Source organism: Lucilia sericata, unplaced genomic scaffold (assembly GCF_015586225.1).
Source record: "Lucilia sericata isolate MDLA Ls3-8-SP2 unplaced genomic scaffold, ASM1558622v1 Contig000006F_arrow, whole genome shotgun sequence".
In the NCBI taxonomy this organism is placed as follows: domain Eukaryota; kingdom Metazoa; phylum Arthropoda; class Insecta; order Diptera; family Calliphoridae; genus Lucilia; species Lucilia sericata.
The window spans coordinates 1,235,165-1,357,252 of NW_023994047.1; the positions used below are offsets into that span (position 1 = coordinate 1,235,165).

General features: G+C 29.8%; 2 protein-coding genes across 4 annotated transcripts; one reads left to right on the forward strand and one right to left on the reverse strand.

The window, feature by feature from the left end:
- Positions 1-31,130: 31,130 nt before the first annotated feature.
- Positions 31,131-121,671, reverse strand: LOC119601671. Of its 3 annotated transcripts, XM_037952780.1 has the most exons (10): positions 119,364-121,671; positions 114,385-114,747; positions 106,110-106,260; positions 44,126-44,269; positions 36,831-37,461; positions 33,630-36,172; positions 33,372-33,570; positions 32,860-33,046; positions 32,671-32,790; positions 31,131-32,611 (listed from the first exon to the last, which is right to left on the reverse strand). In XM_037952780.1, the coding sequence occupies exons 1-10, from the start codon at positions 119,771-119,773 to the stop codon at positions 32,425-32,427; spliced, it is 4,935 nt and encodes a 1,644-aa protein (XP_037808708.1). In that variant the 5' UTR covers positions 119,774-121,671; the 3' UTR covers positions 31,131-32,424. The 3 variants fall into 3 exon arrangements, with proteins under 3 accessions (XP_037808708.1, XP_037808728.1, XP_037808719.1); XM_037952800.1 differs by lacking the exons at positions 106,110-106,260; positions 119,364-121,671 and having other exon boundaries at positions 114,385-114,512; XM_037952791.1 differs by lacking the exons at positions 106,110-106,260; positions 114,385-114,747; positions 119,364-121,671 and adding an exon at positions 46,071-46,303.
- Positions 89,004-90,623, forward strand: LOC119601682 (pupal cuticle protein 20). Its single transcript, XM_037952811.1, has 4 exons — positions 89,004-89,133; positions 89,226-89,524; positions 90,001-90,210; positions 90,277-90,623. The coding sequence occupies exons 1-4, from the start codon at positions 89,125-89,127 to the stop codon at positions 90,485-90,487; spliced, it is 729 nt and encodes a 242-aa protein (XP_037808739.1). The 5' UTR covers positions 89,004-89,124; the 3' UTR covers positions 90,488-90,623.
- Positions 121,672-122,088: the final 417 nt, after the last annotated feature.

Sequence of the window (122,088 nt, forward strand, 5' to 3'; positions counted from 1 at the left end):
TGGAAAATTGGCTTCCTCCAAAATGGTCAGTAAAATCGTTGCTGGTAAACTATGTAGGATCTAGCGAGTGTCGCGCCAAAAACTCCTTGGAATCTGGTAGGAGACATGGTAAGGATTGAAAAAATCCTTCCGTGCAAAAAATCGGTAGAGCAGATCCTTGGAAAATTGGCTTCCTCCAAAATGGTCAGTAAAATCGTTGCTGGTGAACTGTATAGGATCTAGCGAGTGTCGCGCCAAAAACTCCTTGGAATCTGGTAGGAGACATGGTATGGATTGAAAAAATCCTTCCGTGCAAAAAATCGGTAGAGCAGATCCTTGGAAAATTGGCTTCATCCAAAATGGTCAGTAAAATCGTTGCTGGTGAACTGTATAGGATCTAGCGAGTGTCGCGCCAAAAACTCCATGGAATATGGTAGGAGACATGGTAAGGATTGAAAAAATCCTTCCGTGCAAAAAATCGGTAGAGCAGATCCTTGGAAAATTGGCCTCCTCCAAAATGGTCAGTAAAATCGTTGCTGGTAAACTATGTAGGATCTAGCGAGTGTCGCGCCAAAAACTCCTTGGAATCTGGTAGGAGACATGGTATGGATTGAAAAAATCCTTCCGTGCAAAAAATCGGTAGAGCAGATCCTTGGAAAATTGGCTTCATCCAAAATGGTCAGTAAAATCGTTGCTGGTAAACTATGTAGGATCTAGCGAGTGTTGCGCCAAAAACTCCTTGGAATCTGGTAGGAGACATGGTAAGGATTGAAAAAATCCTTCCGTGCGAAAAATCGGTAGAGCAGATCCTTGGAAAATTGGCTTCATCCAAAATGGTCAGTAAAATCGTTGCTGGTGAACTGTATAGGATCTAGTGAGTGTCGCGCCAAAAACTCTTTGGATTATGGTAGGAGACATGGTAAGGATTGAAAAAATCCTTCCGTGCAAAAAATCGGTAGAGCAGATCCTTGGAAAATTGGCTTCCTCCAAAATGGTCAGTAAAATCGTTGCTGGTGAACTGTATAGGATCTAGCGAGTGTCGCGCCAAGAACTCCTTGGATTATGGTAGGAGACATGGTAAGGATTGAAAAAATCCTTCCGTGCAAAAAATCGGTAGAGCAGATCCTTGGAAAATTGGCTTCCTCCAAAATGGTCAGTAAAATCGTTGCTGGTGAACTATATAGGATCTAGCGAGTGTCGCGCCAAAAACTCTTTGGAATATGGTAGGAGACATGGTAAGGATTAAAAAATCCTTCCGTGCAAAAAATCGGTAGAGCAGATCCTTGGAAAATTGGCTTCATCCAAAATGGTCAGTAAAATCGTTGCTGGTGAACTGTATAGGATCTAGAGAGTGTCGCGCCAAAAACTCCTTGGAATCTGGTAGGAGACATGGTAAGGATTGAAAAAATCCTTCCGTGCAAAAAATCGGTAGAGTAGATCCTTGGAAAATTGGCTTCATCCAAAATGGTCAGTAAAATCGTTGCTGGTGAACTGTATAGGATCTAGCGAGTGTCGCGCCAAAAACTCCTTGGATTATGGTAGGAGACATGGTAAGGATTGAAAAAATCCTTCCGTGCAAAAAATCGGTAGAGCAGATCCTTGGAAAATTGGCTTCCTCCAAAATGGTCAGTAAAATCGTTGCTGGTGAACTGTATAGGATCTAGCGAGTGTCGCGCCAAAAACTCCTTGGATTATGGTAGGAGACATGGTAAGGATTGAAAAAATCCTTCCGTGCAAAAAATCGGTAGAGCAGATCCTTGGAAAATTGGCTTCATCCAAAATGGTCAGTAAAATCGTTGCTGGTGAACTGTATAGGATCTAGCGAGTGTCGCGCCAAAAACTCCATGGAATTTGGTAGGAGACATGGTAAGGATTGAAAAAATCCTTCCGTGCAAAAAATCGGTAGAGCAGATCCTTGGAAAATTGGCCTCCTCCAAAATGGTCAGTAAAATCGTTGCTGGTAAACTATGTAGGATCTAGCGAGTGTCGCGCCAAAAACTCCTTGGAATCTGGTAGGAGACATGGTAAGGATTGAAAAAATCCTTCCGTGCAAAAAATCGGTAGAGCAGATCCTTGGAAAATTGGCTTCATCCAAAATGGTCAGTAAAATCGTTGCTGGTAAACTGTATAGGATCTAGCGAGTGTCGCGCCAAAAACTCCTTGGATTATGGTAGGAGACTTGGTAAGGATTGAAAAAATCCTTCCGTGCAAAAAATCGGTAGAGCAGATCCTTGGAAAATTGGCTTCTTCCAAAATGGTCAGTAAAATCGTTGCTGGTAAACTGTATAGGATCTAGCGAGTGTCGCGCCAAAAACTCCTTGGATTATGGTAGGAGACATGGTAAGGATTGAAAAAATCCTTCCGTGCAAAAAATCGGTAGAGCAAATCCTTGGAAAATTGGCTTCCTCCAAAATGGTCAGTAAAATCGTTGCTGGTAAACTGTATAGGATGTAGCGAGTGTCGCGCCAAAAACTCTTTGGAATATGTTAGGAGACATGGTAAGGATTGAAAAAATCCTTCCGTGCAAAAAATCGGTAGAGTAGATCCTTGGAAAATTGGCTTCCTCCAAAATGGTCAGTAAAATCGTTGCTGGTAAACTATATAGGATCTAGCGAGTGTCGCGCCAAAAACTCCTTGGATTATGTTTGGAGACATGGTAAGGATTGAAAAAATCCTTCCGTGCAAAAAATCGGTAGAGCAGATCCTTGGAAAATTGGCCTCCTCCAAAATGGTCAGTAAAATCGTTGCTGGTAAACTATGTAGGATCTAGCGAGTGTCGCGCCAAAAACTCCTTGGATTATGGTAGGAGACATGGTAAGGATTGAAAAAATCCTTCCGTGCAAAAAATCGGTAGAGCAGATCCTTGGAAAATTGGCTTCATCCAAAATGGTCAGTAAAATCGTTGCTGGTGAACTGTATAGGATCTAGCGAGTGTCGCGCCAAAAACTCTTTGGAATATGGTAGGAGACATGGTAAGGATTGAAAAAATCCTTCCGTGCAAAAAATCGGTAGAGCAGATCCTTGGAAAATTGGCTTCCTCCAAAATGGTCAGTAAAATCGTTGCTGGTGAACTATATAGGATCTAGCGAGTGTCGCGCCAAAAACTCTTTGGAATATGGTAGGAGACATGGTAAGGATTAAAAAAATCCTTCCGTGCAAAAAATCGGTAGAGCAGATCCTTGGAAAATTGGCTTCCTCCAAAATAGTCAGTAAAATCGTTGCTGGTAAACTGTATAGGATCTAAGGAGTGTCGCGCCAAAAACTCCTTGGAATATGGTAGGAGACATGGTAAGGATTAAAAAATCCTTCCTAGAAAAAAGTCGGTAGAGTAGATCCTTGGAAAATTAGATTCCTCCAAAATGGTCAGTAAAATTGTTGCTGGTGAACTGTATAGGATCTAGCGAGTGTCGCGCAAAATACTCCTTGTAATATGGATTAAAATATTAAGGATTAAAAAATCCTTCCGTGCAATATATCTACCGACTAGATACTTGGGAAGGTGGAAAGTCGATAACTTAAAATTGTAAAAGTCGAAGAGTCGACTTTTCATGCACATACTGCAAAACGTCGAAAGTCGATGTTTTATTTGAATTATGGAAGTTGCAGCGTCGTATTTTTTAGTATTAGTTAAGAAAAAACAGAGTTGCAACCAATTAGATTTTGAAAAGATTTTGCCGAAATCTACTTACGAAGTATATTTTGTTTGGTATGGGAAATCTAGTTAAAATCAAATAGATTTGGCTCGAAATCTCATAAGTACTAGATTTCATAGTGGTGTAAATGGGCTATTACACTTAATATTTTTTGACATTAAAAAAAGTTAAATTTTTTCTAATATTTCTCCATATTTTGTTTGACATAAAAAATTTGAAAAAAATATGAGATATATTTCATTTATATATATACCTTTACCTTCATGAGAAGGGTATATACAAGTTTGTCATTCCGTTTGTAATTTCTGTAATATAATTTTCCGACCCTATAAAGTATATATATTCTGGATCCTTATAGATAGCGAAGTCGCTTAAGCCATGTCCGTCTGTCTGTCTGTCCGTCTGTCTGTATGTTTGTTTAAATCAGTTTTTAGATAAAACTGATTTTTTCAATAATTCTGTTAGACATGCTTTCGGGAAGATCGCTATTTAAAATCAGCATAATCGGTCCATAAATACCGGAGTTATGAGCAAAAATCCGAGACAACCTCTTAAAATTTCATAAAAAGACAATTTTTTCATGTTTTGATATAAGGAACAACAACACTGCTTATTCATTGAGTATTTCGTTTCATATGTTTGGATGGCTGTGTGTTTCATTGCCTTGTGTATATTGTTTTTGTTTCTTGGTGCATTCAGTTTCGTATGTTTGGATGTCTGTTGGTTTCATGTATTTTGTTTTTGCTTTTTTTTGAGTATTTCCTTTCGTATGTTTCATTGCCTTGTGTATATTGTTTTTGTTTTTTTGATGTATTCAGTGTCGTATATTTGGATGTCTGTTGGTTTCATTGCGTTGTGTATTTTGTTTTTGCTTTTTTTTTTTGGAGTATTTCGTTTCGTATGTTTCATTGCCTTGTGTATATTGTTTTTGTTTTTTGGTGTATTCAGTTTCGTATGTTTGGATGTCTGTTAGTTTAATTGCCTTGTGTATTTTGCTTTTGTTTTTTGTGTATTTCGTTTCGTATGTTTGGATGTCTGTTGGTTTTACTGCCATGTGTATTTGTTTTTTTGTGTGTTTATTTCGTTTAGCATTGTTGTTCGTTTTGCTGTTGCTATAATAATGATATAAACGGGAAAATGAAATAAATTAAAATTTTATAGAATTGATATTTTTTAAATACACTGTGGTGAAGCGTATATAAGATTCGGCACAGCCGAATATAGCACTCTTACTTGTTTTTAAATCAACTTTTCATTAATGTTTTCCTATTTTTAAATTTTGTCGATATTTTGATTTTTGTCTTTTTTAATACTACTAAAAACTACCAGATAAAATTTCGAACTAAATTTTTTTATGGAAAAATCTAGATTTGGATCGAAATCTAATGCTATGTTTCCATTGGATAGAAATCTACTAGATTTGCCTTCAAGGTGTTTCCACTGAATAGTATATAGATTTATTTCTTAAATGACATCAATTTAAAATTTATAATTTTTTATTTTTTTATTTTTTTATTTCGAAAATAAATGTATTTTTTCGACAAAAACATTCAATTTAAATGGATAGCCTATAATTGTATTTCTTTATCCGAGACACAACACAGAGTTGCATATACATAAATGAAATCTAGTAGATCATACCCCATTTACACTACATCGAAATCTAGTAGATTTCAGTCGAAATCTTTCTTCAAATCTTTACCGTTTACACTTCGTATTTTTGACATTTAGGAAGATTTCATTTCTTCTAATATTTCTCCAAATTGTGTTTAATATGAAAAATTAGATGGAAATATGGAAAATTTATTTGAATTTCATTTAGAATAAAAAATAGATATTTAAATATACATTACCTTCTATTTTAAATTATCTTTTCATTCATGTTTTCCAATTTATTAAAATTTTGTCGACATTTTGATTTTTCTTTGTTTGCTTTGTTTTTCTCTTTTTTCTTGTGCAGCGTCGTATTTTTTTTAGTATTATTTAGGAAAAAACAGAGTTGCATTTTTATTTTTACTAGATTTTGCCAAAATCTACTAATGAAGAAGATTTTGTTTTAAATGGGAAATCTAGTTAAAATCAACTAGGTTTGCTCGAAATCTCATAAGTACTAGATTTCGCTATAAATGGGGTATTAAGTAGATTTGAATATGTCAGAAATGTATGGCAAATCTACATGATTTCAACTAGTTTTGCCCAAATCCACATTACCCCATGTCAATATTCGACAAATCTATGTGTTTTGAGCAAATCTAGTGGTTTTTAGTAGTGCAGCTCTGTTTATTCTAAATAATTCTTAAAAAATACGACGCTTTACAAGAAAAAAGACAAAAATCAAAATATCGACAAAATTTAATAATAGGAAAACATTAATGAAAAGTTGACTTAAAAAAAAGTTAATGCAATTATTTAATATAAATGAAATATACCTCATATTTTTTTCTAATTTGTTATGTCAAACAAAATATTAGAAAAAACAAGTAAGAGTGTTATATTCGACTGTGCAGAATCTTATATACCCTTCAGCATAAAAATATCAATTTTATAAAATTTAGTTTAATTTTATTTTTCCGATTATATCATTATTATAGCAATAGCAAAACAAAATGAACAACAACAACGCTAAACGAAATAAACACAAAAAAAAAACAACATACACAAGGCAGTAAAACAAACAGAAATCCAAACATACGAAACTGAATACACCAAGAAAACAAAAACAATATATACAAGGCAATGAAACAAACAGACATCCAAACATACGAAACTGAATACACCAAGAAAACAAAAACAATATACACAAGGCAATGAAACACACAGACATCCAAACATACGGAACGAAATACTCAAAAAAAAAAAAAAAACAAAATAAAAACAAAATACACAACGCAATGAATAAGCAGTGTTGTTGTTGTTGCTTATTTATCAAAGCGTGAAAAAACAAGTAAGAGTGCTATACCAAGAAACAGAAACAATATACACAAGGCAATGAAACACACAACCATCCAAACATACGAAACTGAATATACCAAGAAACAAAAACAACATACACATGGCAATGAAACACACAGCCATTCAAACATACGAAACGAAATAATCAAAAAAACAAAAACAAAATACACAACGCAATGAATAAGCAGTGTTGTTGCTTATTTATCAAAGCATGAAAAAATTGTCTTTTTTAGAAATTTTCAGAGGTTGTCTCGGGTTTTTACTTATATCTCCGTTGTTGCATGTCTGATAGAATTATTGAAGATTTGGATCCAGAAGATATGTGGGGTCTTCAGAAAACTGATTTCTACAGACAGACAGACGGACATGGCTTAATCGACTCCGCTAGGGTCGGAAAGTTATATTTCGGAAATTACAAACGGAATGACAAACTTATATATACCCTTCTCACGAAGGTGAAGGTTATAATTAAACCTTCTTTAATGTCAAAAAATATAAGTGTAATAGCCCATTTACACCACTATGAAATCTAGCATTTATGAGATTTCGAGCCAAATCTATTTGATTTTAACTAGATTTCCCATACCAAACAAAATATACTTCGTAAGTAGATTTCGGCAAAATCTTCTCAAAATCTAATTGATTGCAACTCTGTTTTTTCTTAACTAATACTAAAAAATACGACGCTGCAACTTCCATAATTCAAATAAAACATCGACTTTCGACGTTTTGCAGTATGTGCATGAAAAGTCGACTCTTCGACTTTTACAATTTTAAGTTATCGACTTTCCACCTTCCCAAGTATCTAGTCGGTAGATATATTGCACGGAAGGATTTTTTAATCCTTAATATTTTAATCCATATTACAAGGTGTATTTTGCGCGACACTCGCTAGATCCTATACAGTTCACCAGCAACAATTTTACTGACCATTTTGGAGGAATCTAATTTTCCAAGGATCTACTCTACCGACTTTTTTCTAGGAAGGATTTTTTAATCCTTACCATGTCTCCTACCATATTCCAAAGAGTTTTTGGCGCGACACTCGCTAGATCCTATATAGTTCACCAGCAACGATTTTACTGACCATTTTGGAGGAAGCCAATTTTCCAAGGATCTGCTCTACCGATTTTTTGCACGGAAGGATTTTTTCAATCCTTACCATGTCTCCTACCATATTCCAAAGAGTTTCTGGCGCGACACTCGCTAGATCCTATGTAGTTCACCAGCAACGATTTTACTGACCATTTTGGATGAAGCCAATTTTCCAAGGATCTGCTCTACCGATTTTTTGCACGGAAGGATTTTTTCAATCCTTACCATGTCTCCTACCATAATCCAAGGAGTTTTTGGCGCGACACTCGCTAGATCCTATACAGTTCACCAGCAACGATTTTACTGACCATTTTGGAGGAAGCCAATTTTCCAAGGATCTGCTCTACCGATTTTTTGCACGGAAGGATTTTTTCAATCCTTACCATGTCTCCTACCATAATCCATGGAGTTTTTGGCGCGACACTCGCTAGATCCTATACAGTTCACCAGCAACGATTTTACTGACCATTTTGGAGGAAGCCAATTTTCCAAGGATCTGCTCTACCGATTTTTTGCACGGAAGGATTTTTTGAATCCTTACCATGTCTCCTACCATAATCCATGGAGTTTTTGGCGCGACACTCGCTAGATCCTATACAGTTCACCAGCAACGATTTTACTGACCATTTTGGAGGAAGCCAATTTTCCAAGGATCTGCTCTACCGATTTTTTGCACGGAAGGATTTTTTCAATCCTTACCATGTCTCCTACCATATTCCATGGAGTTTTTGGCGCGACACTCGCTAGATCCTATACAGTTCACCAGCAACGATTTTACTGACCATTTTGGATGAAGCCAATTTTCCAAGGATCTGCTCTACCGATTTTTTGCACGGAAGGATTTTTTCAATCCTTACCATGTCTCCTACCATAATCCATGGAGTTTTTGGCGCGACACTCGCTAGATCCTACATAGTTTACCAGCAACGATTTTACTGACCATTTTGGAGGAAGCCAATTTTCCAAGGATCTGCTCTACCGATTTTTTGCACGGAAGGATTTTTTCAATCCTTACCATGTCTCCTACCATATTCCATGGAGTTTTTGGCGCGACACTCGCTAGATCCTATACAGTTCACCAGCAACGATTTTACTGACCATTTTGGATGAAGCCAATTTTCCAAGGATCTGCTCTACCGATTTTTTGCACGGAAGGATTTTTTCAATCCTTACCATGTCTCCTACCATAATCCATGGAGTTTTTGGCGCGACACTCGCTAGATCCTACATAGTTTACCAGCAACGATTTTACTGACCATTTTGGAGGAAGCCAATTTTCCAAGGATCTGCTCTACCGATTTTTTGCACGGAAGGATTTTTTCAATCCTTACCATGTCTCCTACCATATTCCATGGAGTTTTTGGCGCGACACTCGCTAGATCCTATACAGTTCACCAGCAACGATTTTACTGACCATTTTGGAGGAAGCCAATTTTCCAAGGATCTGCTCTACCGATTTTTTGCACGGAAGGATTTTTTCAATCCTTACCATGTCTCCTACCATAATCCATGGAGTTTTTGGCGCGACACTCGCTAGATCCTACATAGTTTACCAGCAACGATTTTACTGACCATTTTGGATGAAGCCAATTTTCCAAGGATCTGCTCTACCGATTTTTTGCACGGAAGGATTTTTTCAATCCTTACCATGTCTCCTACCAGATTCCAAGGAGTTTTTGGCGCGACACTCGCTAGATCCTATACAGTTCACCAGCAACGATTTTACTGACCATTTTGGATGAAGCCAATTTTCCAAGGATCTGCTCTACCGATTTTTTGCACGGAAGGATTTTTTCAATCCTTACCATGTCTCCTACCATATTCCATGGAGTTTTTGGCGCGACACTCGCTAGATCCTACATAGTTCACCAGCAACGATTTTACTGACCATTTTGGATGAAGCCAATTTTCCAAGGATCTGCTCTACCGATTTTTTGCACGGAAGGATTTTTTCAATCCTTACCATGTCTCCTACCATATTCCAAAGAGTTTCTGGCGCGACACTCGCTAGATCCTATGTAGTTCACCAGCAACGATTTTACTGACCATTTTGGAGGAAGCCAATTTTCCAAGGATCTGCTCTACCGATTTTTTGCACGGAAGGATTTTTTCAATCCTTACCATGTCTCCTACCAGATTCCAAGGAGTTTTTGGCGCGACACTCGCTAGATCCTACATAGTTTACCAGCAACGATTTTACTGACCATTTTGGAGGAAGCCAATTTTCCAAGGATCTGCTCTACCGATTTTTTGCACGGAAGGATTTTTTCAATCCTTACCATGTCTCCTAACATATTCCAAAGAGTTTTTGGCGCGACACTCGCTAGATCCTATACAGTTCACCAGCAACGATTTTACTGACCATTTTGGAGGAAGCCAATTTTCCAAGGATCTGCTCTACCGATTTTTTGCACGGAAGGATTTTTTCAATCCTTACCATGTCTCCTACCATATTCCATGGAGTTTTTGGCGCGACACTCGCTAGATCCTACATAGTTCACCAGCAACGATTTTACTGACCATTTTGGATGAAGCCAATTTTCCAAGGATCTGCTCTACCGATTTTTTGCACGGAAGGATTTTTTCAATCCTTACCATGTCTCCTACCATATTCCAAGGAGTTTTTGGCGCGACACTCGCTAGATCCTATACAGTTCACCAGCAACGATTTTACTGACCATTTTGGATGAAGCCAATTTTCCAAGGATCTGCTCTACCGATTTTTTGCACGGAAGGATTTTTTCAATCCTTACCATGTCTCCTACCATAATCCAAGGAGTTTTTGGCGCGACACTCGCTAGATCCTACATAGTTTACCAGCAACGATTTTACTGACCATTTTGGAGGAGGCCAATTTTCCAAGGATCTGCTCTACCGATTTTTTGCACGGAAGGATTTTTTCAATCCTTACCATGTCTCCTAACATAATCCAAGGAGTTTTTGGCGCGACACTCGCTAGATCCTATATAGTTTACCAGCAACGATTTTACTGACCATTTTGGAGGAAGCCAATTTTCCAAGGATCTACTCTACCGATTTTTTGCACGGAAGGATTTTTTCAATCCTTACCATGTCTCCTACCATATTCCAAAGAGTTTTTGGCGTGACACTCGCTAGATCCTATATAGTTTACCAGCAACGTTTTTACTGACCATTTTGGATGAAGCCAATTTTCCAAGGATCTGCTCTACCGATTTTTTGCACGGAAGGATTTTTTCAATCCCTACCATGTCTCCTAACATATTCCAAGGAGTTTTTGGCGCGACACTCGCTAGATCCTACATAGTTTACCAGCAACGATTTTACTGACCATTTTGGAGGAAGCCAATTTTCCAAGGATCTGCTCTACCGATTTTTTGCACGGAAGGATTTTTTCAATCCTTACCATGTCTCCTACCATAATCCATGGAGTTTTTGGCGCGACACTCGCTAGATCCTATACAGTTCACCAGCAACGATTTTACTGACCATTTTGGAGGAAGCCAATTTTCCAAGGATCTGCTCTACCGATTTTTTGCACGGAAGGATTTTTTCAATCCTTACCATGTCTCCTACCATGATCCAAGGAGTTTTTGGCGCGACACTCGCTAGATCCTATACAGTTTACCAGCAACGATTTTACTGACCATTTTGGATGAAGCCAATTTTCCAAGGATCTGCTCTACCGATTTTTTGCACGGAAGGATTTTTTCAATCCTTACCATGTCTCCTACCAGATTCCAGGGAGTTTTTGGCGCGACACTCGCTAGATCCTACATAGTTTACCAGCAACGATTTTACTGACCATTTTGGAGGAGGCCAATTTTCCAAGGATCTGCTCTACCGATTTTTTGCACGGAAGGATTTTTTCAATCCTTACCATGTCTCCTACCATATTCCATGGAGTTTTTGGCGCGACACTCGCTAGATCCTATACAGTTCACCAGCAACGATTTTACTGACCATTTTGGATGAAGCCAATTTTCCAAGGATCTGCTCTACCGATTTTTTGCACGGAAGGATTTTTTCAATCCTTACCATGTCTCCTAACATATTCCAAAGAGTTTTTGGCGCGACACTCGCTAGATCCTATACAGTTCACCAGCAACGATTTTATTGACCATTTTGGAAGAAGCCAATTTTCCAAGGATCTGCTCTACCGATTTTTTGCACGTAAGGATTTTTTCAATCCTTACCATGTCTCCTACCATAATTCAAGGAGTTTTTGGCGCGACACTCGCTAGATCCTATACAGTTCACCAGCAACGATTTTACTGACCATTTTGGAAGAAGCCAATTTTCCAAGGATCTGCTCTACCGATTTTTTGCACGGAAGGATTTTTTCAATCCTTACCATGTCTCCTACCATAATCCAAGGAGTTTTTGGCGCGACACTCGCTAGATCCTATACAGTTCACCAGCAACGATTACAGTTCACCAGCAACGATTTTTAGAGGAATCTAATTTTACAAGGAACTATAGTTCCAAGACTATATATAGTCTCGATTCCATTTTGTGTTTCCCATCTCTTTCCATTGAGTTTTCCATGGTATTTTTTATTAGCTAAGCAATTTATTTTTCCCCTGTGGTGTTGCCACTTAATTCCCAAAATTTTCTCTGCCGTTGCTATCTTTCGTTGCTAACTGGACGGACGTTTTGCTTTGTGTAGTTTCTGCAATAAAAAAATTGCAGAACAGAGTTGTATTAAAAAGTAGTAACTAGAAAAGTTGATTACAAATAGTATTTTATCATATGCATGATAATAAAAAAACCGTTATTTAAATAGTTTTTGAACCTAAAGATCATTTTGTGATAGAATCAAAATTTAACAGTTTCTGCTAGATTTTCCTTATAAAAAATGTGTTTTCATAAGTAAAAAAGTAGGAAAATACTTCTTGTTTATTATTATCTAAATATAAAAACCTAACGTTTTTGTGGTAGAATAATTTATTACAAAGCTTAAGTTTTTTTCTTGATACTATAAATTGTTGTTGTAGATAGCAGCATAACCAACACCTAGAAGGTGAACGTACTTTCTACAGTTTTTGTTTATATTATTTTACGTAAGTATATTTAAAAGTTTAATTTTTTTGTTCAATTTAATTCATTTGTATATTGAAACCATTTAAAACATATGGCACTCACTCAACTCCCCTTAAAACTTTTATTCCAGAGAAATAAAACCAAGGATTTCAATATTGAGCATATACAACATTACCATTACCTGTATTAACACATACTACATACCAACACATTCTGATATAGAGATATTCATTTATTGTAAAATAACAATTATTTTATTTTTCTGTGCTTTGTTGCTGTTGTCGTAATTTTAAAACCAATAATACCCTTAACAAATAACACTGGTAGAGTGGTAGTAGTTGCTGTAATGCGTGCTAACATTTTCCTACAGATCCTTACCAACTTATACATATACGCACATTGTTTTACAAAACATATACTACAGCAAAAACAAAACAAAATATAAGTTTTCTACAAATGTGTATATATTTATACACAAACATACTTTTGTATATTGGAGTATATTTATACAAAAAAAAAAGAGAACACAACATTTTGGTCCTGTATGAAGCACATTTTGGTAATAAAAATTCTTGTTTGCAGTTAAGCAAAATAAAAAAATTAAACATACATATTTAACAAAATGTTTTACCTTCTCTTCAAAATAAAAATGTGAGTAACAAAAAAGTAGCGAAAAGTGAACAACGAAGTAACCTCCTACCAGTCTCATGACAATTGTTTTCCAATGCTCAACAGTGAACGAAACAAAAAAATTCTGAACGTTTTTCCATTAGGGAAAATAACAGCGTCAAATTTGTGGCAAACGCATCTGATTGTAATCAACAAAATTGTGCAGAATTTTATGTGCAAAACGTGCATTTGTTATTGGATATAAAAATAATAAAATGTGCATATTTTTATTTTTTGTAAATTGTTCAAGTATTCTATGTAATAATCGGTTAATTGTATAAACCATTAGAGAAGTAGTAAATGTAAAAGTTTAAAATTTTGCCAAAATTTATAAATACCTCTAATATTTTATGCTGTACTTAAAGATTTGGCTAAACACCTATAAATTTTTAATCAGTGGTATTTTTCAAAACATTGTTTACCTTCTTCTTCTTTTCTTTTTGTCGTTATACATATATAAGAAAATTATTAAAAACTGATATGTTACTGTTTTTCAGCTTCTAGAGAAAATTTATGAAATACACCTCTGGTTTTTAATAAATTATTTATACACGTGCATAAAGTTGTAATGGCAATATTTATTTTATTTTTGCTTTATTTCATTACTGATTAAATTTTGAACAACAACCGACATGAAAAAACTCCCTGTCCTTGTTACCGGACAACTGTGTGCTTGCTTTATTAAATGTCGTTGAGGTTTCTTTGTTTTTGCTGTTCTTTTTTTTTTTTCTTGGGAGGCGTATTTAATGTTTGCTGTGATTAAATATGTTGTTTTTTTCTGTTGGTCTTGTTAAAAAATGTGATAATTTTTTGCTGTACCTAAAGTCACGCTAGTGTTATTTAAAACATAAGTCAATGTCAAAGACAAATTTTAGAAGTTGAGTACTCATCCTCTTCACTTTAGCAGAGAAGCAAGCTGGAGATTTTTTATGTTGCCGGTCTATATTTAAACAATTTTTTTAATGTTTAATTTGTTTTGTTTTCAATTTTTAATTAAAGAGATATTTTAAACATAGATTTTGAGTGTTTATTTGTGATATTAAAGGACATGCGAATGTTTAGAAGACCAAGAATGTAAAAAGGTTGTTATAACCTTGGGCTAGTTTTAACATTTACAACAACAAAATTGTACATAATTATGTGTTAGTTCTTTTTATAGAAGAGACAAGGGAAATATAAATTCCATCCTTTTTTGGGGTTTACTAAAAAAGTATTTCAGGTTAAACGAACATGTTGAACAGCCATTACCACTTATTTCTAGATATTTTATATGTATTTGGAAGTTGCAAAAGTAGTGTAATATAGGTATATCAGACATATTCAACCCTCTAGCTATAAAGGTTCTAGAAAACAATCAGGTATAGAATATTTTCCAAAGAATTTGGGATTTTTACTTAATATATACAATATAAAAACTCTGTTGAGCTAGGTATTCCCGCATTTTGAGATAATTTGGAAGAATATTTCCTGCAAAACAGTGTGAGAACTCAACTAGTACTTATGAAGCTTGAGTGAAACCCACGTGAGCTCTAAATTGATTCCAGCCACTAAATCTTTAATGATTTACAAAACTTAATTATGTTTATTTTAACTGAGCATAATGTTTATCGATACTATTTATTAAATAAAATTGTTAAAGTATTTTATAATAAATTGCGAATGTTTTATTGCAAAAAAATTCTTTTTTTTAAGAATTAAAACAATATTACCTTTCTTTTTAAAACTGGTGGTCAACTTTGCAGTGGAACAATTGGGAACACTTTTTTCTCCTCTTCTAAATGTATTTACTTTAATAATCACTTTTTATTATAAAAAAACTAATTTTAACACACAAAAATTAATTTAAATAATAAAATTCCACCGATCTTATTAACTTTTCGTTTTTCACTTGTAAATTGCATGTAATTTTCTTTTCTGCCTGTTGCTTTTGTGATTTTACGTAAACAATGTCACAGTTGCATTATGAAGGAGTAAAAGAGCAAAGTTGTTTGCAAAATGTACTGTTTTCAAATGTATGAGAGTATTAGGTACTAAAAGCTGTAATTATGGGAATATTTTTAAATTAAATTTCAAATGTATTTATATGTAATGTTATAGAAAATTGAAATAGAACTAACTCGTAACATAAGTGTACTTTTTTACTTTAGAAGTAACTATAACAAATGTCCCACTGAGACTTTAGATTGATTAATACCAACTATATATAGAATAGCCTATAGACTAGACTATAGACTAGACTATAGACTTAGACTATAGACTAGACTAATAGACTTAGACTATAGACTATACTATAGACGAGACTATAGACTAGACGATAGACGAGACTATAAGAACGAGACTATAGACTAGACTATAGACTAACTATAGACTAGAACTATAGACTAGACTATAGACTAGACTATAGACTAGAACTATAGACTAGACTATAGTGACTAGACTAATAGACCTAGACTATAGACTAGACTTAAGACTAGACTATAGACTAGACTATAGACTAGACTATAGACTAGACTATAGACTAAGCTATAGACTAGACTATAGACTAGACTATAGATTAGACGATAGACTAGACTTATAGACGATACTATAGACTAAGAACTATAGACTAGACTATAGACTAGACTATAGACTAGACTATAGACTAGACTATAGACTAGACTATAGACTAGACTATAGACTAGACTATAGACTAGACTATAGACTAGACTATAGATTAGACTATAGACTAGACTATAGACTAGACTATAGACTAGACTATAGACTAGACTATAGACTAGACTATAGACTAGACTATAGACTAGACTATAGACTAGACTATAGACTAGACTATAGACTAGACTATAGAGACTAAGACTAGACTATAGACTAGACTATAGACTAGACTATAGACTAGACTATAGACTAGACTATAGACTAGACTATAGACTAGACTAGACTAGACTATAGACTAGACTATAGACTAGACTATAGACTAGACTATAGACTAGACTATAGACTAGACTATAGACTAGACTATAGACTAGACTATAGACTAGACTATAGACTAGACTATAGACTAGACTATAGACTAGACTATAGACTAGACTATAGACTAGACTATAGACTAGACTATAGACTAGACTATAGACTAGACTATAGACTAGACTATAGACTAGACTATAGACTAGACTATAGACTAGACTATAGACTAGACTATAGACTAGACTATAGACTAGACTATAGACTAGACTATAGACTAGACTATAGACTAGACTATAGACTAGACTATAGACTAGACTATAGACTAGACTATAGACTAGACTATAGACTAGACTATAGACTAGACTATAGACTAGACTATAGACTAGACTATAGACTAGACTATAGACTAGACTATAGACTAGACTATAGACTAGACTATAGACTAGACTATAGACTAGACTATAGACTAGACTATAGACTAGACTATAGACTAGACTATAGACTAGACTATAGACTAGACTATAGACTAGACTATAGACTAGACTATAGACTAGACTATAGACTAGACTATAGACTAGACTATAGATCTAGACTATAGACTAGACTATAGACTAGACTATAGACTAGACTATAGACTAGACTATAGACCAGACTATAAGACTAGACTAGACTAGACTATAGACTAGACTATAGACCTAGACTATAGACTAGACTATAGACTAGACTATAGACTAGACTATAGACTAGACTATAGACCTAGACTATAGACTAGACTATAGACTAGACTATAGACTAGACTATAGACTAGACTATAGACTAGACTATAGACTAGACTATAGCTAGACTATAGACTAGACTATAGACTAGACTATAGACTAGACTATAGACTAGACTATAGACTAGACTATAGACTGACTATGACTAGACTATAGACTAGACTATAGACTAGACTATAGACTAGACTATAGACTAGACTATAGACTAGACTATAGACTAGACTATAGACTAGACTATAGACTAGACTATAGACTAGACTATAGACTAGACTATAGACTAGACTATGACTAGACTATAGACTAGACTATAGACTAGACTATAGACTAGACTATAGACTAGGACTATAGACTAGACCTATAGACGAGACTATATACTAGACTATAGACTAGACTATAGACTAGACTAGACTATAGACTAGACTATAGACTAGACTATAGACTAGACTATAGACTAGACTATATACTAGACTATAGACTGGACTATAGACTAGACTATAGACTATCCAATAGTACTCTACCAGATCGGAAGACATCTATTTTAAAAGTTGGGTCACATCACACGAATTTACCCATATGTACAATGTACATACTACAATTACTTTGAGCATAATTTCAGTTATGAAAATTCGAAATATATTAAGTTTTCCGTTTCACTTAAAACTCCTCACAAGTCTAGCATTTTATATTACATTACAAAACTAAATGTTAAAAAATGTTTATTACACCTGAAGCAGCTACCACCACTTGTAGTGTAGATGCCACAAAAAATATGTATTTATGTATGTAAGAATATTTTTCACAGATTGGTGCTGTAGTTGCAAACATTTTACTTTTTAATAAACAACATTGCCAGCATTATGATGGGAAATATTCCATCATATTAACATACGAACGAATGAGCAACATCAACAACAACAAGTTAGTATAAGCAACAACTTATTTTATAGTAAGTTTGTCTCCATATTTCTTTGTTGTCGGTCGTTTTGTTGGTTGCCGGCTTGGTTGCTTCTTTCTAAGTAAATGTGGTTCGGTAATGGGCTTATATTTCAAGTCATTTGTTGTTTTTTTTTTATTTTTTTGTCGCTCTAGCTGCTACTCCTGTTTTTAGTTGTTTCCTTTTTTTGTAGTTGCTTGTGTTGTTGTGTTAAAATTTAATTAATATTTGTTGTGCCGCCCCCAAACACATACAATCATACACTCAGTGCAAAAAAATACGTAATACATTTTGTATTTAAACCTAAGAGCTCCATGTTAGCAAAAAAAAAAACAGAAAATACATACAAACAAAAACAACAACAGCAAAACAGTGTTTTGTTGTAACAAAACAAAAAACACGAGGCAAAGTATGTTTATTATGTGCTCTTTAGTAATTGTAACTTCCTGTTTTAATGGAACCAACCCAACCAACATAACAGTATGCAAAATACACGTGAGTAAGTTTGTGTGAATGCGTGTATGAGGAAGAGCAAGAGAGTGTTCATGTTTTATGGTACAAAGAGTATGAGTACAAGCATGAGAATGTGTTAAACTAAATGTGGTTATTACGGAAGGTACAAACGTACTTCATGATATAATTTTGTTAATTTTTTTGTTGGTATTTTGCAGTTAATGTTGTTTTTGTTGTTGTTCATGTTTTATATACGTGTTGTAGTGTTAAGTAAAGTAAAGTATGGAGACAACATATTTTATTACATTTTCTTTAATTTTTACTCGGTGTTGCTGTTAGTCCTATGTTGAGTATTTAGTTGTCCTTTTCAAAATTTGTTATTTTTTGAAGGTAACATACAAACATACACATTTTTTTGAAAGTGAGTATAACAACCAACAACAATGATATAACGATACAAAAAGAGTGAGTGTCATCCAGGTTAAGATTAAATAATGCTGCATACAAGAGACATTTGTTAAATTATTGTTTTACGTAGATTATTCAAAAATTAATTTAAATAACACAACATTAAAATGTTGTATGTACAAGAACATAAAATACATTAAAACACAAATAAAAACAGGCGGAAGACAGAGAGAGATAATATTACAAATCTTTCTCATACCTACAACCAACCGCTTACACATAAAAATATCACAGACATTTTAAAACGTAAATATTAAAAGGTGTTGTTTGTTAGGTTTTTTTCTACAATATTGAAGTAAATTATTAGCCCAACAAAAATAATAATATTAATAAAATTATATAAAATTTAATAGCAGAAATTTGAGAAAGATTTATGAGTGGTAATTTTTTAAAATTTTTTAAGAAACAGTAGAAAAGGCAAATATTAGTAGGATTAGAAAATTCCAATAAAACAGGCATGATAATTTTAAAAAAAGTACTTTTTTAGGACTAAAAGAACTAAATTTCATTATTCTTTTTTATTTATTATCTAGAGACTGAGTATTTTAGACCAAAAAAAAAAACTTGTATCTACAAGTTTTTCCCAAAGCCATGCACTTTTTTTGGACCCCCAAATATTTGGGTCCTTGGTGTCATTTTAGCAAAAAATTGATCATATCTTGCAATCCGTTGGAAATTTGAATTTATCCTCTGAGACAAACTTATAACTCTTGTTACAACTTTGCCAAAGCCATGCACTTTTTTGGACCCCCAAATATTTGGGTCCTTGGTGTCATTTTAGCTAAAAAATTGATCATATCTTGCAAACAGTTGGGAATTTTGATTTATCCTCTGAGATAAAGTTGTAGCTCTATAAAGAACAAAAATTTAACATATAAAATCAAAGAAACTTAAAGGTTAAAATCGCAAAAACTTTAAAAAGACGATTTCTTACTTTTAAGTTCTACTCCTTATTAGGCGTATACTTAATAATATCAATAACTCATTAACACGTATACGTACAGGTGTCGTTAATAAAATCATTGCAATTTCACAATGTAAAACTTTTCACTTGAAATGAAAAAGATGACGTTTTTTGGATTTTATATATACAAGGTGCTACATCGAGGACTCAAATATTTGGGAGCCCATTAAAAATTGCATGACAAAATTGGTCTTTTATCACGTAGTGGTGTCCGTATATAGTTAAATTTCTTCGTGTTGCACTGTGTATGCTATGTCCTTAAACTGGAAAAATTTGAAAATAGAGACCTGTTCCAGATTTACTTGGGCAGTCAGACAATCGGATACATTTAGTAATAGAATTAGGTTCATTGTAGGTGTTAAAGAAATGAAGACATTGAAGGAATATTTATGGGAGTTAAAAAATTCCCTACTTTTTTAGGTATTCACTAAAAATGTTTTTTTTAAATACAAAGTTTTTTCATTTCAAACTAATTTATATGAAGCGGTGCTTTTCGTTTAATGCATGCCGTAGGCTTTTCAACGTTTTGCACTTTACCTTAATTTTTTATTTTAATTTTTGATACAAAAAAATGTTTAACGTATTATAATCTGTACAAATTCAATGTTACATTTACACATTCTCATGACATCTAAAAGCATTTGTGAAAAATATTGCCAAACATTTATGTACATATTTTTTGATACAATTTTTGATACAAAAAAATGTTTAACGTATTATAATCTGTACAAATTCAATGTTACATTTACACATTCTCATGATATCTAAAAGCATTTGTGAAAAATATTGCCAAACATTTATGTACATATTTTTTGCACGCTCAACTCAAGCTACATTTTAAACGATCATACATCCTCTTTTTGGGGGGGGGGGGGGGGCTACAAACATGTTGCTGTAAAAGTTTTATTACTTGGAATTGACGAGGCATGTCCATGTACTCTTTACTACACACTCTAGCACATACCTAGTATCCTGTGGAAGTGCTATATAGTAATAGTTGTAGTAACGACGTAAGTAGTGGTAAGTAAATAGTACTCAAATACTATGTTGCAGGTCCCTTAAGGGAGTTACTATAAAAAAATGAACGACAGCAAATGTTTGATGAGTAAATGAGAGACTTTGTATGTATATTATGTGTACATGTATGTAGGTGTAGCAAAAGTTATCTTTGTGAGTAAGAAGATGTGTGTAAATTGTGCTTAACTTTTTTTAACAATTTGTACAAATAAAAAGTAGTATTGTGAACGACATTTCTTGTGGTCCTTTTTTTATTTTTTATGGTAGAAATCTTGAATGAATAAGGATATTTTTTTTGTTATTCTTTTCATATATAAAAATATATAAAGACAGTTTTACGGCTAAACAACATGCTGTACAATTACTTAGATTTACAATACAAATACAAAGAAGTGTGTAAGTGTGGCAATGCTTCTTACACTTGAATTGTAAAAAAGAAACAGTTTGTTAGCCAAAAAAAAATTAAAAAGAAAACTCTGTGAAAAGTTGCCTTTTTTTCAATTGCCTTATTTTTCTATATATTAAAAACCAATATTTTTTAATAATAAACTTGCTTTTCTGGCTTGCTGTCTTTCTTTCTTTTTTTGTTCTCTTATTTTTAAAACATTTAAGTTTAAATGGTTACACACATGAACGTATAGTATATCATATGTATTTTCTTTTATACATAACTAGACGTTGTCATGTGTCTATATATGTCTTTCTTTTAAAGATTTTTGAAATTCTTGGTAACTGATTGTTAAGGGATCATTTTAGAGCACATTAGATATATACAAATATTTGAGATAGAGTATGAGTGAGTATGTATATGATTCTGTTACACACACAGACACTTTTATACTTATAAATATTATACATGACAAACAAATCTGGTTATTAAATATTTTATGTTAAAGTATTTCATTTTATAAACTTCTTCGTATGGGGTTTTCTTTTGTTCTTATGAACATTATTATAAATAGTATGGTAGAAAATATTGGTTAGAGGAAAAGTTCTAAAGTTGTTTAAAAAAAGGGAATATGTAAAGTTATGGTAAAAGTGGTTTGTATAAACAAACATTTCGAAATTTCAATCAAATCATTCAAAGCTCTTTAAGGACCTTTCAAATGATATTTAAAATTTCAAATTTCAATAGTTTTAATATATGTTTAAGAAATAAATTTTTACCCTTCATTAATAATTTACATTTGCATACACATCTCAGTTCCATTTATAGTTAAATACTTTTGATTTTGATTTGTTTTTGTTCAGCAAAAAGTCTTAACTTGATTATTTTAATGTGCTGTAGAAAAGCAAACGTTAGTTTTCCTTTCTATTAATGGAAAATATAACAACAATGCCGCCATAAACATAAAACTTGACCTGATTTGTAAAGAATTCAATGATATTTAGAAATTTCATGAAAATAAAAGCAGACATTAAAAACTAAATACTCGTACTATTCTCGCATTCAAACGTACGAACCAATACAGCAGCAATATTTTTATTCGATTTCCATACAATTATTGTACTCGCATATTTACACTCATACATATATAGAAATTAGGGTGGCTTATTCATATAAAATCTAAAAAATCTTCTTATCCCTTGATCCTGCTTAACAAATGTTGTCTTTGCTCCAGCATAACAAATAGGACAATAATTTCTAATTTTAAATTTAGTTGAAAACTTTGTTAACTTTTGTTTTGGAGCCAACCTAATAACCATGCACTTACTCATAAAATGAAGTTCAATTTGAAGAGAGCAAAACAAAACAGCAGGAATGAGTAAACACAGCAATAAGAGGTGTACAAGTGTGTTTGTATGTCAGAAAGAGTGAGTGTGTATTTATAGGATGTTGCATGTGTTTTGAAGCTTATTTTAACGTTATTTTGTGTAAAGTGAGCGGAAATGATTTATTTCACCACAAATTAAACAACTAAGCAATGTACTTATAATAATTATATTTAGCAAATAATAAAAATTTTGTTGTTGGTGTGCATTTAAAGTAGTAAGAGAATGTGAGGAAAAGTTGATGTGTATGTGCTTGTGTTTGTTTGTTTATTTATACCCAATAACAATAACTACAATGGCAGCAGTAAAAAATTTTCCGCAAATTCTCATTGAAATATTTAAATATGGGGAAACACATTTGTGCGAGTACGCTGTTATGTTGTGGTTGTTTTAAAAACACACACATACTCCTGAGTTTTTTTTTATATACAAGAGTATGGTTTCATCATGTTGGCCAAAAAGGAAAATTTCATATGAAAATTGAAAAATGAAAAAAGCAAAACCAAAAGAAGACTGTGTAATAAGTGTGAGAAAGAAAATTTTAATAATCAAATTAACATGCATATTAACGTTAAATAAACAACGAAAAAAGGAAGGAAAAAATAATAAATAAATAAATTATTAGCATAACCACTACTCACACACAGACAAAATGGAAAAACAAGAGAAAGTAAAAGAGAAAAAAAATAATAACAATGATGTGTGGTAAAAGTGGCAGGGGAGGGAATTAGAGTATAATTAAAAACTAAATCATAATGGCAATAATAAATAACCACAGCTATTAAGGTGCTCACAGTTTTATTAAATAAATTCAAACATATTTTCTAAATATTCCTGGGGGATTTAAGTAATCTGCTAAAAAGGCTTTATAATTATTAATAACAAAATAGCAACAACACAAAAAATAACATTTATTAGCCTACTTAAGGGTATTAAAGGCAATTTTAGCCACAAAAAAAGCTGTGAATTACTTAAATATTTTATTATTTTTAAAAGAATTTAATTATATTTATAACAACTTTTTAATATTCTATTTATACTTTTTTTTGCTTTGCAACGGATATTGTGGTCAATTTCCTTTCAGTCTCTTGTTTCCGGTATCTGTGATAAAAACGTGTTTGGCCTTAGTAATTTTTTCACTTCCTGCACACAAACACAGTAACATACATACATATACATATATGTATGTGCATTAACATTGTCATTTGTTTATCAATTTATAATTATAGGTTTATTGTTGTTGCTTGGTGTGTATCCTTTTTTGTTGTTAGCAACAACTAACACCATCTCTGGAAACCTTTCAATGATTAACAATTTTGTTTTTTAATCTTATTAAATATCAATGTTCTGTTTTATAATGTTTTGTTTTCTGTGTGTAAAATTTGTCCCTTGGGGCTGTTTGTTGCGGTTAAGTTTTCGTGTACGTTGTTAGATGAACTTTTTGTTGTCATTTATGTGTTTGGAATTTTGATTTGACTTTTATGAGGAAAATTCTCAAAAAATAATGTTTTACAAAGTTTTAACAGTTGAAGTTCACAATGTTAAAAAACATGTATAAACCTAAACAAGATAAATTCTGTTTCAACTCAGAAGCGATCGTAAGGCACGCTATATTTGATCGTAAAACTAGTTAAATATTCAATTTTTAAGATTTTTTATACTAAATTATTGAAATAATTAGTTTTTGTAAAACAAATTATAAAAAATTAAATTTTTGAAAAATATTATTATAAATTTGAATAAAATTTTGGAAAAATGAAAAAATGGGAAAACTTAAATTTTTTGTTATTTATATAAAACTGGTTCTAAGTTTTTTAATCGTTTTTATAACATATATTGAGTTAATTGATTTCAAAAATGTTAGTACATGACCAGTGTTACAAACAGCAGAAAAAGTTTAATAAACTTACACAATCAACTGTAGGCTACTACTTGTTAAACCCCTCAGGAAATAAAGTAGTAAAATACAAAAACAGAAATATTTTATATTTTAAGGGAAAATTAAAATTTTATTCTATATGCGGTTGACAAGATTTTAACAATTAAGTATGACAAGATTATGTTGAAAAGCAATCAATTAAATTTTAATTATATGGGGAATTTCACTTTCACTACAATTTTTTAACAACATTTAATATTTTTTCTGTTTTTCCGTTTTTTTTTATTAACTACAAACGAATGCCTGCCTGCCTGACTGACCCACGATGGCCTCTAGAAGATGAAAATTTTTATATAGTTTTATGTAAAATATGTTTCAATTACATGATCAAAATATTTATATGTAGTTGTGTGTGCGAAAACAAAAGTTTTTCGATTTTTGTGTCTGTGTTGGAGTGTATGTGTGTGTTTGTTTGCATGTCCTTTTCATTGTGTTGTTGTCCCTGATTTTTACAAAAATTCGGTCTGTAGTTTTGTTTGTGATGTGTTTTTCATAAAAATGTATGTCAATGTAAAAGTGAAAAATTTATTTTTATTTTTTTATTTATGTTGGTTGTTGGTTCTTTTTTTTTTGGTGGTGTCCTGCCTGGTGAATATTGTTGAATTGAATGTTTGAATTTTACTTATTTATTATGGGTCTATTTTATTTCTTTCTCTGTTCAGTGGCTACAATTTATATGATGAGTTTGTCTCTTTTTTTGTGTAATTTGGTTGATATTTGAAAAAAAAGTTGGCTTGATTTCCTGCATTGTGTTTTAAATTTGAACTACTGGTATTGGTTGCTATTTGTTACTTTATATTACTCTTTGGTAGTAGTAGTAGTAGTTGTAGCAAAAAGGTGGGGTATAAGGGCTGAAAATTGTAATAATTTTGATTTCCGTTTAGTACTTTTTCTAGGAATGGCTTAAACAAGTATTGATGTTACAAAGTTCTCTCAACTTTCTATTGTCCCCCTGTTGCTGTTTTACAATGACACTTTTTTTGCTGTTGCTGCTATTGTATTTGTTCTTGTAATGATGTTGTGTTAGTTCCAATTGTAATTTCCAATTGCTGTTGCCTGTTTTTCAATTTTTCTACTTTTTTCTTGATCTTTTGTTTCTTACAATTTTTTTTATATTACAAGTGTAGTAGTTTGTTCATGTGATGGATTGAGTTTCTCGCGTACTTTGCTATTATTCGCTTCATTTCCTGCTGCTGTTCTGACAATTAAGAAGCAAGAAAAAGAGCAAACTTTTCTTGTTGTTGTCCTGTTTGCTTTCTGTGTCGTGTCAGTAAGTTTTTTATTTCTTTTTGTTGTGTTTATTTTGATATTTTATGCCGCCTGCAGCAATTGCTTTAAATTTTATTGCTGCAAGTATAATGGGATACTTTAACATCTTACCAATTCCGAGACATCTATACCCTGCTCTGAAATCTATATTTTACATATACTACACATGCATTATCAATTTCACTTTACTAACATCCGGCTTTCAGCTTCAATAGATTCTCTTCGATTAGGGTTTGCCAAAAATTAAATTTATGAGAAAAAAAGTATTTTTTAAATTTACTTTTCACCAAGTAAGTCAACTATTTAAAAAGGTATTTAAATATTAACAAAAACTATTGCTTTTTATTCAAGTTAAATTTCATTTGTTTTGCTCTAAACATTTTTCAATTAAGTTTTCTCTTTATTTTTATTTTTGTGCCATTCTACAGGTAAAGGATGTGATTCTTTTATTTACTTGCATTAACAGCTTTATTGTACTAATATCCGGCTTTTAGCTTTAGTAGGGTTTTCGTTAAAAAATATTACTTTAAATTTCCTTTAATATACCTAAAAATTGGCTAATCTCTTTTGATTTGGTTATGTTTGCAAACCCTTTTCATTGACTTGTTTCTCATGATTATTTGTCATAAGATTTTGTTAAATTTTAGATACCACATAAAGTGAAAAATAGTAATAAAATGCTAAGAACCCCAAAATTGTTCAATCAGTATTAAAAAGAAATTTTTAAAGTGCTATAAGGCCAATTTAAAACTCCACACTTGGTTGTTAACAATGGCAACAAAACGTTTTTCTTTTGTATATAATTTTTATGTGAATGTTTAATATGAAATGAAATGTAAGAAGGAAAAACAGCCAACAAACATATATTTATATATATTTCCATTTGATTTGAGTTTAAAAGAGTTATGGTGCATAAACAGCAGCAGCAAACAATAACAACAAAATGAACATTAAACTAGAGAAAACCCAATAGCAGTATAAAAATAAACAACTCATTTATTAAAAAAAAAAAGAAATAATTTCTTTAAAACAAATACCAAAACATCCTCATCTACACACATATTAAATTCTCACACATATTCACAAACATGCAGACAAGTTGAAATGACTCCTACATTCCTCTTTTACAAATAAACGTACACATGTATGTGGGAAATAATATGTAGGAATGTATGAGTGCATATAGTCGCCCTCATTGACGTGGAGTATGATTAATTACCTCTTTCTTGGTTAAACAGCACCTACACACACACAACACACACGTATGCACAAAACCCGGCAGCTAGAGCGTATGTGAAATATGTGTAAAATGTATAAAATACATACGTACTGGTGTACATTTCCACTCACTCACACATACTTTCATTATATACATACTTGTTGGTTATTATCTGGCTTTTCTTTATTCTCTCATTTATTTAATTTTGTGTTGTTGCTTTTCCTGCTGAAAGTTTCATACGTCTGACTGTGTGACTTTTCTTTACTTTTTATTATGTGTATGTATGACTGTGAGTATAAACGTTGAAGTTTATTTTAAAAAAAAAACACATACCTATACACACATGCGTTACCATCTACAAAAACTCACATGTCTATGTCTATACAAAAGAACTCATAAAATACAATTAAATCAAATGAATTCCGTTTTAATTATCCACAAGGTTTTGTGTTTAAATCCGCTCTCATGTTTTGCTTCTTAACCCTGTCATCATACTCATGCCTGTCTGTAACTTCCCTGTAACTTCTCACCCGGCAGTGGATGGAGTTTTTTCTTTGTTATCATTCTAGGGAGAAAGACATCATCTATGCTTGCTACCAACTTGATTGCATTTGTTGGGAATTTTAGTTTACTTAAAGGCTTGTAAAAAAGGTAATAGTTTTTACAAAGTGGAAGTGTAATTAACAAAAGAAAAGGGCAAACGCTTCTCTTTTTTTGCTGTTGAGTGTTGAATGTATTACAATTGAAAAGAACTGGGTGACATAGTAACTGTTGTAATTGCTACTTTGAATAGGTGTTGTAGAAAAAGACTATGTGGGCATAGGGCTACGTTAATGACTGTGAGTATTGAAAAATTATAAAGCCGCATTTAGTTCTAAAAAAATTATCCTTTGACTACCTATACGGATTACATACAAACATTTTGGCTTAAACAAACAAATTACTGATTATTTTCACATTAAGGTGTGTTTTAGACTCTAATGAAATTATTCGTGATGAGCATGTAAGAAAATACTTTATTGCAAAATTTATTTAATAATAAAAAAGTCTACATTCCCTCAAAACAGATTAGCATAAGAGCGATAATCCTATTAATCCGAAACTTTTCCCCATGAAAGAGTTCCAACGACAGCAGAACTTAATACTCTGACTACTGCATTCATGGTTTGACTTTCTCTGACAATCTTTCTCTGTCCAAACTTTTTAAAAATAAAAATCTTGCATTTTTATCATTTGTTTAAACTTTTTCTCTAACCAAATTCTACAACAAATCGTTCGTAAAATCTGTCCCAAAACCCCAAGAAAGAAAAAAACAAACAACAGCAGAAACAGCAAATTTTATTTGCAGTAAGTATTTGAAATAATTTAATTAAGTTTATTTTTCACACACAAAGCAACGGCGCAAAAAAACAACAACAACAATAAAAAGGCCAGCTAATCAAATCAAATCAACTGAAAGGGGTGAAACAGACACATACATCCCTTGCGGAAAGAGTGATGGTTTTTTTTCGCACATTTTAATTTAATTCAGTTTTAAATCTACAACAAGCCCGCGCCCATCCTTAAACAAATTACAGTTGATGGTATTGTTATGAGTATTATTAAAGTTGTTCTTGTTTGTTGTGTTAGTCCTTTTTTAAGCCTAAAGAGCCTTTGTCCTTTTCAGTGCCATATTAAGTCTATGTGCAACATGTTGCGCAGCATTTTTAATGGCCAAGAGTTGCCATTAAAATATGTTTATGGCTGGTTAAATTATTTCATATTTTATTTTCTGGCATCTGTGTTTTTTTTTGTCCTTCCAACAACATTGAGTTGTGTTTTGGGTACTGGATAGTACATCAAAATGGCTTATGGTCAGTCATTTCCATCTAGACAAGTAAGATTTGATTTTATAGCGTTGCCAAGTATTAAAGATTTTAATAGCTTTTGGGAGTGTAAACCATGCACGCACACCCCCACATACATAGAAACAAACAAACAATCTCATAAAAGATTAAAATTTATAATTATTTTTAAGAGCATCTAAATTTTTTAAATCCGTGTATAAAGAATGAAAGAATGAATGAAATAAAGTATACATTAAGGATTCATTCAAAAACAACGTTGCAAATATATTACAAGCTTTTCTGCTCTGTGTGTTGTATGCTCTTTACTTTGTAACAACAAATACGTTTCTATTACATTTTAGTTTTATACGTTTTTTTATTATTTTTAAATCATTTCTTTTCTTAATATCACACTGTGGCCTTTGTTTGTTTGATTGTGTGCATAAATTTTGTATTTGTATGTATGTGTCTGTGTTTTTGGTATTTGTCTGCCTCCTTCCGTTTCCTTTTATCCTATAAGCATAGTTTTGTGATGAGTTGTTGTTAGCTACATAACGATGGCACATTACTAACTTGTTTTTTATAGCGGTCAGTGTGTTAGCCAGATTCGGTTTTTATGTCTGATTTTTTTATTGTTGTGTTGTTGTGTTTTCCTTTCATCTTTACATTTTTCAATGTCTAATGAGGATTTATATGAAAACGCCTGCGCTGGATTTATTTTGTTATTCGAAAACATTTGTTGGAGATTGGAAGTCATGTTATTAACATGACAGTTGTAATTGGAAAGTTTTTGGAAATTACTATGAATGTTATTATTATGTCTTTCCATTTGAACGTTATTAAAAAAATCATTTACTTTGGTATTTTCTATTATTATAGTAAGTTTAAATAGGTGGCCATAAATTTAACTTAATGTTTGAAAAGCTCTACATTTCAAATACCAAACATTTAAATATAATTCAATTCTCAACTATAGTTAGGTTTTGAACCATTATTTACAACACTAATGCTCCAATATTCGAAAATTTTCTTCAAATTTAATTTTTACTTGACAACACAAAATACTAATTGAATACACTTACCAATTTCCGGATTACTTGGAATAAAATCTGCAATGAAATGAAATAAACAATAATTAGTTTTAATTTTGTATAAACTGCCAATAATTTAAAGCTAGTGAGTCTTTATATAAAAGGAAAAAAATATTATAAATTTTTATATAACAATTACTTTTGTTCTTTTTAAACTTTTATATTCTTCCTAAAAGTTAACCAAAAAAAATACAAAATTAAAAATAATCTAAAAGTACCATAGAAAGCACAGTGTACAATAATAAAGGGTAAATTCCTATTATTAAATAAAAGCTTTAAACTATTGTGAATTTTTTTAATTATTAAATAAATGAACCCAAGTTATCCAGTTATATCAGGCTTCCTTTCCACCACTTTGTCTTTCAAAACTTTATTATAAAAAGTTTTATCCTTACAAAGGATACAGTTTACAGTGAATGCCACCACCATTTTAAAACATAGTTGAAGCTTTTATCCTTACAAAAACCTATTGTTACTATCCTTAGCATAACTGTTTACTAGCAGAGACATTAACCGAAAAGGATTTTTTCAACGGACGGTTTGAAAAAAGCTTTATCAAAACTTTTAGTCATAACAATAAAGGACAGAGACAAAATTTTCTCTAAGCAGAGACATTCAACGGACGGTTTGAAAAAAGCTTTATTAAAACTTTTAGTCACAACAATAAGGACAGCGACAAAATTTTCTCTTAGCAGAGACATTAACCTAAAAGGACGTAAAGGTTTGAAAAGAAGCTTTATTTAAGCGACTGGAATTAATAAATCCGTCTATAGTTTGGACTATAGATCAGTCTGTAGTCTAGCCTTTAAATCAGTCTATAGTCTGATCTATGGATCAGTATATATTTTCACCTATAGATCAGTCTATAGTCTGTCTGGACTATAGAATAATAAAATAAATATTATGTGAAATTATTTCAGCAAATGTATTTTAAAAACTAAATAAGATTCAACTTTTTTTCGGTTTTCTAATAATTGTTTCTTTTATTTCTATGTATGAACTTCTAAAAACTATACAATACAATTTTTGTTGTGTTTTTTATTTTTAATTTTTTTATCTTTCAAGTTAATATATGTATTATTAAAGTTATTCTTTTTATTCATAATAATTAATCGTTTTAATATGTTTATTTTGTATGTATAAGTATGTATATTATATTGTTATTTTTCTTGTTGTTTTTATAATATGTTTGTTGTTATTTCTTGTTGTTGTTTTTTTTTAATTTATTTCATTCTATAAATATGGAAATGTATATAATTTATATACTTGTATAATGTTTTCTTTATGTTAATATAAATTTTAAATTTAAAACAAGTACTAAATATTTGAACTAAAAAAGTAGAAAAAATAATCTATAACAACAAAAAAGAAATATTGCACTTTTAAACTGAATTAGTAAAAAAATAAACATTAGTTATTGGCAAAACTAAGGGGAAAAAGAGAACCAACTAATTAAACTTAAATTATTGTTTGGCACACATAACTATAAACTAAATGAGAATCAGAACAGAATTATAAAAAAAAAACTAAACAATATATATATTGCACTTAAAGAATAAAGTAAAGTATTACAATACACATACACCACCATTAGACACATACAGCTAGTTGTGTATATGTGGGGTTATGTGAGTATTAGTTTAAAAACAATGTATATGTATGTATGGCTTATAGTTTTTGCTCTTTGAGAGGCTTTTTTTTAAAGAATTTTCTTTTAGTATTTTAAGCGGTTTACATAAAATTAATCAACAAAGTATTTTTTTCGTATTATTTTGTTATCGTTACACTTTTTTTCCAGAATTACGAAATTACTAACGAGCTGAAGTATTGATCATTTATTTAGTTTATTACGAGTATAAAGCAAATTCTACAAAGAAATCCTTTTTAAACTACTTAGTTGCTTTTTAAATAAATAGTTTGTTAACGGAAGCAAAATAAAACTTTAAATAAATTCATTTTGAATAATGAATTTATTAAAGAATTTGACCATTTGCTTGTTAATAATAAAATTAAAACCAAATTAAAAATTTAGAAATTAATTTATTGTTTTACGCTTTAAATTTATAAATTATATTGTCTAATAGTTAAACATAATAATAAAAAATAATTTTGTTTAATTTGAATTTTCTTTGAGATGCTTTTTTTTTCAGTGTTTCTAACATTAAGTATGAGAGAGAGAGAGTGAGTGCGTTAGTTGTTTTTATTGTTGTATTTATATTTATGTATGTAAAAGTATATAGTTCTACGATAACTGGAAGATATATGTATGTATGTTTTCATTATCATATTTAATTTATATTTAATTCAATGTTAGAATGCTTGCTTGAGTAGTATGTGTTGCGTAGGGAGAGATAGAGTACTTTTTTAAAGTAATTGGGCAATAACGGGCTCTATTAAGCACATGTGTTCGGCTCCTCTAACCGGTAGACGATTGAGACAAAAGTGTCTTATCATATCGGGCACCGTTTCGAATGGACGACTAAATTGACCCAATATATATTGACCGCATTCATTGCGTTGTATACGCATGTGCATAAAGCCTTTTGCTCCCCTAAAATTAAAAACAAATTAGCTAACCATTTTTAATTTAATTACATATTACACACTCACTTTAAGGATAATGAATAGTCCTGTTTGGTGGACTCACAATTGCGTACTAAAAAGCTGCCTTCACTTAAGGGTCTTAGAGTAGTTTCAGCCTCAATACGTGTAATTGAACCATGATACCATCTTTAATAACACAAACACATACAATAAAGTTTATTAAACGTTTCCTTTTTTTGGTATAAATCCACTTACCCTTGTCTCTCCAATGGTATTGAGACATCAATCAGATCGACTGCAGTGGCAAAGGCTGTTGCATTCAAATTCAAATTGAGTTCTTTGTTATTGGTAAGACCACGTAAATCCAAACTGCCAAACTTATTGTTCGCCTGTCGTGGTTCATTGAGATTCAAGGTGAGATTTTGACGGAATATTGCAGAGTCTGTAAAAAACAAATACAAAAGAAATTCGTTTATTTATTATTCTCACACTCAATTGCCTATTTAACCAGGTACAACAACCAGCCCATATATTGCATCAAATTATGTTTATGTGTTTGTTCAATAAATATTTTTAGCCAAGTGTTTAACAATACAATGTGAGCCACTTTGTGTTGTACATATGGGTATTGAAGTGGAATGAGGTTAATTAAAAAATGTTAACACTGATGGCTGATCAAACTCTTGCAATACACAGCCACATAATAGTAAAACAGGAAACAATGGCATTCAGCCACTAATACACTCAGAGAAATGTGTTACTCTTACCCAGTTTCATAGCGGTTTTATTGTCATCCCTCATAGAATGACTAGATGAGGCTTGTGAGATACCACTAGATTCTGTGCTATGCATCATAAGATTATTGATTTCTGCTTGGTTGGCTCGCAAACGTCTTCTCAGTTTGGGCATATCGAAAGGAAGATCACCCAAATCTACTGAAGTGGCACTACCCGAAGTACAAGCATCCTGAAAGTACAATTCCTGTTTAAATCATTTCATTATTTATAGCCTTATTATATACACACCTGTTGTAAAGTTTTTCTTCGTCTCAATTTTGGCATATCAAACGGAAGATCTCTTAAATCTTGCGGCAAGCCCACACTATTACTCATGGCTCCTACCGCACTAATATCACTATGATTATTTCCCTTGTCATTTGGCGGGAAATTTAACTTTGGCAGCGTAAACTTTTGCAAGCCCATCAATGGCTTGCCATCTTCTCTGGAGTGCAATGAAATGCCACTGTCCGATCCGAGTATCTCATCTGTCAGCTGCATTAGGGTTTTATTTGCCGGTGGTCTTCGTTTCTTCAAGGCATCTATTTGTAGCTGGGGAGAGGGTCGTACATTTTCTGTATCGCCTGAGCGCAGCTGGAGCTGTTGTTGTTGCTGCTGCAGCAGCTGTTGATTATTTGTATTCGTTTGTATGGCTGCGCCATCTTCGGGTGAAGCGTTTTGAGTTTTATTTTGCTCAGACAACTCGGAGGCCGGTTCTTGGGAGGACTTGTCTGATATGGGACTAAGGATATGCAATTTGGAATGTATGACCACTGGTGCTCTAAGGGGAAAAGCAACACTCGAGCTACCAGATTCAGAGCTATGTGAACTCAACGACGTCGAGTGCCTTGACTCTGAACTGGACGTACTGCGATTTCCTTCGCTAGTGCTCGAGCGTAGCGATTCCATGCTGCCACCACTACTCGATGTTGCTATGCTCTCGGTCGAGGAATAATTGTGAGGCCTTCGACTGCCATTACCAACATGGTGGTGGTGGTGAGAGGCGTGGCTTTTTCGCAGCTCCAGTACCCGCCCCGACTCAAGAACAAACGATCGTGGTCGGCTGCGGGATCTAGAGCCACCGGTTACATTGTTCGTGCCTTGATGAGATGACAAATGATGGTGATGGTGACTGTTATGATTATGGTGTATACTGGAAGATGGTGGATTCACGTAAGCGCTGTCGGTTAGACTGTTTTCATTGCTGGTGGCCAGTGAGGATCCCGTTTGTTGTTGTTGTCTCAAATTGGATTGTAGTGGAAGACGGAGATCGCGTAAACGCGGATGGGCCGGATTCGATGATGGCAGGTTGGGTGCACTTCGTATGCTGTTCATAAAAAATCGTTCATGTTTACCGGGAAACTTCATAGGCAACGGGGCTGTAGATGGCGGTGAAGGCGTATAACCACGCATAGGTAGTTGTGAACTGGACGTTGTTGGATTGTTCTGTTGATCCACATCTTGCTCTCTAATATGAACGTTGCTCAACTCTGTCGATAGTCCTGATACAATACTTGGCACTGCTTCCACAGTACGGTTCACTGCACCCACCGTCAAAGGGGAACCACTGCCACTATTATTACCACCTGAATTGCTACCTTGTTCTTGTATGGCCTGATTCTTTGAATTCTTCAAACGCTTACCCTCTAAACGACTTTTTGATGACTTGGAGTTACGTGATTCCGCCTTGGGCGGTGGCAAATTGCCATTGTTAAGCTGCAGCAATACTGAGTGATTTGTTATGCGATCCACCTCATCTAAATCATCATCTGATTTGGCAATTTTGCAATCGAATGCCGTCTCATACAACTGACGTGTACGTCCCGACATTTCGTCGTCTTCGTCGGCAACCACAGATATTTCGTCGAGAGCGTTATCGGACTGGGCAAGACTATTTGAATCCAAAGCACTGTGAGAACTAGTATTTGTATTTAGATTTTTTGTATCGGGAGCACAGTCAACACATTCATGAACTCCATGTGGGTGCACGTAGAAAATGCTACGAGGACGAAAATATTCATCTAAGTCATCACCAAGAGCGGGGGCAACACAGGCACAAACTGCAGGTCCTAGCAGTCTATGTGGTGGCATTGACGGAGATTCTTCGGGAAGATTGCCACAATTCAATTCCACGGAACCCTCTTGACAAATATTACCGTAATCGGTTGCGGCAGCCGGTATTAAGGGCTGAACGTTACAGGTTTTTCTTACCAGAGCTAAAGCACGTGCATGCCATTCGCGACGTTTGAGGCACTCACTGCAATCGGACTCCTCTGAAGTAGTGGTGGAAGGTGAATCACAACGTATTATATGAACACCTTCTTCAGTAAAGGAATAACGTTTGGGTGTGTCTAGGGGACCCGGGAGGACCGTACTATTGGTTGGCTCTGTTTCATCAAAATCGTCGTCTTGCTCGTCTCGTTCCTCCGAACGTTCGGGAACGTCAAGACTAGTACTTTTGCGATAAGGACCACTAGCTTGTGGTAGAGTTTGAGTGGATTGAGGAGGTTCCGATACAGTTGATTGACGACTCTTTTGTTTAGCTTCCTTATCGTTGGCACCTACTGATGCCGAGGGATCTTTGGGTTTAAGTAAATCCGAATAGTAGTAAGGAGACGGATTACGTTTGCTGTGCTCTGATTGTGAAGCTGTTAACTTGCGTGGACTCCTATGAGTTTGGGGTGGCAAAGGCCTTACCAAATCATCGGAAATGCTATCTGGAGAATTCAGATCAGGAACTTTAACTGATTGATTGTCTTCTTCGTCGTCCGAGGATTTTGGAGCAGATGAATCTGTAATGTTAAGAAAAAACAAAATATTTTAGTTTAAAGTTCATAGAAAAACTTCCAAAGAGATGAGAGAAGTGTTTGTGAAAGTGTTGGTTGAAATGTCTATTTCATGCATGAAAGCCTTCGTTGGCTTGTGTGTGTGTAAATGTGGTGGATAAAGAAATAATTATATTGTCAGGAGTTTTTTGCACTTAACATTTGCATTGGAAAAGCCACTGATTCTGTATTTTTATCTTTTCTATATTCAGTGAGGTAAATATAGTGATGAGAGGGGGTTATTTTTTTGTTGTTGCAAATGGTTTGAAAGTTAATTTATATCATGCAGTTGTTGTCGAGAGTAAGTGAAAGTTGATTAAAATCGTTTAAACTTTGTTAAAGAGTTTTGCAAGCAAACAAGTCATTGAAGAGAAAAAACAACACTGACAGATTAGTTGGACTTTGGAAAAACAACATGTAACCCTTGTATTTAAGTAAAATAAAAGGAATAGAAATAATGGAAAAAATACAAAAAAAAAAAATAAAAAACTAAACGGACTGGACCCCATGTGTAACTAATTGGCAATTGTTTTATGTACATAAGGATGAGTTCGTATGTCCGACCTTACCGACCATTGTACTTGATTTTTTATTTTGTCAGGGATGATTTCATCTCACCACTTACCTGAATTGTAATTGCTGCGTTTATCCTTCTCTTTGGTTTGAGCAGCTGTTGTTAACGTATGCGAATTATTGGATTGTTGCTGATTATTCTGTTGTTGTTTTTCTGACGGTTGCTGTTGATGCTGCTGCTGTTGGTGGCGATTTTTATGAGCTCGTCTCTTGGCCTTCTTGTGATAGACTTTTTTATGACGTTTAGTATCTTTGGGATCAGAATAGCCTTCAATAAGTTTGACTGATGCTTGTTTAATGTTAGAAATTTGACTTTGTATGTGTAAAGGTGGTGGCAGAGAGGCAACAGTGGCTGTCGATATTACAGCACTTGTCGGATGTGGTAAACGTTGATGCGTCTGGCTACGTGTGCCATGTGACTTTTGCGAATGATGATGTTGATGCTGCTGATGTTGTTGTTGATGTTGACTCTGTGATGGCTGCTGAAGGGTTTGTGATGGTTGGAGTTGTTGTTGTTGCAGAGCACCAACCGATTGTGTGGGTAAAGTACTATTATGGACTGCTGTTTCCTGGGCTAAAGCATTTAGATTTGCATTTACTCTGGAGGGTAAAGTCGATAAAGGGGCCGGAGGTGGTGGTGCCTGTGATTCAGCCTGCTGCTGTTGATGTTCAGCAAATGTTGCCTGCAATTTATACAAAAACAAGTAGCGAAATATTAAGCTTTAATTAAATTTCACTAAACAACCACTTAATATTAATTAAAATGTTGTTAATAAAACTCAATTATTGAGAGTAACTAAGCAAGTTTTTCATCGTTAAGAGAAACAATTTAAATATTGCCAAAAGCAACTCATTAGCGACACTATATAAAGCCGTTAGCAACCAAAATTTTTAGAGAAACCCCTCAACAAGGTTATAAATAAAATTTAAGTTCATTTAAATATAAAATAAGAGTATTTGCTAAATATAGATTTCTTGACTGTTTGTCTTTTTCCTTAAATTTTTGTATATCATACACCTGCAATTAAAATTTCTACAATTCTAAGACTATTTCCGCTTAAAATATTGTCTAAAAATATGACATTTTATGTTTTTCTTATTTTTTGGTTGTAGATTAAAACAACTTATGTGATAAAACTCAACACATTGACAGTTGACTATAAAAGATAAAAATACCACATTTTGCATGCATCATCATCAAATGCCATTAACAAACGTAAAAAAATGAAATGTACGGCAAGGGAAACAACCATTATGTCACAGTTACAAAATGTTTGCTTTAGAAAAAGGTTGAGTGGAAAATTTTATACTAGACAAAACCAGTCAGTTAGTCAAACATTTAGCCAGCCACAACTTCTATGTATTTTTGTAATTTATAGCTGCACAACTGAATTTCATACCTACGGTTTTCATTTTATACTTCTCTCCCCCCTCCAAAAAAAAGAAGAAAAATGGCGTATAATATTTGTGATGTGAAGAGCTTTTTGGTTCTTTTGAACCAACAAAGTGCACGTGTTTTGTATACAATTTTGAAGGATGTTCTATTGGAGGTTTTTTAAAAAGGGAATTTTCGATTATTTAAATAAATTATGAAATATCATTTGGTAAACATTTCGATAGACATTTTTAATATTTACTTTAAGATCTAAATTTTAACGTTTTCAGACTAAATATTGATACAAATCTTCTAAGAACCAATGAGATCCATTTTCTGACTAGTACTTTTTTGAATTAGCTGCTTTGTTTTAAAAACTTCATAAACTACAGTTATGTGTTCTAGAGATTTGAATTTCCAATATCATGTCCTTTTTAATATCAACTTTTCTATATCAAATTTACAGTGACTTCTGTTATAGCAGTAGAGGAGTAGGTGGAGGACATTCATTATAATTTATGTATATTTAAAAATGACTTTATGTAAATCATAAATACATACAATGTTGAACAATATGTAATACTGTAAATAAATAAAATGAACAATAGCACCAACAACAAAACCCGAAGCAATAACTCACCTTACAAAACTAAATTATTATAACCAGCAGTTTTATGAGAAATCAATGTATCCCCTTTAGGAGTAAAATTTTTCTTAAAAGTCTAACTAACTAATTTGTCTATTTCTAGATTATTTAGCTTGTTCATAATAATCTCAACTTCCGCCAGAAGTAATCACTTGCTTAGTCCATTTGAAATCGAAATGAAGTGAAATTGTAACAGGAATACACTGACCCCTTAGAAAATTACTGGGATATGTAAGAAAAATTATAGCAATGTATAGGTAAGACAACAACAATAACACATGTAAAAAGAAGAGCGAGAGAGAGGGGTTTGTATAAAGCTAGACAGACACAGAGACTACTTTAATATTGTTCAACATTATGTTGCTGTTGTAAGTAATATGAATAAAACTTGATTCTTTTGTTACCTTATAAATGACAAATGACATGATATTAATATTGACAACAATAAAAACTCATCTAACTCAAACCACTGAACTATAATAATTTAAAAAAAAACATAAAATGTTTTACCCAGCAACTCTAAAATTCTTTCAGTAAATGCTAGACTTACGGACCATTACTGCAGAAAAAGATAAAATTACACAGAAATAGATACAAGCATAAGTATGGATGTGGTATATGTCTCGGTAATACTGGTGAGAGTACTCTGGGTAAGTGAGCCTATTTATAAATTGCTTACAGCATTCATTACTTTGACATATAGACTATACATTTTGTTGCTGTTGTTGTTATTATTTGTAGATATGTAGTCATAAGTATCAATATCATAAAGTATCAGCTGTATGAGGTTGACTATTGCACGTTTTTGTCATTATTAAGGTCTGTCTGTTTTTTTCCATACAGCCTATACATTACCATTTGTATATTTGTTGGTTTGTTAAAATGTTTGTCGGACTCATCATTGTTGTTTAAAGATAGCAATGACAACACTCATTATTGTTGTTTATTGTTAACCACAAACAATTGCACAAAATGCCAAGTAAAGTCAAAATCAACATTGTCGTCATCGTCGTAGTCATCATCATCATTAACACCCCCCACTCATAGCTGCTAGCGTCATCAAAAATAACCATCTGTAACCTGCTCTACCTTTATGTATAATAATTTCCTTCTTTCTCTCCCCCTCTTTCTAAGCGAGCATATTTAGTTGAACAAAATTGAAAGTGATACTTTTGCCTACTTTTAGGGAGAATTTTATTTGAAATTGAAATTATTGACAATGTCATTTATTTTAAATTTAATGCGTTATATTTTGTGTAAACGATAAGTTAACATTAAAATTGTTTGTGGCCAATTAAAGGTTAAAATAAATTTGCATAAATTTTCAAAGTATTGTTAAAGAGAGTAAAAGAAATTTTATGAAAATATTTAAAGATAAAAAAGGAATTATTAATAATTTAATAAAAACAAGAATGTTTTTATCTATAAATCTTAAGTATAATAGGAATAGAAGATAATATAAATTAATTTATTAACATAATTGCAACAACTATTCACAGTTGCTATAAAAATTAGCTTTTAATTAATTTTGTTTACTTTTTCTCTTTTTGTTGTTATTTCTCTACATATGTATATCCTTTTAGTAACTGTCAAGTTGTTTTCAAATTAATTACTGAACACCTGTTTTGTAACTGATAACTGAAAGTGTTTTCTGCTACTAGACTTGCAATAAATTGTAATTAAATGGTCATTTGTTTTGGTAATAAATTAATGACATACTCAGTTGTAATAAACTGCAAAATGACCATAAATTTTAAGCTTAACAAGTTGAGTAAGATTGTATTGATAATTAATTTAAATAGAATTTATGATTACAGCAAAAAATAATAAAAAAAATAATAAAATACAAATATGTTCACGGGTTGTTTCGGAATTTATGGACCGATTTTGATTCAAAAGTCTATCTGAATTATTGAATTTGATGCTGAAAATATCTAGGATGTTTGGATTGATTACAACAAACATACAGATGGACAGAAAAATAGACAGTTAGCCATAGCTTAATTGACTCCATCATATGTAAGGAAGTATCCAGACCATTTGCGTATCATTGTGGGATCAGAAAATGAATAGTTTTATAACAGTTGTGTTTCTTCAAATATAAGTATGTACACAGAGGGAAAAAGAAATATACACGCCTGGTATCAAATTGACACCAAAGTGTTTATAATTTTTCAATAACATCCGTTGTCAAAGTATATACATACGTACGACGACACTATGTAATGTTGACATTCAACGTTGTAACAATTCATTGTCGAAATCTAAATTTTATACACATATGTTGTCTAAACGTGGTAAGCTCTACTTTTGACAACGACAAAAAATTGACAGCACAACGTTGTCAACATTACATAGTGTTGTCTTACTTATACTTTGACAACGGATGTTATTGAAAAATTATACACAGTTCGGTGTCATTTTGGTAACAGGCGTGTATATTTAGTTTTCCCCTCTGTGTAGTTTTACCTAGAAATCATATTGCATCTCTTTAAAAATTGTCAAAAAAGTACTTTTTACTATAATAAGTATACTAAAGTCTTGTCAACATTTTTAAATCCACTTTCGCAAATAATAGCTATAGGCAAAAATCACTTAACTATTTCCATTTAAACTTTTCTATAACTTTCTTTAGTCAAACGACAAATTTCATTTAAAACGTGTTTAGGTGACAATCAGTTAACATATCTAAGCCTTAAGCAAATCTTTATTTGAAATCTTAAAAAAAGAAGATTTTTTTATTCAATTTACTTAAACCGTTAAGCAATATCTAGATAAATAAATCAATTTTGTTAAAAATACGTTTTATAGAACTCCTTTCTACCAAAAATAAGATTAACTGTAAAATGAAAAAAAGCCACTTGATTAAAAACTATAACCTTTAAAACAACATTTTGTTTAATAGAAAGCGTTAAAAACAGTTTATTTTATTACACTTATTTCTTGGTTTTTCAATTTTATTTGTTTCAATGTCAAAACAGAGACTTTGTCATAAATGTTGATGCTTATGTGTTTAAATAAACATGTGTGTGTGTGTGATATGAGTAAGAGAAATGTGTTTTTGAACAATAACAAAAAAAGCATCATTACTACTTGATATTTTTTATGCGTATCACTCATACGCCTTCGCTACAAAGATGAGTGTAAATATTTCTTTTTATTTCCTTGATTCTAGTCTATTTTATTTTGTATTGTTTTGTTCTGTTTGTCTTTATTAATAATGGTTGCGTAGTAAACACTAAACAAAAACGACAAAAACAACAATATAAAGACTACATGTGGTTTTTGTTGTAGTTGCTGCTGCTGTATATTACTACTTAGTTAGACTTTTGTATTGTTAGACTAAAATATGCGTAATTTTATCTGGTTGTAAAGAGCAAAAGCAAAAAAAAAAAAATAACATAAAATAAAACACAAGTACGAGTAGTAGTAAATATTTACGTAAAAAGCATCAAGAGTTAAAACGTGCATACACAGCTGGTTGATTACAACAACAAGATTTTATGTTTCTTTGGTGGGGCAAAGAGGTTAGATGGTTGGTTGGCTGGCTGACTGTTTGGTGGCTTAAATGTTTGATGGGGTATTGGCAAAAATAATAGAACACCATGGGGTGCCATAAACAAGAACAACCAGCCAGCAATAGGAAGAAAAAAATCAAACCGGCAGAAAAACAAGAGAATGAAAAAAAACCTAGCAACAAACAATGTAGACATTTATAAAATGTACTCCTTCCCATTCTAACTCAAGCATAAAATATATTTATACATAAACAACTACAACAGCAACAAAATAGGAAATAAGTCTAGCACGTAAATGTAGTAGGGTTTCCGTTTTTATTAATTTCAATAAACATACCAACATAAATAAATGAAAATGCACACACACACACATAACTAACATATCTATACTGGCAAATATATTCAAATACAAACACACATATGTATGATTGTATATATTAATATGTACGATTGTTTGTTAGATTTTTAATATAATCAAATAACAGCTCTTGTATCTAAAGGATAATAATTTATATTTGTTTTGTATTTACTAAATTTGTTTGTTTTGTGTTTGTGTGTGTAAACAAAAATGATTCATGCTTAGTTCAAATAAAGTAATTCAGAAAGAAAACAAATATACGAATTTTAAATAATCTTTGAATCTATGTTGTTGGTTAAGGTTTATTTGCTAAACAAGATATACATTCTAAACCTTACCAGAATAAGCTAACTCATACCTATTACCATAAATTTACAAAATTTTAGAGATACCTAAGTTTAAACTTTAAACATACACTATTTTATCTATTTACCGGAAATAAATATTTAACTTTTTCTCCTCAATTTTTTCTAAAAATCTACTTAAAGTTACTTATTTTTAGCCTCTAGCTAAAAAACACATTTATTAATAAATATCTTTAAACATTCTTAGTTTTTTTTTTCCTACTCAGGCTGCCTCTTCCTTCACTGCTAAGTAATGCTCTAGCAGCACATGTCTCACTTGCACACTCGTACATTATGTACTTTACCATACACGCTTTCACATACATATGTACATATATTTTCATATTGACGTTAAATCTTGTAAAAGCCGCAATGAAAGCAAACAAAAAAAAAAAGCGAAACATTTATGATTTTTGCAATATCTAAAACCTCAGCCCCTTAAATAAGGGGGCTCAAGTGGAAAAGTACACACCCACACGCTCTTGTACACATTTATGACTTTATGACATTGAAGCCTTAGGAAAATTGAAAGTAAAATCAATGTATTGATACACATACATATGTATGTCTGTGTGAAAAATGGAAACATTTGTTCGAGTATATGTATTGAAAACCATATAAAAATCTATAAAATTTTGTAATAAAATTTATTAAATTAAACATGTTTAATCTTTTGGAATTTAAAAAAGAAACTTTTAAAGACAAATTTAAATTCTATTAAATAAAATCAGTAATTGAAAACAATTAAAGGAATCCGTCTTGTTAAAAATAAATCTTCTTTTTTACACAAAGTCTTCGAACTATTGCTACTAATTTGTTGTATCCAGAATTTTTTACTAAATTAATAAACTAAATGAATTTGGAAACTATTCCTGCCTTTTGCTTTTGGCAAAAAATCGAATTTTTTCAAATTGTTTTTTAAAATTCGCCAAAAATTTATATTTTTACCAAAAATCATAATTTGAACTTAAAATTTTTTTTCAAAAAATTAAAAATTTTTACTAAAATTTTACTTTTTCAAGAAATTTAACTTTTTCAAAAAAAAAAATCCATTAAAATTTTCCCCAATTTTAGACAAAAAATTAGTAATATTTAGTTGTACTTACAAATTCCTGTTGTGGACTAGCAGCAGCTGCAGTTGCCCAATTTTCGGGATTTGTGGGTAATGCTTCTGCTAAACAGGGATCAAAACTGGACGGTCGTTTCTTAACAAAGTCCACAGGCAGACTATAATCATCACAGATGGCAATCTGAAACAAGAAAAAACCACAACAAAAAGAGAAAAATGTTAATTAATAAACGAATTTTGTTAAATTCATTAAACAAATTTCAAATTTACTTTACACATAATTCAAAAAAACTCGTAGCAATAAAAAAAAAAATTCTCTAAGGCTTAGAAAACACTTTGCACCCTCTTATATAGAAAATAGACACTTAGAACGAAAATAGACAAAAACTTTTCTATAACACAAAATACTTGTTTTTGTTCTTTATTAACAACTAGCTTGTGTTAAAAATAATCCAAAAATCTTACAAGTTAAGCACGCTCCCTTAGACCACCAAGTAATACAAACATAATAATTTCACTTACAAATAGTACACTGACGGCACAAGCATACAACAAAAGCCTTAAGGATATAAAGGAGAAGAAAAAAAACAAAACGCCACCACTACTAAAACAAAATAATCTTGACAAAAAAAATCAAAAGAAGAGAAGGTCAGCAAATGAGTCGTAATGATAAGGATGTTATTCAAGATAATAATGACGTTTTTGTTGTTGTAGAAAAATTACTATTAAATGGTAAGAGACCATGGATGACTGCAGCGCGGTTCAGAATCGAAGTTTTTCATAAAACATAATTATTCGCAGAAAGTAAAAGTATTTTATAATTATCATAGCTGAATATTTCTCTTACTTTGGCATGAGTTTTTGTATTGTTCTTTAGAAAAGTATTCAGTCTTTTTTTTTTTTGTTTGTTTCGACATAAACATATTTCTTTTTTTTTTTTTTGTTGATTTGCAACCATTGTATTTTGAAATAATTTTTCATTTTCTAAAAAGCATTTCCTTTTGGAGTATGGATTCTCGTTTTTTGTGTGTGTACTTTTTTTGTACCATTAAAAGCTGCCTTCACTAGAGGGCTTTGTTAATAGCTTCTTATGTTTTGGAGGGGGTAATTCTTATGTGTGTGTGTATTTTTCTCTTCCTTCTATTTTTTGTAGTTGAAGGAAATAATTATCATTCTTTAAATGTAACTAACAATGAGTGAGGAAGAAATTAAAATTTAATATTGCCTGGGTATTTTTTTGGTTGAAAATTTATTTGAGTTAAATTTATAATTGGATAGAATAAATTAAAGAATGTTTTAAAACCAGCAGCAAAAGGCTGTTCTAATTAGGTCTTGATTATAGATTTAACCTTAAATAATGAAATTTTTGGTTAAAGAAATTAAATTTTAAAAAAGCGATCTCCAAGACTTCTATTAAAGTTTAAAAAATGTAAATTATTTGCCAGAACTTTAATTCAAACTATTTCGTAATGTTGTCATTTTTATTTGAAATAAATATTAATCATACGCCCCCATACCAAATTTTCATACTGTGTTTTTTTCCTCTATCAAGTGTCTGCAAATATTAATATTAATTTTACTACTATTATTAAGTCTTAAATATTAATCATTTTCAAAATGTAGCTAAAAACACAAAAACTAAATTAACTTTATTTAAGTTGACTTGACATGACTTTATTTAGTTCTTATTTTTGAACACGAAACAACACTTGTCTTGCCTTTTAGTGCAGTAAAGACACACCTTATAAAGACATTTTTCAAGTTGAAGGTCATTTAGTGCAAAAGCGAAACGGTTTTATTCCTCATACCCCTATTTGGCCTTAAACATAAAATAATAAAACGCATTTAACAATATGGCTTAAATTTTAATGAGACAAAATGTCAAGGTTTTTTTGGCAAATGTGAATCATAATTCTAAATAATTAAAAAAAAAAAAAAAAACAAACGAAATGGTATACTCCTCTAAAAATTGTACTATTTACCTCAAAATATAACTGCAAACGATATAATTGACGACAATGGCAACAATACCATTCTAATTCTTGATTTGCCAGCATTTCGTGGGCCACTGCATCTGGCAAATCGACACAGCGATTGTGAAAATACCAGGCACAAGGACCAGAACACTGTATAAAATGCTCATTTGGCTTAAAATCCAACCAGCAGCGACGGCAAAACATTTTCTTAATGTTAATTCTACTTTTTTAAATCAAGACTCAGGTGTGACCAAAGTGTATGAAGTGTCTTTTAAAACTGTATGCCATTAAGTGTAAAAAGTATTAACGAACTGTTTAACATCATTTTTTTCAAAGCAGTTTCCTAAACGCAATTCTCAGGAGAGTCATTAAAAATTATGAAAAAATACTAAAGTTGGTAGAATATGTATTTGTTTTGTTCACACAAAAAAAAGAAAGAAAGAAAAGAAACAAGATTGAAATAAAAATGACTTCAAGGATTTCATAATATTTACACAACAACTTGTTTTAGAGCATCTCATAAATTGAATGTGCCCTTAAGCTTGTCAACGTAACATTTTTTTTTTATTCTATTCAGTTTAGTTCAGTTCTAAACAAATAAAAATACGGTGTAAAGCACTCTATTCATTGGCATTGAATAAGATTTATAAATATTTAAACACTTTTTTTTAGTCACTTTGTAGCTGTATAACAAAGTGTGAGCGTTTTAATAACACCCACCAAATGTGGTTTATGATGTTTGAGATGGTCTCGTTAAAACATATGTTAAGGCATGCAACACAAAATGAGGTTTACTAAGGTTTGTGCAGAGTACTAGCGTTACAAGAAATAGAAAATTGTTTTGACACGATTTTTGGTTTGGATTTAAGCCAAATTACAATACACTTTTGTATAGAAACTGCTTTTCTGAAAACAAGATTCGGTATGAATCATTTAAGTGACATGAAATGGAGAAAAGAAATAGAAAAAAACGACCAGAGCCTGGGTTATTCATCTGCTGTTTATCTGTGGCCGAATGGTAATAATGACAAAAGTATGAACTAACATAAATATATACAAGAAAAAGTATATAATTCTTAACACTGCAAAACACATGTATACTAAAGAGGACTCCTGAGCGTACTAACACAAGCACTTTTAAGTGTAAAGGTCTTGTTTGTACTTTTTGTTTCACTACTACCACTACAGCAACAACAAGAAACTTCATTTAAAATTAATGAAAAAAATCTAGTTCTAGAGGAGGTATGTTGTGGAGGCAAATCTGTGCCAACACTTGTTACTGTTTGGCTGCTGGTTTCTTTTTTTTTTTCTTCACAAGCAAAATAGATCAAGATTCACAATGAAACTACAAACTTGTGAACAAAAAATGACCTAAGGGAGTTTAAAGCCGTTTTGCAAAAAAAAAATATATATATACAAAAAATGCTAAAAATGAGTACATTTCGTTGTATATGCTGTTGATTATACAAATGTACTAAGTAAATATTTTGCTTAATATAAATTGAATAGATAAGTGCTGGAAAATAATTTATTATAATTTTGTTGAGCTACTACATACAGACGTATACATGTAGTTTAATACATATGGGGCCAATGTTGGGGCAGTTAGGGGCAATTTGTAAAAGTTTTTTTGTTAAATTAAGAAAAATACTAGATTTTTATAGAATTTATGCGAACAAGGTTGATAATAAAGTAAACTAAAAAAATCACTAAAAAAATTAAAAAAGAAACAAATAATATTTTTAAAGTTAAAGTAAATTTCATAAAAACCCTTTCATGAAGAAAATATCAGAAAGTTTCGTAACCAAAAAGAAAACTATATTGTCCTGCTGTACGTATGAGTAATAATCAATATTTATCTTAATGTTGCGGACAGTTGGAAAACTTGTCACTTTGATTCAAAACTATTGTCCTTTAGTAGATTTTTCATTAAATTTTTCATTTTTAAAGTTTTGCAAACGGAAGAGAAAACATTATTGTCCTACTGCACGTATGAGTATTATTCATTATTTGTTTAGTACTCATACGCCGCGTACATAGTGAACAATGAAAAGTTTTAAAAACTTAAAAATTAACCTATTTGTTTAATTTTTATTTGAAATTGTTCCCCTTTATAAGAATTTCCATTAAATATCATATTTGCTTAAAGTTTTCTTAGAGCAAATATGTAAAAAATAGAAAAAAGTTAGAGGATTTTATGGTCAATTATTAAACAATAATCATGTAAATTGTTATAGGAATTTTGGTTCTTATCGGATTATATCAGATTTCATCCCTATACTGGTACTTTTTCATTCCTCCATTCGGACCCTATCGTTCTTTCAAGAGATAGATAGACAGACAGAGAGACAGACAGACAGACAGACAGACAGGGAGACAGACAGACAGACAGACAGACAGACAGACAGACAGACAGACAGACAGACAGACAGAAAGACTGACAGACAGACAGACGTACTAGTAGACATGGTTGAATCGTTTTAGAGTCTGATAAGGATCCAGTAGAATATGGAGACAGACCGACATACAGAAAGACTGACTGACAGACTGATAGACAATATTGGATCGTCCTAGAGTCTAATAAGGATCCAGTACAATATGGAATGACAAAATCAATATAATTTTTATGGTTGGCACTACTGTACGTATGATAATTTTTCAATATTTATCTAACACTCATACACCATGTTGTTCAAAGTTCCTAACAATAAAAAAAGTTGGCATATTTTTGTTTGTTAGTTTACACAATAAAACCAAAATTTATTTACTACTCCCCCAATAATTTGTTTATACGACAAAAAAAAACAACAACAATGTTGCTATTGCTGCTACATTTTTTTTTTTAATTGTTGTCAAATTTTATACCCTGTGTGTTGTGAAGAGTCTGCAACTGATTGCCAGCTCAACAACAGACAACAATGTTCACAAACTCAGTGTGGAGTCTGCATACAAAAGGGACAAAAATACTAAACTGTAAAGGATACATGTAATAATTGCTGGTGGTTTAGTAATGTAAATAAAAGAGTTTGGCTTAAAGCCAACTTTAAGGACAAAAAATACTTTTTTTTTGGAAACTCCTAGCTATAACATAAATTTGTTTAACAATAAATACAACAGTTTAAGCCAGTAAATGTTTACGACATTATATAGCATTTTATAAAGTATCATTTATATAATAATCGAAAATACATAAATATATTACGAAAGATATTTTGCAGCAGGAAATTTGCCACAAAAAGAAATTATAAATATTATTTATAAACATTATATTTTGGCTTTTACTAATTTGCTTGTGGCTACAATTAACCAAAAATTAAGAACTTTTATTATTAAAATGCACAATATGTATATAATTTCTTTTTTTTTTTTTAGTTCAACATGATTATAGTCGGTAAGTTGTGCCAACTTTTGTTAAAACTATCATTAAATACTTAATATAAGTAGGTGTTTAATTATTACAACAATCTATGTATTTATGTGTGTATGTAATAACAAGAACAAGTACAAAAACACATTAACTTTGGCACTTTAGTTATAACACACCACCACCCTCTTTCCCCCCCATGCACTAGTTACACTAAAAGATTTTCATTTCCTTTTAAGCTTTGTTAGACTGTAGCTGTAGCAGTGACCATGCGTGTCCTTTTGTTATTAAATTCTTGAGAATGTATTAAAAACCAAAAAGACACCCTCTTAAACACATTAGTAGTAGTATGTGAGTGTATGTATGTAGTGTATGTGAGTTAAAACAAACTCTAGACAAACATGCATATTGTGTGGAAAAAATCATTTCAACAACTTAATGTGTTTTAAGTGAGTCTTAGTTTTTATATGTTAAGTTTTACTAGAAAATTTAAGAAAATTACACAATTTTCACTTAATTGCATAGTTACCTTTCCCCTCTTAAACACATAAGAGAAGTTTGTTTTTTTTTCACATTTTTTCCTTATTTTTATAAAGTTTCATATAAAAATGAAAAAAGTCGTTAGACAAAGTTGTATTTACGCTCGATTAAGTTTGAGTTTTTGTTATGTTCTGTTCATTGCTTAGACAAATAAAAGCATTTTAAATTGATTTTATACCCCTCCTCTCCTCATACAGGGAATGTTTTTAAAAGAAAATTTCAATTGTTATATTTTTTACCTTTAATTGAAATCAGAAAACAATTCTAGCAAAAAAATAATACAATACAGGACGTCGGGACAATGTGTAGCATCTAATTAGTCTTGTACGAGTACTTTATAACAAAAGACAGGAAATATCTACTAAACAAATGTGTAATTAGAAGGAAAAATCGTAAGAAGAAACTGTAAGTTTTTAAATTAAAAGGAAAGTTATTTTTATTTTTTCAAACTATGGAATTGTATTATTAATGGAATATTTTTCAGGCTGGAGTTCGAGTCTCACTTGGAGATATATTTTTCCAAATTGTAACGATATTTCTAAATATAAGAACACTGGAACTCGAACTCGGCCCTGAAGAATATTTTATTTATAGTATAGTATTCCATAGATTAAAAAATCCCAAAAAAACTAAAATATTGCAAGTTTTTAGATAAACATTTTAAAGTTAAGAAAACTTTAAAAAAAATTATTTAAAAGCTAAAATACTAAAAAAGCCCTATTCGGTGGGCATGGTTGTATGGGGATATACGAAATAATGGACCGATTTGAACCATTTTCAATAGGCTTGGGTCAAAAGAAGAGTATGTGCCAAATTTGATCAAATTATATTAAAAATTGCGACCTGTAGAGGTGATCCTGAGCCGATTGGTATACTTTAAGGTTAGTGTAGGATCAATATTTTTGGGTGTTACAAACATCAGCACAAACACATAATACCCTCCCCACTATAGTGGTGTAGGGTACACTATAAACACTAAATGTTATAGTGATGTGGTCAGTTGGTAAATTTCACATGATTGCACACAAAAATACACAGAGATTAAGGTAAATTACATTCATTACTTTCACAACTTTAACAATATACAAATGACCATAACAATGATGATGAGTTTGAATCCCTCGTTTGTACTAAATAATAGTTTAGATTTAAATATAATTATTAACATTTCCCCTCCAACAAAGCAACACAAGTCCAAGACCAAGAACAAGAAGAGAAAAAGAAAATATACAAAAATGTATTAAAAGATTAAGAACATTTTGTCATTACAAACAAATTAAATACTTCCTTAATGAATTTCAACATATAACAATAAAACATAATAGAAGAGATAGAAAGGAAAAGAAAAATAAGCTAAAACAAATCAAACATAATGGAGAACAACACCTTTGGGATATTTATTTAATAAAAAATAAAATCAAACTCTAGAAAACTAGATGGCCCCTGATACAACATAACAACAAATTGAAAACTGCTGATGACAATTTAAATGGGCTGAAATGTTATTTAAATGTCATTATGAGACATTTGCCTTAACGGAAGTTAACAATTGCTCTTTTGAGGGCAGCAACAATAACATGATTGTCACCACAAATCAATTAGTTGGACAGATAAGACCATTTACACATGTTTGCAGTGAGCCCTTAAAACTCAAACTTTGGAGTATTTCTGCGTGTTATTAAAATTTACAAAAGTTTAATGAAATGTTTTCATTTTCTTGCTAAAACGGAAGTTGTAAGTAATTACTTTTACAGCCGCCCTAAGACTCATCATCATCAACAATAACGGCATCATGTGTGGCTAAAAGTAATATATTTTCCCCTCACAACCAAAGGAAGTCAATCAATCAGTTTCACATGACATTTGTAGCCAAAGGCTAAACAAATTTATTAATATTATAAGGAATTCTTCAGCCGGTTACAAAGGCAACGATGCTTTAATTTTTATCTTGTAAATAACGCAAATATTTAACTCATTTCTCTTCACTTATTAATTTCTTAATCTTTTATATGAGCTGCAAAAGGGAGAAAAAAAAAGGTCAAAATATTTTAATATTCAGTCAGCCATAGTTTCATTTGTTTATAAATGCTGAGGGTTTGTTTTTACTTTCATTGTTGTTGTTGTTGCTGTTGTAATTACAATCGCATTTCTACCTCATTGATTTATGAAAATTTCAATTAAATTGAATCACGTTCAATCAATATGAGAGATTTTTTTTAATATTACTTTCCCTGCAGTAGCAGTGGTGGTTTGTTTGGTATGCAATACAAAAAAAAAAAACGAGAATGATAATAATATAAAAATTTAATCAAACAAAGCAAGATTAATTATGAAAATATTTCAAGTTATTTTTCAACTTTAATGGTTTAATTTAAATTCAATGAAGATAATGCTTTTAATGGCATAAAATTAATTTTAAATAAGAGAATAATGTTAATAGCGAAACAGATTTAGCTTCACGCCCTCAAGAATAAAACTAAGAAGACATTTTTTCACTTCCAAATAGACTTCTTTCATAAGATTGTTTTTCTTACATGCAGGTGGCAATTTATATATATGGAAGTACTCGAGCTATTTAATCAATCTCTCGCCATAGTAGATCCATTAGAGAATGACAGGTTTCATGAGTCAAGCTTAATCTAACCACGACAAAGGAAAAGGAAATTAATGTTTAGAGTAGATAGAAGGGGCGGACCCAACATCATTGATGTTATAAGGAATGCTCTGTCCCTAAAACATTCTCATCATCTAAAGACTCACCCCAGTGCATTCCTGGACCTATTAAAGTCGCCCTACACACATTACTGAGGGAACGTTATTGGTGGTTTGAAAACACAGATCAATATTTAATTAACAGCATGTTTAGAGTAAACTCCAACAAACTCAAACATGTTACAACTGCACAACGTCTCAACCAATTCCACCGACACTTCAAGCGATACTCTTTCTGTCATTCCGACATTTTCACAGATACAACTCAGAATACTTTTTCTGTCATTACGACATCTCCACAGATACAATTCAGGATCCCCCACGTCCATCAGATACAAGTATCCGATGGTACATCTGGTACTCCAACACATACCCAATCTTTGCATTATCAGATAAATTCCAACATTTTATTAATGCACAGCTTTGCCCTGTGTTTTGTACCGCTCATAGAAACTAGGAGCGGTAACAGAAACTTATCCCGAAAATTCATATTTCACCAATAACTTTGTTCTTTATTTCCCGCCCATGACCTTTTTAATCACAATTTTTATCAAACTTCCCCAAATGTTCAATTCAAAACTCTTTAAAAAAATCATGTCCTTTCAACAAAAGAAAAATTTAGAATAATTAACAGCTACAAATTTCAAATCATTTTATTTACAATTTCCAAAGGGATACTTGAACGTGAATATCATGGTAAATGTCTGAAAAATTGTTAGTGATACGACAACAAACCATTTCACAATTATTTGCTCTTTTTTTACAACAAACTTTTCACAAACAACCCTGATAACGGGGTTCACAAAAGGAACAAAAGTAAACTAAACAGACATGCAAAATCAAGAAAGAAAAAACACAAACTAAACCAGCAGCAGCCTCAAACAGACAAAGAAGGAAGAGCTATTCCAATGATATGTACGTTTGGTGAAAAGGTTGCTTTGGATATGTGGAGGCTTAAATAAATGGACATTTTTATATTCGTTTTTGATTTCATATGGTTATTTTTCTTGCTGCTGTTGTTGTATTGTCAATGTTACTGAATGTTAAACATAAATTTTAATTAAATATTTTAAAAGCCAAAGAAATCCCCATTGATTGCAAAAAATTGTACCGCACAATGGGGAGTAACAAAAACTTACCCCAAAAAAAATGTTTAAAACTCAAAAAGACGAAAAAGGAAAATGTCGTTGGAAATGCGTAATGTTGGGTATATTTTTCAAGTGTAAGTATTCAAAATCATCAACAACCACATACAAAAGAGAAAAGACAACTTAAAAAGAAAAGTAAATGCAGATTCTGTAACAGATCTATGGCATTTGCAGCAAAACACACAAAACAAACGTATAAATATAATAGACTTGTAAGGTAAGGGATATCCCACCTTCCTCTTTTTTAGCGAACGACCATCATCTTTCTGTTTGTTTTAAACTTTACAAGTGTTTTTTGAGTATGAAACTGCTGCTGTTACGTTATTTTTTATATTGTTTTCATTTGTTTTAGAAGCTTATTTTTAAACATTTAAGAGGGTTGTTTTGTTATATTGTTTTATGAACACACACAAAAATAAAGTCAAAATACAAATGTTTTATTATTCGTGCATCTAAAATATTTTTAGCTACAATTGTAGTAGAACAACATGTTAAAGGGTTTGGTAGTTGAAAACTTGTTTTCATTTGATTGCAATGAATGATTTTAGCATTTTACCAAATATTTGTATAACAATTAAAATTATGGTTGACATTGTTGGTGGCATTGGTTACAATAACAAAAAAGAAATGAAAAACCTCTTGCAACCCTTTTTTGTTAAACACTAAAACTCAATCTAAAAACAAACTCAAAAAACACACACAAATCCCTTAACTTAAATAAATATCTAACAAATACTCTTTAAATAAAATTTTCTAAAAAAAATCTACAAATATTTTATTTAAACTGTAAGAAAATTTAATATTAAAAATCCCTCATTGATTTAAACTTAAAATATATTAAGTTTTTTATTATATAGAGTCGTTCTATTGCTTGAATATTTATTTCAAAGTATTTATTTATGATTATTCTTATAACACAGACCACTTGAAACTTTCCAGCTCGTTAGGAAATATTTTACCCCTTAAGTCATGTTACTTTTCAATCCCAGTTATTTTTTGTTTTTGTTGCCCGGCTTTCTTGGAAATAATGTTGTGATTGTGACTTTGGTGTATTGAAGCATAAACTTTATTTTTTTAATATTTTTTTTTCTCACATTCTTTTAATTTTTTTGTGTGTTTTAGTAATATACATTTTAATGCCACCACTGTGAATTTGAGTAGAGGGTTTTTAGTATTTACACAGGTTGCATACTGTAGATTATTAAATGTTATTTGGGGAAAAAGCTGTTTCTTTTATTCTTTCATAAATTTACCAAACATTTTCTATTTATTTTCTCAGTAAACTATTCTATAAAGCTTTTACAACAAAATTCTCAAAAAGCTCTTTGTTATTAAGTTTTATACAACTGTTGGAAAATAGCTTTGTTTCAATATTCATATTAAGTTTTTATTTACAAAACGATTCACCTTTTATTCCGTTTCTTAGCAAAAAATATAAAGATTTTCTAAAAATATTTTACAAGCTTTATCAAACAAACACAGTCGCAAAAAGTTTCACATCAGGCTTAAGAAATTAAAAGCTCTCCCAAAGAAAATTATTAAGTTTCTTAAAAAGCTTTTCAAAAGAATTTATGAAATTAAGAGAAAGATCTGTTTAGATTCAAAAGCTTTTAGAAAACGTATACAAAATTTTTAGAAATTAAATGTTTTTATAAAAAAATTTTACAAAGTTTTTTAAAAAGCTTTTCAAAAAATTCACGAAATTTAATGAAAGCTCTTTTTATATTCAAAAGCAAAAAAGTTTCACAAAGCTATTAAATGCCTTTTATTAGTTTTTTTTTAATCATTTATGTCTATTTCTATTTGAATTCTAAAAGCTTTAGAACTATTATTATAGTTTTCCCTCACAGTGTCACGAATAGTAAAAAGCTTTCCGAATTCATGAAATTTAAAGAAAGCTCTTTTATATTCAAAAGCTGTACAATAGTAATTTTAAATTTTTTCGAAAAAAATCACAAAGTTTTAAAAGGCTTTTCGAAAAAAGCTCTTAATAACCTTATAATTAGTATTTTTTAATAATTTAAGACAATTTCTATTTGAAATCTAAAAGCTTTAGATCTATTATTATAGTTTTCCCTCACAATGTCAAGAATAATAAAAAGCTTTCCGAAGTTTTACTAATTGTTTCAGAAAATTTCTATTTAAAATCCATAAAACTCTTTCCCAAAATAAAACTCTTTCCCAAACCTACTACTTTAAACTACAAATACCTGTGGTTCAAAACCAACGAACAACAACATTCGTTACTAAAAGGTTGTCACCTGATGACAACGACTCTTAACCAAGTGTAAATGAAAACTTCATTATAAATACATGCATATTTGCCATGTAGCGATATTAAAACGTTTAAAACAAAACTACTCAAGTATTTATTGAGCTGAGAATGGGAAACTTAAAAGTTGTTGGTTATATATAGTTGACAGTGGTTAGTTACAGCCACAACCTTGGTTTATTAAAAAGCTCACATTTTTATAAATTATGCAAAAAAATAAAAAACAAATAGTGACAAGTAAAATAAGATTAGAATTCATTAGAATTTGAAAGAAATTAAAATGAAAAAAAGAAAACTAAAATTTAATTGTTGCAAACACATCAGTTGCAGGGCTGCTATTGATTTTTGCGTTCTATGCTAGATTGGTGTCATCTTGTGGGGAGCGACAAGAAGGGAAAAACAGCAAGTAAGAAGAAATGTGTATTGTTTTAATTGAAAATTTTTCTATTGTTACAGTTTTTCTTAAAACTATGGTATGAATACAATGATAAGTAATACACAAAAAAATAACAATTGAATGCTTGAAATATTTTATAGTTTTTGTGTTATTTTTTCTGGATTTTTAAATGGAACAATGGTTGCACAAATAACATAAAATCCAACTCTAGGTATTGTAATGCAATAAGGAAGTATTGTTGTTGTTTTAGTTTTTACTTTTTTTTTTCTCCACAACATTCATTCCCCTTTGCATTGATGTTTTTTTGTTTTGTTTTCAAATAAAAGTTTAAACAAATAAAAAGTTTTCACTAAGCTTTTGCTGTTTATAAGGGAAGTAGTAGAGAAGTGTAGAGTTTGTTTTTATTTTAACCCAAATAACTAAAATGCAAAAAAATCCTGTAAGCTGCTCTTTAAAAAATAACAACAACTAAAATTTTGTAAAAGTTTTTGTATGGAATAAAAATAAAACAATTTTGTAGTATTTTATTGTATTGTGTTAGAGATTAAAATGCATAGAATGCTAGGAAGAAAGCTCTACAATCGATCTGTATTATTTAGCATATAACAATGATCACAAGGTGAAAGCTTTTAAATACTAATGACATAAAATCTATATTTAATCTGAACTTTCATGTTTTCCACAAGTTGAAATATTTAACTCAATAGCTTAAAAGCTCTACAATTGATCTGCATTTTTTTAAATACCGATTATCACAAGTTAAAATCTTTTACTCAACAGATCAAAAACTTTTATCTAACTGTGAGTGGGAAAGCTTTACAATCGTACGTATTGCAATCGTACAATATACAATCGTACGTATTGCAATCGATCTGTATTTTTGTATCCTGATCTCAAGTTAAAAGCTTTCGCTTTCATTTAAGAGAGAAAGCTTTACAATTAATCTGTGTTTTCTTTGAAATAACGGCGATCACAAGCAGAAAGCTTTACATAACATCAAGGGGAACAAGTTTTAAAATTGGTTTGTATTTTCTTTTAAGTAAAGATGAACACAAGTTGGAAGCTTTTACCTAACAGCGTTGGGATAAAACTTTTTGGAAGCTTTTTCTTCCTATGATAGCAAATAATTTCTCAATTAGCTGACTTAATATTGAATTTCTTTAAGTTTCTATAAAAAAGATAAATTGTCTTATTGTAGCGTACTCCTTACAAGTACCTATTAGTGTAAAATATTTTAGGTTACTGCAGTCTTTGGTAACACCTTTTGGTCATTCCATACTTTTATATTTAATTTTATGCAGTCATGTGTTATTTATGGCCTATAGTTTCATTATTTTTATTTTCATCTTCTTTTCATTCTGTTCTTTTTTTCTTCTTCAATAAAATACTTAAACGTTCTAGCATTATTTTTGTAAATACATACATATACATTCTTATACAAACGCATTGTGAGTTTTAACAAAACTTTTGTTTTTATTTATTTATAGTTGTTATTGTTGGTGTTTTTATTTTTGGTCAGTCAATTTAATGGCTTTTTTGTTGGATAAAAATCCTTACATACTCATACTTTTAAACAATTACACCCATACTAGGAAAGGAGTTAACTGTAAATGCACATTTACTCTCACACACACACATATACCCACAAATATATGCAAATTAAAACCGGAAAGCAACACACATGAATGCAAATTTTTGTTGGTGTTGTGTTGTTATTATGCTATCTACACATGAATTTATTTAAATGTCCGTTTTTTGGTTATTTCATATTGTCTGTAGATTTTTGGCCATTAAGATAAAGGTTTTTTAAAATTTGTAGTTATGTTGATGTGTGGTGTAGTATATTACAATGTGTGGCTGTATTGTATTTAATAAAAAAGGATTTCCTTTTAAAATTTATGCTTCCTTTTATAAATTGAAATGTTTTTATTTTTATACACAAAATAAATTAATAAACAAATGAGCTCTCTTTTAATGCTGTTGTTCTTTAAACATCAACTCAAATGTCTTAAGGTTTTACATACTTTTGCAATTAATTTGTAATCCTTGACACACACACAAATACACTGCCAAGCTTACATAGACAAGTTAAGCCACTTTATTTGTTTAAGGTCTTAGTAACTACAGCAAACACTAGCTAAAGATAAAATTCTAAGCCATTTCATCTCTACTCAAATTAAGCCATTATTTTTTTTTGTGTTTTTATTATTTTAATCCACAAAATATTTACTTCCTGCTTTTAAGGTTTTTCTTGTTTTTTGGATAAATAAAAGTTCATATTACAATCCTTTTTTGGTTTGCCCTTGCATTATAACTCATACTCGTGTTTATATTGCTACTAAAAGTATGCTTTATTTCCCCCTTTTTTTAACATACATATACCAGTTGGTATTTACTAAGCTGATTTGCTGGTAATGAGCGACACGCTCCTTTAGACATCATGAACGAGTGCCAAGTCCATTTATTTCTTTTTTACTACTTATGTTTCTGTGGCTAGTAAGGTTTGCCAAAATTTTAATAAACGTATATTTATTTACTCTTGCTCTCAAACACCCCCTCTTGCTGTTACTCTCTTTCATATTAAACACTCTCTTACACTTTTGTGTTATTGCTAGTTTTAAGCTCAATGACCTTTAGCCCGTTAGTTCTGCTAAATTTTGTTTTTGGTAGTTGGGGGGTGCTGTGCATTCATTTCCTTTGGGTTTTATGACATTTATTCTCTTAAGCTTTATGGCCAAGTGTCACTTTGATGTTTATTTTAATGTTGAAGTCTTTCACAAAACTGCCACAAAAATAATTCGAGCATATTTTTTTTATAGTCTCTGGATTACTTGCTCTCATTTCGTTTGGAGTAAAAGAATTTTTAGCTAGTGGTATGCAACATAATACCTCCATACTTGGAACATAAATGTTTGTGGCAAGTTGATTCGAGGGGTTTCTTTTTCGGTAGTTATAGTAACTATAAAAATCATCGTAATAATTTTTTAACATTAAAGGTACTTAAATGTTGTGTTTGCTTCGGTTACAACTTAATTGTATGACCAGTTTTTAGAAAGTTTCAACATCTGAGTTTTTGCCTGGGAAACTAATATTTATGATAAGTTGGAAATTATGTAATATGAGGTGGGCTTGTAAAATGGAGATTTATCCTCCAAGTAGTGTTTTTGCTGATTATAATTTCCTATAAATTCATACTGTCTGCTTTCAAATTTCATAGCAATCTTATCAATCTATTCTTTTTATAAAATTAACTTCCATCTAAAAACTTAATGCAATTATTAAAAACATCTTTAATTTTATTCTCTTGAGATAAAAAATTAAACAAAACAAAACTATTATTAACAAGAAGCTTATACTCTCTCTATTGTTGACAAATTTTCTACTTTTCACCAAAAAAGAAAAACTTTTGAAATTTTCCAAACACAAAAAAGAAAAACTTCTATTATTGTTAGCAAACTTGGTATTTAATTTTACACCACAAAACTTTTGTAACAAAAACACCATGGAAACCCTTAAACTTAGACGTTTCTTCATTGTTCTATTTAATATCTTTTAAAATCGTCTTCTTTTCTCAACGAATTAACAAATACAATATTAGCCAGTATTTATTTATGAAATTTATTATGATGTTTTCTTATTGCTGTAATAAGATTTTCAAAATAATCCAACTAAATTCATAACCATAACAGTCATTCATGCATTCATACATCCTGCCAACCCTGCTTGCTCGCCGAAACGATGATAAATAATTTTTAACGTTTTGACAATATTTTGAAAATTATTTTCTCCAGAGACTTAAAACACAAATAAACAACAACAATAACAAAAAACAGGAAATATAAATACGACTGAACGTGTTTATTAAACGGGGTATGAAAATAAATTTCTTCTATTTTTTTTCTGCGTTAATAAAAAGGAGGGCGCCATAGCTGGGGTGGTTGTCTGCAATGTCAGAGAAATCAAAAGGCACAGTTACAAGCAGCTGTTGACAGACAGCGCCACAAATGACAGCTACAAAGACAAAATGTTGTTTGTTGCATAATAAGCAAAGAGGAAACTGTTGAAAAGTATGAGTCCAACAGCGACTTAAAAAAGCTTTATATAAAGGTTATCAAAGGATTATTAGTTACTCCTTAAATACTTATTAATGTTGGTAACAATGCCTAAACTTAATTATGACTGTAGGGTCTATGGTTATTGGTTTGGTTGGTAGATTTATGACAAATGCATTGGTGTGTTAATTCAAAAGCCTATATTAGGCTGCAAGCCTTGTCCTTTGCCAGGCATTAACAGACATATTTTCTTCTCTTTTTTTTTGCAGAAAAAAACAAGCTACCAGACAATAGAAATAAATTTTTTTTTTTGTTTATTAGAAAAAGCAGTCTCACACACACCAACACACAAAAATGCACTTGATTAAAAAATACTGTCAGTTATAATGAGAATTTGTATTCTTTGTATTTGTGAAAGCAAAAAAAGAAAACATAATCTAAAAATGAACTTGAAAATTGAACACACAGAAACAATTTCATTTTCAAAAGGTCTTTAATATGAAGGATTATTTTTTAATTACTGGCTTTAAACAAGGGTGAAAATATATACTTCATTTATCTATATGAAATTGTTTAAAAATAAAATTTTCCAAATGATGGAATCGTTAAAAAAATGGAAGAATATTATATTTTATATGTATTCGAGAATATTCCAGGAACTTTTAAACTATACACAAAACTGTAAACTATTTTAGGACAGTTATAAAATGAATCAGAATTAATCAAGTCTGATTAATTTTTGTTTTCTCTCTTTAAAACGTGAATGTCAAAACATTAAATTTTTAATTGACTTAAGAATATTCCAGGAATTATCCTTAAGCAATGGCTTTAAATTTAAACTATAAACAAAACTATAGCGAATATTAAAACATATAAAATAAATCAATCTGAATTTATGTTAAATTTTCTTAAAATATTGGAAAATATAAGATTTTGAATGAAATCGAAAATGAATTCGAGAATATTCCAGGAACTTGTCTTAAGCAATAGTTTTCGATGTAAGACTATACATAATACTATAGCCTATTTATGTAAAATGTTTCTTAAAAAAGTGAAAAATATTAGATTTTGAATGAACTAGAGATTATTCCAAGAACTTGTCTAAAGCAATAATTTTAAACTATACACAAAACTGTAGCCTACTTTAAGGAAATTATAAATTGAATCAAGAAATCTGCGGTTTTTGGCAACTCCTGAAATGAGTTGGGAATCCTTATTAAATATTTACGTATGTATGGCATGTTGCAAAACTACAAACAAAAAAAAAATTAAGTCATAAAGAAAGATTTTCATCTCATCAAAAAATCATAACATTTTAATAATGCAAAACACATTCTAATACAAACACATGATTACATACTTTAACTTATACACAGTTAGGAGTAGACATGAACACAAAGTTATTACAACTTAATGTTTATAGGTATTAGTTGCGATATAAACACATGCACAAATCAAATACTCATACTTAAACAAAGATTATGAGAATCCTGCAGTTCGAGGTTGCTGTTCTGAACCTTTCATCTTGTATACAGAATTGACCCCAAAAAGCTTATTCTTTCTCTAGATTACTTTGTTACACTAAAGTAATGATTGAGTGACTCTTTACATTACAAACGGAACACGTAGTTTACTATCTACCAAAATGGATCCATTGACTCCTTATAAACCTACTGGGAAACTATACAGTTGGGTCTGATACCTCTTCATAACAGTAGAAGACACATTAAATACTTCTACTTGCCACATACACACTTAAATATGTGTGTGTGTGAGTTTTTAGCCATTACAAATACTTTGATACATTTCCATTTACCCACAAGGGGATCAATAAACTTGCAATAATATCAAATGTTGTCTTACAAATAAGATTCATATGTTTTAGTTGTTGTTGTTGTTTCTGTTGCTGCTGCTACTTGTGCCAAAATGGGTTTATTTCTTTTGGTTTCTTTTTCTCTTTTCTTTTTTTTTTTTGCACCTACCAATACTTTTAACATTATAATCTTTAAGCAATTTCCATAAAATGGAATTGAAAATCACACACAAGCACTCACTACAAATACCAACGTCGATGTGTAACTGTCTGTCTGTTGGTTGGTAAGTGTAAGTATATTTACAAAGTATCTTACTAATATGAAAAAAATTTATTTTATTGCTAAAAGTATTTGCTGGGTGTAAATTCTGAACACATAAACGCCACATAAATCAGTTTTCAGTTTTTTTTTTTGTGATTTCATATTTTGATTTCATTTTTTGCGTTATTTTCTTGTGCAAACTTTGGGTCTCAAGTGTTGGATTTTTTTTAAGTTTACATTAAGGACATCACGGCGTGAAAACAGAATATATTTTTTTTCATATTGATATAAACAAATTTAAGGAAATACAATTTGTTAGCAATTTATACAATAACACTTCAAGGCAAGTAGCTAAGGAATTGATTTTGAAAGAAAATAAGATTAAATAGGTTATTATACCCTACAAACGCGATTTTCTGAAGTTCAGTTAAAAGTGCGATCTGCGCAAATTTAGAGGTCTATGGGGTCATAGGTCAGTCATTATTTGAGTTGTTAAGAATTCGAAATCGTTTATGTTAGATTTAAGATTTTTTAAACTTTAAACATATTTACAAATCAAGTATGAATGTCAAAGTTAAGAATAGACGCCAAAGTGAATTATAGACGTCAAAGTCTATTATAGACACCAAAGTCATTTTCTGAAGCAATCTGTATGCAGTGGCAGTTATGGATCAATCATTAAGCAATTTCCTAGAACATTTACTCACTTCACTATAAAAGTGTAAGTTATCTGTAGTTATAGAACTCACTATAAAAATGTTTAAACATTTCCTTTGTAATAAAATTTGTCAACTGGGTTATGTTAATGTAGTATAGGAATACATGTTTAAATAGTGGTTTGTAGTGTAATGTAATGTTGATATTGCAACACATAAAATCTTGCATATTTCATGATTACATGTGGTGTAAATGTCTAAAACGTCATGTTCAACGTACACAATCACTTTTCTTCGTTTACTACACATTTGTCTGGATTTTATTTTTTTTGTAACAGTTCGTTTTTTTCCCGTTACTTTTTTTTCGTAAACTCCACTACAAGTCCTTTTTGTGTGTGATGTATTACATGTGTTTTGCTTTTAAATATATACATATATTTCAGAGTTCAGTATATAAGGCCGGCTAGTAATGACACATTGTAGCAACAATCTGCAGAATATATATACGTTCAAAACCCTGCAGTAAGGGGTATTGTTACAAATTTGATCTGATTTAGTTACAGATCAAACAGCACTAACGAATAGATAACTAATGTTTATGAAACAGAATAGAAATAAGGATAAAAGTGACTCCTCTCTTGACTACTAAGAGGCAGTAATTATGTAAATAGAAATTTTTGGAAAAATACAGCCTTATCAGGAGGCATTGACTCCTTTAAACACTGCTAGGTAGTCAGTTCAACATGTTAGTTGAATACCAATAATAATGAGAGGGTGGATAGTTTGACGCATATTAAATTAGCCTACTTTGTGGCTGTGGCAAATACATTTATATGAACATTGTACAACCATGTATAGAGCATACACTCAAACTAAATATTTATGAAACTATAAGTAGTTGAGCAATATTTGTTAAGTGTATATAGTGTGTAACTGCTAACATTTGTTATAAATTGCTTATTTATGGCAGAAATGTGAAAATATTACAGAATGTAAATTACACATACAACATTGTTTTAAGTACGCAAGTTTCCCAAATGCAAAATTATAAGAACCACTATGGCAGTCAATGTAGCGAACTAAATGCGTAACGAAGCTGAATTTGAGGTTTTATAACAATCCATCAAACCCACCACCATTACTACTAAGTAATTTTATAAAATCCATATTAAATTCATTTTCTTATTTTTTTAAAGAGCAAAACAACTTTTTCGAGTGTAAAACGAAACGTTAAGTGGACGTTTAAAAACAAAAATTGTTCAAACTTGTCAGGGTTAAAAAGTGTTTAAAAATGCATGTTACATGGAAAAATAGCAAAACATATTGCAAATAACAATAATGACAGACATATGTTTCTATAAACGTTGTATGTTTCTATAAATATGCAACACAGTAGAGTAGAGTACTAGTACTTGTATAACTATAATGTAACAAGTTTAACAAGACTATAGCCAAAACAGAGAAATTCCACAAAAATCTAATAAAACTTTAACAAATCACTTGTATGCGAAAAAATGTTTAATTTTACCCCAATGAATTTGCATAAAAAAGGCGTTAAATTGTAGCCAAAGAGAAAACGAATTTATTGCTAAACAAAATTAAAATGTAAAAACGCACATTAAACAAATTTATAATCCTAAATGGCAAACACTTTAGTCATACTCCTCCCTCCCTGCAATACAAAAACCAATCACGCACTAACCATCAGTTTAAACAGCCAAAAAAAATTGTTCAAAAATAAAATTACCACCCAACTGTCAATAGAAATGAGCTCAAGGATATAAGCAAATAGAACAAAAATCGTCAATTGCAAATAATAGAATGAATGAATTTAAACAATGTCAGCCATGAATCACTAACAAAAGGCAAATGTTGCTTACAACACTTGAAAAATCAACTAACAATTTCTCTAACACAACTTTGTATTTGTATAAAACTTAAACAAAGGCATTTTTGGGTTTTCTTTTTCAATTTATCCTGACAACACTAACAATACTTTGGCACATTGTTAACAGGACCCTACTAAGCAGAAAAAAAGAGGAGAAAGCAAGAGTGAGGAAGAGAGCGTAAAAAAGTTTTATTGTATTGGCATGCGAATAATGCCACATAATTTTAAACTAAAGAATGCTGCTACAAAAGGCCTTAAAATTGCTATTAAATAGTTGTATGATAAAAATTAATTTATATATTGCAACACAAGCAAATAACTACAGTTTTTGTGCAAAAAATTTTAAGCGAATATTGCTCTCCAGCCATCCATAAAAAAGTGACAATTTAACGCTGAGTATTGTCAGCAGAAATTTAATAATACTTGAGACTTGTGCTTGCCTCAGCAATTTCACAGCAAATGCAATCAATTGCTACATATTTTTTGGTCTCGTTATTTTATCCTTAATTGCTATTGAAGGGATTAAAAATAAGCGAAAAAATAAATACTTTTCACAACATTTACAATATATAAAAGTATTTTAAAGGACTAGACTATAAACTAGACCATAAACTAGACTATAGACTAGACTATAGACTAGACCATAAACTAGACTATAGACTAGACTATAGACTAGACTATAGACTAGACTATAGACTAGACTATAGACTAGACTATAGACTAGACTATAGACTAGACTATAGACTAGACTATAGACTAGACTATAGACTAGACTATAGACTAGACTATAGACTAGACTATAGACTAGACTATAGACTAGACTATAGACTAGACTATAGACTATACTATAGACTAGACTGTAGACTAGACTATAGACTAGACTATAGACTAGACTATAGACTAGACTATAGACTAGACTATAGACTAGACTATAGACTAGACTATAGACTAGACTATAGACTAGACTATAGACTAGACTATAGACTAGACTATAGACTAGACTATAGACTAGACTATAGACTAGACTATAGACTAGACTATAGACTAGACTATAGACTAGACTATAGACTAGACTATAGACTAGACTATAGACTAGACTATAGACTAGACTATAGACTAGACTATAGACTAGGACTATAGACTAGACTATAGACTAGACTATAGACTAGACTATAGACTAGACTATAGACTAGACTATTAGACTAGGACTATAGACTAGACTATAGACTAGACTATAGACTAGACTATAGACTAGACTATAGACTAGACTATAGACTAGACTATAGACTAGACTATAGACTAGACTATAGACTAGGACTATAGACTAGACTATAGACTAGACTATAGACTAGACTATAGACTAGACTATAGACTAGACTATAGACTAGACTATAGACTAGACTAGACTAGACTATAGACTAGACTATAGACTATACTATAGGCTAGGACTATGAGACTAGGACTATAGACTAGACTATAGACTAGACTATAGACTAGGCTATAGACTAGACTATAGACTAGACTATAGACTAGACTATAGACTAGACTATAGACTAGACTATAGACTAGACTATAGACTAGACTATAGACTAGACTATAGATTAGACTATAGACTAGACTATAGAAAAGACTATAGACTAGACTATAGACTAGACTATAGACTAGACTATAGACTAGACTATAGACTAGACTATAGACTAGACTATAGACTAGACTATAGACTAGACTATAGACTAGACTATAGACTAGACTATAGACTAGACTATAGACTAGACTATAGACTAGACTATAGACTAGACTATAGACTAGACTATAGACTAGACTATAGACTATATACTATAGTCTATAGACTAGACTATAGACCAGACTATAGACTAGACTAGACTATAGTATAGACTAGACTATAGACTAGACTATAGACCAGTCTATAGACTAGACCATATACTAGACTATAGACTAGACTATAAACTAGACTATAGACTAGACTATAGATAGTGCAATAAGCAAATCTATGAACTAGACTATAGACTCTTCTATAGACTAGACTATAGACTAGACTATAGTCAAGACTATATATGAGTATGTACTCATGACTATAGATACACAATAGGCCAGATTTCATACTGGACTATACAGTTGACCTTAGATTGGACTTAATAATAGTCTATTTAAGTATATTGTTTTAGTTAGAGAGAGTGCCAGAGATGTCTTGAGGCCTCAACTTGGTATTTTTTGGTTATTAAAAACCAACCTTAATTCCCAATACTTAAAAAAGTACTTTTGCATTATTATGACTAATTGCTAAGTTACCCAACCGCTACTGACTATTCGAAATTTGTCTAAATACTAACGAAAAATAAAGCAAAGTTAAATCTTTAATTAAATCATTTAGCTGAGACTAAACAATTTAATTATGCTACAAATAAAATGTCGCAAATGGACAGGTGCTAAAGTTGTCTGTGTTATTTCAACCAAAAGTAACAGAAAATAACAACGTAAATAAGTAGTAATATAAACTAAATGGATTAGTTTTGTTAATTAGCGTGGAATTGATTAGGCTGCGTATTTTCACTACTTAAACATACAACACAATTGCCACTATACAGGAGGATTTTTATGTGTTATGTCTGTAAGTAAGAATATTGTGGCAAGTCTCCCTAATGGCTGGGTGTCAGTCAACACAATAAAATTGTTCATTTGCTGGGACTGCATTTGATTAGAGGGCGTTCATTTATTATTAGTAGTGAGAGGACTTTTAGCTATATAATCAAGTACAAGTATTACGTCTAGTACGTCTGCCTTTCTGTACGTGTGTTTGGTGTGAAGTCTCTAATAATTTATCAATTGTGTTTTGTAATAAAAAAAGAGGAAACTTAAACAAGATTCTTATCAAAAACAAATTAATATTTTCTTGTTTTTCTAGTTTATTTGTGAATTAGAAAAATCAAAGGGTGGTAAGTATATTGAGGTTAAACATCACGTACACATAAAGCTGAACACATCACTATTTTCTTTGTAAGAAAATCAAAAAAGAAAAGTTTTGTTCTTTATACCAGAGAGTTGTTTAATAAAAAGTTTTTTCTTTGTGAATTTGTTTTCTATTGCTTCTTTATTATTGTACATTTTAATGCTCCAATTAACCAAGAATAATTTCAAAATCAAATTTTATATGTATTTGTAGTTTCCTTAAAGGCTTTAAATAACAAGAAAACTCTTTTTACTTTTTTTCCTGTTTTCTATTTTCAATATTAACATTTGAATTATTGGCATTATGCCCAAAATACTTGACAAAACCAACAAAAAAAGACGCCTTCTTATTAAACACTTTTTCAAACATGAAACGGAAAAGTTGCCCAAAAAAAGTGCAAAAAACTAATACAGACATAAAATCCAACCACGCGTAAATTTGTTTAAAACGTTGTCTGAATTATAAAAATATAAATCAATGTAAAAGAGTTTTTTTGGTTAAGAAATCAAGGAAATGTAGCAAAAATCAATGTTTTGAAATGTAAAAAAGGTTTGATTTCCGCCACCAACAGCGTTATTAACAAAGGTTTTTGAGGAAAAAAATACGAAACAATTTATGAGCAAATGACTTTGTATGACAATATATATGTGCAATAAGAAATCAAAAAAGTATCTTATATTTTCGCTGTATGCTCCTCTATATCTTTTTGTTTTGACATTTCAAACGTGCGAGATGCCACGCCCACATACAAAATAAGTATCGCATATCTCAGAAACTGCAATGGCTAGAGTGCTCAAATTTAGTATGGACAACTTTGACATCCATATGAACGATTGTGGACAATATGGGTGGACTTGCTATATAGAAATATTAAATTAGTACATCTGAGAAAATATAACTGTTTGTGTCCTGAAATTTAGTCGAAGCCTTTTTAATATCAATATGAATATTTTAGACTAAAAAGGGGCGGACTAGGGGGCATGGCACCTCCCATAAATATAAAATTAGGCTTATCTTTGAAATCATTACAGAGAGAATACTCAAGTTTTGCACGGAATCTTCAAATCTTGCACAAACAACGTTGTCATTTGGGTAATGCATTGGCGGTTTAGCAATAAGTGGGCATGGCACCTTCCATATAAATTCTATAAAAAATAAAAATTATCAACAACTTAAGTAAAAACTATTATTACACATTCAAAACAATTTGAAATGTCAACTTTGGAATACACATTTCTTCAATTTATCTTAAAATGCTTTAAGTTTTCTTTAACAAATATTGACCCAGGTTTCTTATATTTCTCATGTTCTTTGCGTCTTTTAGAAATTCTAAGCCAATTTGTCATTTTACTGGTGTTTACAAGTGTTTTTCGAGCCTTTTTTTCTGTACATTTTATTTATTTTCATTGCTTTTTCATTTTCGTTTTATTTCAGTTTATTTTTTGTTTAGAAAACATTAAATATGCACCCCTTTTTAGCGCTTTAACAAAGTTTTTTTATATTTTATTTTTGGGGTTTTTTTATATCCGCATTGTTTTCAGTATAAGAAATAAACAAAAAAAGGAAATCTTTTATAATGTTTAACACGCCTCCTACCACTGAAAGTAGAGACATTCTAATAAATAAGAAAACACTGGTAATTCTTTAAAAGGATTATAGATTTTCTGAACAAAAGAGAAAAACGAAATTAAGAAAATTTCCTTAAAAAAATTATGCTGAAGTATTGAAAATCAATACATTTTTTTGAAAAATATTTGTTTGTGTACAAATCTTTTTTTAAACTTTAAGCCGTTAAACTAGTCTTATATGTATTTAGGTTGTTTTTTATGTTTAAAACCTACAATAATAATGATATACTCATATGAATCCTTTATGTTTTTTTATATTTGTAAATTACTTTTTGTTGTTTTTGTATTTTTCTGTTTGATCATTATGGCTAAAACTGATGTTTACGACAGGAATTTTAAAGTGTTTTGTATTATTTTTCCATAAAAAAACGGAACGGAGCAAAAAAGGAAACAGACACAAGTGCAGAAGAGTATACATTAACAAAAACACACATATTCACACTTCTAACTATGACTATAAACAAAAGGATTTCTTTATTTCTTGTAAATATGTTTACAAGGATGTTTATCACTTTAACTTTTAAATAATATTTACAGTTTATGCTTTTATTTTAGTTCCTTAGCTGGTTGGTTTGTTTAGTTGGGTTGGTGTTGGTAACTCAAGGGACTTGCTGATTCATTGCAAAACTCTAGACTTTGGCTGTAAACTATCTAAAAGCAGATTCTTCAAAATGTATATTTTAAAGGAAAAAATAAATGTGAGATTGTTTTTTCTTTTCATACTTAACATGACTGTCAAGTGGAAAGTTGTAAACAATAAAGAAATACAACATGTTTACAAACATCTTTGTGTCTTAACATCCCTTAAACTCACTCACTTACTCACCACCCCCTCTTGATAATGTGTTTTCAACCAGTAATAAAATAAAAAGTAATAAATATAAAAAAAATCAGTTTATATTTATTTTTTAATTTTATGAGCAAGTTTTTCTGTTAAAATTACATACTTAACATATGCTTTTCGTGTTTTTTGTTGTTTTTGTTATTGTTATATTCTTTGTTGTCTTTTCAAAGCAAAAAAAAATATATGAGGAAAATATTTAATATGTTGCGTTGAAAACAAAAATTTGCATAAAAACACTTGGAAAACTTTTTTTGCACGCTTTGTGTTTTTTCTGCAACATCATAAACTTTTTCAATATTCAAATATTTACGTTTTGACTGTTTCTTGTTGTTGTTTTACAACACATCTTAAATATTTGTTTATATGAACTTTTTCATACATACAACAACTGAATTTGCATAAACACTTTGTTTTTGAAAAAATAATATAAAAATCTAGCACAGAAAAAAAGATTGTTTTATTTCAGCGATTAAAATGTGTGATTTGTGAAATGTGAAAATGTATAATGAAGCTTTTAGTATGTAGATTTGTTATATTTTGGTTTTGATAAACTATAATATTTGGTAAAAAAATTGTTGTTCTCTTGTGAATCCTAGTCCCTAGACTTGTTACTTGGTATTGGTTTTGGTTTAACACTAAATATGGAAAATTAAGAAAATTCACAGATTTGTGTACCCTTCAAGTTTTAAATTAGTATTTTTTCAATTAATTAGTTCGCGAAGTCGAAGTCCGCCTGTCAGTCTGTCTGTCTGCCTATATATACATATGTGTATCGTATATCTATTTGTCTAGTCAACTAACGGAGACGTTCATATAGGCGTCCATCTGTGAGATATTAAAATTCCCCAGAAGTCAGTTTAGAAATATACCTCTGTCTGTCTATCTGTCTGTCTGTCTGTCTGTCTGTCTGTCTGTCTGTCAGTCTGTCTGTCTGTCTATCTATCTTTATGTCTGTCTATCTGTCTGACTGTCTATATGTCTGTCTATCTATTGTCTATCCAACTATCGGGGGCGTTCAAATTGGCGTCCGTCTGTGAGATATTAAAATTCCCCAGTAGTTAGTTTAGCAATATACCTCTGTCTGTTCTTCTATCCGTCTATCTGTCTGTCTATCTGTCTGTCTGTCTCTCTGTATATCTATCTGTCTATCCATCTATCGAGGACGTTCATATTGGCGTCCGTCTGTAAGATATTAAAATTCCCCAGAAGTCAGTTTAGCAATGCACCTCTGTCTATAAGTCTGTCTGTCTGTCTGTCTATATGTCTGTCTGTATATTTGTATCTCAATCTGCCTGTCCACTTGTCGGGGGCGTTCGGATTGGCGTCCGTCTGTGAGATTTTAAAATTCCCCAGAAGTCAGTTTAGCAATGTAACTCTATCTATAAGTCTGTCTATCTGTCTGTAAGATATAAGAAACATATATAAAATTTGTTATTTTTACAATTAAAAGGCAATATTTGGGAGTTGAGATCATAATTTTAAAAATATGTTCCTTATCATATTCTAAGATTTAGAAAAAATCCCTTTTTTCTAAATCCTTAGTAATTGTACGTAATTTTTTTAAATCGTTCCTTAAATTACAAGTTAAATGCTGTAATAATATTGTAATAAAGACAAATTTCCCACAAAGAAATTTAAATACTAAAAATACCTCTTATAAATAGCAGAACATTAATTTAAAGCTTATTTTAAGTTACCAAAAAATTCCCCCTAAAAAAAGTACCACAAATGAAACAATTTTGATAAAATTTCAAAAGAACGCAAAAAAAAAATATGAATGTGTTTGGAACAAACAAATTTGTGAACATATACTAAAGAAAATGTATATTTTTTTATTATTTATTCCTAAGAAGCATATCAAATTATTTAATCTCGCATTTATTATTAAAAAGGTACCAGTGTTTTCTTACAGAAAAATGTTTGTAACCAAAAAAAAGGTTACCAAGTAATTTGATGAAAATTATCAAAAAGAAAAAAAAAACTGAAAATCAACTCAGTCATAAACTAAACTTGAACAACCAAGTAAAAAATAAAAAACGACACACTCATGCTGGAACAAAATGTTAAAAATGACACAAAAATGTTTATGTTAATATTAGATTTCATGAATAATAAATAAGCAATTGTTATGGGTAGGCAGGGAAGGGGCTGACTACAAACAGTAAGTATATGACAGGAGTGTCAGACTGGCTCGATGCAAAACTTTGTGTAACATGTAAAGACAACTTTAGGCAAGTGATGAAATCAACAACATTTATCTTAGCAGTTAAAAGTTTGCAGGCCAAAATAAAAAAAAATAAAATTGTTACTTTTTTTGAAAAAAAAAATACAATTTGAAAACAAGGTGATGAGTTTTACACTGCTGAAAAAATGACAGAAATCTATTTATATTTACTAAGGGTTAAGGCAAAAAAAAGGCTTAAAAAAGGTTTTTCCAAACGCCATAAATGACAATTCTTGTGCTAATGATTAATGATGTCTTGTACAAGAATACAAAAAAAAAGAAACATCATTACTGCCTAAGGCAGGTTTTCTTCGTCTTTAGCAACATTTTACATTACATTTTATTTTTTTCCAGATATTTTACACAATAAACTGCAAGTGTAAGAGCAAAAAGTGTACAACTTTCTTCTACTATGGTGTGATATGACATGCCGTGTATGCTTTGGTATGATAAACTACCTTTTCACTCAGGACTTTCATTACAATTTTGTCAGCTGTTGCAAATCTCAACATTGTGATTATGCACGTGCCGTTGAAATTATTTAAGTCTGAATGACAAATGCTGTTAAGAAGTTGTTGTTGTTTTTTTCATACTTTTTTTCCATTTGGTTTCTTTTCATTTCTATACTTATAATTCAAGGTATTTTTTTTTTCCAAAGTATGTGTACAGTTTTCCTGCCTTTTGCAAATAAAGTGTTGATAATGGTTTTACTTACAGAAAAAATCAACAACAAGAAAAATTGTAAAGAAAAAGGAGTTTATTATTATTTAAGAAGGAGAAAATTATAGAGTAAATTGTTCATTTTAAAAGCATATTACTCTTACTACTTTTTCGCTTACTTATTTTGCCTTTTGATTTTTGCCACAAGTCTTCTTTTCAAGCAAGTTTATACTAACTTACAAGTTGATTAAAAGTAGGGTGGATTAAATGGCAAAAAAATTGTGTTGTTGTGTTTAAAAGGAAAAATAAAACAAATTTTTTGCAAGCAGAAATTTGAATTTAAAAAGACTTGAACCTACTGACATTTGATTAAATGTCAACTGGACAATAGCAATAAACATACAGTGGAATCAATGATGGACGAAATTACTAATTATACCCTACACCACTCTATGGGAAGGGTATTATTCGTTTGTGCTGATGTTTGTAACATCTTAAAATACTGATCCCACATCAACATAAATCGGCTCGAAATCACTTTCTAAGTCAATTTAGCTATGTCCGTCTGTCTGTCTGATCCCACATCAACATAAATCGGCTCGAAATCACTTTCTAAGTCAATTTAGCTATGTCCGTCTGTCTGTCTGTCCGTCTGTCCGTCTGTCTATTGTTTCATTGAAACCTTGTTCGCACTCTTCAGGTCGCAATTTTCAAGATAATTTGATGAAATTTGGCACAAACTCTTCTTTTGAACTAAGCCTATTAAAAATGGTTAAAATCGGCCCATTATTTTGTATAGCTCTCATACAACCGTACTCTCCGAATAGGGCTTTTGAGCTCATAAATATGTTAAATGTTCTTGTATCACTTCAAAACGTAGTTTTATATAAATCTTAATGAGTATATCAGATATTTATAATGATCGGGCCTCATTTGACGCTATCCGTTCAAAGTTCCCTTCATAAAATTACTTGATGGTCAAAAATCACTTATAAATACTAATATCACCATGATATTATGTATAAATAAATAATAGACGTAAATCCCTTAGCAAAATGTGTAAGGATGGAACCATATTAACCCTGTCTGTCCCCATATAACCCCTCTTTTATCAACAAATTATTAAAATATTCCTGAAGAGGTTAATGTCAAATAGCATTTTCCTGTAATTTTCTTTGATTTGTATTAAAACTTTTTCAAAAAACTTATCATTTAAACCCTTTTCAATATTGAAATCATAAACATAAACAGGAACCTTTACAATAAATTTGTTTAATTATAACTTAACAACATACTTCATTCTATTTACCCAATACCCAAAATTTATTTCAGTTTTATAACTTAATATATTAAACCCACAACTGGCCATTACGTCAATTACTTTGATGTGGTTTTTAACAAAACGTTTATTGCACAACATTTAGTTGGTTTCCGTTAAATCAACAGTTTAAGTACAATGTCAACTAACAATTTCAAAGATCCTTTAATTAAATAAATAAGTTAGTACACACAATAATTAACCATTTAGCTAAAAGTAATAAAACGTCTACAACATGATTTCTTCTGGGGTATTTACCTATTTTTTGTGTATTAATAAAAACAACGCATTTTATTTATGGTCGTTAGTTTGGTGGTGCTAGTAAAATAGACACGCTACACCCCACCATAACGTTACAAAACTCAGGGGCCAACGTTCAAAGGCTGTAGGAAAGGTTAAGGAGGGCAAAAGAACAACACACGGTTTTACAAGATAACAAAAATAACAACCAGAACACAACACCTGTAAGTACAACAAAACAAAACAGTCGGGAAACCCCTATTGGTAGGTGGTGTTGGCGTTGGGTCATAGAATATGCTTAAGACCCCTACCATTATACAGCCAACAGCAACGATGAGTCATGAAGGTCATGACGAAAGCAATACAACAACAACAATAATAATAACAACAAAATACAAACACAAATATGAAAATACTCAAAATACGAAAATAAAACAAGCAAATAATATAGAATTTTTCGAACTTTCAAACAAATACAAATAAACATGGCTATTTTTATAAAGGAGAGCAAGTAGAGTAATAGAGAGAGAGCAAAAGAGAAAATTTACCGCTTTTAAGGAAAACTTAAAATAAATAAATATGAATCACATAGCGGTATTTGCTACAAAACACACACACAGACATCCTTACACTAGTATAACAGTTGACAAGTTGTTTTTATTTTTATTTTGCTGCTACTATTGTTGTTGTTATTGTTATTGTGAGTTTTACTCACTAAAGGATTTTTTTTTTTGATTCTGGTCCTTTTGTAATTTTGCCAGACAGTATGGCAGTATCACTCTGTCATTATTATTATGATATTGTTTGTTGTTTTCCTAACAGTATTTTTCGGTACTGGGAGTATTAACCTCAAATTGTAAACAATAATATAACGGTGTTTCTGTCTGTTTGTGTTTGAGAGCATAACTTAGAGAGTAAAATTCATTAGCTCTATAACTAATATTACACAAGAGATAAATTCTGCAAAAAAAAAAAAAGAAATAGAAAAGCAAAAACACACACTTTTGCTACACTTGTATGTGTAAGTTTAAGTTCGAAAAATCAATTTCGCAACACACATCAAGAAAAAATACTTTTTAATTTGTTAAAAATAATTTTTACTTTTAAATTAAAATTTGTATTTAAACAAATAAAAGTTTAAAGCAAAATGTTTAAAAAAGCCTTAAAAAAGTTTCCATATTATTAACATCCTTAATATCCTTTTTTAAACAGCATCCTTTTAAGTTAAATGTTTTTTTGTTTTAATATTAAACAAAACACTTACCTATTTTGAGTAATATTTTTGTTTAATTAAACATAATTCTATTTTATAAAATAGTTTAAATTTTTTATAAACAAATTGGAAGGATTAATTTGAGAGTTTTATTTAAATAAATTATTTACAATTTGATATGTTTTAAATTGGGTTAAATTTGGTGTTTTTCTCTTTTAAGATTTTTTTTAGTTAGAAATTTTCTTGACACTTCCGTTTTATACACTTTGCACTTAACTTTTGTTTGATCAGCAATAAAATATTTTATTTTCTTTATATTGGCTAATAAGCTTTTGGTTTTATATATTATTTTTCTATTTTTTTAAGTTATTTATCTTTTCAATATATAAGATTTTTTTTGTTTTAAAAATTGAATATAGTTTTGCGCTTTCTAGTTTATGTTTTTCCAATAAGTGTTTACACATTGAAATCTCCCGTAGAACTGTGGAAATTTTGTGCGGAAAGTGGTTTTAATGCAACCCTTATACGTCAGAAAAAGGGAAATTTTTCAATTTCATACACAATGTTGAGCAAGTCCCTTACATTAAAAAAGAATGCTATAGAAAATATTTCCCAAAAAATATCCCCTTTAAGCAAATAAGGGTGGAATTTGTGGCTACAAACACACATAGCGGTAAATATGGAAAATGGCATTGCCAGCTTTAAAACTTTAAAACAAAATTTCCCTTTTCGAAAAGAGGCTGTGTTAACAAAAAAGAGAGTGAGAGAGATTTTTTTCCTTTAGCATCAAAAATCTTTTACTTACTTTAGTAATAATAATAATAATAAAAAATATTTCTATGACAAAAAACTTACACACAAACCAACATACAGACAAACTTATTAACAAACGTTAACAACATTAGACCTTAAATTTTTGGTTGTTGGTATGTAATGGATTCCCTGCTCTTTTATTATGATAATTTTCTTCATAATGAAGTTAATAATGATTTTATTTCTATTTTTTATTTATATTTACAGACAATAAAAGTTTTCAGGAATTGCCTAAATATTTTTGTGGGTTTTTGGGTTTAAATGTTTGAAATTAACAGTTATTTTATGTTAAATACAACGTGTAGGAGATAACAAATAAATGGCCTATAAAATATTAACATTTCTTGGGGTCCTTTTTGTTGGTCATTGTTTTGGAATTTGGAAATCTAACGGCTCAAATTCATTCATTTATATTGGTTTGGTTGTCCTGCTCGTTTATTTGCTTATTTTTTGTGTCGGTTAAGTGGTCAATTTTTATTTCGCATTTTTTTGTTGTTGTTTAAAATAGTGTGACAGGATATTACGTGTCTTGTGTTTTTTAATTTTGAATTGTATTGGCCTTTAATAGTGTTTTTTAGGCATTCCAATTTTCCAACACTTTTTTTAAGTTGTTTGTTTGTCTTATTTGTAACACATGGTTGATTGTGGTAGAATCTTTGGGGTTTAAAACAAAAAGTGTCATTTTCAATATTATAGTTTTATACACTCAAGTTATAAACCATAAAAGATTATTTCCTCGGTCTTGTTCGTCCTATCGTGTAGTCTATTCTAGTCTATAGTCAAGTCTATAGTCTAGTCTATAGTCTAGTCTATAGTCTAGTCTATAGTCTAGTCTATAGTCTAGTCTATAGTCTAGTCTATAGTCTAGTCTATAGTCTAGTCTATAGTCTAGTCTATAGTCTAGTCTATAGTCTAGTCTATAGTCTAGTCTATAGTCTAGTCTATAGTCTAGTCTATAGTCTAGTCTATAGTCTAGTCTATAGTCTAGTCTATAGTCTAGTCTAGTCTAGTCTATAGTCTAGTCTATAGTCTAGTCTATAGTCTAGTCTATAGTCTAGTCTATAGTCTAGTCTATAGTCTAGTCTATAGTCTAGTCTATAGTCTAGTCTATAGTCTAGTCTATAGTCTAGTCTATAGTCTAGTCTATAGTCTAGTCTATAGTCTAGTCTAGTTAGTCTAGTCTATAGTCTAGTCTATAGTCTAGTCTATAGTCTAGTCTATCGTCTAGTCTATAGTCTAGTCTATAGTCTAGTCTATAGTCTAGTCTATAGTCTAGTCTATAGTCTAGTTCTATAGTCTAGTCTATAGGTCTAGTCTATAGTCTAGTCTATAGTCTAGTCTATAGTCTAGTCTATAGTTCTAGTCTAGTCATAGTCTAGTCTATAGTCTAGTCTATAGTCTAGTCTATAGTCTAGTCTATAGTCTAGTCTATAGTCTAGTCTATAGTCTAGTCTATAGTCTAGTCTATAGTCTAGTCTATAGTCTAGTCTATAGTCTAGTCTATAGTCTAGTCTATAGTCTAGTCTATAGTCTATGTCTATTAGTCTAGTTTATAGTCTAGTTCTATAGTCTAGTCTATAGTCTAGTCTATAGTCTAGTCTATAGTCTAGTCTATAGTCTAGTCTATAGTCTTAGTCTATAGTCTAGTCTATAGTCTAGTCTATAGTCTAGTCTATAGTCTAGTCTATAGTCTAGTCTATGTCAGTCTAGTCTATAGTCTAGTCTATAGTCTAGTCTATAGTCTAAGCAAACGATTGTTAAGAAAAAAATTGTGCATATTTTTTTCTGTGTATAGTCTAGTCTATAGTCTAGTCTATAGTCTAGTCTATAGTCTAGTCTATAGTCTAGTCTATAGTCTAGTCTATAGTCTAGTCTATAGTCTAGTCTATAGTCTAGTCTATAGTCTAGTCTATAGTCTAGTCTATAGTCTAGTCTAAGTCCAGTCTATAGTCCAGTCTATAGTCCAATCTATAGTCTAGTCTATAGTCTAGTCTATAGTTTTGAAATTTTTACTTGTAGTCCATTTAAATTTTAATTTAAAATTATTCTTAAGTTTTTGTTTAATTTATGATCTATTTTTCAAGAGTGTAATGAGGAAATAATGTTTTTTTTTTTTTCGTTACATTTAGTTCTTTTCTTTCAATGCAATTGCAACTATTCCAAATGGACCAGCAAACTAAGCCAAGTAATTAAGTTGTGCATTTCTCTACATTTCTCGCTTTATTTTATTTCAATTTTTTCTACATTTTACTTTCAGTTCATAGAAAAAACACACATACATAGTTTTAAATTTATTTACAGAAACTATGCCAAATGCTAGAAATGAAAAGGCATGACAACATGTGAAGCAAAACCCTAAAAAATAAGCAGAATAAAAACGGCAAGCTAGATAATTAAGCAAAATGAAAAACTCAACATCAAATAAGTTTTATTGAAAAAGACAACATGGACAATGGAAACAGACAGCAAAACTAAAAGCCAAACACATGACAGGCGAAGGGACGGACGGACAGACAGACATTTTACCACCGATAGATAGCTAGAAAAACTAGCAACTACGTGTTGTTACTAATTACTAAATTAACAACAAATTCCTCTATATAAATAAAACAAGAGCTTGCAACTCAATTGACCAAGTTTTTCTATAACCCCTCCACTTACGTACATACCCTTCCTTCGCTAGATCTTGTTTATACTTTAAACAACTTCTTTAGCTGTTGCAAAGTTAAAGGGAGATATAAACATATTTCCATTATACATAAATCATTCGATTTGAAGTTTGATATTCTTATATTTTATATTTTGCTACATTCATTTGTTTTAGCTACAAATGTTACATGTGGGAGTATTGCGTGCTTTCCGGTTGTACATCCAGCATCTATCATCTTTGGCTATTGCACGATTTTTGTTTTGTTCTTTTAAGAAACTTTAAGAATTTGTTATTTTCCTAAATTGTATTGTAATTATTGTTTAAATACTGTATAAACCACCTTACACTGCCAAATAAATAAATATACAATTTATAACCCCTGCTGTCAGAAATATGTAAGAGAGAGAAAAGAAAGACCTTTTCCTTTTACAGTTGATTTCGATTACATATAAATTTAATTTCCTGTATAGTATTACTTTTAATCATACGGGTACTTTTGCTTTTCTTGTTCAACATAAATTTTCCCTAAATCCTTTAAATAATTTTCTACAATGAATTTTACTTTAATTTGTTTTATTGAAAGTTTATCATGTGTATTAGAATTATATTAATCCCTTTGTTATCACTTCAAACACGTTTGGAATTAAATTCAGCTGCAAGGAAATGTTTGTCAAACTTTCTTTATTCTTTTCTTTTAAATCCTTAAATATATTTTGCATAATTTTGTAGTAAAAAGAAATTACTTATTTGCAAAAATAATCAATTACAAAGTTTTCTTGTTATTTTTGTTAAAAGAGCAATTTTAATTTACAAAAAAAATCAAACAAAATTTTATTGCCTTTTAAGCAGTTTTAAGGATAAACGTATATTTGTTAACTAAATCCTGACATGGCTAAAAATGCATTCAAGCATTTAGTTTGAAATCAATTGAAAAATAAACTTTAAAAGACTCAATGAAGCTTAAAAAGAAGAAACGAATATTTAAAGCAAAAAAAAAATCTATTAAAATTTATTAAGCAAAAGAAAAATCAACTTGAATTTCTGAGCTTTTACTATGTAAAAGGGAAATTTAATTAAAGCTACACTGCTTAACAAATGTATTTCATTATTGTATTGACTATAAAGCGAGCTTTCATAAACCTAAACTAAGATTTCCTTATAGAAAAGCTTTTTCTTATACAAAAACGTTTGTCTAAGCAAAAAAATTTTAAGCAAAAAAGCTTTTAAATGTAATTTTTTAACTTTTCATTATGTAAAAGCTTTTTTTTAAACAACCTTTGTCTGAGGAAACTATTTTTTAACAAAAAAGCTTTTTTTAGAAAAAAAGCTTTGAATTAACCTAAAAGATTTTTTCTTAACATAAAAACATTTTCTTAAAAAAGCTTCATCCTAAAAACTTTTCATAAAAAAGCTTTTACTTAAAAAAAGCTTTTACTTAAAAAAGCTTTTACTTAAAAATGTTTTTACTTGAAAAAACTTTTATTTAAAAAAGTTTTTACTTAAAAAAGCTTTTACTTAAAAAATCTTTTACTTAAAAAGCTTTTACTTAAAAAGCTTTTACTTGAAAAAGCTTTTACTTAAAAAGCTTTTACTTGAAAAAGCTTTTACTTAAAAAAAGCTTTTCCTTAAAAAACAAGATTTTTTCAAAAATAATATCTTTTTTAAACTAGTTTACACGTAAAATCCATTTTATTACCAAAAAGCTTAATAGTTTAATTATCAACAAACTCTGCAATATTTTTAGAACACAAAAGCTATAAGTATTTAGGTAAATATAAACTTTCTTTTTGTTTTATTAAAATATTAATATTGTATAAATTATTAAAAACTTTTAATGTATGCCGCAGAAACCAAAAACGTATTAAATTAAGTTCAAAACCTGTTGACCCATGTCGAATACTGTTATTTATGTATGTATTTACGAAAAAATTTGTCAGCGATTTTGTTTTGATCTTTATATTCTTGACTTAAACTGTTAAAAATAGTTAAACAATAGACAAATAGACAATAATAACACAAACAACAATATAAATCATTACTAAAATATTTAAAAGATACATCAGCAGCTTTGTTTGTAGCTTGCAGCGATATTTAAAAATAAACTAAAACTAAACGTACGACAAAAAGCAGTATTGCCATTGTAAAGAAATCTTGGAGAAGAAAAGAAAGTAAATAGTTTTATAGCGAGTGTTTAATAATGAATAGAAGTCGGATTAGTTAGTTATCAAAGGAGTTGTGATATATCAGAGATTTAAATAATATTATTTATAAATCACTATTGTTAATAATAGACTATGGCAACTCTTATTATTAAAAGTGGATCCCCAATTAATTAATAAACATGACTTAATAGCAGAAAGTGAGAAAGAATTATTAAAAAAAAATAATTTTTAAACTGGAAAACCCCTTCGTTCAAAAAAATATCAAAAAATAAACAGTTTGCCACAAACAAAGGTGTTTAAGTTATAAACAAACCCATATTAGAAATTAAATTATTTTATGATTAATTATGTTTAGACAAAAAACAGCAACAGATATTTTTTTGCTTCTTCAAAATAAAAATTAAAAAAAAATTAAAAATTATTGCAGAATTTTTGACGGTTTTTTGCTAAAAGTTTTTTTATAACAATTATTAATTACCAGACAATAAATAAAATTAACAAAAATGTAAATTTATTAATAAAATCCAAAATTCAAACAAATCAATTTAAAATAGCTTGATAGCAGCAAGAGAAAGATAAAAGTTAAAGCAATAAAATAAAAACAACTTCAAAGCAATTGTTTATTTAATCTAGTGATTTTATAATTATTTTCCTTTTTATTAACAATCATTCATTTTTCAATATGTTTAAGGATTTAAAAAGCAAAAAAAAACAGTTACAGATATGAGACCCTTAAACTTACTTCCTACAACAAATAAAGGAACCCTCACCCCCTAGAAAAACATACATACATATGTATATGCTGATTATGTGTTTAACAATTGTGCAAAAGTAAGATGAGAGCAAAAACAGAGAGTATTAAAAATGAACGTATTATCAATAATGTCTTTCTTGTCTTATCGCTCATCATTCAAGACCATAAATCTTGAAATTTACTACACAATGAAACTCACATTCTGCTTTAGCATCTGTTGAGCGAACACAGCTTATCAAAGTGTATCCTGTATTTTAACAATAGAAATCTTTGGAAAAAAAAACACACAGACAAAACAAAATTTGAACAGCAAATGATTTGAGGAAATCACCCTTAAAGCTATTAAGCTTAAGATTTTTTTTCTACTACTAATACATTTTTAAGGCCAAATTTCAACCCTGATGACACTAAAATGTCATTCATTGTTGTTTTTGCTTTTTGGTTATTGTGTGTCTAACAAAAATGCTCCTGAGTGCACGTTTTGTTTTTGGTAGCAAGTGACAAATGTAGTGTTGTTAATGATTATTAAATGGAAATAAAACGAAACGATTTGATGGAGTCATTAAAATTAAATGGATTTTTTTTGTTAATTTCTAAGGACTAGCTTGCAGGGAAACACATGCAGGAGAGAAATTGTAATTTAATTGAAATTAAATGTTTATTTAAAACTAATTTCAAAATCTTATAAGCCATAGATTATCATCACACTTCACCTCGTTTATCAAGGGATAGTTGTCTCTTTAGTAGTTTACTGCTAGTTTTTAAACCAAAAGGTTTTATCACTCTTATAGTACGGAAAAAACCTTTAAATTAAGATTTTTCAAAATAGCTTTTTCGAAAAACCTTTTTCTGAAATGAAACTTTTTTAAATACTTAGAAAAGTTTTCTTAAGAAAAGAAAAAACTTTTCTTATATTAAGCTTTTTCTAAAAAACTATTTTAAGCTTAAAGCTTTTCCTAAAAAGGGCTTGTCTTAAAGATAGTGTGTTCTTAAAAGCGAAAACTTTTTCTTTAATTAAACTTTTATTAGAACACATTTTCTTAAATTAAACTTTTTTAAGCTTTTTCCTAATAATGAAATTCCTCAAAAGTTTGTGAAATTAGAAAACTTTTTCTTGAATTACACCTTTTTAAGCTTTTTCCTAATAAAGTTTTTCTTCAAAAAATAAGATTCTTAAAAAAATTTAAAAAAGTTTTTGAAAAAAAAAATCCCTAAAACAAGTTTTTATAAGAAAGCTTTTTTTATACAAAAGTATAAAAATTGTTCTTTTGAAAAGTTATAAATAATGTTCATGCAAAAAGCTTTTTCATTAAATTAAACTTCTTTTAGAAAACTTTTTCTTGAATTAAACTTTTTATAAGCATTTTCCTAATAAAGTTTTTCTTCAAAAAATAAGTTTCTTAAAAAGATTCTTGAAAAAATCTTTTTTTCTAAAACAAGTTTTTATAAGTTTGATTTACTAACAATTCGTTTTTTTTTTTAATTTCAAAGGTTGTGTAATTGCTAAGAGAAATTTTCTCTTAGATTTCTTGGGAACTCTAAGGTAACAATAAACTATTTGCTAGAATATTTGGTGACTTTAAAAGAAGTGATCAATTTTCCATCTTCCTTGAGTTCAAATATTGATTCTACTGAACCCATTTGTTTAGATTATTTGCAATACCAAACTGCTATAGTTTTCAAGCTGTCATATTCATTACTTAAACATGACAAATTGTTGAAGTTAAAATTACTATAATTTCACACATAATATATTACTGTCAATAATCAATACACTTTACTACAAATTGGATAACTCAAAAAAAAAGAGCAGTGAATTTCAGGGTATTCGTATTTGTATTACAAAATAAATTTGCAAATTTATTGCCTTAAAATTATACCATTTTATTTTCCAATTTAAAAAAAAAAATTGGTTTGTTGTGAAATGCACAACAACTGCATACAAATTCATTTCAATGTCTGAACGATGATTCTACCTTAAAATAGTTTTTTTCTCTCAAAGTTTTATTTCGTTCTACCAATCCATCAAAAGCCAACCAAACAACAACCAACCAACCACTTCCTTTAGTAGTCTGTCAATTTAAACATTCATTGTCATGTTCAAATTCAAATGTGAGTTTTCCAAAAAAAAAATACACATGCCATACACATGCAGTTTGTTATAATGAGAAAAAAAAACTGATTTTCAAGGAAATACGCTTAAAGAAGCACCACCGCCATGTATTCCCAGGCAAACAGTACACGCATACCCATAAAGATTTTTTAAAATGTTTCATGTTATACTAAAGAAGAAGTCTGTTTTCTTATGCTACATCAATCAAATCAATGGATATAATTACAGTTTAACGGTTTAGTAGAATCAAAATTCTTTAAATAAACCTTAAGTTACTAAATGAAAATCTAGCTGAACTAGTAGTTTATAGCACTTCATAGTGGAAAAGCTTTCGGTTTCAACTGAGCTAACTATCATTTGCCGACAATGACTCGGATAGTTCCAGGAGAAAGATACAATAGTCGGGTAAATCTAACAAGTTTTTTTCAGTTTTGGTTCCATCAATATATGTGCAGGGTATTTCAGATTCAACTTATACCTTTCATAACTTCTTATTTATATTTTGTGCTAAAGTTCAATTACAATTTTACAACAACTACAACAAAGCTGTTCATTATGTTAAACAAAAAAAAAACTATAAAACTACTGTTAGTTTAGAATTCCACACCCTTTGTATGTTTAATTTAACACTAAAATATGATAATGAACTGTTATTAACGTTCATTACTACAACAACAATAACAACTAAAGAAGATGCCTTTCAAAAAGCTCTATTTACAAGATTTTTGTTTTAATTTTTTAAGATTTTCATAATTTTTTTTTTCGTAAGCGAAAAAAAAGCAAAAACCTGCAACGGAAGACGTTAACAGCAAATTGAGCTGACTGTTTTATTTTAAAAATTTTAACCAAAAAAATTTGTGGTTTTAAACAAAAACAAAAAGTCACTACAGCATAAAACATTTGAGTTGCACAGCAAGTGCTTCTTCATTGGTATCACAATAAAACAATAGTAAAAAAATATTTAAAAAAAGCTTTGATTTGAGTACTCAAGCAGTCTTGGTTTTCAGTTTTACTCCATAACAAAATTGAAGTTTAAAAACTTTAATTTTCAAATTAAAACCAATTTCAAGCATTTTCGATTTTGTCTTTATTATGGTATTGGGTGTGTTGTTACCTTTTTTAAAAGCTATTAATTGCTTTAGATCTTACTTTGATTGAATGTTATTGGCCAAAAACAGATATACAATTGTTTAATGATTAATTGAGTTTGTACCCACAACAAAACAAAAAGCAAACAGGAAATTTTTCTTATTTAAAACTCATGTTGGGTTTCACCGTTTCTTTTTTTAAGGGATTGACTAACAAAACTCTACGGTATCAAGTTCAAGTTCATAAAATTAATCTAGAAAACAATACAATAATTTATTTTATTTAAACGATCCCATTGAAAAAGGGGTATAATGTCAAGACAAGAGAAACAAAAAGTTTTATGCCCAATTGTGGTTTATTTAAAAAATGTATACTTTTTAGTTCATATTTTGAACAAATAAATGTTATATGGCATGAAGGACCATTTTAAATTTAAATTATTTTATTCCCATAATCAAATACTAATACTTACTAAAAACAAATAGAAAAAGTTAATTACACCTCTAAAGAAAGGTTAAAAATACATTTTAGAGACTAATTACAATGTTGAACCTTAAATGTTTTAAAAAAATATAATAAAGTTTGCCGAACTTTAATTAATTTTTTGTTTGTAAGAAATATTTCATATCATACCGTCAATTACTGTTTGTTTCTTGTTATTATTTTAATATAAATAATTAAAAATTTATTAATTAACTAGATACTGTTTTTTTTAACAAGAACATTTTTTTCGCTTCGAAACCCACAATTAAGTCAATAATTGTTAATCAATGATTAACTAAAATTTTTAAATATTAATTAAAAACATTAAAAAAAACATTGTTAAAATGTTTGCCAAAGAATAATAATAATTAAAAACTATAACAACAAAAAAAAAAACTAAATAGAAACACTTAAAGTGCATAAAAACCAATAATAAAAACAATAATGAAACATAATTATAAACAGTGAGGTCAATAGAAGTTAGAAAAAGAAAAACGCCAAAACAAATAATAATAAAAAACAAAAGCTAAGATTATTAAACAAAGATCAGCATAAGGAGAAAATGACTCATGTGTGAAAGAAACCACTTATATGCTCACTTCTCTGTTTAGAACAGGCATCGACAAAGAGTAAAAAGGAGATTCCTGATTAGCATTTATTTTTTATTTATATTGTGAAAAAGAGAGATAATCATCTCACAATAGAGAAGAGAAAGAAAAAGAAAGGTTAAAAATACATTTTAGAGACTAATTACAATGTTGAACCTTAAATGTTTTAAAAAAATATAATAAAGTTTGCCGAACTTTAATTAATTTTTTGTTTGTAAGAAATATTTCATATCATACCGTCAATTACTGTTTGTTTCTTGTTATTATTTTAATATAAATAATTAAAAATTTATTAATTAACTAGATACTGTTTTTTTTAACAAGAACATTTTTTTCGCTTCGAAACCCACAATTAAGTCAATAATTGTTAATCAATGATTAACTAAAATTTTTAAATATTAATTAAAAACATTAAAAAAAAACATTGTTAAAATGTTTGCCAAAGAATAATAATAATTAAAAACTATAACAACAAAAAAAAAAACTAAATAGAAACACTTAAAGTGCATAAAAACCAATAATAAAAACAATAATGAAACATAATTATAAACAGTGAGGTCAATAGAAGTTAGAAAAAGAAAAACGCCAAAACAAATAATAATAAAAAACAAAAGCTAAGATTATTAAACAAAGATCAGCATAAGGAGAAAATGACTCATGTGTGAAAGAAACCACTTATATGCTCACTTCTCTGTTTAGAACAGGCATCGACAAAGAGTAAAAAGGAGATTCCTGATTAGCATTTATTTTTTATTTATATTGTGAAAAAGAGAGATAATCATCTCACAATAGAGAAGAGAAAATGACTCATTTTGAAAGAAACCACTTTTATGCTTTCTTCTCTACTTAGAACAGGCAGCGGCAGAGAGTAAAACCAATAAAAAAAAACAATAACGAAATATAATTATAAACAGTGGGGCCAATACAAATTTGAAAAGAAAACACCAAAACAAACATTAATAAGAAACAAAAACTATTATTATTATACAAAGATCAGCATGAGCAGCAAATGACTCATATCTGAAAGAAATCGCTTATATACTCTCAGTTCTCTGTTTAGATTAGGCAACGGCAGAGAGTAAAAACAATAATAACTATATGAATATGGGGCTTTAAATGAAAGCTTTATATTTTAACAAATTTTTTCGTTCTCATTAATCTAGGCTTTATGGTATTGCACTTGTTAGCTTTAATGAAAGCTTACAAGCTATTTATAAAATTTCCTGACTTTCGTGCTCTGTACATATGAAAAACCATATTGTTAGGCCTCTTCTAAGTCTAATAGTTGCTCAAGCTTATAAAAAGCTAACAAGCTTTTATAAGTTTTGTTGAATTTTGAGCTCTATTTAGCTCTAGTTAGCTTGTTAGCTAACAAGCTTTTATAAGTTTTGTTGAATTTTGAGCTCTATGAGTTATCTATCGTGTTCGACCACTTTTAAATCAAATAGACGATCACTGTTCTAGTTTAGTATTTCCTGTTAAAAATGTTCTATTTTAAGTAGAGAAAGCTTGTTAACGAAGTTTTGCAAGCACGTTTATTATCGATTATTTAAAAGCTCAAACATTTCTAAAGAAAAAAACTGCCAAAGTAGTTACCTTGTTTTCTTCACCAAAGCGCCAACGCAATCTAAAATCGTTACGCTGCAATAATAATTGATGTTCAATTTTAATTGACGTAATAATGGCAAAGAAACGCCACAATAAAGAAGAATCTCAGCAAAAAAAAAAAAAAAAATTTAAAGAATTTATAAGCAAATTTTTTTTTTCTTACTGTTTTCAAGCATCTTCTGAAACGCCACCTCACTCTAAAACTAAACCAAAAAAAGAAATATTCTACTAGACTCTTTAATAATTTAAAAATACTTTACATTCATTATACTAAAGATAATAATGATGTTGTATACCACCATAATCATTAAGAATCATAATACAACAAAAGTATAACAACGAAACACAAAACAAAGATGAACTAGAAGAAAAAAACAAAGACAAGAGAAGAGAAATAGCAAAAATTCACAAAACAAATCAAATAATAAAAAACCAATAGAATTGTTTGAGATTTATGAGCTGTTTGACTATAAAATTGGCCAAGACGAGCAGTGAAGTTATTAGTTTGAAACAAACATTTCATCATCATACAACCAAAACAAAAAGAGCCAACCAGCAAGCAAACAAAACAATATAGCATTATGAAATTTGTAAGGATACGAAGCGCACAAAAAAGGATTAAAGAGAATAATAAATAAAATTTAATTTGTGTTTTTTCTTCTTCTAATTTAAATAACCATAGTTCGTGTGTGTTGCTACCGTTGCCTTGTGTTTGGGGGCTGCTGCTGCCGGCAGACCTTCAACCAAATATTTGCCACCTAATTTTGCGGCTGTAGGTGCTGCTGGTTCTAGCCAATATCCTCATTATCATGCTGTTAGTGGTGGACGTGTTGCCCCTAGTGCTGGTCATCAGTATGCTGCTGCTGCTTCAGCTCCTGTGCATGCAGCCTCTTCACAGTATGCTCATAATAGAGCAGCTGCTCAAATTCCCATTTTAAGAAATGACTACAGCAATGATGGCAGTGGCAACTATAACTTTGGGTAAGTGGAGTTTGAAATAAAATTTCTAAGCTTTAAAATGAGCTGAAAGTTTGTGCAAATTATACTCGAATTAAAAAAAAAATCTTCTAATGATCTCTAGTGAGACCAGGAATGCTGATAAAGTTCTTAAGAAAAGTGAAATTTTTGAAAAATATTTTAGTGAAAAAATTAGTTTCTGTGAAAACATTATGAAAGATTTGAGATTTAAAATTGGATTAAAAAAGGAAAATTTAGTAAATGAAACGATCTCAAGTGATAACACGAATGTACTAGTAAGATCAGGAATATAAAGTTCTTAAGAAAAGTGAAATTTTTGAAAAATATTTTAGTGTAAAACAAAGTTTCTATGAAAACATTTCGAAGGATTTTAGATAAGAACTTGTCCTTAATTTTAAATCTCTACCATTTATGGACTGATATAAATAAAAAATTTAATTCTAATTTCAAAATTTCTAAACAAATGTCTATTACTAAAGTTTCGAAACTGGCAATGGCATTAAACGCGACGAAAGTGGACACTTCCAAGGCTCTTGGCCAGGCGGTTCTTTGAATGTTGCTGGTTCCTACTCCTATACAGGTGATGATGGTAAACTCTACTCTGTCAACTACAAGGCTGATAGCAATGGTTTCCATGCCGAAGGTGATCATTTACCCACACCACCACCAATTCCTCGGGAAATCCAAGAGTGAGTAATATTACAATATAATAAAAACAAAATTAATTAAATTTGAAAAAATTGATTTTCTTCCAGAACTTTGCATTTACATCAACATGCTGGTAGTCAACCAGGTTCAGCTGGTTCTTATTCAGCACCCTCTAGCTATTCTGGTGGTGGACATCGTGCTCCCGCTGCCAATTATGCTGCCGCTAGCCATCATTCTGCTGCTAATGTGCGTGCTCCCAATGCCAACTATTTGCCACCCCAACAAGGCCAAGGTTATAACTATGGCAGACGTCATTAATTTAAGTATTCCTTTTTGACACGCTCCCCCTAAAAACCCCCCGCCTCTCAATTACCGTCTTAGTATTGATGTTAATAAAACGTAAATAAATTTTATTTTTGTATAATACTCTTAAATTTATAAAACATAAAAAAAAGTTTTTGTTTTTGTTACTTGTTTGCCAAAGGGGTCTTCCCTAAAAAATCCTTTAACGCCTTCGAAAAATAATCGTTGGTTATTGAAAAACTTTTTAAATAGAGATTTCCATGTGTTAGTGTAATGAAAGAGAGAAGGTGTTGCTAAAAGAACACACATCAAAACAGGCCACAAACAAACAAACTGATGATGAACTCTGGTTATCAAAAGGGAATTTCTAAGGAAGAAAAATTATTTTTCAACCTAAAACAAACAAATCGGAAAGTTTTTCAAACATTTTCTCGTTTCCCTTTCAAATGCACTACTTTTTTCTTGTCTATAAAGATTTGTTTCCCTGAAATCAAAAGAGATTTAAATAGAATTTGAAAAGTTTTACAATTTCATAAAGAGTCAACAAATTCTATTGTTTTGTTTGGTTACAAACAACAAAAAAAGTTGCCACAATTATTTTAATATCTTTTTCTCAAAAAAAGGACAAGTTTTGGTTTTAAATGATTTAAGAAAAAATTTGCAAAAAGGAAAAGTTTTTTTGTAAATAAAATTTGCATAAACTGGGAGTATTAAATGTAATTATTAAGGTTTGTTAAGCAAAAGTTTAAGTTAATCAAAGGAACTATAAATAAAATACTCAATGAACTAGGACTATAATATTGAAAAAAAGGAAAGTCTATAAAAGCTTAGCTGCTACACGATTTACATACATACACAATTAAACAAGCGACGAGAGAAAGATTTGAGAACTTTTTAACACACAATACTATTAGCGAATCGTGATACGAACTTGATTTGCCTCTATAAAAAAACTAAAGAAATATTTGTTTCGGAATATAAAATTATATTCGTTCGCGAATAAATATAATACGAATAATATTGGTAATCACTAAAAACTTAATAATAGATATTTTTATTCGTCTATTCATTCACGAATCCAAACCACTACAACAACGGAGCTTTCTCGCGAAATAATTGAGAACGAGAGAATGAATTGAGGACTCTCATACAGTCAGTAGAAATCGTGAAACGATTTGATACTCTCTTTTGCTTTACTTCTTATCCAGATTTTGTTAATTTAAAAACTTAAGAAATATCAAATGAAATAATATTTGTTCGCGAATAAATCGTAAATGAATATTTTTTTCTTGCTAAAAATATTAAAAATTATTTATTTATTCTATAGCGAATATTTTTTATTTAAAAGAAAATATTTTTTATTTAAAAAAAAACATTCGTTCCTGAATGAATATAATACGAAACTTTTAAGTAACTCCTAAAAAATACTCAAATTTCAAAAGAAACTGCTACAACTACACAGCTTTCTTGCGAAATAATTGAGAACGAGAGAATGAATAGAGGACTCTTATACAGTCAGTAGAAATCGTGAAACGAATTCCATTTGTAACTTTCTTATGATTTAATCCTTATCGATTTTTTTTTTAGTTTAAAAACTAAAGAAATATCAAGTGATATAATATTTGTTCGCGAATAAATCGTATATGAATATTTTTTCGTTTCTTGCTAAAATATTAAAATTTATTTATTTATTCTATAGCGAATATTTTTTATTTAATATAAAATATTTTATATTATGGACATTTGTGTATTATTCACTTTAGGGAATGCTTAAAGAACAAAATATTAGTTTTGAGAATAAACATTACTATCGTTCGCGAATAAATCGTAAACGAATATTTTATTTTTTCTTTTAACTAGTATTTGTTTTTGATTTTAAACTAGAGGTTTTTAAATGTAGAAGAATCTTTTTAAAACTTAAATAATAATCGTTCGCGAATGAATAACATTTAGAAATTCGCCTTAAAACACTTCAATTTAAAACATTATATAACTTATTGCAATTTTTCTAATAGCCAATTAAATCATCATTTTAAAAACAATATTTATGCCACCACAACTTTAAAGAAAACCAATTTATTTCAAATCATGCCACAATTTCAGCCATAAATTCTTCCTGTTCATTCATCGTTTTTGGTTTTACATTTTTCTAACTTTCTTTGCACTTTTGCATACAATCTTATTTAATTCCTGGAAATCCTTTTTAGAAAATTTATTACCAATTTCACGTAGAAACCAACAACAACCAAAGTATGGTGCTTTGGAAAATGACATCTTTCGACTGCCAACAGAACAACCATATATATTAAATAATACAACAAAGACTTTTCAAGATTTAAGCTGCAAAAAAATTTTATACATTAAATTGTCTAGAAAAATAAAAAAAACATAAACGTTACAACCCCAAAAATAAAACTAAACATAAAACAATCTAATGATTTTGTTGCCTTTAATTTATGCGTTTCATGTTTTCCACAAGAATGCAAAACAAGCGAGAAAAACTGAAATTTTTAATTAAACTGTTTGTTAAAGAACAAAGTAAGTGTAAGTAAAAAAAGGGGAAAAATGACTTTCATTTAAAAAAATTTATATGCAATTATTGACCCTTGAGCTGTTATATTAATAAATTTAATTTCAAAGCATTTTACAAACCCCCTACTCATTTGCTCTGTTTAAATTGTTTGCCTTTAAAAATGTCCTTGATAAATTGATGATGATGTTGTTAAGTGTAGTATAGAAAAAAGTTTTCTTTTAAAAAATTATAAAAAAAAGAAAATGTTAGTCATATTTTGTGTAAAATGTAGAAAATGAAAAATAAACTATATAATACGTTTTTTTTTCTACTAACAAAGGAAATTGACTTAAGCTAAACAGCGGGTGGTGATTTCCGTATTTAAGGAAAGTGACATTTGTTGTTAAGAAAAAATGGTTTTAAATTGAAAAAATATTAAAACATATATTAGTATTAGTAAAACTTTATAATCGTAAGGACTTGTAGAAGAGAACAAACTTTTCACTCTCCTGTTATTCTCAACCAAATGAGAATTACATTGTTTCATAGCACGATCAATTAATGAGCAAAGTTTTTTCTTTCCCGTTATGAAACAGTAATCATTACAAGACATGTTACCTAGTAATGTTATAACATTACCTAGTTCCTTTTATATGAGTGTTTTCCCTCCAAAAAAAAAACTATTAATGAGTTCCACATAACCCTAAGTATCAACATTACATTTAATTAAACAACTAAATGGCGTAAAATATATATTTGCTATTGAATAAATGTTCTTTTTTCTCTTTATATTTTCCTTTTTAGCCTCATGCTAAATTACAATTAATATTTATTAACAAATTTATTTCATCAATGAAACAAATATAAAGAAGTCGGTATATCCAGGGTTTGTTTTCTGCACCATAGGGACTATTACAATTGACAATTTCTTTAATTTTATTACACATACTATTTTACTATTCACACATTTTATTCATTAAACGAATATGTTTGTATGTGTTAGGTAAATAAACATTAAGGATTTTGAAAAAAAGGATACAAGGAATAAATATACATATATGGATTAGTAATATGTTATGCGTGTTATTTAACTATCAATATTAGGAAGTCATAAATTTTCATTGTAGGTTTCAAAACAAAAGTTAGGGAGCCTATTTTGTTTTAATGTCAAATAGGCAGGAAAGCAATACTAAAGCTGTCTCAGTATAATTTTATTAATATTTTTAAAAAGGAAGAAACATATTCTTAAAATACCTAACAAAAGGGATATTTAAATCATACATACTACCTAAATAGCGAGATTTAAGCTGCAGCTATGAGCATTTTTTTTAAATGAACACAATGCTTCAACGTAGTTGTAACTAGTACAAGTATTGCTTAGTTGTCTTTTTGGCAAAATAATTCGGTTTATTTTCAGTCATTACAACTAAATAGTGTGATTAAAGTTGAAATTACGAGTATTTTTTTCAAATTTGAACACAATAGCATAATTAATAAAATGCTGCAACGTTGTTGTAATTCGTAAAAGTATTGCTTAGTTGTCTTTTTGGCAAAAAAATTCAGTTTATTTTCAGGCGTTATAACTAACTAATTAACGAGATTATTTAAAGGTGCATCTATGAGCATTTCTTAATCTAAACAAAAGAGCACCAGGAATAAAATGCTTCAACGTTGTTGTAACTCGTACAAGTGTTGCTTAGTTGTCTTTTTGGCAAAACAATACAGCTTATTTCAGGAGTTATAACCAACTATTTGCAAATTTATTTCATCAAATGTCTAGCTATGAATAATTTTCTAATCCGAACACAAAAGCACAAGGAATAAAATGATGCAACGTTGTTGTAATTCGTACAAAAGCTGCTTAATTGTCTTTATGGCAAAATAATTCAGCTTATTTTCAAGAGTTATTTTAATAACTTGTTTTATCAAAGTGGACAATATATGGAAAAATGAGGTTTGTTGAATGCTAAAAAGCTACAGACTATAATTTTTGATAGCTTTACTATCTCGAACTGTAGGGACGTGAGTGCCCACCACTGCTATCAACAATTAATTTGCCCTAAAGTAAGTGCGTTTTATTCTCATTACACTTAGCAAATTGTATGTTTATGTTAAATTAAACTAAAAACTATTTAAATTTTTAATAAGAAAGAAGAAAAAAACAACTACTAACATGACTTCTAAATGTCAAGAAACCGTGAAACGTATGCTTACAAGTACTAATACTATATTTGCAATAAATTTATAAGCACGCATGTTTTAAACCAGAAAATACTAGAAATCGAAGTAGGTACTTTAACGAGAAAAATAACTAAAACTATCATATGTTAACACGCAATATAGAACTTTTTGCAGACTTGACAGGAAAAACCCCTTAAATAAATGAATATAAATAAATTCGAAAAAACTAAACAACTAACAGAATAAAAAAAGGAACAAATTCCAATAAACTAATTTGCACACGAAAATTACTTCATGAAAAAATAATTTCATATAAATTCAAAATAACAACGACAACAACAATAATAAAATAAATATAAATACAAATATGTATACTCAGTAATGTGTGAATAAATATGGATTGAAAGTGAAAAAAATAAAGAAAGAAAGAGAAAATTTTTCACACGCACATCTTAATAGCAAGAAGACAGGCAGGCTGGCTAACTGAAGGGCACAACAGAGGCAGGAGTTAAAAAAACTAAAGGTACTATATTACAGTATAATAAAGTACTAGAGGGATTTCATTTATACACTCACTCACTCACACAAACACTTTACACTATAATAAATTTATATACCATTGCACACATACATACATACATATATTTTTTATTAATAAACACATGTTTTCACATTAGTATATGCTGCTCCTCTACCTCCTGTTTCCTTATATTCATACTCAGACAAGTTGTTTTCTTACACTCCATTATGAATATAAATCATTTTTTCCTCAACTAAATATACAAATAATACAAGAAATTATGATTTATACAGAGTCCCCGTATGCTAAAATTACAATTTGTACTCGTATGATTTCTTTCATTTCATTCATTTCTATAAATTTTATTTTTTTTATTTATTATTATTTTCAATTTTCTATACCAACTGAATAGCAACTAAATAAAAAGAAGCATCAAATTATAGACATTTTTTCAAATTCATTTTGATTTTTTTTCTTTGTTTCTTTTTGCTAGCAACTTGTATGAAAAATATCTGACTCAAAGGACCTTTCTTTTTAAGAAACAGATTACATACATTACACAGCATACATGGCCATAAATAAACTTTAAATAACTTAAGTAAAATATAAATATTTATGTGTATTTGTATGTGAGTATTTGTAGTATAAAATCAAATAAATACATTTAAAACAAGTAAAGCACTAGAGAGCAAAAAAAAACGAAAGTCAGCAAATCATAAAGTTATTTGAGAACTTACTAAATAAATCATAAACAAAATTCTTGAATTAATGCCAACTGATAAGAACAGGAGCACGAAAAATGTTTTTTTTATTAAATAAAGATTATGGTCCAGGGGACTCATGAATCACTAAATGAGACCATTAAAAGGTACTTTAAATTTAAAAGCTAATAAAAAGCTCTTTTTCGAATTAAAATGCAAATAATAGATCAATAGTGAAAGCTTTTATTTTAAGTTTTGGGTTTTGTATCATAAATAAGCTCTATGCTAATATCTAAAAGGTATTTCTCTTTCAAATATTTTTATCTTAAACCCTATTTTTGAAAAGTAAACATAATCTTAAAGCTTAGAAAAGCTTTAAATATTAGACAGATATAAATGGATTGTGGTTCATGGAACAACTTATTGTTTCTATGAAAGTAGATTAAAGCTTCAACAACTCTCTTCAAAAAGCAAATAAACTCAATTGCAGAAGCTTGAAAAAGCTTTTGGTTTTTAAAAACAAAAGTAGGAAACAGTTTCACATTAAAAATTAAAAAAAAAATATTTAAAGCTCCTTTTCATGAAGCTTTAAGCTTAAAACCTATATTCAAAAAGTAAACTAATTCTAAATGTTAAAAAAGCTTTAATTTAAATTTTTATCAGACACATATAAATAGATCATGATTCGTGGAATAACTAATTGTTCATAGTTAAAAGCTCTTTTCAAAACAAACTAAATTACAAAAGCTATAAAAAGCTTTTGTTTTTTTAACCTTTTTTAAAAAACATAGTAAACATAATCTTAAAGCTTAGAAGAGCTTTAATTATTAAACAGATATAAATGGATTATGGTTCATGGAACAAATTATTGTTCCAATGAAAGTAGGTTAAAGCATTAACAACTCTTTTCAAAAGGCAAACAAACTCAATTGCAGAAGTTTGAAAAAGCTTTTGTTTTTTCAAAACAAAGGAAGTAGGAAACAGTTTCATATTAAAAAATAAAAAAAAATATTTAAAGCTCCTTTTCATGAAGCTTTAAGCTTAAAATCTATTTTCAAAAAGTAAACAATTCTAAAAGTTAAATAAGCTTCAATTTTAATTTTAATATGATTCTTTAAATTACTAATTGTTCCTAGTTAAAACTTTTTTTCAAAACAAACTAAATTACAAAAGCTCTAAAAAGCTTTCGGTTTTTTAAAACAGTTAGTAAATTTGAAAGAATTGTAAATGTAAATAGGATAAAAGCTTTCAAAAGCTCTTTTTGAAATCGAAATAAAATCGAAACAACTGTAAAGGCGTAAAAAAAGGAATGGAAAAATAATCAAAAACAAGTTAAAAGCTTTAAGTAAATCAAAGTCTAAAAAGTCTCTTACAAAACTTACTCAACTATAGTTTAAGTCACGAAAATAGCTAAATATTATTAATCTTACTTATTTTAATACATTATTCCCAATGAAAAATGTTCCCTAAATGAGCATAAATTCTAATCCTCTAAAATAGATTTCTAACATATTTCGAGTGTAAGTGATTTGTAATTATTTGCACAAGAAAACCTTTTAACCTTAAGATCATTTTTCTAAACAAAATAATTTTATTTTATTACATTTTCACAAGTCACTATTGTCCCTTTTGACCATGGTCCCCCCCGCCCCTCTAAAAGGATCTATTTTTCGTTGTCATTGTCAATTGCGCCAACAATACTTACTGACTTCGTCGTACACTTACAATCATTAATTTGACTCTTACTCTCTAGAAGTGATGGATGGACGGACAGACGTTTGTAAAAAGTTAAACAAAAGCCAAGCTAAACTGTGGTCAAACCCATTTTCCGCACAATTGTTTTGTATTTGCCATTGTCAACGATTTTGATGGCTCATGCTTTTCATTATGTCAAATCATTACTCATGTTATGTTATACTCATACTCACTACTTTTCATTTTGGAAATATTCTCATGCGTCGTGCGGAAATTGTAAGTGTCTAAGTAATGTCTCGTAAGTATGTACAACAATGTGCTTGAACAGAATTGTCTCAAAATTGATGCTGAGGCATCAATATAAAACTAGCAACAACAATGTGAATGAAATGGTAGGAAGTCAACACACAATTTATTTGTTGCTACCAAATGGCCAATATCTATGAATAGAAATTTTGTTGAAACTCACTATAAAATGTCTACTTAAAATGCAACACAATACATGTAGGAAAGAAATATTTTTTTGATTTTTTTCAGTTTGAAACTTTAACGGGAAAGGGAAATTGTTGGTGAAAGGGAAATATTAGTTTTGGGACTTTATTGCTATGGAGTTATTTAAGGAAATTTGTGAGGAAGAAATAACAATTAAATTTTGGGTTAATAAAAGGACTTGTCTGACCTTTTATAAGCAAATTTGGGTTTTATATAAAATCAAAATATTTTTATAATATTTTATTACTCTGAACTATTTAATCGAGATTGAACTTTTTTTATGAGAAAAATCTCCTTTATGATTTGATTTATATAAAAATATAAAAAGCCTAAAAAATTTCCCCAATTTATTTAACATGCAATCAAGTAATAAGACCTCCTTTTAGTTTATTTTTATTAAATTTGAAAAATCATGTTAAATTTAGATTTATTTTTTGACCAACATAGGTAGAAAAACTTGCGTGTTTCACCCAAAACCTTAAGTGGGTGGTATAAATTATGAATAAATTTTATTACCAATCTAATCTATTTTCATTTAGAGAGGTTGGTGGCAAATTATTGTTTTCTTAAAAAGGCAAAAAAAAGAAACAAAATTTAATCAGCCCTTCATTAAGCACACAAAAGTGTAGAAAAGGTGTGTATACCAAACAAGAAAGGATTTGAAAAAGAAAACATAAAAAATATAAATTAAAGTAACAGGTAGACAAAATAACAATTTAACAAAAGAAATGTAATAAAGTTTTTTGAATTATCCAAAAGATTTAGAATAAGCAATATTTTAACAAATATTAATCATACGCCACCTAGGAACGGAAATACTAGAAATTTAAAAAATATTACTCATACAACTTAAACTTTTTGTCAAATTTAAATATTTGTTGGTTTTTATAGTAAATTATAAAACCATAAGTCTCAATTTGTTTTCAAAACTTCATATAGTTGTTAATATCTTTCCGTCTGCTTTGTCTAAGTATCAACATAATTTAATTACTAAATTAAGTTTACCGTAAGAAAAAGTTAATTAACTTAATTTTCCTAAAACGAAATAAATAATATGTAAATTGTCATAAATATCTTTTATTCAAGCTTAAATTCCCTTCAAGATTTTCAACATAAGGAAGTTGACTGACTTTGTTGGAAGAAATATTCTGTGTGTGTTTTTGTGTTAAGCACAACGTCAGACAAATTAAAATAATAAAAATAATAATGATTACGTGCTAGAAAAATGTAATAATTATGCCTAAATATTTTGTTTGCTGTAGCAGAAGCATTAAAACTTTACATACCAAATTGTGGGGGATGATGTTCACAAAATGGTTGAGGGGGTTTACAAATGACATGAACATTATAAGACTAGAGAGTTATAAATAATGCAACGGGATTAACTTGTTAAGAAATTAAAATTAAAAATATTAAGGCAAGTCATTTTAATGTTTTAAATTCACAAACAGTTTAAAAGTTTTGTTTAAAACTTAAAGCTTTCAATAATAGAAAGCAGGAATTGATAAAAAAAATTAAAGCTTTTAACGAAACTATCAAAAATAAACTTAAAGCTTTCAATAATAGAAGGAAGGAATTGATAGCAAATTAAAACTTTTAACGAAAAAATCAAAAATTGACATATTTGAACAAAAATACTTATCTTTGGAAGCTTTTAAGTTTAAAGCTTTCATATGTAATAAAACAATCTGAAGTGGGCACTAAAGCTTCAACTTTTTTAAATGCTTTTAAGCAAACTTCGCAGAGAAAGTGAAGCTGAAAACTCATAGAAGTAAACAATTACTAATTAAAGCTTTAAAGCTTTGAAGACAACGATAGAAATACAATAAAGCTTATATGTTTTAATTCACAAACTGTTTAAAGGTTTTTATTTTTTTAACTTAAAGTTTTCATTAACCATCAAAATTGACATATTTGAATAACCTTTGAAAGCTTTGAAGTTTAAAGCTTTTATCTAAAATAATAATACCTGAAATAATGTCTGAAGTGGGCCTAAGGTTTGGAATCTTTAACTTTTTTAAAAACTTTAAACAAAAGATGCAAAAATCTAAAGAAAAATCTAAAAGCTTTAAAGCTCTAATTTAAAAAAACAATTGATGATAGAATAAAGCTTAGAGAATATCTAAAGCAAGTTAAACAAAATTTAATTAAAACATTAACGTTAATTGAAACTGTCTCAAAATAATTACTTAATTCTGACCGATTTTCACTACTATCAACACAAACTGTGAACACCTTAATGCCATCAAACATGTTAAGTTTCGCTTTAAGACCTTTAAAAGAAATTAAACAACGTACGTACACATACAAAACAAGCAAAATTAATTTCACTTTCAAAGAGTTGTATAGAAGATCTATGTTTCAAGATAAATTCGTATGCTTAAACGTATAAAGTATAATTAGGAAACACTTTTTTCATGTTCCCAAAAAGACAATAAAACAAAGAGGAAACAACACATACACAAAGAAAAACAGCAGCTTTCTAAGTATTTAAGGAAAAATGCTTAAGACATTTACACGATTTGTATGTCTCTTCAAGTTTGCCTTCTTATATATAAGCAACAGCAACAAGGATAGAAACACTTAAGTTTTATTAGGAAACGGAAAAACAGGAAAACGTCAGAACAATTCGACCACACCATAAATCTAACAAAAAATGAGTGAAGCTGCCAAGGGATTAGGCAACGAACATAGCAAACTCTAAAAACAAACTTAAAGAAACTGCAATACTGCCTGGGAAAAACAGGCTGTAATACAACTCCTTTTTTATTTTTCCTCCGAAAAACACACCAACCTTTAAGTAAACATGAAAACATATTAACATAAACTTTTACACAAACTCCTAGAAGAGTTGTACGCCAAAATGACAGGTAATCCAATCACAAAACATCAACTTTATAGAGAATTTTTTACCAGGCTCGCTCCTCTAGTTAGTGGCTGTTGTTGGCAAAAGGTTACAGGAATCTAGTCAATCACTTAAAGTGGCTGTGGGTTTGAAACTAATTGAAGGTGATATGAATCCCATAAAAAATGATTGTTAAGAAGACAAGACAACAGCTAAAAAAAACTCTACTCAACTACAAGGATAAGAAGATGTAACTGTGGCATAAACATTAGTTGAAAAACTCTAAAGAAGTAAATTTTTTTTCTGCTAATGCAGGTGAAAGTGATAAATGTATTGATGTCTTTGTGGGGCGTGCATTACAAGTCTATGTGAAGAAGAAGATTGATAACTGATAATGATGTGTAAAGTAGTGAGGACAAAAAGGAAATCAGTTAGATGAATGTAAATGGTCAAAGTGTATAGTCTATAGTTAACACTGCAGTGAAATACATTTTTCTTTACTCAACTTTGATGTTAGTTTTTGAGTTATATAGAGTCATCAACAGATTTTATAGATTGTCTAATATAACGAGTGATAAAGATATTTTGCTGATTTTCAGTAAAAATACTACTATTTCAAAATAGCTGCAATTTGATAAAAAAAAAATCGACTTTTGTGTTACTTTTACATCTACTTAATGAAAATAGCTATATTTTGTCATTTTTTCCTTCTTTTTTAAAACAGTAGTAAAAATACTACTTTTTTTAATCTTTATATTATAATTTTTCAACATTTTCTTAATATTTTACACAATTCTTTTAAGATGATATAAAATTTTTAGAAAAATTCTAAATTTTTTTAAAATTTTTTAAAAAGTAGTAAAGATACTACTATTTTAATATTTATTCCAATTTTAATTAAATTTAACTTTTAATTATTTTTTTAAAATTTTCTATATAAAAATGTGCAAAGTAGTGAATTTTTGTAAATTTATGAATTTTTGTAAATTTTTTAAAAAGGAGTAAAAATACTACTATTTTAATATCTATTCCAATTTGAAATAAATTTAACTTTTAATTATTTTTCTTAAATTTTCTATATAAAAAAGTAATTTTTGATAATTATTTTGAACTTTTTAAAATAGTAGCAGAAGTACTACTTTTTCAAATTGTTAAAATATTCAACAATTGATTCATTAAATCACTTTTTTGTTATTTGCTATAAATCTATTAAGTTTGTTTTTGAAATTTGTAAAAAAAAAATTTTAAAACATTTTTCAAAAAGTATTAAAATACTATTATTTTTAAATCGACTCAAATTCGCCTTATTTATTAATTTTTTTTTTTTTTTTTGTTGTTTCTTATATTTTTTATATGAAAAAGTATTATTTTCTTAATTTTTTGGAACTTTCTAAAATAGTAATGGAAATACTACTATTTCAAATTGTTCAAATAATCAGCAAATCAAGTTGTTTTGTTGTTTTCTACAAATCTATTAAATTTGTTTATGGAATCTGTAAAAAATCAAAATTTTTCAAAAAGTAGTAAAATACTACTAATTTTAAATCAGCTCAAATTCACCTAAAACTTCATTTAATTAATTTTCTTATATTTTCTTGTATGAAACAGCAAATTTTTATAATTTTTGAGAATATTTAAAATAGTACTAAAAATACTACTATTTTTAAATCAATTTAATTCACCTAAATCCTCATTTTATTTATCTTCTTACATTTTTCTATATGAAAGAACAAAAATTTAATATTTTTGGGAATTTTTAAAATAGTACTAAAAATACTACTATTTTTGAATCGGTCCAAAAACCCCTAAAACATAAATTTATTTACTTTCTTACATTTTTCAGTATGAAACAGCAGGATTTTAAATTTTTTCTATTTTTTGATATTTTAAAAATAGTACTAAAAATACTACTATTTTTAAATCGGTCCAAATTCACCTAAAACATAATTTTATTTACTTTATATATTTTTCTATATGAAACAGCAGAATTTTAGCATTTTTTGGAAATTTAAAAAATAGTACTAAAAATACTACTTTTTTAAATTTTAGCAAAATATTAAATTTCATAATTTTTTAAATATTTCTGTCAAATCAAGAAAATCATTAAGCATTTTTTTAATTATTACTTATAAAACGACAAACTTAATTTAGGCTTGTAGGGTATTTATTTTTTTAGTTAATAAAAGAAAATAGATAGCATTTCATTTTACATTTATGTATGTTGCCCAAAAAAACTTTACTTTTTTTCATGATTTATTAAACAAAAAATATTATATTTCCTTTTCCGTTTGTCAAATGGAAAAACTTCTTTTATTTTTTTTTTTCGCTGCTACTTAAAATGTCATAAAAATCTGTCAAAATTTTCTTTTTTACAAGATTGATGATTTAACACAATTTTTGTTTCACCTAAGACATTAAAAATAATTGAGCTTAAAGAAAATATAGACACAAATATCAAAAGTTATATATTTTCAATTTCCTTAGAGCAATTGACTTCATTTTCAATAATTTTTTTTACCTATAAATGACAATAACAAGCCATAGATGAAGCAATTTTGTTAAACAACATTCAATTTAAAAGTCAAATAAATTTATTTTAATACTTAGACAACAAATAGAAATACAAGGCAATATAAAATTGAGGAGGAGGGGGCAACAAGTGTTTGTGAAAGCAATGAGAAATTGAATTTATAATCTTGCTTTTGTTGTAAAAGCCATATTAAATTTCCCACTTAATAAAAAATAAATAAAACAAACAAAATTTTGTTAAGAAACATATTTATTTTGTTGTAAAGAAAGACCCCCCCCCCCCACTTAATACATATTGTCTTGCATAAATTGCTTTAGAAAACCAACAACCACAAATTTCCTTTGAAGGTTTTAAACAACACCTGACCATCAATTGCTCAGCCATTTGAGTCTTATTCTTACACATATTTATATTAAGGGTTTGAAACAATTTAATTTCCTTAGTTTCTAATAAAAAATGCTAAAATATGCGCATCTATTGCTTTTACAATTACAAACATTTGCTTGGTTTTTCATTTTATAAATTTCATTTTATTGATCACTTTATAAATGATTTTTTTCCTTTTGTTTTAGTAAAACTTTTGTTGTTTAGACTTGGTCATATAGTATATTTATTACATGTTTGTTTATTGTTGTTGTTATTGCTGTTATTCAATTAATCACTTAATTGGCCATTAAGGTGTAGCACCTGTGTTTCAAATACTTGTGTTTCAATCGTTTAATAAAAATTATATGTTCGTTTTAAAACATTTAATTGGCTTTACTCCCCCTGAATTTTCAAGCATTGATTCATTTCCATAATTGTTTCAAGGGGGAAAAATGAAATTTAGAAATGTATAGATTTTTTTCATAAATTGATAAATTGTTGGTAATTTAAAAGATTTTAAGCTTTTTAAAGAAGCAAAATTGTAGAAAACAGTATCGGAACACCATTCGATTGCTCCGATTTAGTTGGTTTCGAAAAGCAACATTTTCGAAATGAAATGATTCAAGATTTGGTCCCCGAACATATTTGGGGAGTTCAAAGAATAGTTTTGCAACAAACATACGGACAGATAGACAGACATACGTACATCGGTAAATTCAATTCACTATCTATAAAGTTTCTGAATGGTGGGTTCAGAAATTGGTGGGTTCAGAAAATTGTTTTCAACAAACAGATAGACAGACATACGAACATCGCTAATTTCATTTTATAAAGATTCCGAATTGTATTAACAAAGTATTCAAAAGTAAAACCATGCATATTATTGGAAAATAAAAAAATATATTTTTAAAATATTGTCTGCAATCTTTTTAAAATGGGTCTCAAAAATTGCTTAAACTGTGAGAAAAATAATTAAAATATTTTTATTTAAGGGGCATATAAAGTCCAATTTTGAATGGGTCTATCAAACCCATTATTAATTATTTTGTGGACAAAAAAAAACAAATCAAGAACTTTCGTAACTGACTTTATTTCAAACTTAATATTGGCAATACTGTAAATAGCGGTTAAACATCAAGAAGCGCCATCTTTTGTTTATTCAAGAAACAAAAATAAAATAACAAAAGCTTTCATAAAAGCTTATTTATAACATTATGACAAAGAGTCATACCTAAACACACATAAAATATTAACAAATACATCTTTAGCTTCCTATCACTCACCTCTGCCACCCACACAAAACTATTTAACAAACAATACTCTCTTTCTCTCAGCAACCCCTGAAAGTAGACAACACTACAATAAACCCACAATACAGCAACTAACAAAAAGCACTTATAAAATATAACTGTTATTATTATAACGGTGCTTTCCTCTTTAAGCTTTACAAGTATTTCCGTTATAAAAAAATCTTACAGAAAAAAAAGGAAAAAAAGTATAAAAGAGAAAAAAATTACAGCAACAACACCTAAAGACATAAATAAATAAAACTTTAGAGTTTTTTTTTATACGCCTTATTACTTCAATACACAACTAATGCTATTGTTGTACAACTTGTGTGGCTAAAGGACTTTTTTCCAAAACAACAAAACAGAAGAGGAAAGAAAGGCATATAACAATATATAAATATGATTTAATAAGCAAACCATAATTTCATTCCTACACTTTATCAGTCAGTTAAGAAATAAATTTGAAAAGAAGTAGCAGAAGCATATAATAATTTTCATACACTTACCTGTTTCTGCAAAGTATCCGCCAGCTCTTCCAAATATTCTTTACGTTCGAAACGTTCAAATTTAAAACTGTTGGAACGATAAAGCTCATTGTCATCACGACGACGATTCCGACATAGACGTCTTGTGATTATATTGCCACCACTGCCGCTTCTTTGCAATTTGATTACAATGTTTTTTTTTTATTTTTTGTACATATTTCAAAGGTTTTTGGTTACGGTGTTTTTTGTTGGCATGAATATGGTTGTTTTATGTTGTTGATGATGGTAGTGGTGGTGGTAGTGTTTAAACAAACATGAAATGTGGAAAAAAAACAGAAATATGATAATAATAAAATGAAAGAATTGGCAATACAAAAGGTAATAAAATTTGTTAGGGATTTACAAGCAGATCAGCCAGCTGTCCACAGCCAGATTTATAACATTTCAATAATGATTCAAGGTCTATTCATGATAATTTCTATTTGTTTAAGGTAATGTTATTATTGTATTCATGGGGTTTTGTAAGCTTTTGTTAAATTTAATTAATTTTATGAGTATAGAATACAAAAAATCAACGTTTTATTTAAAACAAGTTCTTTTATCTTAAAAAAAAACCAAACCATTTGTACAGGTATGTGTTACTTCCGGTGTTAGAACTAACACCTTTATAACATTGTAATCACCATCATCATCATCTTCTTTTTAATATATATATTTACATATATGTTTGTGTGTATGAGTGCTTGTCTACATTTATGTTTGTAACTATTTTTTTTCAAATTGTTGCTTGCTTTACAATTTTTTTCATTTTGTACCAAAAACATAAAAACCAACTAAAAAAAAAACTTCATTAATGTTGAATTTTTCCACCTACAAACCTTGTTTTTAACTCCTTAATTTCTTTTCAACACACACACACATGCCTATATACACAATTACACATATATGTGTGTTTAAAACACATAGTAACAAACAAATATATACATTAGTATGGATCTTAAAATGAAGTCAAAATTTTAAGTTTTCAATTTCTTTAATCCCCAAAAACATAACTCTAGCTCTTGTACAACGATGAAAGGTGTTTGAAATAGTTTTTCAAAATTTTCATTCAAAATTTGATTTTTATCAAAAATTTTTCACCAGAGTCCTGCTAATGTTTATTATTATTATTTTTTTTTTTTTTTTTGCTCGAGTGCAGGCTCATTTTTATGTAAATTGTTTGTTTGTATGAATGAAATTATATGAAAGGCTTCATACAAAACTTATATTTCCACATACAATTATATTTGGCGTTACAGTAGAAGGTGGACAAAAGTGAATCCTTTAGGGCCCTTTAGAGATTTGTCGCAGCTATTAGAATGTTTCAAAAATTACGTAAGAATATTGATGTTAAGTTATCATCAGACTTATCGGTATTTTAAGAGAAGTAGAAGACCTAAGTGATTCATCAGTTATTAAGGAGGGTGACCCCCATCCCTCACTCTTTAATAAATTCCCTCATGAAGTAAGAAGAAAAACATTCTATCTTCGAGATAGTCAACTGGAGCTTTATCTAGACCGGAATGGAGCTTTACCATTAGGACTATTGACAACCATTACCTGAATGAGGTGAGGGTAAACCTCCTCCCTCGCTCTTAAGTACATCCATGCTGATGACGACTTCCACCTATATCTTCCCGAAGAAAAACTCTCTCAGAATAGCACTGATATGAACATAGAAAAGTTCGAAAAGAACATTTCGGAGTTCTTTAAGGCTGTCAGCACACAAACGATAAACCCAAAATTGTAGAACTATATCGTGAATGATTTTGAAATAAGTTTTCATCACTTTCAACAACAATCCACTGTGATTTAGTTGTTATTTATTGTTTTATTTAGGGAGTGTAAAATATTTATATTTTTGTTTTAACAGCAATATTTTCCATTAGTTTTATTTTATTTTTCATAACTTCTTAAGCGTATATATGGGGAGGATACATGTAAATGAATAAAAACACACAGACACAGACATTTTTGTAGGCATATCTATGTCTGCATATGTATATTTATACCGTATAAGTATAGAATAGCATACATATGTGTATAATATGCTGTTTGTTAATGTTTATATTTATTTTAGAAGTGAGAAAAAGCAACAAAAATGTAGGACAAACACACATGCATAAACATACTACATACACTTACAACCAATTCATCTTTATCACAAAGTCTGTGTATATATAGTAAATATATATTTATGTTTGTATGTAAAAAAATACTAAATAAATCCTTAAGTATCAGTCCCACACAACAACGTATGTTTATATATGTTTGTTTTTTTTTTTAGTCACAGTCTTCTCATGCTTTTTTGCCTCTAATAATATTGAAAGAATATACATGTAATTTCAACAACAAGAGGAGGATTCGTCGCATACACCTCCTGGAATATATGTTTTTTAATAAAAAGAAACAAAACATCAACAACAACAACAAAAACCCCCTCTCAATACAATGACTGAAGAGGGAAAAGAATTGAAAGAAAAACTACAACACGAGAGATAGTAGACCATAATAAATGAAGCTAAAATAGTGTTACCACACTATTGCCAACAAAAAGTGAAAAAAAACAAAGTTTTATGATTTAACGATAACACTTGCGAGGCAAAGAAAGGGGGGCAAATTGTTAAGTAATTTGGCAGTTGTTGAATGTTGAAAGAATGCTTAATTAGAAAAAGTATTGCAATACATAGAAATTTAAAATCTATGCCAATTTTGAAGCCTAAAAAGGACAAATTTATTTACTCACAGAATATGTTAGTAACCAAGTGCAATTACTTTCTTTTTACTTTAGAGTTAACCTAAACAGAACCAAGTGGATTACGACTATAAGGCAGTGAAAAGTTCCTTAACAATTTAGCCACGTTACTGCAACAAACACTTCATCATCACAGATGTAGATAAAGTAACAAAATAGTTGTAACTATGGTTGCGATAAAAATAATAATAAAAACACAAAACTTTATTTTAGAATTGCAACACTTAACTTCTGAATGAACAGCTTGTGGTCAAGTTACATCTTTTTTCCAAGCGAATTCCACGTAATTTTTTTCTCCCAATTCTCTATACAAAAACTAAGAGTTTTCATTCATTACTAGCTAAAATGCTAGTATGTAGTTTGCATTCTTTAAGAAATTAAGTGCATAAATGTAGGGGGCGAATATTTTACTGTATGTGTGTGTAATTTTAACAACACTTAAGTTTAAAAATATTTAGGCCACAAAGTACTAGAGAACAATGGAAAAAAGGCAGCAAAATGTTGTGTTAGAGAAAGGGGTGGCTAGATAGTGAAAGGGAAAAGTAAAACATAAAAATAATAAACATAAAAACTCTTCAAAAAATGCACCTTTTGTTTTACAATTTTTAAACATATACACATACAATAGCCCATTAACCCGATATGTGTACCTACCCTTCAAACATTTAAAAGAGAAAACTATTGCGCATCACCCCAGACGCCACGTCAGAAACACTTCTGGACGATTGTCAGACGAGAACGCACATTTTACAAAAACAAAATACATTGATTTCGAATTTTCGTCTTCTAGAAATATACTTTTAAGTTACTTCCGGATGATAGTTAGAAGAGTGCATCCATTTTGCTTAAACAAAAAACCATGTCTGTTGAATTTTTTTCATCTGGAAGTATACGTTTTAGTGACTTCTGTAAGAGAGTTGGGTGAGAACACACATTTTACAATAACAAAATACATTGTTTCCTAATTTGTATCTTCTTGATTTGTACGTTTATGTCACTTCTGGAAGACAGTTTGAAGAGTGTTCACATTAATGTTGTATTTTATTCATCTGGAAGTGTGGATTGTAGTCACTTCTGTACAATTGTCAGACGAGAGCACACATTTTACAAAAACAAAATACATTGATTTCTAGTTTTCGCCGTCTGGAAGTATACTTTTAGGTTACTTCCGGATGATAGTAAGAAGAGTACAAAAACAAAAAAATATAAATACTCCATTTTTTAGCGTGAAAAAAAAAATAAAAATAAATAATGCAGAAATTTTGCTAAGTTCAGTGATGTTTTGTGTTTTGTTCAGTCATGTTCAGTTTTAATTATTCATCGTAAAACTTAAATGAGTTATTGAATTTAATGTTCATAGAAAAATAGTGTAATTAAAATATTGTGAATCTTAAGTAATAAAAAACAATATGACAGTGTTGTGTTAAAAATCAACTGTTAATAAACATTTAAGAAGGTTTTCTCAATTGGCGAAGTGTATTAAATATATACCAAAAAGTATAAGGAAGGATTATATAAATAAAATTAAAAAGTAAGTTGTCATATTAAAATACTATTTTAGGAATATGTTAACAACTCTAAACGGCTTCCATTTCCATTATTTTCAAAAAAGTCTAATATGTTTCATTAAAAATGTTTTTATATTAAATTTCGACTCTCTCTTAATTCGTTTAGGAGGTATAAGCATTTAAAGACTTTTTCAAGTTGTACATTTCGGCTTTCATTTGATGAACATTGCATTTTTAACATATTTAGATTTATTTGAGTTAAATCTTAACTTTCAATATTTTTAAAACTATTTGCGCATTTAGGTCTGGAATCATTATATTGAAATTAATACTACTGTTTTATACATAAATTATTTTTTGACTTGGGTCACTCGACACGAAATTGCCCATATAAGATATTTAATATTGAAACCAGATAGTTTTAAACCCACCTTTCTTAAATAAATACAATTTTATTAATTTCCATATAGCTTTGGATTTAATTATTCTAATTATAGGTACTTTTTTAGTTATTAACACCAGGTCTTTCTATGACCTATCATATGATACTAATATTCTTAATATTTAGCATGCCGTTCCCAAGATATTGAACCTAAGTATTAGAAGAGAGCAAACAAAAAATAGTATTGCAATATTAGTGTCAAAAGCAATATCCCGTTTAGGGTCGTTAAGGTGTTTCTATCGTTAGTGACTGTAAATAATTTAAACAAGTAAGAGTGTTATATTCGGCTATGCCGAATCTTATATACCCACCATCAAAGCTCGTTTGACTCGAATGAAACTTACTTATGTCGAATTTCATCTATATATTCGTATTATTAGGCCAGTTATAAGCGTTAAAGGAATTTTCTGAAGGGGACCTTATATGGGGGGTAGGGTCAATCATGGACCGATCAACATAACATTTTTTAGATAGATTTTGACTCGTATGAAACTTACTTATGACGAATTTCATCTATATACTAGAATTTTTAAGCCAGTAATGAGCGTTAAAGTCATTTTCTGAAGGGGACCTTATATGGGGGGTAGGGTCAATTATGGACCGATCCTCATAAAATTTTTGGATCACAAGAAACTTACTTATGTCGAATTTCATCGCTATATTCGTATTTTTAAACAAGTTATGGCTGTTAAAGCTGCTTTTCGAGGGCCACTTGTATGGGGGCTATCCGAAAACGTGGACCGATATTGCCCATTTTCAATACCAAACAAACCTACCTATAAGAAATATTTATGTGAAATTTCAACCCTCTAGCTCTTTCCATTCGACTCTATCGTGCTTTCAACAGACAGACAGACAGACGGACGGACGGACAGACATGGCTAGATCGTCTTAGAATTTAATGAGGACCCAGAATATATATACTTTTGTGGGTCTATGACCAATATTTCGATGTGTTACAAACGGAATGACAAAATCAATATACCCCCCATCTTTTTTGATGGTGGGTATAAAAATAATCCATGACTTAGTAATTTCAGATCTTTATAGACGGTTTAATTCCAAGTTATTGAAAAAATGTTCATGAAAGGTAATGTTTTTATTGATTCAAAACAATAAATAAATAAATTAATTAATTTTTAATTATTTTATTTTTTAGAAAGCAGTAGCTAATATTGTACCCCCTATTAAAATACTTCTAACCGAATTAAAATATAAAAAAGGGATCTGGTAAGTTATATATGTCTTATTTCATCACGTGGTTCCATTAAAAATGTCGATTATTTGCAGAAAATGTAAAAAATGGATCTGACCGTTTAAACTTTGGTGGTAAATGTATTGGACATGAGAGAATCCTATTTTTATTGCTTCCTAAAGTTAACTGGTAATTTCAATAAATATTCAATATTAATTATAAGATTATTTTGGTTTATTTCGTTGAAGGATTAATGCGTTCCATAATATAACTCTTACAATTTGATGGATTAATCATAAAATTGATGAAGAACTACAAAAATATTTTAGAGTCCAACGTTTTACAATTTTCGGAAGTATACCAGTCAGCAGTTGGAATATTAATACAGATTCCCTGAAAATTATCTTATTATAAGGTAATAATTCTAAATTTTTGATACATATGTACATTAGACCGACTCACTCTGTATGGAAAACAAAAACGTGTTTTTGTTACCCCTCCCAAAATTTACCTTGCTTTGTTTTATGATGATTCCCAAAAATTTTTTAAGTGACCGCTGGACCAAATTTAAAAAAGTTATTTTGGAATTATTTTTTTAAAATTTTTGTTTGTTTTGAAACAAAATATCCAATACGGGTATCGTTTAAAAGGTATTTTAAAGTCGCGTCCAATGATGTATTAATCATAAATAACCGTTTGCTTATAATTGTCATATTCCAAAATATTTAAAATTGTTAGGTTTTTACTAAGAAAAATGAAATATATGCACAATTTTGCAAATTTTGCGCACCACTAGACTTGGCTTCAAAAAACCTTTCAAATGATACCACATACTGTATATATTGTTTAAGAAATGCTGTATAATTTAAAACAAAATAACTAAAAAGGGACTTTTTTGTAACCGGTTCAGCTCACGAACGGCCATCGACAGACTAGAAATATTTTGGGAACCATTATAAAACATAACAAAGATTTTTTGAAGCTGGATAAAATATTGAATTTAACATGAAGAATCGTGTTCCCATACGATATTTTCTTTAAAACTGTCCAGCTCACGAATGGACAACACTTAAGCGAAAATATTTTCGGTCTAATGTACATATATTACTTTTTTTAGATTAGTTGTTAAATCAATTATATTTTCTACTATTTTAATTTCAATTAATTCAATAAAAACTATAAAATTTCATTTTATTTAGATTTATTTTTATAGATTTTATTTTGGTGAGTATACAAATAGAAAAAGAGAAAACTCATCTTCTAGAAGACGAGAATACTCATCTTCTAGAAGAAGAGAATATTCATCTTCAAGAAGAAGAGAATACTCTTCTTCTGGAAGAAGAGAAAACTCATCTTCTAGAAGAAGAGAAAACTCAACTTCTGGAAGATAAGATAGGAACACTTCTAGAGGATACTAGGTAGTCACTTCAAGAAGTGACTTCCTAGTCACATCTAGAAGAGTCTTTGGCAATACCTTACTTCCAAGAGTCATCTAGAAGTTTCTTCTGCGGGTCTTCCAGAAGTATCTTCCAAGTTACTCTTAGACGTTCCCCAGCTCGGCATCAGTTCTTCCCGACTGGTGACAAGAATTCTTATACTTCCGCAACATCGCTGGCGAGCTTTTAGCACGTTTGGAAGTTTCACACGGGTAACTTCCGCAATAGAAAATGTTTGTAGGGTAAGAATAGATGTCATTTCATATGAGAGAAAATAATGAAAGAAAGCAGAAGCCTTTGACACTTGTAAATAGTAGGAAAATAAGAAGAAAATAAAAAACTAAACAACAAAATAATCATAATAAACACTTGAATAAAAAAAAATAGAGGAAGGACAGACAGACTGATAATAAAACATACTACAATCTCCTATAACAACAACATACCTACAAACACATACACTTGGTCACAGTAATTGTATGTATGTATGTGTTTAAGAGTAAAGCAGTCAAGCACACAAAAGCAAAACGGAAGCTTTCTGTTTAACATACAAAGGATATGAACGAACCGTTATAACGTTCATTCTTTATTCTTTTGTTAACTTTTTTGTGTGTTCAACACAACTATTCGTTTACTGTGTCACTGCATGTGTGTGTGTGTAAATAAAGCCCAGCAAAGCAGACCAACAAACATGAAAAGTAAAAGTCAAAAACTCTAGGAGTTGAGTTGAGATGATGTTGTTGTTTATGATGAGGATGATGATGATTCTTCTGGCTGGGTAATGGCGCTGATGTTATTTACTCTAATGATACATGGGTTTTATATTTTTTTGCTTTCCCTACTTTAACTTCACCTTTCTTTCTATCTTTGGGGTTTACTACTACTATTTCTTTTTTCTACATTTTTTTTTTGTTTACTTACCCACATGGTTTGCAATGAGTCATCTGTAGATCCCAGTTCAAATGAAAGTTAAACATACGCAATTTGGCGACAGCACGTTGTCGTAGAGAAATATCCGGTGCTGCCGCCACTGTTACAGACGTTGTTTGTGTTGCTGCCAAATTGCCAGCGGCTGTGGATGCTTGTCCTGCTCCTGCTGCTACTGCTGTTGTTGAAGTTGTTGTCCCCATACCTAAAGTATTGGTTAGTTCACGTCCTGTACTGGGATTAGGATACATTAGGACAGTACCACTAGGTGCTGAACTGGCCATCATACGTGTGGAACGATGATAACGATGATTGGGTTCGTTGGACTCTTTAATTGTATAAAAACCACCGGAAGATCTTTTGATGGGGAAAAAAGAAATCAAGAAAATTTTATTATTAAAAACAAAACATAAAAAGATTAAGTATAAACACATACATATACAATTCTGTGATATCAGGTTAACTATGTATATTTCGAGTTATGCTAAGTTTCACATTGTTTCATTCTCAATTTTGAAACTTCTGGAATATTACGAAAAAAGCTTAAAAGCTTCACTTGAAAAATTATATAAAACAATTTATACACTTTTTCCTTGTTACCACAGATTTATATGTATGTATATGTTTTGTGTTGACAGCAATTTTAAAATATGCTTCAAATGGTCTCTTAAATTATCACCTGTACGTTTATGCAAATTTAAAAACATAAAAAAGCGGTTAAAATGAAAGGACAATAAAAAGTACTTGAAGCTAAGAATGATACTTTATAAAGTAGTATATGTGGAAAATGGACGGAATAAAATATTCATATACTTTGCCAACATCCAACTATTCCAACAGAAGCTTGGTAGTGATATATTACAGATTAACATACTTGCTTATGACCACTATATACTATAAATATTCCTCAGAACGATTTCCCACACGTTCATTTCTGAGCGAGTTCAGCCAGACTTAGGAATTCGCGATAATATACAAAGTTTGGAATATTATAACATAGATTCAAGAACTTTAAAGTTGTTTTAAACAAGACTTCGATTACAAATAAAGATTTATCAATCTCGTTTCTAAAGGGATTTTACTAATCATGTTTTGATGATTCCTATTAACCCTTAAACGGTTAGTCGTTACTATAAACCGAACTTCGAAATGAAAGTAATCAGGTTTTGATATTAAAGGCAATTTATAGATTTGTAAATAGGGAAATTCCGGATAATTTTCATTTGTTCTAATAAAATTTCCATTTCACCCATAAACTTTTGCTATCCACTGTTAAGACAAGAACAAATTTACACTTGAACTTATCAGCCATTATATGCTCCTCTGCCAAATCATACACAACGCACACACTCCTTCGCAACGTGCGGGTAATTATTTATGCGCGTTGACGTTTTAAACGTACAAGACTACTAAATCAAAAATTTTCCCGTCTTCTTGTTGTTTTCCTCAAAAAAAAATCCCAGGAAAACCCCACGTACTAACAAAAAAAAAAGTTAAAATATGTATGAAATTCTGAGAGTAGTGAAGTTTGGTTTTTAATCTTTTGTTATATATTGAGCTAAAAACTTAGGCTAATAAATCATATTAGCTACAACAACAACAACAATAATATACACAGCAACCTACAAAAATCAAACATAACCTATAAACTTCAACAAAGTTATTTCGATAAACTAAGTTTTTGCTGGTTACTTAGGTTTTTTTCTAAGGTGGAATATGAACAAAGTATGTATTATTTAGCAAAAAGAAATTGGGAGTTACCGAAAGTATTTGTTAGTTAAAGATTTGGATAAATTTGAATTTATGAGAAATTAATATCTAAATTAAGTAGACCGTCATGTGTTTTTAATTTGTGTTAAGTTAAGTTAATCATAGGTACCATAGTATAGCAATTTCTCAACTTTTAATAATTTGTCTAAATATTTTAGTTGATAGAAAAAAGTTATTTATATTAGTTAGTTTAAGTTGGGTTACCTTGGTATTCTATCCCCAACTCTATAAAAAAAGTTTCGAAGCAAACAAAGGACATTTTATATGCAATACAGGTATAGGCAGAGAGTCATTGAAAAGCTCTCTGTCTACTTTTGCTTAATTTCATACAGGTGAGATGATATACACGTTTGAAAGCCAGAGATCGAGAGGGTTTATGGAGTACTCTTTGCCGATCACTGTTTTCAATGTTGGTCTCTCAGATTGAGAGAGAGAAAGGGAAGCACAATAATTTCCTTTTTAGAGCAAAAGCAAATAAAATGCAATGTTTTTGACAGATGGAATCTTTATAAATTGAATATGAGATTACAAAAAGTTTTCTTTTAAAATTAATATAACAAATATTTTTAATTATGCCAAACTTTCTCAAACTATCTACTCATTCCCTCAATTCAATATTTAAAATTCATTTAACACTCCCTTGAGTAACCAAAAATTTAAAAATATACTTTAAAAATTAATATTTTATTTCAAATTAACCAAGGTAAGTATTTCCACTTTAAACTTTCTTGTTACTTCTCTATTAAACAACACATGTACAAAATGTATTCCCAATTTAGTAGACCAAATCGATTTTTATTTTCCCCGGTGTATGACGACTGTATATTTCAGTTTTTATGTCTACAAACATTCTCTTACATATTTAGATATTTGTGTATTTTTTTTTTTTTTTTTTTTTTTTTGGAGAATATTAAATGGAAGTGGTTTTTTGGAAAATTTACAGCAACAAAAAACTGATTACAATATTTTAAATTAATTTATGCAAACCACAAAAGTAGATAGTTTTTAGTATGTGGGTGTAAATTAGAATTTATATGTACGTACGTATGTGTTTTCAGAAGATAAAATACATTATACCTACAATAAATAGCAATATTAGATAGAAACTTAAAGGAATTAAATCGTCAAATGGTTAATTAAACAAAGTAAAAATATACAAAGAATTTCCTTTAATAGGATCCAACCAATTTGAAATCTTTGAAAACTTCTCAATATTTCTCCCCGCAATAAAAAAATCATTTAAAATCAATAGAGTTATACTATTTCTAAATTCTCTCACGAATGATTATTAAGCTTACTGTTCTAGGAAATTGTGAATAACAATATATGAAGAATGCATTCATTTAAACTCTCTCTTCATCTACAAACTTCATCATTTATTGATAGATTTCTATCCAATTCTATGTCGCTTCAGTATCTATCAAAATAACTTTCTTTACTTTCATTACATTTCTATTCATGGGTAATTAAAAATTGAAAACATCAAAGCCACAACCAGTTCAGGTTTTTTTTTTTTTTTTTGTCTGACAAAAAGGATTCTCTGGATTGAGATTATGTATATAATTAAACACATTTTAATACGTTAACAGTTAAGTATATTTGAAATTATTTGAAAGTGTTATAAAATCAAATTAAATGTATGATTTTAGCACACATATCAAAGAACACTACGGAAGTGTTGAAATACTTAAGTTGAGTTTTCAATCGATATAATGGAAATTTAATTGAGGCAAGTATTAATATGTTCTATTGATCGGTGAGTTGTAGGGATAATTAAATCATGAATAAATAAAGGTTATTCTGACCTAAAAATATTCATGTAAATCTAATGAATTGTTGATTTTTTTATAGACTAGACTATAGACTAGACTATGGACTAGACTATAGACTAGACTATAGACTAGACTATAGACTAGACTATAGACTAGACTATAGACTAGACTATAGACTAGACTATAGACTAGACTACAGATTAGACTATAGAGTAGACTATAGACTAGACTATAGACTAGACTATAGACTAGACTATAGACTTGACTATGGACTAGACTATAGACTAGACTATAGATTAGACTATAAACTAGACTATAGACTAGACTATAGACTAGATTATAGACTAGACTATAGACTAGACTATAGACAAGACTATAGACTAGACTATAGATTAGACTATAGACTAGACTATAGACTAGACTATAGACTAGACTATAGACTAGACTATAGACTTGACTATAGACTAGACTATAGACTAGACTATAGATTAGACTATAAACTAGACTATAGACTAGACTATAGACTAGACTATAGACTAGATTATAGACTAGATTATAGACTAGACTATAGACTAGACTATAGACTAGACTATAGACTAGACTATATAGACTAGACTATACAGACTAGACTATATAGACTAGACTATATAGACTAGACTATATAGACTAGACTATATAGACTAGACTATATAGACTAGACTATATAGACTAGACTATATAGACTAGACTATATAGACTAGACTATATAGACTAGACTATATAGACTAGACTATATAGACTAGACTATATAGACTAGACTATAGACTAGACTATATAGACTGGACTATATAGACTAGACTATATAGACTAGACTATATAGACTAGACTATATACACTAGACTATATACACTAGACTATATAGACTAGACTATATAGACTAGACTATATAGACTAGACTATATAGACTGGACTATATAGACTAGACTATATAGACTAGACTATATAGACTAGACTATATAGACTAGACTATAGACTAGACTATATAGACTAGACTATATAGACTAGACTATGTAGACTAGACTATATTGACTAGACTATATAGACTAGACTATAGACTATACTTAAAACTAGACTATAGACAAGACTTTAGAATAGTCTATAGTATAGGTTAGTGTAGATTTAAATTTTCGAAATACTGTTTAATCCAATTTTATAGTTCAGTGGAGTGGATATTAAACTCTAAATCCTGTTTAATAAAGTTTTGTCTAACAGTATTTTTGTAAAACGTAATATTACCAACATAGGTTTAGAAACGTTATATTCCTAGCCATAAACTTTTTCAAATACTTGAAGTCTTTAAACACTATCTATAGACCAGTTGAAGCATATTAGTCATAAAATTGTATAAATCTCATTAGCTTATAAATTAGATAATAAATAAATTTTACTTACGACATATTATCTCCACCACCGCCCACACAACTAACACCACTGCGACGAGGTCGCGATTTACGACGTCTGCGTCTACGCCTCTCCGATGAGGCGGTGCGAGGCTGCAATACATGTTGACTCAAAGATTTGCGGAACTGACCAGTCGCAGTTACCGCCAAAGGATCCGAAGCTACTTGCCCTATACTCTGATTGGTGGTATTAGCTGGCACCGCCATAGCGGCTGGTGCCGGAATTTGACCACTTGTCGCCAAACGTCTACCAGTAGCAGAACTAGAACCAGCCACTGCCACCACCACCTGGCCATCACCAAAGCCACCCGCCGAGCTGGTAGTATCTGTAGCATGTGCATGGGTTTTGGCCGTACGGCTGCCACCAAAACTATGATTCACTTTACGCCACATGCGCTCCATTTTGTTTTAAATTAAATTTTGTTAAAATTTTCTTTTTCGTTTTTTTTTTTTTTATTTTTGAGAATAAAGGGGGGATATTTTCTATCTAATTGTTAGTTAACTTTTAAATATTGACATTTGCGAATTCTTAGCAGCAGGAACTATAAATTATTCATATTTTCTTATTCATTCTTGTTTATGTTGTTGTTGTGGTTGTTGTGTGATTTTATTGTTGGGAATATTAAAATTGTATGATTTTAGTATTCCCCTAGTCTAAGTTAGAAATTAAGGAAGATGAACATGAAAAAGTTCAATTAACTCTGGGGAAGCATTTGGTTTTCTAAACATTGGTAGTTATTGTTGCTGTTGTGGCATGCTGTTGTTGTGAGGATGATGTGATGATGATGAATTTTTATTTTTTAGGTTAAGTACCGCTTAGCTGTTGCTGCAGATGCAAATGATGAATGCATAAAGTTTTTTGCCTACTTTGAGGCTTTATATTTTTCTATTTTGTTTTAAAAGAATTAATAGAAATGTGATTTAATTGGCAAACATTTTATTGCGGTTTGTGAGACTGTTTTATTATTCACTGTGTTTTAGATTCGTTGTTGTAGGTGTTTTTTTTTTATAAAGAGCACAAAATTCTTAAAACTTTATTTGATTAAAACTTTATTTGATCAGACAAATGACTTTCTTCTTTTTTTATTTTGTTATTATTTATTTCTTTATAATTTTATTTTTCTTTATTATTTATTTTTATGATTATTTGTTAACAATATACAATAAGGACACATTTCCGTAACGCACTAACACACACCTACATAAGCATAAAAAAACCGACAGCCTGTGTAGATGTGAGTCTTGGAGTAGATTTTATTCCACTACATTATCACGCTTACTTTAGCATTGAAGTGATTCATAAACGCGAAAGAAAGAAAAGAAAAAAACTTAAGCGAGACTTTTGTATATTTGATGTTTTATCGACATACTGCACTTGCTGCATGCAAAACTATGGAATTGAAGTAGATTTTTCGTATTATCCCGATTTTTTTGTTTGATTTTCAAAAAACACACATACACACGACAATTGTTCACTTGCACTGTCTAACACACATACGCCTGCAGGGAAACATTCACTAGTCTGGAGTTTAGTATAGAACCAATATAGGTTTCTAACTCCTTAACTGACTCACTCACTCACTTAATAGTTGATAGTTGTTGTTGTCGTTGCATAGGTAGATAGTTGTTATTGAGTGTGTGTATTTATGTGATTTGCACTTTATTTATGTATTTGTATGTAGTAGTTGTTGGTTACGTTTCCGTTTGGCCCGTGGGAAAACTACCCTACCACACTTGACTTTATCTTTAGAACGGAAGGTAAAACATTTTTGCTTAAAGGAAGACAACTAAGACTATTTTCTGCAGGACTTTCTTCTCACAGCACCACCATCAACACCACAAAACACACCAACATACTTAGTGTAGTTATGTATGTATGTATGTTCGAGAGAGTGTGTTTGCTGTTGTAGTCGATGTATACAAATTCAGTCGCCTTTAAATATGCTTGTTCGTATATATATTCATATGCTTTGCTTTGCTATGTATACAACAATTGATCCAAAGGAATTTTAACAGTATCAAATTTTCCTTATTAACACCCGCACCACCCCCTGGCCATGTATACACAAACATTACAAATTTCATTTATTGCTTTGATTTTGATTTCATTTTAAAGCCACCACACATTTTATTTGAATTTTCAATAATTTCCTTTTAATATTAAACACTTTTTTATAGATTTATCAAATTTTTCTTTTTGATAATTATTAAAATTTAGAGATTTTTCACGTTTTTGCTTTGCATTGGAAATTTTTTTCGATAAAATATTTGTCTACATCTATCTGCACGTTGCTCTGAGTCGGTGGAAAAACCTTCTAACAAAATGTTCATAAATTCACTCGAAAAAATTTTTTCAGTCTCTCGTAGGCAACAAAATTTATACATATCCTCTATGTAAACGTGAAAAAGCTTTTTTTCCAGCAATTTGACAGTTCTCTTTAAAAGTCAGTTGGTTTTTTTTGGGTAAATAACAGCCAACACCACCTGTCAGATGACTAATATGTCAAAATTTCCTTTATTAAGGCGGCATTTACAAAGCACCAGTTTATCCTGTTTGAGCCTTTGAATTCATTCAAGTCAATAGAGATTTCTGTTAACAATAGAATTAATCTCTTGTTAACGGCGCATGCCTAGTGTACACAGCTGCTGTAACGTTAAGCTTTAACAGTTGGTACAAAAAGCTTTTATGGTACTGAGAGTGTTTTAGTTTAATTATT

What these genes read in the sequence shown, in the direction of transcription:
- LOC119601671 (XM_037952780.1), bottom strand. Translation starts at nt 119,773, where the DNA reads ATGGAGCGCATGTGGCGTAAAGTGAATCATAGTTTTGGTGGCAGCCGT. An exon ending in CTAGTCCACAACAGGAATTT is followed by an intron (nt 37,462 to 44,125) that starts GTAAGTACAACT and finishes TATAAATTGCAG; the next exon opens with GCAACATTTGCTGAACATCA. An exon ending in ACGCAGCAATTACAATTCAG is followed by an intron (nt 36,173 to 36,830) that starts GTAAGTGGTGAG and finishes TTAACATTACAG; the next exon opens with ATTCATCTGCTCCAAAATCC.
- LOC119601682 (XM_037952811.1), top strand. An exon ending in AGTGGCAACTATAACTTTGG is followed by an intron (nt 89,525 to 90,000) that starts GTAAGTGGAGTT and finishes CTATTACTAAAG; the next exon opens with TTTCGAAACTGGCAATGGCA. An exon ending in ATTCCTCGGGAAATCCAAGA is followed by an intron (nt 90,211 to 90,276) that starts GTGAGTAATATT and finishes ATTTTCTTCCAG; the next exon opens with AACTTTGCATTTACATCAAC.